The following is a 144,179-nucleotide window of genomic DNA, read 5'->3' as shown; positions in this document are numbered from 1 at the left end:
TTAGTTTATGTTTTGTTTGTTTGTCTTTTGGAAATGTTTAGTTTTATGTCTTGCTTGTTTCTCCTTGGGACATGTTTAGTTTATGTCTTTTTTGTTTGTCTTAAGTTGGGAAATGTTTAGTTTATGTCTTGTTTGTTTGTCCTTGAGACATGTTATGTCTTGTTTCTTTGTCTTTGGGACATGTTGAGTTTATGGATTGTTTGTTTGTCCTTGGGACATGTTATGACTTGTTTCTTTGTCTTTGGGACATGTTGAGTTTATGGATTGTTTTTTGTCTTTGGGACATGTTTAGTTTATGTTTTTTTGTGTCCTTTGGACATGTTTAGTTTATGTCTGTTTGTTTGTCATTGGGACATGTTTATATATAAACATGTTCCAAGGACAAACAAACAGACACAAACATGTCCTAAGGACATACAAATAAAGATAAACATGTCCCAGAGACAAACAAACAGACATAAACATGTCCTAAGAACATACAAATAAACATTAACATGTCCCGGAGACAAACAGACATAACCATTAGGTGTGATTGCCAATGAGACAACTCTTCTCAAGAGACCTAATGACAGAAATTAACAACTATAGGTCACTGGCCTTCAGCAATGAGCAAATCCCATAACTATTGTCAGCTTTAAAGGGCCAGAAATGACAAATATATGTTTGTCTGTCCTAGGGACATGATAAGGTTTGGTTGTATGTTGTTAGGACATGTGTGTCTGTTTGTTTGTATGTGGTTATGACATGTTTATGTCTGTTTGTTTGTCCTTGGAACATGTTTATGTGTGTTAGCTTGTCCTTAGCTGTATCATGTTATATTGGTGGAGGAAACTGGAATATCTGGTGAGAACTGACGAAAGAATATCTGGTGAGAACTGACTTTGGTAGGGAAAAAACTGACAATGCTGGCCAATTAATATGAAAACTCCAAAACAGTATGCAATAAGCAGGGGTTGAAACTTGACAACTTTAGAGTTGACACTCTGCTAGTGATAACTGAAGATAAACATTGTTCAAAGGGCCCCCTCCCCTTGACATGTTTAAAATATTGCATAGCTGTTCAAAACAAGCAGCCAACATCGCGTGTAAATAGAAGAGATAATAACAGGTTATGATTATGATTCTGATGCACAAGGAAATTGGATTTTTTTCTTGATTAGCTGGCCTCTTTATGATCCATCTTTAAACTGGTTAAGAGTTAAAAAGAGAAAAGGATCAATGAATAGCATGTTGAAAACTATTATAGAGAAGATTTAAATGTTAAGTCTTTTATAGCTTATCCTTATAAGTTATGCTCCTTTTTGAAGGCCATATAGTAATAATTTAGCTTACATTATTTTGTAAATGTACATGTAGATAAAGCAAAAAGCTGTTTTTTGTATACTGTAGATTTATTATTATTTTTTGGCATCACCAGTCATTGGTCTTGTGATAAGGCCAAAATAAATAAATAGTGTGTTTCCTATTTCACCCTGAAAAAAATTAGGTAGGGTAGGTAAGTAAAACATTTTATTTTATGATTTTTTTTTTTCTATCAATGTAAGGGTGTTCAATGTGGAAGAGAAAGTTGCTTAAATTGATACATTTGTACATAGGTCAGTCTTAGAATTGGTATTAACATCTACTTCTCTAAGCACACAACATTTAGGCATAGCAAAAAAATGTGACTTTTTACTTGGAAACAACCCTAATAATTAAAAGCATGGCTCAGTCTGGCAGTCTGGTACAAGGCTTTAATCTTAATATAATGATATCACTTGTCTAAATGTCCTCACCCTTATGCACTGGTAATATTTGACACTGGACATAAAGCAATCAATCTCCCTCTCTATATCCATCTTGACTATAAATACATCTAATGTAAGTTAAGTTAAGGTTGATAAGGCCATTGAAATAATAATAAAAAAAACATCTCTTCATTATGTAAGGCCAATTAAAATTAATTGATAGATTTTCATCCCTCCGCCCCAATTTTTTTAATTTAAAAAAGATATGATTTCCAGATTTTGTTCATGTCCTTTACCGGGAACCATCGATAAGTTCGTTTCATTCAAAACTTCCTGTTTCAAATTTCGAATTTGTATTTCTTCAAGTAATCTAACGAAAATGATTAAGTCGACATATTCTGCTGCACTATGATGACAGCATCATCTACCGAGAATAGAGATTGATTACAAGAAGGGCATGAAATATTCGAGTTACAAGTAAAACGTCTTGTCCATGTATGCAAATTGCGAATTACACTAGTTCTATGACTATACAAACAAGTTTTTAAAACCCTAAACTGCAGTGTTTTATACTAAACTACAGTACATACATTCACTGAACTAGTATATATATATTTGTATAGGGGCCAGCTGAAGGACGCCTCCTGGTGCGGGAATTTCTCATGGATTGAAGACCTGTTGGTGACCTTCTGCTGTTGTCTTCTCTATGGTCGGGTTGTTGTAACACATTCCCCATTTTCATTCTCAATTTTAGTGTTTAATTCTGCAAGAGATTAAAAAAAATTTTTTTTAGGGCTACTTTGACCCAAAATCTTGCATGTACATGTATATTTTCCTTCCATGTTGATCTTCATTTTTGTCAAAACCCAATCAAGACAACTTGATAAATGTGCTGTCTGTTTTGTTCTCCATTTTATGATATGTTTATCTAATATATTTGAAGTCTGACACCAGATCAATCTAAGAACTATAGTTGTTCAAAATTAGATTTATTGTAGAGTTTTGTCTAGTAGTCTATTTCTGCTAGTACCACAGCATGTCCTTCGAATATTGCCCATTACAGCAGCAAACCTGACAAGACTCCTGAGGTCAAACTTACACCACAAAAATTCATAGAAATCTATAAAAAAATAAAATAAATATTTGGAAAATAGTTCAAGACAGCAGCCCTTCAACTTTAAAACAGTAACAAATTAAATGAGGTATGGTCAGATCATCTGTTTTCGTACGTCATATGAATTTGTACTATGCATGCTTTTTCAATGCATTCTTAATAGGGCCATGGAAAAATAATTCATGGTATCCCCTAACCTGACCGGTCATTTATTTACCGCCGGGTCCAGAATTAATTTTTTTTTTATAATTTTTTTTTGCAGAGACAACAAAAAGTGTTTGAAATATGCAAGATTAAAGTTCTGCTGTAGAAACAAAACATATAGATATAAAATAATGCATGGTTACAAAAAAAAAAAAAAAAAAAAAAAAAAGCCTGCCTGTCGGGTCTTTAAAATTTTCCCATGTTAGGGGAAACGAACAATTAATTTTCCATGGCCTAGTACCAAAACCCATGAGACAAGGATAGATATTAAGTATTGATCTAAGGACAGGTACATACAGTACATTGTTTTCAGTGGTAGACAAACTGTGGGTGGGACATACACACCAATGGCTCTGTTGGGATCCAATAATAGAATCATTTCAACATGGACAAGATTATATTACCATGTATAAATGGTTACAGTGCACATAGGTTTCTCCCTTTAATTGTATGTATATATATATATGCAATAGGATTGTAACTTTTAGAATGGGGTTGATTGATTACATGTAGCTTAGTTTATATTTAGAATTGTCTTTATTTTCAATAAACTCTCTCATTTTGTAGCTTTATATATGAATTTTTCCTCATGTTGAATATTTATTTCTCAGCTGTTGTCACTCTTATTGACATTTTTTAAAAGAAAGATTTCAATAAGGTGTATAACATTGAAACAATCCATCAATGTACTGACTGACTGGGTAACAATGACATCTTATTACTCTTTAGATACATTTGTTCTCCAACATTTTATTTAGGATTCAGTCTATTTTAAAGACAGTTCAAAATACAAGATTGCTTTTTAGAGAAATATGTTCATCCCTGGACTTCTGTCCAGCTATAAAGCACTAGATAAAGTTGTCTCCCTTTTGGCTTTGCCAGCTTCATAGATACTCAGTCATGTCAGAATAGTGGTGGGGGGGGGGGGGGGGAGGGGGCAGGTGCTAAACAACCTGATGTCATGTCAAGGGAGAGTGCCACCCTCTTTATATACAATGTATTTAAGACCCATTACAACATCTCTCCAAGGGTCCTTACATATAGGTGGCTTGTTGCAATGCAAAATTTTAGTTTTCAAATGCAGTTCCTGTTCAAACTTTCAATGCAATCTTTTAGTGATTGGGAACTCATATTTTAAGGATTAATACAAAATCTTCTAACTTTAGTGTGATGCATTTATTAACTATTAGGGAATAATTAAGTAATTGTCAAAGTCATTCAATACAATAATATTCAGTGACAGTGTCAGTCAGTAATAGTACACGTACTTGTAGATCTATATAGTAACAGTTGGACCATGTACAGCTCTTATTGAAGTCATTCACTTGTAGATCTATATAGTAACAGTTGGACCATGTACAGCTCTTATTGAAGTCATTCACTTGACAGTTTAACTGATATATATATATTACTAGCAAATTATTAAAATTAAAGCTTGCACATTGAACCAGTTCTTGTACGTTTGATTCTTACACACTTTTTTGGTTTCTAGTTAAGATATTTTACATCAAGACAATCACTTGAAAGACAAGAAGTAATAACATCTTTTTGAAACAAATGGAAAAAATGAGACTGTATTTAGTGCCTTTAGCAGTTGGAAGACCTGAAATCTCATTAGAACATGTCTATAGAGTAGCAAGCTATAATTGTGACTGTCATTACCAGACATCTGCAGGTGATGCAGTCTTATAGACAAGTACCAATTAAACTTCTTACAATCCATCACTATTCATAGCTTTGTCACATTTTCTGCACTACTGAACTAAGCAGTAATTGGACAGATCTTGCATCAAAGGATTACATTGTTCATTATTTGATGGTTGTGAAAGTTACTTGAGTGTTTATGCAAACATTGGCAAAGATGATCATATGCTTTTTTGATGTCCTATGCCATTAGTCTGATTAAAGATTATCTGTACCTTTTCAACCATACAATAGGATATTCATTGTCCTGTGAATTAATTTCTTTGTATTATGTAAATTTACAGTGTTATAGGGAACAAAGAGTTTTCATATTGAATTTCTAATCAAGAAGTAGAAATTTCGGAAAGTAATGTATAAATAAAGAAACTTAACCCCTGTGAGGAGACCCAAGGGTATAGAAATTGGCTTATGGTGCATGTTAGTGTTATGAATAGTAGGAGAGTTCCAGTCTGAACACAAAAAGACACCTTAAGCCACAGGGCTCATTGGAGTTTATACTTACAGGCTTTTTAGATATCATATCTTAAAAATGCTTGAAAGGTTGGATAGATAGGTGAGTCTTGTGTTTTCCTTGCTGTTAGATGCTGATGCAGTCATTTATAAAGGATGCTATAATTATGGGATGAAGAGATAGATCTTTTGTCTTTGCCAATGTCAAAAAGATGTAAAGATCTTTTGCCAATGTCAAAAAGATGTTACATTGATGGGATGCAGAGATCTTGTGTATACCATTATGTTGAAAAGGATGTTGTAAAGACTAGAGCAGATACAGGTCTTGTGGTTACCCTGACGCCAAAAGGCTGTTACGGATGAATCTTTTGGTCTATCCTGATGTAAAACATAATGTTGCAAAGATTGTGAGGAGAGATTGATCTTGTGACTACCCTGATGTCAACAGAATATTGCAAAGATTGGAAGGAGAAATGGGTTTTGTGGCTACCCTAATGTTAAAAGATATTGAAAAAGTTGGAAGGATAAATGAATCTTGTTGCTACCCTGATGCCAACCAGATTTTGCTAAGATTTGAAGGAGAAAAGGATTTTGTGTACCCTGATGTCGAAAGGATGCTGCAAAGATTTATAATAAAGGATAAAAGGATCTTGTGGCCACCCTGATGTTAAAAGAATTTTGGCAAGATTTGGTTAGAGAGATGGACCTTGTAGCCACCCTGATGTTAAAAGGATGTTGATAAGATTTGGTTAGAGAGATGGACATTGTGGTCACCCTGATGTTAAAAGGATGTTGACAAGATTTGGTTAGAGAGATGGACATTGTGGCTTCCCTGATGTTAAAAGGATGTTGACAAGATTTGGTTAGAGAGATGGACCTTGTGGCCACCCTGATGTTAAAAGGATGTTGACAAGATTTGGTTAGAGAGATGGACCTTGTGGCCACCCTGATGTTAAAAGGATGTTGATAAGATTTGGTTAGAGGGATGGACCTTGTAGCCACCCTGATGTTAAAAGGATGTTGACAAGATTTGGTTAGAGAGATGGACCTTGTAGCCACCCTGATGTTAAAAGGATTTTGACAAGATTTGGTTAGAGAGATGGACCTTGTAGCCACCCTGATGTTAAAAGGATGTTGACAAGATTTGGTTAGAGAGATGGACCTTGTGGCTTCCCTGATGTTAAAAGAATGTTGCAAAGCCGAAGGTTGAAAAGAGGGATGGATATTTTGGACACATGCTGACATTAAAAAGGCTCTTACAAAGATTGGAAGGAGAAAAAGGTTATCATAAAGCTATTCTGATGTTGCAAAGATAAGAAGGAGAGTCAGATAGTTTGTCTACCCTAATGTCGAAAGGATGTTGAAAATATTGTAGGGAGAGATGAATCTTGAGTCTACTCTGTCAGTTGAAAAAAGTAAAGGCAACAGTAGTATACCAGTGTTCAAAAGGATGCCACAATGATAGATCTTGTGGCTTCTCTTATATCAAAAAGATGTTGCAAAGTTTGGAAGGAGCAATTGATATTTGGCTACCCTGATGTCAAAAGGTTGTTGCAAAGATTTGAAATAGAGATAATTTGTCTACTCTGGTGCCAAAAGGATGTTGCCATGCTTGGAAGGAGAGTCAGATGCTTTGTCTACCTTGATGTCAAAAGTATGTTGAATAGATTTGAAAAAAAGATGAATCTTGTGGCTATCCTGATCATAATTTCACAGTAGTTTTTAAAAGAGGGAATTGTTGATGTAGAGTTACATTGATCACATGAGAGAGAGAGGAGTTGATCTAGGTCTTGTATTGATAACTTATCTCTTGTATATTATTATTCAGTAGTGGATAGACATCAATGGCTTATGAGAATGCTTTGATTAGTTAGGGGAATATAATAATCTGTAACAGTTTATGACATGTCTTAGCCTGAAGAGCTATTATGTTGATGATTATTTTTATGTAAAAAAATCTGTTATAAAATCAGTTATGACTGTAGTATTGCATATTCAGAGTGTAAAAGTTCAAGCAATTGTGTAAGATAATATTTTTATCAATTCATGTCATAATTTAAGCAAACACATAAAAATATATTAAAGACACTGACTATATGCAATGATTGACAATTTTGGGTATGCTTTTCAAAGTGAAGGTCATCTGGACCTTGGGGTGAATATTTTTTTTAGCCAGGGCAATCATATGAATTTCTTGTCTTCTTTTTATAAAGTTGCTAAATACACTACAGAAAACTGACATCTGTATAGAGAATAGGTTCACCAGCCTACTTGAATTGTGGTTTTCTTCTTCTAAATGAAAAATGCAAACAAAAGAAAACAAAAATCAGCAATGAAAATAAATGATTTTCACAGGTTTATGTTTTCTCCTCTTTGTTTAGTACCTCACCACATAATTACATAAAGTCTAACAGAGATAACACATATAATTTGATGGAGTTAACCTACTGCGTTATAACTTTGGATCGCAAACCACAGTGATAGACTAAACACATTTATCTCAAGTGCACACTACATAGACACAGGTCTAGCCATACACATTTTCAATTCATTGTTTCGGAAATGCATGTGTTCTGGGTAAAAATTTAATAAATGAACTTGTACTGTACATGTTCATCAGAATTCTGCATGATCAGTGGATATCCAATTAAAAAACTCTTTTGTAGATTTTTTCATTTAAATTTTTTTTCATACTCCTAAATTCATGTCATGATCATCGTTTTGTGTGCTGCCTACTAAGCCTCATTTTTATGTTGGCATACAATGGAATATCCCTCCATACTTCTGATTATGAAATGGTGAATCAATACAACACTAGGACCCCTCCTTCAGATGCAGGATATAGCATTTTGAAAAGGGGGGCTCACAAACAAGGCACTGCTTAGAGGGGGACTGTAACCTTGTATGTATCTCCATAAAGTGAGGCCTGGTTTACCCTGTAGAATCATACCCATGCCTAAGTGAGGCCTGGTTTACCCTGTAGAATCCTGCCCATACCTAAGTGAGGCCTGGTTTACCCTGTAGAATCCTACCCATACCTAAGCATCATACCTTGTATGTATCTCCATAAAGTGAGGCCTGGTTTACCCTGTAGAATCCTGCCCATACCTAAGTGAGGCCTGGTTTACCCTGTAGAATCCTACCCACACCTAAGCATCATACCTTGTATGTATCTCCATAAAGTGAGGCCTGGTTTAACCTGTAGAGTCCTACCCATACCTAAGTGAGGCCTGGTTTACCCTGTAGAGTCCTACCCATACCTAAGTGAGGCCTGGTTTACCCTGTAGAATCATACCCATACCTAAGCATCATACCTTGTATGTATCTCCATAAAGTGAGGCCTGGTTTACCCTGTAGAGTCCTACCCATACCTAAGTGAGGCCTGGTTTACCCTGTAGAATCCTACCCATACCTAAGCATCATACCTTGTATGTATCTCCATAAAGTGAGGCCTGGTTTACCCTGTAGAATCCTGCCCATACCTAAGTGAGGCCTGGTTTACCCTGTAGAATCCTACCCACACCTAAGCATCATACCTTGTATGTATCTCCATAAAGTGAGGCCTGGTTTACCCTGTAGAATCCTACCCATACCTAAGTGAGGCCTGGTTTACCCTGTAGAATCCTACCCATACCTAAGTGAGGCCTGGTTTACCCTGTAGAATCCTACCCATACCTAAGTGAGGCCTGGTTTACCCTGTAGAATCCTACCCATACCTAAGTGAGGCCTGGTTTACCCTGTAGAATCCTACCCATACATAAGTGAGGCCTGGTTTACCCTGTAGAATCCTACCCATACCTAAGCATCATACCTTGTATGTATCTCCATAAAGTGAGGCCTGGTTTACCCTGTAGAATCCTGCCCATACCTAAGTGAGGCCTGGTTTACCCTGTAGAATCCTACCCACACCTAAGCATCATACCTTGTATGTATCTCCATAAAGTGAGGCCTGGTTTACCCTGTAGAATCCTACCCATACCTAAGTGAGGCCTGGTTTACCCTGTAGAATCCTACCCATACCTAAGTGAGGCCTGGTTTACCCTGTAGAATCCTACCCATACCTAAGTGAGGCCTGGTTTACCCTGTAGAATCCTACCCATACATAAGTGAGGCCTGGTTTACCCTGTAGAATCCTACCCATACCTAAGCATCATACCTTGTATGTATCTCCATAAAGTGAGGCCTGGTTTACCCTGTAGAATCCTGCCCATACCTAAGTGAGGCCTGGTTTACCCTGTAGAATCCTACCCACACCTAAGCATCATACCTTGTATGTATCTCCATAAAGTGAGGCCTGGTTTACCCTGTAGAATCCTACCCATACCTAAGTGAGGCCTGGTTTACCCTGTAGAATCCTACCCATACCTAAGTGAGGCCTGGTTTACCCTGTAGAATCCTACCCATACCTAAGTGAGGCCTGGTTTACCCTGTAGAATCCTACCCATACATAAGTGAGGCCTGGTTTACCCTGTAGAATCCTACCCATACCTAAGCATCATACCTTGTATGTATCTCCATAAAGTGAGGCCTGGTTTACCCTGTAGAATCCTGCCCATACCTAAGTGAGGCCTGGTTTACCCTGTAGAATCCTACCCACACCTAAGCATCATACCTTGTATGTATCTCCATAAAGTGAGGCCTGGTTTACCCTGTAGAATCCTACCCATACCTAAGTGAGGCCTGGTTTACCCTGTAGAATCCTACCCATACCTAAGTGAGGCCTGGTTTACCCTGTAGAATCCTACCCATACCTAAGTGAGGCCTGGTTTACCCTGTAGAATCCTACCCATACCTAAGCATCATACCTTGTATGTATCTCCATAAAGTGAGGCCTGGTTTACCCTGTAGAATCCTGCCCATACCTAAGTGAGGCCTGGTTTACCCTGTAGAATCCTACCCACACCTAAGCATCATACCTTGTATGTATCTCCATAAAGTGAGGCCTGGTTTAACCTGTAGAATCCTGCCCATACCTAAGTGAGGCCTGGTTTACCCTGTAGAATCCTACCCATACCTAAGTGAGGCCTGGTTTACCCTGTAGAATCCTACCCATACCTAAGTGAGGCCTGGTTTACCCTGTAGAATCCTACCCATACCTAAGTGAGGCCTGGTTTACCCTGTAGAATCCTACCCATACCTAAGTGAGGCCTGGTTTACCCTGTAGAATCCTACCCACACCTAAGCATCATACCTTGTATGTATCTCCATAAAGTGAGGCCTGGTTTAACCTGTAGAATCCTGCCCATACCTAAGTGAGGCCTGGTTTACCCTGTAGAATCTTACCCATACCTAAGCATCATACCTTGTATGTATCTCCATAAAGTGAGGCCTGGTTTAACCTGTAGAATCCTGCCCATACCTAAGTGAGGCCTGGTTTACCCTGTAGAATCCTACCCATACCTAAGTGAGGCCTGGTTTACCCTGTAGAATCCTACCCATACCTAAGTAGGCCTGGTTTACCCTGTAGAATCCTACCCATACCTAAGTGAGGCCTGGTTTACCCTGTAGAATCCTACCCATACCTAAGTGAGGCCTGGTTTACCCTGTAGAATCCTACCCATACCTAAGTGAGGCCTGGTTTACCCTGTAGAATCCTACCCATACCTAAGTGAGGCCTGGTTTACCCTGTAGAATCCTACCCATACCTAAGCATCATACCTTGTATGTATCTCCATAAAGTGAGGCCTGGTTTACCCTGTAGAATCCTACCCATACCTAAGTGAGGCCTGGTTTACCCTGTAGAATCCTACCCATACCTAAGTGAGGCCTGGTTTACCCTGTAGAATCCTGCCCATACCTAAGTGAGGCCTGGTTTACCCTGTAGAGTCCTACCCATACCTAAGTGAGGCCTGGTTTACCCTGTAGAATCCTACCCATACCTAAGCATCATACCTTGTATGTATCTCCATAAAGTGAGGCCTGGTTTACCCTGTAGAATCCTGCCCATACCTAAACATCATACCTTGTATGTATCTCCATAAAGTGAGGCCTGGTTTACCCTGTAGAATCCTACCCATACCTAAGTGAGGCCTGGTTTACCCTGTAGAATCCTACCCATACCTAAGTGAGGCCTGGTTTACCCTGTAGAATCCTACCCATACCTAAGTAGGCCTGGTTTACCCTGTAGAATCCTACCCATACCTAAGCATCATACCTTGTATGTATCTCCATAAAGTGAGGCCTGGTTTACCCTGTAGAATCCTACCCATACCTAAACATCATACCTTGTATGTATCTCCATAAAGTGAGGCCTGGTTTACCCTGTAGAATCCTGCCCATACCTAAGTGAGGCCTGGTTTACCCTGTAGAATCCTACCCACACCTAAGCATCATACCTTGTATGTATCTCCATAAAGTGAGGCCTGGTTTAACCTGTAGAATCCTGCCCATACCTAAGTGAGGCCTGGTTTACCCTGTAGAATCCTACCCATACCTAAGTGAGGCCTGGTTTACCCTGTAGAATCCTACCCACACCTAAGCATCATACCTTGTATGTATCTCCATAAAGTGAGGCCTGGTTTACCCTGTAGAATCCTACCCATACCTAAGTGAGGCCTGGTTTACCCTGTAGAATCCTACCCATACCTAAGCATCATACCTTGTATGTATCTCCATAAAGTGAGGCCTGGTTTACCCTGTAGAATCCTGCCCATACCTAAGTGAGGCCTGGTTTACCCTGTAGAATCCTACCCACACCTAAGCATCATACCTTGTATGTATCTCCATAAAGTGAGGCCTGGTTTAACCTGTAGAATCCTGCCCATACCTAAGTGAGGCCTGGTTTACCCTGTAGAATCCTACCCATACCTAAGTGAGGCCTGGTTTACCCTGTAGAATCCTACCCACACCTAAGCATCATACCTTGTATGTATCTCCATAAAGTGAGGCCTGGTTTACCCTGTAGAATCCTACCCATACCTAAGTGAGGCCTGGTTTACCCTGTAGAATCCTACCCATACCTAAGTGAGGCCTGGTTTACCCTGTAGAATCCTACCCACACCTAAGCATCATACCTTGTATGTATCTCCATAAAGTGAGGCCTGGTTTACCCTGTAGAATCCTACCCATACCTAAGTGAGGCCTGGTTTACCCTGTAGAATCCTACCCATACCTAAGTGAGGCCTGGTTTACCCTGTAGAATCCTACCCATACCTAAGTGAGGCCTGGTTTACCCTGTAGAATCCTACCCATACCTAAGTGAGGCCTGGTTTACCCTGTAGAGTCCTACCCACACCTAAGCATCATACCTTGTATGTATCTCCATAAAGTGAGGCCTGGTTTAACCTGTAGAATCCTGCCCATACCTAAGTGAGGCCTGGTTTACCCTGTAGAATCTTACCCATACCTAAGCATCATACCTTGTATGTATCTCCATAAAGTGAGGCCTGGTTTAACCTGTAGAATCCTGCCCATACCTAAGTGAGGCCTGGTTTACCCTGTAGAATCTTACCCATACCTAAGCATCATACCTTGTATGTATCTCCATAAAGTGAGGCCTGGTTTACCCTGTAGAATCCTACCCATACCTAAGTGAGGCCTGGTTTACCCTGTAGAATCCTACCCATACCTAAGTGAGGCCTGGTTTACCCTGTAGAATCCTACCCATACCTAAGTGAGGCCTGGTTTACCCTGTAGAATCCTACCCATACCTAAGTGAGGCCTGGTTTACCCTGTAGAATCCTACCCATACCTAAGTGAGGCCTGGTTTACCCTGTAGAATCCTACCCATACCTAAGCATCATACCTTGTATGTATCTCCATAAAGTGAGGCCTGGTTTACCCTGTAGAATCCTGCCCATACCTAAGTGAGGCCTGGTTTACCCTGTAGAATCCTACCCACACCTAAGCATCATACCTTGTATGTATCTCCATAAAGTGAGGCCTGGTTTAACCTGTAGAATCCTGCCCATACCTAAGTGAGGCCTGGTTTACCCTGTAGAATCCTACCCATACCTAAGTGAGGCCTGGTTTACCCTGTAGAATCCTACCCATACCTAAGTGAGGCCTGGTTTACCCTGTAGAATCCTACCCATACCTAAGTGAGGCCTGGTTTACCCTGTAGAATCCTACCCATACCTAAGTAGGCCTGGTTTACCCTGTAGAATCCTACCCATACCTAAGTGAGGCCTGGTTTACCCTGTAGAATCCTACCCATACCTAAGTGAGGCCTGGTTTACCCTGTAGAATCCTATCCATACCTAAGCATCATACCTTGTATGTATCTCCATAAAGTGAGGCCTGGTTTACCCTGTAGAATCCTGCCCATACCTAAGTGAGGCCTGGTTTACCCTGTAGAATCCTACCCATACCTAAGTGAGGCCTGGTTTACCCTGTAGAATCCTACCCATACCTAAGTGAGGCCTGGTTTACCCTGTAGAATCCTACCCATACCTAAGTAGGCCTGGTTTACCCTGTAGAATCCTACCCATACCTAAGTGAGGCCTGGTTTACCCTGTAGAATCCTACCCATACCTAAGTGAGGCCTGGTTTACCCTGTAGAATCCTACCCATACCTAAGTGAGGCCTGGTTTACCCTGTAGAATCCTACCCATACCTTGTATGTATCTCCATAAAGTGAGGCCTGGTTTAACCTGTAGAATCCTACCCATACCTAAGTGAGGCCTGGTTTACTCTGTAGAATCCTACCCATACCTAAGTGAGGCCTGGTTTACCCTGTAGAATCCTACCCATACCTAAGTGAGGCCTGGTTTACCCTGTAGAATCCTACCCATACCTAAGCATCATACCTTGTATGTATCTCCATAAAGTGAGGCCTGGTTTACCCTGTAGAATCCTACCCATACCTAAGTGAGGCCTGGTTTACCCTGTAGAATCCTACCCATACCTAAGTGAGGCCTGGTTTACCCTGTAGAATCCTACCCATACCTAAGTGAGGCCTGGTTTACCCTGTAGAATCCTACCCATACCTAAGTGAGGCCTGGTTTACCCTGTAGAATCCTACCCATACCTAAGTGATGCCTGGTTTACCCTGTAGAATCCTACCCATACCTAAGTGATGCCTGGTTTACCCTGTAGAATCCTACCCATACCTAAGTGAGGCCTGGTTTACCCTGTAGAATCCTACCCATACCTAAGTGATGCCTGGTTTACCCTGTAGAATCCTACCCATACCTAAGTGAGGCCTGGTTTACCCTGTAGAATCCTACCCATACCTAAGTAGGCCTGGTTTACCCTGTAGAATCCTGCCCATACCTAAGTGAGGCCTGGTTTACCCTGTAGAGTCCTACCCATACCTAAGTGAGGCCTGGTTTACCCTGTAGAATCCTACCCATACCTAAGCATCATACCTTGTATGTATCTCCATAAAGTGAGGCCTGGTTTACCCTGTAGAATCCTGCCCATACCTAAACATCATACCTTGTATGTATCTCCATAAAGTGAGGCCTGGTTTACCCTGTAGAATCCTACCCATACCTAAGTGAGGCCTGGTTTACCCTGTAGAATCCTGCCCATACCTAAGTGAGGCCTGGTTTACCCTGTAGAATCCTGCCCATACCTAAACATCATACCTTGTATGTATCTCCATAAAGTGAGGCCTGGTTTACCCTGTAGAATCCTGCCCATACCTAAGTGAGGCCTGGTTTACCCTGTAGAATCCTATCCATACCTAAGCATCATACCTTGTATGTATCTCCATAAAGTGAGGCCTGGTTTACCCTGTAGAATCCTACCCATACCTAAGTGAGGCCTGGTTTACCCTGTAGAATCCTATCCATACCTAAGCATCATACCTTGTATGTATCTCCATAAAGTGAGGCCTGGTTTACCCTGTAGAATCCTACCCATACCTAAGCATCATGCATGTTCAGTTGATTTGTTCACCTTTTAACTTCAGTCTTAGTGTAAAAGTTAGGATGACTCTTAAGTAATGTCATAAAAAAGTCACTAGAGAGAATGAATGTTTATGTTGGAAAAATGACAAACAATTTCTGGACAGAAATTAATGCTTCTACAGGGCATTCAAAGTAACAAGAAATAAATATGAGATATTGTACAGTATTTCAGGGGACAACATTTTATGTCTAGATAATGCTCACTGTTGTGTGGCAAAACATGACATGTCTTTAGGTTTGAATTCAATTATATTGTATCAAACAATTAACAAAAATAATGTAAAAAAAAATCAACTTGGGTCCCCCTTTTTTTCTATGTGGCAAAGGAAGTCCCAAATATCAGCAACAGTTGCAATAGTAGTACATGAAATGAAGCTTTCGTTGAGGAACATTTTAAAAATGTGTTGTGAAGGGAAATCAAGTTTTAAACTAGTAATTATGAATTTTGCAAAGGACTGGGTGTCAATACCAGATTGTTGCTTGCTGTATCTTAGGCCCAAACTTGTAAAACTTAAAAACACCTGGAGTCTTAAAGACAGGTGTTATTAAAAAGATACTTGCATAAAATTATGTATAAAATCAATGGTTTAATCAAATGATAAACCTCCATCAAATGTACTTCAGCCTGGCAAATGTACTTCAGAGGAAAACCACAAATATGCAAAGGTACCACAGGTATACAGTAATGTGTTCAACAGATAATCTTCTGTGGTTAAAAAGATTAAACATGAAAAATATGCTGTTATTTACTACAAAACATTTGCCAAAGAGAGTTTTATTGAAATATCATTATTTTTGTCAAAGTGATTAAGAATTTGGCCATTAAGACATGTGTGTTGGTTTGTATTATATCTGTGTTAAGAGAATCTAAGGTCATTTACCTGTGTGAGGACACTAAGGTCACTGACATGTGTTTAATGGTTTCTAAGGTCAAAGTGACAAACAGATGGACATTGGATATGATTAATGTGGTCAGTCAAGGACATCTTAACCATTATGACCAGCTGTGTTTAGTCTGGTATTTCCAGGTCATCTTAACATAACTGGTCATCTAAGGACACTTCTTCCTTCACAATAAAGGAGATTAAATCTAATGATTTACAGCTTATATTGAATAACTGACTGTCAAGGACTTGTACATGTTACATAGTATAATTCTAAATACTTAATGACAAGAAATAAGATCAAATCTAATGACTTAAAGATTGTAGAATAGTTGACTTGTCAAGGACATTTTAATGGTACATGTTATAATTCTGTATGTACTACAAAAGTCTACATCAAAACCATGACTAATACACATTATGTGTGTTTTGTGACATGTGTTAGTTACAAATTTTTGAGCATGGCTGTGGCTGAATAGAATTTTAAATAATGTATTGATCACTGTATCCTACTAGAGTGCACACCTGGCTTTTTGGTTATATATTATTTAAATTTTCAATTGGATGTTTTTTAAGTTAACTTTATGGTACCCCGTTTTTAAAGGTATTTGAAAGCTATGCACCATTAACTTAGAGTAGTGTGACCCAGACAGTGTGACCTTCAATACAAGGCTGGTGTTTCCCTCTAAAAGATAAGAGAGAAGTTTTACCTATGACATATATTGATAAAGTTTGCACAAGTCTGGCATAATAAGTGTGTGTCTAGGTTTGGTGTATTTTTGGAAACCTTATGGCATGTATATAATTTCTGCAGCTGTTACAATAACCATTAGTTTTATATTGTGAGGTAGAATATTTTAAATCAAATAATGTGTGGGAGAAAAAGAAATAAGAAATGAATTTTTCAATAAGACCAGGTGTACAGATTTATATTATCTTCTTTGAATGAACATCTTAAAGAAATCCTTTGTTTCTTTTTTTTTTAAATTCACAGTTACAAGCATAAATTTTATATTTGATTGAAACTTGAGACAGCAATGATGTCAACAGTAATTTTTTTATGCAGTAAAATTAAATTTGTTGTACTCTTACATTCATATATTAAACTAGGCAGACAATTCCAAAGAGAGAATTAAAACTCATAAGTTGAAGGGAGTGTGATCATGTCAAAAAAGTTCAGGAAAAAACAGAAATAGGTGAAAAGGGGGAGTTTTATCGTTAGATTGAAAGATTTGGAAATTTGACCATTTCCTCTTGAAACCTGATTTCAGATTTGAAAAAAAATCTATTGAAATACACCAGTTGATACATTCAAATTTAATGCATATGAAATTTACTTCAAAATGTAGAAAAAGACAAAAAGAAGAAAAATCTGAAAAATCCTGATATTATGGTAAAAACCCTGCTAATTTTAGCATTTAATGTGATTAAATTCTGATCTATATTTTCACTAACTATCATGCTATTATTTAGGAAATAAGCTCTTTTTTGTAAAGTGGAAGTTAATTTTGTACTTGGGATGATAATTTACAGTACTTGTGTCAATTTGATAAATTACAGCAGCTTAATTTGTAATGCTTTAAATAATGAACTGGATGTCTTTAATATAAATTAGTTCTAGGAATTTGACATAAATCTAGTTATTCAGGATTTTTTTAAAAGAGAAAATAAATTTTTAAATTTGTACCACCAATGATTTAGAACAAATTTGCAGTCTGATATTAAATCAATTGTCTGCAATTTGTAGAGCAGAGGGGAAAAAAAAGGATATGAAATATAGTTCTGCACGACCCATTGGGGAAAGAAATCAGCAATTTTGTGTACAAATCATATCTGAAAATTTGTCAGGTTTTCTTTCACATATATACTCCATAAGAAATTGTTCAGGTTGACAGTCCTCATGTTAAGTAGTTTAATATGCATAATACCAGAGAAAATCTTTTTTGAGTTGACCTTTTTAATATTTTGCAATAAAAGTTGTGTGTCAAGAAACAGATTTGATTTAGAAAAACTTCGATTAAAAAAAAATTGTATCAGCTAACCGAAATCTGTTTCTTTAGCTTTAAAAATAATTCATTGAGGTCAGCAAAAAATAAAAAAGTTTATTTTTTATTTTCAGAAAAGAAGCTTGTTAACCTTGCTAATGCATTCTGTACAGATAAAAGACAAGTGGAGGCAGGTAAGGAAATGAATTTCACACAATTTGGTTTGAATTACATTCGTACACATCTTTCCCTCATTAATCTCTGTGTTGGCATTGATAAAGAATGAAATGTCTTACAAAATAATGTATGTAGTTCCAATTTCATGATTAGCCCTTAACTTAAGGTGACATTATAGATATCATATCCAATTACAAGAAATATATTTCAACTAGTTATACAATAATAAGGTTTGTTTTTGTGGAAATGTTGTTTGAACAACAATTTTTCCCCATTTGGCCTGGAGATATAAAAATGATGTGAAGTATTTGAACTGAAAGTTTATTAATATTTGAATGATAAATTTACACAAAAAATATTTTTGAGTCATAATGATAGGAAAATTTGACCTTGCCATTACATATTGTGACCTTTACATTTGTTTGGTAGTTGATTTAAGAAGGAAAAAATAATTATTAAGTATTCAGTGCCTTGTCATATTAATAAAGCTTTTTATGATTTGTATTTCAACATAGAAATATTTTAAATGTGCATGAATTATTTTAAAAGTAAAAACAACAATCATCCCTTGTTGTATTGACAAGTATAAGATCTTTGAGTGGTGTTCTTATAATAATGCATAAAATTTTAATAATATGTTTGTTTAATGCCATCAACATCAAAAGACTTTCATTCATGTTAGGAACCACCTGTACTACGCCTACTCAATTAAATACATATTAATCTCTAAACCACAATACAATACATATTAATCTCTAAACCACAATACCAAGTGAGGGCTACTGTTCCCAACCACAAATATGAAAATGTGAATTATTTTGTATCTGACTTGCTATCTTTCCTTTACCACAGGAAATACTTGTTGTTAAATCACATACATGTTTTAAAGTATAATTTGTCGAAAAATCACATGTTTATTTGAAAGTACAGTCAGTTACAAGTATAGCAATGTAGCATATTTAAGCAAGCAAGTCAACTACGTCATAAAAAAATTGATTTAACAAATCATCCTCTTTTATTCAAGTTCCTATGTACATATGACACAAGTTCCAGGATGTTTTACTCTTCTATACAGGAGCCTAATCATGTATCATGAGAAAGTTCTAAAAAAAGTTATTGGCATCAATTAAAGAATACATTTGAAAGGATAATCTTCCAATGAAATGGGCCACAAAATTTTAAAGAGAGATAAAAGGCTGCCACATTAAGGGGCCAGTAAAATACTACATGTACAAGATCTTTGATATTTCTAAAGTTACATCCTGGGCCATCCCTGTTACTATTCATGAAGCTGTACAGATCCGGGTTGAACTATTCACACTCCAGCCCCGTCCTTGTGAGGTTTCCATTTTAAATTCTGCACTTAATGACAAGGACAAAGTGTTTGTTGAATTCAGGAAATATAAAAGTTGATGACAAATCAAATTTTATGGTATTTAATTTAAAGTAAGTAGATAATAAACAACTGATAGAAATCAGCAAAAAACTTAAAGTCAGCCATGTTAAAGTGAATCTAGTAGGATTTAGACTGAAATAAAACAACAATGGGTGAAAATTTTTGGAACCTTCATTTAAACTTGGGATTTAATAGGAAATTGTAATACAAGTAAAGTTCCAAAATATTCATTAACATTTATTGAATATGAAACATGTGAATTAGCTGATTATAAACACCAAAGAGACAAACCTTGTCTTATATTTTGTATTTTGTTGTGTTTCAAAGCATAACCTCTGTTTTGGTGTGTTTCAAAACATTTTTTTTTACGTTTCAATACATTTTCCATTTTGATGTGTTTCAAAATTTGTTAAAAAAGCTGTTTCAAAACATGTGCTCTGTTTCATGTGTTTCTTTTTTGCTCTATTTCAAAACATTTTCTATTTTGATGTGTTTCAAAACATATTATCTAATTTGCTCTGTTTCAAAACATTTCTTTATTTACTCAGCTTCTAAACATTTTATTTTGCTCTGTTTAAAAAAAAACCAATTTCTATTTTGATGTGTTGAAAAACATATATTTTGATCTGTTTTGAAACATATTTTCTATTTTACTCTGTTTCAAAATATAGATTTTGATCTGTTTCAAATCCTTTTCTACTTGCATCTGTTTCAAAACATATTTCTTTATTTACTTAACTTCAAAACATTTTATTTTGATCTGTTTCAAATCCTTTTCTATTTTGATGTGTTGAAAAACATATATTTTGTTCTGTTTCGAAACATATTTTCTATTTTGCTCTGTTTCAAAAAATATATTTTGATTTGTTTCAAATCCTTTTCTATTTTGATCAGTTTCAAAACATAATTCCTTATTTACTTAGTTTCAAAGCATTTTATTTTGCTCTGGTTAAAAACATATACTATTTTGCTCTGGTTAAAAACATATACTATTTTGATCTGTTTCAAAAACATTTCTTTATTTACTCACTTTCAAAAAATATTTTGGTTTTGCTCTGTTTTAAGATATTTTCTTTTTTAATGTTTTCCGAAAACATATTTTTATTTTTGCTCTAAATATTTTCCATGTTGATCTGTTTCAGTACACATCTCTTACTTATCCTAATCCATCAATGTTTACTAAGGTCCCTCTGACCTAGACTTATCGAAAGTCTATAGTAGAGTCATATGACCTTAAAGTACAACTAACATTTTTATTCATTGATAGAGGATATTGAACCATATTGGCCATGTAACAGAATTTGTAACAGAATTTGTAAAATTAACATATACATAAATTTTCCAGTTAGTAAAAAAGTTGTTTAAAATGTATAAATCTGTTATTGTAAAGAGTAAAATAATTATCAGTTAAATCATTAATGAGATAGTTAGCTTATAAAAGTCTACATCATCAAAGATAAATGGCACACAGACTGTCCTGCAGGAACTTTTAAACTAGATCTTTACAAAAACATTGGTACTGCTTTAAACCATATCATATGCCTTTTTTTTTTAACTAGATGTACATTATTTCTCTGTATCTAACTTCAAAACTTTGAACACATGAATGATATACATGCCAAGAGCATTGATCAAATATATATATAGAAAATATGGCATATTTGAATTGGTCACAAATATATACTAAGTGTGGATGAATGATTATATGAGGGGAACCTATTTTCTAGTATTAAATTGTTATAAGTAAACTAGAGGGTATGCTGACTGGCAATATCACAAATTTGAATATCCATGTAAATTTGTACCTAGGATTTGTTATACTGATTGTAAAACTTTACCATATAGTAGGAAACAGAAAGTGTTTCACTGAAAAGGCCAATTGCTTAACAATCCTCAATCAAAAATAAAGAAGGGGGGGGGGGGGGGGGTGGTGTTAATGTGGTCTGTTGGGCCAAAACCTCAGGAACAAGGTAAATTACCTAAAAGTAATTAAACCAAATGGGTAAATATGATCATTTAAGTTTTTCTTACAAGAACATGTACAAAAAATGTAGTATAATACAACTATAAACTTTGAAAGCTTCTCATTTTCAGAGGTTAAGAAAAACTTCAGATAAATACACCTGCAAAAAATCCATTCATGAGGTTTCTTTTATCAAAGAAAATCATAGCTGTGTAAATAGACTTATATGAATACAAAGTCAGATTTTATCAATTTTGGCCCAGAATAGACTGATTTGGTTGACTCAGGTTTCTTTTTTTGGGAACAATTTTGTACTTGCGTAGACGAGGACACAGCTGTCTTATCGTAATCAGACATGATATAGATCACAGAGTACAAGCCTCAGGTGTATACAAGTGATTTTGTGCCATGCAGGAGATGTTAAAAACATCAAGTTCCATAACAAGTTAAGGTGTACATATATTACATATTAGAACCCCATGGTAGAATGACAAGAAGGTCATATTTGTCTTATTATAGTATGACAAGTGTTTGTACTTTTGCAGTGTGAAAATTGTTAAGTTGACTTGTTTTACTAGGAATTGTACTTCTTAGTAATTAAAGGAAACATTTTTGGAAAGGAAAACAGATCTTAATTGTTCAAATTTGGTTGGTCTTTTTGAAATTAAGCAACAATTTTGATTAATAATAATTAGGAAACAAATAAGGATAAATGGGGCACAATTAGTTTCATTAGAATGCCAGGATAAGGGAAGGGTTGTGTGCCTGCAAAGGTTGTGTGCCTGCAAACATGTGTAACCCTTTGACTTGGTGTCACTCCACATTATGGAAATGTGGTTGTGTGAGTTGGGCATGGTGTCACATTCATTCCTGTTTATTTTGTATATTAAAAAGTTAATGCAATTTTTTTTATTGATGTGAAAAGGTTGATGGAACAAACATTGAAGTAGAAACTTACATTTGATTTTTGCTTGTAATATTGTAATACTGTACAAAAGTACAGAAATCACATTAATTCATCTCACATTATAGTAATTTGGTGAAGATTCTCAATAATTAATGCATGCATTAAATGCTGAGTTGACAGTAAATTCACTCAGTTTTTGTGAAAAGATAAAAAGAATAATTTATCTTATTAAATTTTCTGCACAGAAACTAATATGTATGGCATGATCCAAGGGAAAAGAATTTTGTAAAATTAAATCATATTGACAATTAATCGGTAATATAGAAATATATGGAGAAAAGACATCGGTAGCCTCCTACATTATATTCTACCACTTCCTTATTAAAACTAAAAATTAGAGGAAAATATTTCATGTTTCTTTAGGGTTCTGACCGTAAACTATGCTACCAGAATTAAATCCATAAATGCTTTAAAAAGAAAACAAATTGATTGCTTTATTTATGTTTAAAGAGTTTAAAGACCTTTTATACAGACACAGTGAACTAATTTGATAATCAAACACAATGTTTAAGACCAGAGTTGATTCTATTGGAAATATAATGTCTGAATGAATTTTATTGTTGTTAAAAACTACATAGTTTATACTGTCTTTGACATATTTATTCATTTTTGATAGAGAGAATTGAAGTAAAAATCTGAAAGTCAAAGTTTTAACAACCATCCCAGGAGACTGATGGTAACCCTAATGAAGGATGTATTACAACCGGTAGATTCACACTTCATCCGAATAAATTTGTCAAAAGAAATTTTTAGGTTATTTTATTGATAAGGGTGATTTTTGATGCACTTGGAAAAAGATGATGAATAAGGAAAAAATAGAGTATAAATAAAAAAAAATCAACACAATATTAAACCTAAGCTGAGGTTTTTGGCAATACAAAGTTAAAGTTTAGGTAAATTAAAATTTATAGATATATTTTCATCCCTACCAGCCTTCTGAAATCATCCTGTCCTTATTTTTCAACATTTTTAAAAAATTTAAGATTTCCAGTTTGTCTTCATTTCCTATTGTGGTAACCATGCTTATAATTTCATTTAAAAACTTCCTGTTTCAAAATTGTCATGGTGTTCTAGAATCCTTCTTCTTTCAAGTAATTAGCGACTTCAAACTATAGAAATCCTGGTATGCAACACATTGGTACTCTATACAAAATTAAGAATGTATATGAGATGGTTTCAGAGGAAATAAAAATAAGAAAAATCCTTAAACGGCTAAATTTGTCACTAAGGGGGATTGAAATCAACTAACTAGTTTAGGGATAAAATATGTCAGATCATTTTGAAGTGCATAACCTACTAATTTAAATTACCATAACCATAAGAAGATAGGACACAATTTTTACAAAGTAACTCAAATTCATCTAGAGCACTAGCTAGCAAGCGGATTATTAAAATTCAATGTTCCGGTATTGGCATCAGTATGTAAGTCAGGTGAAGCATCTTGTTTCTGGGGATTTTACCTGAGATTTTCCATTATCAAAGTTAGGTAAGATCCTATTTGGTTTCAACATTTGATATTTTGTTAACGTCCCTTGATGCAATGAAACGGAATTGCCCACTGGGTACGACAATTTGTACTTGAATTATTTGAAGTTCTTATTTGTAAGATTCAAGAAACAGAAATTCTAACATTGTTGTAAATTGCCCAAGATATACACGTTCAGATATATATCAATTTTGAGTTCAAGAAAGTCTCATGTAGGAAACTCACTCAAAGATATTGTGAAGATTGGCTTGTTTTTTTATGTTACGAAAGGTCTTTAACATACATGTAATGATGTTTTATAATTTATGCTATGAAATGTCTATATAAAGTTTGGTAGAAGTCCTGCCTTTTTCCTGGACATTGTTTTGTGTGAATTGGTTCATGAACCTAGTTAACTATCAGTATGTCAAGGATAAAAACTTACCTAAGGTCTTATAATTACATTGCAGATTACGAATGTAGATCTGTACAACAATTCTGTAGAACAATTCTAAAATTACATTTAAGCTTAGGACTTTGAATTTTAGAACAAATCTGTAATAACATTGTAGCTTAGGATTCAATTCATTCTGTAGCCTGAATGACATGGTGTTGTTCTTGTAACAGATTTTATATCTACAGAGTCAGTTTTAAAGGATGCATTGTTGAATCAGTGGGGTCTGATCGGAACCCCAAGGTTGCTCTGTTTTCAAGCCTGTCTTTTTGCTTGAAGGTTTGGCCAATTGATATACTTCTAACTTGCATGAAACTTTGGCATTTTTGATACAAGTTTATAGTTTTGAAATAATAAATAAGTTAATTGTTTTATAACTTTGAACAAGATATATATATTATATAAAATGTTTGTATTTTGTTTTTCAGTTGACATAGTACATGGGATCTAATTGGATATCACTGGCTACTATTGATAGAATGGCAACTGAAGGAAACATGGACATAGTACATGGGATCTAATTGGATATCACTGGCTACTATTTATAGAATGGCAACTGAAGGAAACATGGACATAGTACATGGGATCTAATTGGATATCACTGGCTACTATTGATAAAATGGCAACTGAAGGAAACATAGACATAGTACATGGGATCTAATTGGATATCACTGGCTACTATTGATAGAATGGCAACTGAAGGAAACATGGACATAGTACATGGGATCTAATTGGATATCGCTGGCCACTATTGATAGAATGGCAACTGCAGGAATCATCTTGAATTCAGGTACAAACATCAATATCAAACCTTGTGTGATACACCATGTTCCATCTGTCCAATCTGACCTTTTTAACCAGAGTTTTTGAAAAGTAGTGGTCCAAAATTTGCAAAGGACTGAAACAATATTTTTATTTCAAAGTAATAGAAATAGTAGTGACAATCAGCAGTTTTTCTTCAGGGACCACCAGATATAAATAGTTGTCTTTGCAATATATCAAGCTCTAGTTCACCAAGAGTCTAAAAAAGCTGTGAATAGATTTTACAGACACTATGAACTCTTGCAAATATCAAATTTGATGACCACTTCATTGCCATTTGAATTTGAATGAAACTTCTTTTTTATCTTACCAAAACCTACAAATATCAAAGAGATCAGAATTTTTCGACCATTTTTCGAAGATGCTTATTTATAATTACTGAGATAACTGCAAACAGTTTCATTTCTTATCATCTTATATCAGTCAAGTTTTAAAGAAACTTTACTTTTATTTAAATCTTGAATTAGTGCAATTATCAGGAATATCTAAAATAACTAGCACCTTGTAATTGTCTCTTTTGTTTTGGTTGCTTTGAAGAGGAGGAAGGGGGATTCCCTCTTTTTATTACAGTGGGAGGGGAATCCTCAAGGTTTTATGGGATTACCTGTCCTCTAGATTTTTCCATTCAGACAATGAAACGTCATCACATTACTTTCAAACCAGCTCTATCATTATCAATATTAATATTTGTGATAGTGAAGAAATTAACATCCCAAATGTCCCTAGATGTTGCTTTTATCTGCTAATTGTCGATTGTCATTTAATTAAGGAGCATCCAATATTCCTATAAAAAGTCAATAGTGCTGTTATTATATCCAATTTTATATGATCATGTGAAAATTAATGGCAATTCCCAGTTTTTTTTGTCTAGCCAACAGTATCAAGATACATGATAGTTTAGTCCTGAGTATTATTCAGTATAATAATTCACCAGGTGTAACCATTTCTGTACAATATCTGAAGCCATTAAGTATTCCATAAAAGGACAAACTGATTTCTTCCTTCCCTGATAGACACCATTAATTATTTGGTTTTGATAGAATTAGCCAGTTGTATAATATGTTTAGTTTGTGTCAATTACTGTCCTCTCTATGTGACCATGTGACCTTCTTCATTCAGGATTTCCATATTTTTGCCATTACAACAAAATGCCAAATCTGTAGCTCCAGGATTTAAAAAAATTGTATGTGTGTATTTTGTCTTTGTAAAAAGAAGATGATGTTAAAATGTTAAGGATGATTTGTGTGGTGATGTATGTTAATTAGTGAAGGATGTATTGACACATCGTTACTACCCAAGGTCTCAGAATCCTGGTTTTCCCAGCATTGATCGGGAAAATCCATTTTTTATTAAATTGGCACATTTTCGTCAATGGATTTCCATGTTTGGAAAATAATTTAACCACTGCTTAGGCAGATCTGAGTAGGAAAAACCAGAAAATCAAGTTTTTAAAGAATCTGCTGACTGTATGAAAATTTGTCAGTCAAATTGATAGCTTGCACTTTTAACACATTCCTTCAGACTCTAAATTCAGTAGACAGAAAATTTATGCAAGACTCTGGGTTTTAACACATTAAATATGAGAGTCTTGTTTGCAGACTCAACCAGTTTTCAAGGAAAAGACAAATTAAACAGTGATGAATCATGCTGAAAACAATATTAAGAATTAAAAAAATGAATTTTGAGTCTTTTGTATTGGCCGAAATCTTGAAGCATACAATTTTGTGCCTATTGATGGTTGTTTTGAGTTTTCAGACATGTTACAGACAAGCCTATTCTAAAGAGGTTCGTAGGGGAAACCAAAAATATTCTGGTATAACTCCTTATTTAGACTCGTGATTAAAATTTTAAATACATTTTGTAGAAAGTTCTTCCGATTTCTGCGATTCTAAGACATTGACCTCACACTTGTACACCAGGGTTCAGTATCTCGTAATTCCGTAAACAAGATAAACAGTAAGGACGCATTAACACTCTGTATAAAACATTGTAACAGTGAAGTGATGGACTAATACTATTAAACCTTCATTTTTATTCAGCGCTCCTGTAGTGGTAATCCTGGCATAGATGTGTGATCATTACATAGTTGTCTGAGACAGACTTACTGTTAGGTAGGGGGTTTTATAAGCTATATATATATATATAAACATCATGCATGCTTAGTAGTTAGTGTCTTATTGTGTCTTAATGTAGTAATAGACAGAACTGATTATAATCTGATTTCAACGGAATTAAAATTTTATTTAAATTAATCGTTTTACCAAAACTGTGTCTTCTTAGGTCACAGAATAAATTCTGGCTTTTCCGTTCATTGATTCCTAGACACCGACCCATTTTCTGCGTAATTTTTTTGTCAATTGCAGAAAGATTAGATACCATATTTAGTCGTATATATGTCTTTTACTTTGCGCCTGCAATTCATTTCTTGCACACTTATACTTAGTGTGTAGTTTGGATTGATCGGAAATTCCATGTCAGTTCTGTATTAGACTTGTGTGATACCTAAGTCTATATATATACTATAGCCAGTGTGAGACATAGATTGAGAAATCAGAATTTGCTGTTGCACCTATCTTAGTACAATTGTTTGGCTAAAATAGCCAAATATTTTTACACTAAAAAGAATGATAAAATTAATGATCTTTTTAAAAAAATACATGGATTTTTATTTACATTTGAGCTAAGAAAATCAAATTGGTGTTGCATTGTATAAAGATTGTATACATACTTTAAGGATATGGCTATTTGTGTCTACTTGCTATTTGAACTACAAAATAATAGTAAAGACCCATTGGTTGCCTCTGGCTGTATTCTGCTTCTTAGTCGGGTTGTTGTCTCTTTGACATATTCCCCATTTCCATTCTCAATTTTATAAATGATAAAAAAAAGTATTTGGATATACTTTATAAAGAGACTGCAACCAGTAGAGACAAACCAGCCTAAAGACCTCTTCAGGTTAACAAATAGACTATACCAAAGGACAGTTTAAGACACTTCAATTTATGATACGATCTAGAGTACTCCCTAGTCTGGTAAACATGTGAATACTGAACATTGATTAACATAGGTCTGCTTTTAACACCAGAAGTCTGAGTTTCTCGACTTTGGTCAGGAACATGAATTCAAAGTCCATAAAATATACACTTTAAAAACCAGTACAGGAAAAGCACTTAACTCTATGACTACAGTATAATTGATTGTAACAAAAAGTCAAGTTTCTGAATTTACTGTTAATAAACTTTTTTAAAGTCTTGACCTGTCTCAAACCTTAAAAGACCACTTTAATTTGGTTGTAGACACATCATTTGCCTTATTTCTATTTAGCCTAAAATAAATTTTGAAAATGGAGGCGAAAGATGCCACGCTCATAAGTCCTAAATTGACTGACAATTTCATTGCTTAATAAAAAGAAAAAAGCAAACGGACAAACAACAATTAGATGGGTCAAATTCAGTGGAAAGGGGACAGGATTGTTGTTAGTTATATTGGATAATAGTTTTCCGATGGTCTGAATCGTTTTTGACAACCAAACTGGCTATTCTTACTCAACCAGAAAAAACATTTCAGTGGACTAAGTTGGCTACAGGTGACTTGGGTTTTATAATAATCTATTCCATCAATGAACAATTTCATTCTAATAATTCACTTAGGTAGACAGATCATTTTTCATTTTTCTTTTAAAAATTATTCTTCAAAGGAACATTTTCAGTAGACCACCTATCTGACGACTTGTCATTTTACCTTTGTTCTACAAATGACAATTTTCAGTGGACCTCCTGGATTACTTTTAAAAAACAACATTTTAGTGTTCACAAAGAACATTTTCAGTAGACATAGGATGATACTGACAGGTCATTTGAATGTAATTTTTCTACCAAGGAACATTTTAAGATTATTGCTGACATTTATTTTGGTTTAATTTTTTATGAATCAGTAATTAGGTCTTGTATTTTTCTTGAAAGGGATATTTTCAGTTAAACTCTTATGTTTTACTATCTATCTGACTTGATTGAAACCAAACAGGTTTTACTATCTATCTGACTTGATTGAAACCAAACAGGTTTTACTATCTATCTGACTTGATTGAAACCAAACAGGTTTTACTATCTATCTGACTTGATTGAAACCTTAGGTTTTACTATATATCTGACTTCATTGAAACCAAACACAAATGTTCTCACATATTCAACTTATGTCTGTATTTTTTATGCATGATGCAAGACCTATAGTTCTACTTTACTTGTGTTTGATTTGGTAAAGATACAAATTATAGTTAATCGTCCTGAATTAATGCAGTGCTTTTTTTTTATGCATGTTGATTGAAGTTATCTTGAAAAATTTGCAACTAAAAATCTATTTAAAAAGAATGCACTGAGCTTTCATTAAATGTTTATGAAATATATATACATTGCATGTATAAAATCATAAAAGACCATCCTAGGGGAAAATATTTCTGAATTTCCTCAGGTTTAAATTTTTTCTTTATGAAATGTTTGGATTGAAAATATAATTTATGGGATTCTGAGAAACTAATTTAAAATGTTTCCTGTTTTTTATGGTTGTTCATCTATAGTAGTTAAACTAGTTCTATTAAACATATATATAATCATATCTAGAACACCTAACAGGATTTACCAGTTAGTGAATGTTTCAATAGGGAGTTTGACTAAGTTCTGTCGATACAGCATTTCTCTAAGCCTCTGTCCTAAGTCTTTCAAATAGTCGAAAGAAACAAATAAAGGGTTTTTATAGATCTAAACTAAAATATCAAATCTGGTCATTCCTTCATTGTACTGTAAAATGAAAATAATCATTCCTTTATAAATTGCTCTGAGTTCCAAGGCACTTTTGTATGGAGTTGCAAAAGGGGTTGACGTTGAATCTATAATCTGCTCATGACACAGGTCTCATAACAGCCCGGGTCATTCCTTCTTAAAAACATACCAAAAGATTATTGTGTGTTGACAGACTTGTTGCTGAGTTTGTAATGATTACCAGTCAGATTATCATTCAAGTGAAATGTTTGTCGGACAATTAAAGGAATTATTTGAATTTTCAATTATACAATTACTGATAGTCCAGTGAAAATGTAAATTGTAATAGTCCATTGAGCTGAGTATCAAGTAAAAAATCCAAACCTCGAGATAAACACTTGGTAGCATGTGCTCAGCAAATGTTTTTTTTTCTGTAAGCATGACCATCTTAGTGCTTCAGTTTCTATTTGTGAGGGAAATACTGTCAATAATTGCCTACATGTATGCTTTACGTTCTGAATGAATAACTTTATAACAACTGCTTACGTGTGTACGCTTCACATTCTGGAAGAATGAATTTGCAATAACCACTGATATATGTACGCTACACTTTCTGTCGGAAGAGGTCTGTATTAATTTCCTACATATATATAACAATAAGATGCTACACTTTCTGTAGGAAGAAATATGTATTAACTGCTAACATATATAAAACAATAAGATGAATGGTTGCCAATGAGACAACTCTCCACTAAAATCCGTATGTATGCTTCACATTCAGAAAGCTGAAAGGAATAATTTAGCAATAACTTTATAACAACTGATTACATATGTATGCTCCCCATTTGTAGAAATAACTTTGCAATAACTTCTTACATAGGTATGCTCCCCATTTGTAGAAATAACTTTGCAATAACTTCTTACATAGGTATGCTCCCCATTGGTAGGAATAACTTTTCAATATAACTGCTTACGCATGTTCACATAACATTCTATAGTAAAAGCAATTTGCTAAAACATTGCATATGAACGCTTCACATTCTGGAGGGATATCTACTGTGGATTCATTATTTTTCGTAGGATATCAAATTTCGTCAAATTCATGGGTACATTTGAACAACGAAACTAAATGTTCGATGAATGACAAATTTTCTATAGATTATATGCAGACTTCGTCAAAACCACAAAATTAAATATCAATGAACATGTAAGTTCTACTTAATCCATAAAAATTGGTACCCATGAAAATAAATGAATCCACAGTATGCAATAACTGCTTATATGAATATATGTATATGTCATTCATTCTGTATGTATAAGTTTGCACTAATTGCTTTGTGTTTGTCATTGCTTCAGCTTTCACTGTCCTACTGTATAGGAGAAGTGCAGAGAATACATCAAAAGATACAGTTAAAAAAGTATATCACTAATTAGTATTATGATAATGTTGTTCTCTTGCATATTTAATTTCATGGGATAATAAGTTTCTAGTTTAAAGATATATATTTTAATCTCTAAATTTTATCCAACACTCTAAATTTTAGAACAGGTTCTTGTTTTGATTATAAGGATACAAAAAGTTATCATTACACATTACTTTCTAAAATTATAAGGAATAAAAAGGATGAGTGGGTATACTTCTATGAGGCAGCAACTAATGCAATGTTTCATTTATCTTCATGCAGTTTTGATACTAAAGGTATGGTAGGAAGGGAAGGAAAGGGGGAGGGGTTAACTCAGTAAGCATAATTGATTGTTACAGTAGTTATTTTGAAATATTCATGAGCACTGTCTATACTTATAGATTTAACTACTTTTGCTAAGCTTGCTTGCTTGCTTAGAGAGGCTGAAGTAAACAGAATTGTAAAAATCTGGTAAATTCATAGAAAAACTATTGCGTATAAGATTTGATAAATATGTATGAATAAAAGACCTTGGAATACTATAACTTCAGGCAAACATGACTGAGAAGGCTATTTTAGATGTTGTGGTCTATTAATGTTTATATCGGAAGTTCAGTTGACAAGGCTATTTAATTGCCTTCAATCTATGTATGTTATTAAAGGAAAACAGATGCTTAAAGAATATATAGCTTATTACTAGTTTTGGGACAAGTTGGATTAAAAAAACCCACACAATTAGACCTCCAACATTTTTACTATTACTCAATCTCGTGGATAGCTGCAAGTAAAGCAGTAAGATGAAAATCATGAACCTGTAAATATCAATCAAATCACAAAAAATAATAAAAAAAAAAGTTGAGAATTTAGATGGGGATATTTGCTTCTGGCTGAAAGTTGTCATTCCACTGTGTAATAAAAACAGTCTACATGAAAGTAGTGATTACAATAAGGTTTGTGTTTTAATACCAGATTTTCTGTTTCTAATTGAAGGAATCAAAATGCACATATATACAAGATCCCCTTCGTGAATTTGTGATAAAATCAGAAACGCCTAATTTTACTCATTAAGAACAAGACAATGCAGGAAGCCTAGTCCCTTGTGCAAAATAAAATCACTTTGATTCTTACAAACTAATCATTATATAAATGCATTAGACAGTAATAATTGATTCACAAAACTTCAAATTTAAAAAAAAATATCTAAGAGGACAATGTGTGGTAAGGGGCCTCATTTTGCAAATTTTGTTTTTTTACTCAATTTGACATTTTTAAATAAATTTCTGTTTAAGGCTAAGTTAATATGGTATTATTTGAAATACATTTTATTATCCATGATGCTAAACAAATGCAGAGAAGTATTTAATATTGCAAACTTTGTCATTTTTGTAGTACAATTTGAATTTTGCTATGGTTAACAATATATTTGTGAATATTCATGATATTTGAAAGATCTTATAGTTTAACCAGTGAGTAATCAGCTACTTTGGTAACATTCATTTTTAAAGCAGAAAAGGGCCCTTTCTCACCTCATAGCTTTGTATGTTTTACAATTATTTTAAACATAGTAAAATTAACCTGCAATTTTCTTTTAATAAACCACAAATATATATATTATGCTTTTTATGTATCTTTGCTTTTTATTCACCATGTATAATAAATATGCTTTTTATGTATCTTTGCTTTTTATTCACCTCTTAGCATTAATCACACAACTGGGCATGCTTTGCTTGATCATTAGGACCTCTCAGCTTCATATATACAGCATCATCAGAACTCTATTTAAAGCAAGCATCTAATAATCAACCATCAACAGACATTGATGTGTTTATCTTAGAAGCTTATCACAGACTTTAACCTTGAAGCTAACCTTGAAGCATAGCAACAACAGAATTCTACTAATATCCAGGTAAAATTCTGATTCTATTGCATTGTGGGTAATTTCATAGTTTGTACATCAAAATTAAAATTACCTAGTTTAAGTAATTAGTTGGATATGTGTGGCCATTTTGACCATTAACTCTTTTGGTGTATACTTTTGAAATTATTACGCAAAATGCATTAGGTTCAGATCTAAAAAAATAGTATAGGAAACAAGTTTGCACATAGAGATACCTATACTTTATGTTCTGCCGTCTGTAGAATGGTCCTCACACACTCAATCTGCAAGTCCTCTTTTATTTGACAAACTAACCAAACTAGCAGACTTTTTTTAATGTCAACTTGTGGTCTTGTGGTTTCAATTATATAGATAGCTTTATAGCCTTCTCAAACTGATTTAACATAGGCTAACACATTGACATTCTTTGCACTTATGTGTACCATTTGAAGAAAAGCAAATGACATTATTTTGTGGAAAATATTTAAATTACCAAATTCTAAAGTAAAATCAGTGTGCCAGTTATTTTTGCAAATTAAGGGACAAATATGTAGACAATCTTAGTTCATTAGCTAAAAGAGGATATCTGTATGTCACTAACATTATAAGTGTATATACTAATTGTAAATGAATTTGGATGTTTAGCTTTGAAAAGGATATTTAAATTGCTAATTGTGGTAGTGTACATTTTGAAGCTTCAAAATTTTTATAGCTTCGCAGCTACAATCAGATAACTTGTGGAATCAGAAAGGGTCTTACTAAATGGAGGTCATACTGACCCATATATTTCAAATTTCTTTGACTAAGATTAAGCTTTACATGTGAGTTGAGATCCTATATAAAAAGTACCCTTCAATTATTTTGATTAAGGTAAAGTTGTTGTTTTTGGAAGTGTAACAAATAGTTACTTTTGACCCTTCATGAACTTGTGTCAAGTTTTTATGTTCAAGTTTGGAAATAGAAACATATAACATGGATTGTGCATTGCAGTCTGTCAGGAAGGTTATTTGACCTATATTCAATGCTTCATCGACTTTGAATACACTCTAAATCTTGAACATTTCTAGGAAATTAAAGAAACCTCAGTCTTTCAACTTGTTGTTCTCATTTTCAAAGTGTGATAACTTCTAAGCAAATGTTTCTCTAATCTTCATTGCTAACGTAATTGACTTCAATTAAAATCTAAATTTGAGCATATAACTCGTATGACTTTTTACCCTATAATCAAATAACCTCATATTTGGATGCAACTCGTGTTAAATAATAACAGTTGTTGCCATTAAAGACCTATATAGCTTGCCCTCATCAAGTGAAAAAAATGTTATCATTAAAGTCTTTATGAATATATTAGATTTTTATTGATATTGGGGAAACTTGTGAAATTTGTTGTCTGTCAATGTCTGATTTATGATGACTTAAGCTATAAAGAGTTGCATGTTTTATACAGCAATGACAATGTTGTAATGAAGATCTATATAATTGGTAAGGACTTAAGACTGAATTTAAAGTTAATCTTTTGGTGTTTTGTTATATGTGTGACTAAGTGTTGAGAAGACCTTGCCTTATGTTTATAGAGATTCTGGGCTAAAGTTGAATAGGGATTTATCCTTTTTGTTCAGGGAATGGTTTAGAATATTTACGACGGAGAGATTTGTGATTTTTTTTGGTCATAAATTTTATTGGTTTTTCTAGAGAAGTAAGATGCCCTGGTAGTGTGGGTCCACTGTGTGTTATGTGTGCGTGAGTTTGTTTTGTTCTGAAATATTTGGTAATAAAAATTTGCTCTGTTTTAAAGGTCTCTCTTATAGTTATTTGTTAAGGACAATATTTATAATTGATTATACATATATGTAACATTTGGTTAGTTTGTTTGCACTAAAGATACATGCATTTGACATGCACACTGCATTTGTGTAATTTTAAACTTTATCAGTCACATGATTATCATGTGATATAGTCAGACCATATTCCAACCTGATAGTAATAGTTATCATGCATAAAGAATTAATATATTTAAACTTCAATATTGGCATTTTTTATTTGCCTGTTGTATAAGCTGTTTTGTTTTGCTTGTTGTTAAAGTGTTTTGTTTGCTTGTTGTGTGGTAAAGGGTGATTTACTTTGTCTGTTATACAATGTGTTTTGTATTGCCTGTTTTAAAAGGTGTTTTGATTTGCTTGTTTTTAAAGTTTCTTTGTTTTTCCCCTGTTTTTATAAGATTGTTTTTTCTTTGCCAGTTTGGATAGGTGTTTTGTTGTTCTTGTTGAAAACGGTGATTTGTTTACTGGTTTTAAAATCGTCTTTTTCTTACCTGTTTTGAAATGTCTTTATGTTTTTTTTAAATGTTTTTTATCTGTTATAAATGTGTGTTTTGTTTTGCTTGTTTAAATGTGTCTTATTTTGCTTGGTTTTAAAGTATGTTTTTTTTGGGGGGTCTTGATAAAGGTGTATTACTGTGTCTGTTATAAAAGTTGTTTTGTTTTGCCTGTTTTCAAGCGTTTTTATTTTGCCTAGTTAAAAAGGTGTTTTTTTATGGTTGTTTTAAAAGGTGTTTGGTTTTGCCTGATTTAAAAGGTTTTTTTCCCCCTGTTTTAAAGGTGTTTTGTTTTACTGGTTGTGAAAGGTGTTTTCTTTAGCCTCTTTAAGGTGTTTTGCTTAGTCTCTTATAAAAGGTGTTTTGTTTTTCTTATTGTGAAAGGTGTTTTGTTTTGCTTGTTGTAAAAGGTGTTTCGTTTTGCTTGTTGTAAAAGTTGTTTTGTTTTGCCTGATTTAAAAGTTGTTTTGTTTAGCCTGTTGTAAAAGGTGTTTTGTTTTGCCTGATTTAAAAGTTGTTTTGTTTAGCCTGTTGTAAAAGGTGTAATTTATACAGCAATTGCATTGGTGTCACCAGCTCTTGTCGGCTAACCTCCCATACCTGCCAACTTTTCAAAATGAACATGGGGGTTTACCTGCAAAATGGCTTTCATAGTCCTGAAAAACCTTAAAATGTATTTTAATATTGTTTTTTTGGCTCCTTCATACTTTTAAAAGCATAAAGCCATTGTAAGATTAACTGTTTTGTTATAATTGTGAACACAATTGTTCTTTAAAATTTCCATTTGGGAGCTTTCATGGGGAAATCCCCCACAAATTGTGACAGTTGGCAGGTATGACCTCCTTATAAGGTCTTTTTTCTGAATATTTTACATACAAGATATCTTGCTGCTTGAGAATCCTTGAATCTCATATTGAAGCAGTGTATGTCTATGAGTCTACATCCCTCAGTCATGGCTGAGTGAAATTCAGTTTTTTACATTGATGAAATGCTTCTTGCCTGATTTATGTGCATATTATGAAGGAGCACTTAAGATAGACCCTTGATTATTCTGATATAATTACAGTTGCATCTCTATACTTTGCTTTGAAGAAAATTTTTATGGGTTTTTAATCATGCTCAATTAATTTTAAAGTAATTGAAACACATATACATTTGCACAATATGACACACACTATACATTTTGTTTGCCTGTCCAAAAAGGCATGGAAGTGTTTAGGTAACTGCCATTGCTTGAAACCTTTTTAAAAAGATATAAGAAAATCTACCCCTTTTAAAACAAAACTTGACTTGGACTACAAACATCATAGGGTACACATTTTGCCGTTCTCCAGCTGACTAATAAACATGGCTACTTTCGATGTTTTAAATTGAATTTTGACTTCAAGACAAATTAATATCAGTTTTTCCTCCATTTTTAGCTGAAGTAAGCTTTTCTCATCACTTGGCGTCCGTCGTCGTCGTCGGCGTAAACTTTTTACATTTTGAACTTTTTCTAGAGAACCACTGAATGGAATGAAACCAAACATGACATGAATGTTCCCCATGAGGTGCTGGCCAAGTGTTGTTACTTTGTAGCCGATCCATCATCCAAGATGGCTGCCAGTGTGGGACTTAGTTTAACATAGGACCCTATGGGAAATACATACAGATGTCTCCTTTTAGAGAACCACTGAATGGAATGAAATCAAACATGGCATGAATGTTTCTCATGAGGTGCTGACCAAGTGTTGTTACTTTGTAGCTGATTCATCATCCAAGATGGCCGTCAGCGGATGACTTAGTTTAACATAGGATCCTATGGGAAATACATACAAATGTCTTCTTTTAGAGAACCACTGAATGGAATGAAACCAAACATGGCATGAATATTCATTATGAGGTGCTGACCAAGTGTTGTTACTTTGTAGCCGATCCATTATCCAAGATGGCCGCCAGCAGGGGACTTAGTTTAACATAGGACCCTATGAGAAATACATACAAATGTCTTCTTTTAGAGAACCACTGAATGGAATGAAACCAAACATGACATGAATGTTCCTAATGAGGTGCTGACCAAGTGTTGTTACTTTGTAGCGGATCCATCATCCAAGATGGCTGCCAGTGTGGGACTTAGTTTAACATGGGACCCTATGAGAAATACATACAGATGTCTCCTTTTAGAGAACCACTGAATGGAATGAAACCAAACATGGCATGAATGTTCAATATGAGGTGCTGACCAAGTAGTGTTACTTTGTAGCCGATCAAAAGCCAGTGGATGACTTAGTTTAACATAGGATCCTATGGGAAATACATACAAATATCTTCTTTTGAAGAACCACTGAATGGAATGAAACCAAACATGACATGAATGTTCCTTATGAGGTGCTGACCAAGTGTTGTTACTTTGTAGCTGATCCATCATCCAAGATGGCTGCCAGCTAGGGACTTAGTTTAACATGGGACCCTATGGGAAATACATACAAATATCTTCTTTAAGAGAACTACTGAATGAAGTGAAACCAAACATAACAATATTCAACCAAATTTGGTCTAAAACATCATTATAAGTATCTGTTACAATTTTTTTCCATTTTTAGCTCACCTGGCCCGAAGGGCCAAGTGAGCTTTTCTCACCACTTGGCGTCCGTCGTCCGTCGTCGTCGTCCGGCGTCGTCCCTCGTCGTCGTCGTTAACAATTTATATTTTGAACTTCTTCTAGAGAACCACTGAATGGAATGGAACCAAACATGGCATGAATGTTCCTTATGAGGTGCTGACCAAGTGTTGTTACTTTGTAGCCGATCCATCATCCAAGATGGCCGCCAGCGGGGGACTTAGTTTAACATAGGACGCTATGGGAAATGCATACAAATGACTTCTTTTAGAGAACCACTGAATGGAATGAAACCAAACATGGCATGAATGTTCCTTATGAGGTGCTGACCAAGTGTTGTTACTTTGTTGCCGATCCATCATCCAAGATGGCCGCCAGCCGGGGACTTAGTTTAACAAATGACCCTATGGGAAATGCATACAAATGACTTCTTTTAAAGAACCACTGAATGGAATAAAACCAAACATAGCATGAATTATCCTTATGGGGTGCTGACCAAGTGTTGTTACTTTGTAGCCGATCCATCATCCAAGATGGCCGCCAGCGGGGGACTTAGTTTAACATAGGACCCTATGGGAAATGCATACAAATGACTTCTTCTAGAGAACCACTAAATGGAATGAAACCAAACATTGCATGAATGTTCCTTATGGAGTGCTGACCAATTGTTGTTACTTTGTAGCCGATCCATTATCCAAGATGGCCGCCAGCGGGGACTTAGTTTAACATAGGACCCTATTGGAAATGCATACAAATGACTTCTTCTAGTGAACCACTGAATGGAATGAAACCAAACATGGCATGAATGTTCCTTATGTGGTGCTGACCAAGTGTTGTTACTTTGTAGCCGATCCATCATCAAAGATGGCCCCCAGCAGGGGACTTAGTTTAACATAGGACCCTATGGGAAATGCATACAAATGACTTCTTTTAGAGAACCACTGAATGGAATAAAACCAAACATAGCATGAATGTTCCTTATGGGGTGCTGACCAAGTGTTGTTACTTTGTTGCTGATCCATCATCCAAGATGGCCACCAGCCGGGGACTTAGTTTAACATAGGACCCTATGGGAAATGCATACAAATGACTTCTTTTAGAGAACCACTGAATGGAATAAAACCAAACATAGCATGAATGTTCCTTATGGGGTGCTGACCAAGTGTTGTTACTTTGTAGCCGATCCATCATCCAAGATGGCCGCCAGCGGGGGACTTAGTTTAACATAGGACCCTATGGGAAATGCATACAAATGACTTCTTCTAGAGAACCACTAAATGGAATTAAACCAAACATGGCATGAATGTTCCTTATGGAGTGCTGACCAAGTGTTGTTACTTTGTAGCTGATCCATTATCCAAGATGGCCGCCAGCAGGGGACTTAGTTTAACATAGGACCCTATTGGAAATGCATACAAATCACTTCTTCTAGTGAACCACTGAATGGAATGAAACCAAACATGGCATGAATGTTCCTTATGTGGTGCTGACCAAGTGTTGTTACTTTGTAGCCGATCCATCATCCAAGATGGCCGCCAGCGTGGGACTTAGTTTAACATAGGACCCTATGGGAAATGCATACAAATTACTTCTTTTAGAGAACCACTGAATGGAATGAAATCAAACATGGCATGAATGTTCCTAATGTGGTGCTGACCAAGTGTTGTTACTTTGTAGCCGATCCATTATCCAAGATTGCCGCCAGCGGGGGACTTAGTTTAACATAGGACCCATGGGAAATGCATACAAATGACTTCTTTTAGAGAACCACTGAATGGAATGAAACCAAACATTGCATGAATGTTCCTTATGAAGTGCTGACCAAGTGTTGTTACTTTGTAGCCGATCCATCATCCAAGATGGCCGCCAGCAGGGGACTTAGTTTAACATAGGACCCTATGGGAAATGCATACAAATGACTTCTTTTAGAGAACCACTGAATGGAATAAAACCAAACATGGCATGAATGTTCCTTATGAGGTGCTGACCAAGTGTTGTTACTTTGTAGCCGATCCGTCATCCAAGATGGCCGCCAGTGGGGGGACTTTTGAATGAAATTAAACATGTTCCTTTCCTTATAAATGAGGTTGTGTTGTCACTTTTAGCCAAATTTTATATTTTTTTATATGATTTCAAAAACCCAAGTAGAATCAGGTGAGCGATACAGGCTCTTGAGAGCCTCTAGTTTAATATTATTTCAAAATCCGAAGTAGAGTCAGGTGAGCGACACAGGCTCTTGAGAGCCTCTAGCTAATGCAAGGCATGAACATTGAATCTCTTGGTTACTGGTATATTATGTTGAATAAGTGCATTTTCTCTTTATGAATTTATGAATAAGTACCTATCAGAATCTTAACCAGAATAAGAACAAAGAATTTGTAAATGTTGCCCTTTTTTAGGTGCTTTAAATTAAAAAAAAAATATAAAGATATTGATTAAGGCATAAGTGATCGACAATTTGACTTAAAATTTTTTTTCTAAATAATGGCATAAGGAGTTATGAAGATTCTCTGTTTCACCAGTCCAACATAGAAAAGATGTTTTGTCCAATACAGAAGACATTAAATTGTTCTTGAATTTTTTTAGTTACTTTTGACACTAGTTAAAATTTCAACAGCTGTATGAAAACAGAATTTGTGTGGTTGAGATATAGAGATGTATAACACTTGTGTATGAGATGTTGTTTTGTGGTTGTTCTGGTATTTTATTAGCCAATTGATTTTCACACCTATCATTTAGTATGTTAATTGATTCTCAAAGCTTCTCCATAGTCTGTGGTTTGTGGTTTTTCACTAAATCATCTTCCATATTGAAGTTTGATCACATGTGTTAAATTTGTTTGCTGATTCAGTATGAATTTGTAAGAGTTTAAAATTCAAAGAAACCTCAAATATTTCAGAGAATGTATGTTTAATCAACTTCCTCTAAAATTTCCAAGGAGGAAATCTGTTATATTTTCCTACTGTTTTTTTATACATATACTGAAGGTGTTACTATCAATATTTTGACTTTCACTGGCAAACAAAAGGATGTTTACATGTGAACTTAGTCAATTTTGTGGTCAGTCCAACTGCTCCTTGTCTGTTCTGATGGCTCATAATTACTGTGAAATGATGGTACATGATATATTACTGGCTTAACTTGGATCTAATATTTTATTTGAGAATGTTTGGCTGTTTTCTGCTCTTTGGTTAGGTTGTTGTCTCTTTGCCTCATTTTCATTCTCAATTTCTTGTATACATAATTTTGTGGGATGTACATATTGTCATGATGACTTGTTGTTAAATCAATTATGAATATATACAAGAATCAACTGTTGACTTCAATGTCGATCACATGACATTCAGGGAATGGTATTTAATTATAGACAAAGATACTAGTCTTGGTGGGCATACAACACAATTATGTTTTCTCATAAGAATTCAGTGCCCAGAGGCTTTGCAGAAGTATACTATATCTAGAGATTTTTAATGGTTGCTCTTGGCTAGATCTAAGTTATAATAATGAATTTATTAATGTATAAAGACCAGTCATGAATACCATCTGTCTTAGGCTGTTGTGTCTGAGTCTACACATACATGGTTACGTAATCATTAAGTGGCCTTTTACTTTTTTTTTAAACTTTGACTTTCAATATAATGCACTTGCAAATTATCACTGTGGTTTATATAGTTCAAATTTAAACTTGACACAACACTTCAAAAATATATATAGCTATTGATAAAACTTTCATACTTGAAGTCTTGTGGCTTCCTTTACTTGGATTGTAATATAACATTGAAAAATAACTGAGAAGCTGGGATAACCAACTGAAAACTTCACTGAAAAGGGAATCATAACTAAAAAGCTGAACACTTAGTCGAGAAAGGTACTTGTTACCAAATACTGTAAAACTGGACTGAAATGGCAATTGTAAGCAAACACTGAAAAAAACTTTGGCAGGAGACTGGAAAAAACTTTGTATGCAAACACTGAAAAAACTTTGTATGCAAACACTGAAAAAACTTTGGCAGCAACTACTGAAAAAACTGTACATAACACAGAAGAAACTTCATCAGCAAAAACTGAAAAAACTTTGTAAGCAAACAATGAAAAAACTTTGACAGCTAACACTAAAAATACTTTAGGAGCAAACATTGAAAAAACTTAAGCGGCAAATACTGAAAAAACGTCAGTTTGCTAAAAAAAAAAAAATGGCAAAACTATGTAAGCAAACATGGCAAAAACTTTGGAAGAAAACACTGAAAAAACTTTGGTAGCAAAAACTGAAAAAACCTAGGCGGCAAACACTGAAAAAAACTTTGGCAGCAAACACTGAAAAAAAACTTTGGCAGCAAACGCTAAAAAACTTTGACAGCAATCACTGAAAAAACTTTGACGCAAACACATTTAAAAAATTGTAAGAAACACTGTAAAAAACTTAACAGACAAACACTGAAAAAGATTTGGCAGCAAGTTAAGCAAACATTGAAAAACTAAGCAAACATACTGAAAAAACTTTGTAAGCAAGCACTGCAAAAACCTTGATGAATAGGCAGTTATAACTAGACACTGAAAACTGGCTATAAGGCAGTTTTAACAAAACACTGTAAAAACTTTCGCTCCATTTGTAACCAAACACTGAAAAAAACTTTGAAAAACGGCAGATGTAAACAAACACTGAAAAAGAGGAATTAGCGACTGAACACAAGAAAAATGATTCATAATCCAATATTGAACATGATGCCAAGACCAGGAGTAGAGGTGGGCATATAACAAGACCTTGGCACTCTTTCATTACTCTGATATATACAACAGTTTGTCAGTTTTTCTTTTCACTAAAGATGGGAGATATTTATTGTTTATATTGTATTGTTGCATAAATCTGATGGAAAGATAAAATTTTCCTATTGTCCTAGTTGATGTACTTTTAATTGGACTTGTCTCAAAACGTGCCAAATATTTGTACGTTAGAAATCATTTTTTGTCATGCCTTTATGTTCTTTTTTAGTTTATTTGTTACCGGTTTAACTTTTTCTTTCCTTCTTCAATGATCTTACTACCTTTGAGCTGAGATATATTAAGGTGGCTCCTGGGTATAAAAATTTCAGCAAAAAAATTAAACCTTTATTTTTTCATTACAATTTTTATTTATTGAACTGTTAGTTATTACTTTATGATATGGTACAAAAATCAACCCTAAAAATTGATTCAGTTTGGTCCCAGATGACTTTTAAAATGTTTATATCATTGAAAAAGCTCCAAATTATCTCCCTTTGGTGCAAAAATGCAATTTTTTGGCATTAAATTTGAAATATCTTTTTTAACTCATCGGTGACCTATATTTTTTATTATTGTTTTCAAATAAGCTGTACATAAACTAAATAATTGTAAAATTTAAGCGATTTCTGTAATTAGGTTATTTTTTTATTTCGATATTACATCTATTTCTCCTATTAGTTCAACAGAAAAAAAAGACATTAACAAAAATGTATGCTTCTTCCAGAGGCAGATTGTGAGCTTAAAAGAACGGTGACCCCATCTTGTTTTAGTGAGAAAGTGAGAAATAATCAAGAAACTGAAGTTCCAACTCTTTCAGGCAGAGTTGACCTTGGATGACTTTGGATTAACTTTATAGGTCCCTTTTGTTTATAAAGCTCTACTTTTATTGATACTTCTATATCTATCAAAGGGTTGGGTTTTAGTGTTCATTATGAAGGAAAATTCAGAAAAAAACATGGTATGCACTATAATTATAAAACGTTAATTCTGTTTATTATCTAGTCGGGTAATCGTGTGTGTTTCTGAAGGTTTGACCTACTTGTGACTGAATTATGGCCCTGGTTCACTGTGTTATTTCATATAAAGCGGTTTATGTCACCACAACTATATTTATCTGTGAAGCTGATTGATATAAACTCATATTTAAGGTCTTCTGTGTAAACTTGCTGCACCTACAGCTTACTTGAGATTACTATAGTTATTGTTCAATATCTTTACAAATGTATAATGTTAAAGCCAGTGATTAAGTATGCAAGGGATCATTGCATGAAAGACTTCAAGGACACTGTGATACTAAATCCTGTTCTTAGAAAGAGGGGAATTGTTTTTTTGTGTTTTTTTATGAAAAGGGGGGGGGGGGGGGGTAGTTTGCTAAAGGGAACTATTGGAACTAGATATTGGCACTGACAGTTTGTCTGTCAGCTTTTCTGGACATCTTTCTGTAATGATTCATTATAGTTTTATCATGAGATGTTAAAAGTTTGAGCTTTGTTCTTGTGGAGATATTTTTGTGCAAGTTCCTAAGAAATTTCTTGAATAACATTAGTTTTCCATATTTTTTTAAATGAATTTATCAATAGATCAGATATTTAGTATAAAGTTATAAGTTACTTTTGAGTTTGTTCTGTATGAGGGATTTTGTGATAATTGTGACCTTAGGAAATTTCACATTGTCTTTAATGTCTGGATCATTTATATATAGCTAAATCATGGGGTTACTCATTCAAGTTAAGTCCATTTCTTCATGAGTGATTTTTGTTTAAAGTTGTCACCTAAGACATATAATTTGCTGGAAAATTTCAGTTTCAAAAAATTGAAAAAAGAATCTTGATTCTTAAGCTTTCAAGAAAAAAATTGAACCTTTGAATGAATATTCTATGTTCTGATAAATGATGGCAGGGTAATTACTGATTAAATAAGCAACAATTCTTTCCTAGTTTGGATTGGAAATACACAAGACTTCCCTGATAATCTGATACTTGTACCATATAAGTTTCCTCCATTTTCCTGCAAGTAGGGAACTTGTAACACCAGAATGCTTGTTCGCTGTAGATAGTGGCCATGGTAATGTTCAGAGTCCAGACTTAATTTGTGGCATTTTGAAGTTTACCAAAACCTAAATATCTCTAAAAGTTATTCACTTATCTTTCTAATAAGACTGTCTGCCTGTTAATTATCTGAATATATTAGGCTTGTGAATCTTCTATATGTTTTTGACAATACAAATTAATGCATGCTATATGAGATTTTTGTGCCAATTTCCTTTTGTCTGAAGTGTCAGTTATGTAAACAATTAATTAGCTTCATGTATGACCTTGTCATAGCCACTTATTATCAGATATCTAGTAGAGTACATCTGTATGGATAAGTAGAACATGTCAAAATCACTCCACTAGTTACCCAAAATAGAACCTAATGGGAAGTCCCCTCACGATTCAAGTTATTGGGAGCTTTCGGAAAATTTTAATATCAGTTAAAATTCAAATTTGAAGGGCCAGCAATTTTTATTGAACTCTATCTTTTTCTTTTAATTCAGAGTTGGACTTTTCTTGAGTATATAATGACTTGCTCGTATAATCATGAGAGCTTTCTAAAAAGTTCAATAATTCAAAATTTGATAGATCAGAAATTTTTATTGAACTCTATGAGAGGATTTGACTTTTTGTGGAAGATTTTTATACATATGACAACTGTGGTCAGGGTATATACCCTACAGCTTGTCCATTTATACATTCAGATTTTTTATATTGATATTCTTAAATCTTTATTTTCTTTGTCCACATTTTAGCAGTATAAATCTGTTAAGTGGTGCAATGATGCCCAGAATTATTTGGTTCCCAGGAATGCCAGTTTGACCTAAATTTCAACCTAAATTTCAAATAGGAATGGCATTGTCTTAACAAGCTTATTGTAATATTTATTTTTTGTACTTATTATATTACACTTAATATCATCTTGTATAATATAAGGCTTTTAAGTAATATTGGAGTCTTTATAACCACTATTTTGTTCATGCTTTTTAATACAGGGGAGCTTTTGTGTCTTGCACAAAATCATTTTTCTTTTAGGAAATTGATATTATCACTAAACAATGAATTTAAATAAGCCAATGTAAAAACAATTTCCAAATTGTGGACTTTTAAAACCAACTAAAAAACCTTTTTTTTTAATTTTCAATTACTGTGGATTCATTATTATTCGTTGGATACCAATTTTCGTGGGTTTCGAGGATACAAGTGAAGCACAAATTCAAATGTTCAATGAATAACATATTTTCAATAGGCTTTGTATACAGAGATTGGTAAAACCACAAAATCAAATATCCACGAATTTGCAAGTTTTCAGCAATCCACGAAAATTGATACCAACGAAAATAAATGAATCCACAGTATTTAAAAAAAGCCTCTAGTTATATTTGTAGCCACTTTACCCCTCTACCTCATTTTTAAAATGATTTCTAGAACTACCCTTATTTGTTATTTCATTTGATACTTTTGTTAGTTTAATTTTCCTGTGTGGGTAGGATAGATTTGTGTCAGATAAATTACTGATTTCAATTTATAGGGCAAATACAGGAGGGGACTCCCTCACTCCCCCTTAATTTCTATTTGGGATATATTCTCCACACAACCATTTGTCAAGATAATAAACAAATGTATAGAAATCTGCACTTTCTTTTTGTAATAGTAACAGTTATCAAAAATATGGAAACTTGGGAAACATGAAAATAGTTATTCTATTTTAGAAATCAGACAAAAAATATGATAACCTTGGCCTAACTTCCGCAATAAAAATTCAAGGTCAGATAAGATTTAAGGACAGTTGAGTGAAATTGAATAATAAGACTGTTAAAATGTTACTTAGTTCAAAAGAATATTGACAGAATAATTTCATGAAAAGTTTTAAAAAGAAATAGAGTTATAAGAAGATGGTGAAATAATTAGTTGGTTCATTATTATTGCTATCCCTTAGTTCAAAAGAAAGTTAACTGTTGAAAAATAATATTTTGTTGATGTAATATGATGATGACTGTTTTATCTGAATCTCTCTGCTCTTCCCCATAAAAAGGGTCCTGATCATCCTAACTCGTTAGAAGTCAAAATCAAGGTTTCTTCAGGATTTTGAATTGAACTGAATGGATTTGAAACTTTTTTATTTTTTAAAGATCAACTTGAATATTTTAACATAATGTGTCTGAACTTACTCCTTACCTCTTAATTTTTCTGAATGAAATAAGTTTAGATTAAAAAGAGTTATAAACTTGAAGTGAAATATTGATACCTGGTAGACATTTTACAAAGTGATAAAATGTAGTCCCTTGGTGACAGCTGTATAAAGTGTATTGACTTTTTGAGATCATCATCATGTTACAAATATTTTTCAGTTACTAGTGTGACATTTGTTTCAATTACATGCTTCATATAGAAGGGAATTCAAATTTTACTTGTCTCCATTTTTTTTTTTATTTGATAATAATTTCATATTTGAACAATTTAAATTTTACTAGCCCCCTTTTTATTAAATTGAGAATAAATTGTAAAAATGTTTAAAACAAATTGTAAAAATTGAATTATTTTATGTAACTTTTCTTCAATTCAAAAGTGGAAAGAATGCTATTATTTCAAAATATTTGAACAAACAAACAAAAAGTATCTGGTTTCAGTGTATAAGAAATATGTTTAAAATTAAGTGTTACTAAGAAACAAATTATTACATATACATACACATATCTGTGTGCACATCTTTTTATTGAAAACATGTAAGGAAATATACACATCCCTTGAAAATGAAACTACCTCTTTTCATTTTGAAGAAAGTATATAAAGACTGTTCTGTGCATTTTAAAATCAGCTTAAGACTTAAAATTTTTAACAAATTATGAAGATATTTGAAATTGAAATAAACACAAACTTATGAAATAAAAAATATTTTTGCAATAGAAATAAACAAAAACTAATAACATCAGAAATAAATTTGACTTTTAATATGTGTGATCAGAAAACATACTGGTATTCCAAGAAATTTCCATTCAGGAATTACTTGTAATCCATTGAAAAATGAAAAATTCCAATCTGTTGAATCTATTCAAATTCATAAAACAAACACACTTTTTAATTATTTTCCAAACATATATGTGATATCACAATAAATCCAACAAATGAATTATTCACTTTTTCATTTTTCGCGCCAAAATAATTCCCGCCAAAAAAGTGTGCGACGCAAAATTTCCCTTGGATATGAACTCTTTTATCAAGGAGGTCAGAAAGCTCAAAAAGAGATTGTTGTTCATGATGTCTTTGGTAGAGTGTGTAGGCATAGAATATTTGTAAGGTTCGATATAATCCACTGCATGGTACATGACAATCAACTTTTTGTTAATCTCACATTTTAATTTGAGTGTTTGCCTATTTTTTATCTACAACATGGTGTCATATTGACGATGCATTTGTTTTTATATAAATGAGCCAATGGAGGAATTTATTGTGAATGGGTGTGCCGCCTCATTTTTAACTTCCAATGGAAACCATGGATTTAAAATCCTTTATTTCTTGTGCAGTCTGACCTAAGACTTGTTCTGGCGGGACATGTGTATGTGCACCAGTGTGTATTACAGTGACGAGACACTTTATGCATCACCTTTATATCTTTTAAATGTGTCAATTTTTGAGGCCAGTTAAAGGGTAGGCATTTTTTTTATCTATTATTTTCTTTATTGTCTAGATGTTGTTTCTGTATGTTTTTATTCTATATAATACTGATCGATGATTCTAACATCCGTTTTAATTTATATATAGCATTTATTTGTACAATGTGTGTTCTGTCAAGTATGAAACAGGTAAAGTTCCTTGCTACTTTACATATGAACCAGACATAGACTAAGCTATGACATCATACACTAACTCGCGTTAGCCCGCCCTATATTATTTCAATGGTGCTGTGTTTTACAAGCTGGTAAGAGTCGTTTCCCCTTTAGGATCATAACCTGCAAAAAGGTGAACAAACATTAAGTGCATGTTAATATATCTGTCTTAGTACGATACATTTATTCATAAGTTATCTTACTTTAATTCTGCATCTGTTGTTAAGACTTATTTAAACAGAGTTACTGAAATTTAATCTTATTTTCCGTCACAGAAGCATTGCATATTCATTGTGATTTAATTTTGAAATAGAAGGAAACATGCTTGTTCAGCTTGATATAAACAACTTTTATATAGAACAGCATTTTACCTTATTTTGCGTATCTTTAAAGAGTTTTGCAAAGTCATTTCATTATGCTAAAAAAGAACCAATGAAAAAAATTTAAAATGGCAGGACAGACATTATGTGAAAAAAGAAAGCAATATGGCGGATAAACTGTGTGAACGTGTGTAGCTTGGTAAAACCTGACTGTAATTTCCTGATGTTAACAGTATACTAACAAACCTAGTTAAATTTGTAATTTTAAAATTGAAGTTAAAACGCAAAATTTAAATTTCTTTAGAATATATGACAAAAGCGCATGCGCATTATGCATCTTGTTCATCTGAATATGCACCGTGTGCATCACAAATTTGGGTATATATTTCAAGGAGAAAATAGCTTCTGTGTCACGACACAGCCCAATAATATTGGCGCAAAAACAGTGGGCGGGAACGTACTGTAGATTTTTTTGAAGGTCTACTTGATGACCAAGGATCTTAGATATCTCATTGTGACGAGATATTTTTCATTTCATTTGTTCAAGGATCCAGTGTCATAATTGAAACTTTTTTTAGGCAAGTGCAATGCCAAGCAATGTAAACTAAATAACTGATTGGAGCATGCACCTTAAACCGTGTGAAAATCAGTAAATGTCTCGTATGGAAATGCACTGTCATCTGCATTTGATTGCACATATTGAATGCACATTGGTGAGCACTGGAGTGTATCATTTGTGTGTATGCACAGCGATAGGTAAATATTCTACATGTTTTATAACTATATTTAAACCAGACAGACAAAACATGCCTTTGAATCGACCAGATAAAGACAGTTCAGACATTATTTTAAAATACGTCACTAAGTATGTCTATAGTAGTCAGCATATTTAAACACATTGTGACTGTTCTAAAACAGTGTAACCAAGCTTAGTATATATTATGCATTATATAGACAAAATTTTAAAAACAATTTGTATGATTGATATCCAATCCGACTTTGCCCCAATTACAATGATCTTGGGTTTTTTTTTGAAATCATCTTCGAAACTTGTCGATTTTGAGAATACTTATGCTATCTTTTTTCTATTTTGTTTTTTTTATCATTTTTTTCTTGTTGTTTTTAGGATATTGTATGGTAAAAAAGATGTTGATAGTTGCAGTATTTTCCCGCCAAAGGTCACATTCATTCTGGCGGTAGTCACCAATGGTCGCCATCTTGGTTGTCTGGGGAAGTGCGAGTTGGCCATGTCATCTGCTGTTGTTATAAGCTGTTGTACTGAAATGGATTAAGGAACTTCTTTATGAATAGAAAGTAAGAAAAATTATTGTTTAAAATATTCAGTTTTAGTATTTTTTTGTATTTAGTGGTAAGAAAAAAAGAAAAAAGAAGATGTGATAGATACAGAATCTGCAATGGCGGACAACTTTGTCTCGATCTCGTATTGTACGCCTTATTGTTTAGACTTGGAATAAATAAGTGAATTTTAAATGAAAAAATTCAAGAGAGCATTGGTAAATCTTGATATAGTAAAGTATTATATAATTTACGTCCTGTATATTTTTTAAATTAAAAAAACAAAAAAATTTGAAAAAAATTCAGGTCATAAAAGGTGATGCGCATGCACCGTTCATAGCGTCATTGAATTAATTTACTTGCACACTGTTTTTTTTTTTTCATTTTCAAATTTGTGCATTCCGCTACACTAAAGGAAGACATTTGTGTTTTAAGTACGCATGCGCCCATTTCAAAGACACGTTTTCCAGACATGGCTAAATATCTAGTGTCTCGATTGTGTGACTGCTTGGACCTTCTTAATGATGTTGACACATACATTCTTAACAGGTGTTATGGATAATTGTTACATGTATTATAATAGATGTAAGTTTGTTTATTAATTATTTTTACTATAAAGATTCACATTTTAGAAATATTTAGTGTTGGGGTGGACATATTCGCTAACAGAGGTGACGCGTCTGCGCATCGCATCTGATTTATCTTTGAACTTAGGAGTAGGTGTCCATAGTTATAGGATATTCTTTTAGATTTAAACTTTTATTTCTTCAGTTTTCTGTTTAAATAATTTTGCAGTTTTGAATCTTTTTTAAGTGAAAAAATTCTTAGTTCTTTCTATGCCGACGTATGCACGCTTGCGCACTGCTTCAAAAGTCTAACAATTTCTTGATAGCGTCATCTTAAAACATCTTTAAGCATGTCTGGGATGTTGTTTGGGGAACACCTATAGTTGACCACGGACACGGTATGTACATGAAGGTATTTTGCGTTGATATTATTTAATTTGTGGAACTATGCGGCCGCATACTTTCAAGGATTTTATTTCGTTTGGAAATTTAAAAAATTAGTCGAAAGTAACGAAAAGATATTTTTCAGGATCATCCGGCCATATTTTTAGTTCTCGGTTAATTTATGTTTTAATTTTTTATTGCAAGACTATGTGATTTTGTTGAGATTGCAATTGTCTCAAACTATTACTGATTTTACTTAATTCAGACAGACTGGTGAACGAACGCTTCTGTCTGTAGGTGAACGAATGCTTCTGTCTGTAGGTTTTCATCACAGGTTTGACTTCTGTTGTTTCTTATTTTAATACAAAATCTTTTCCAAATTTTATTTAAAGAAGTATTAATCTTCAAAACCTAGGTTTCATCAACATCTTCCAAAAAAAATTCAATTCAACTTTAATGTCTGGGAATTTTAATGATGTCGCGATGCATTATGGGTCATCTGCACTTGCGCACTCGTCCGAGCATTTAAGAAAGTCAGGACATGAACTATGATGTTGTAAGATGCATTTTGGGGAACACTACTGGATCAGCATGGATTTCACGCAAGCGCAGAAAAAAATGTTAGTCTTTGCCGCCGACAATTTCTAATTAATAGTTTTGGAAAATAGAAGTTAACTGCATTCTACACTGGACCAGTTGTTTATAAATGTCTTTCTCTCAATTAACCAGTGACGTTTTTTAATTTTAGGATTATGACGAAAGTGTACGTCTGCTTATAGATTGTCAAATGTTCTGCAAAAATCAAGAATCTTTTCTGTTTAGAAGTGGAAACAGGTAATTTACATAAGAAAGTCTTACGAATTTTGGTAATTTAGTTTAAAAAAGATGCATTTTGGGGAACACGACTGGATCAGCAAGGATTTGACGCAAGCGCAGAAAACAAATTTTTAGTCTTGGCCGCCGACAAATTTCTCATTTATATATTTTTTGGAAGAAGAGAAGTTCTTTGCATTCTTCACTGGACTTATTGTTTATAACTGTTTTACTTTCAATTAACCAACTCTACTTTTTTATTTTAAGATTTGACTGCAGAGAAATTTTCAAAAGCCAGTCGAAGTCAAGATTTTTTTCCGTTTGGAAGTGGAAACAGGTAATTTACATAATGGATTAAGAAAGTTTTACAAATTTTGGTAATTTATTTTAAAAAAGATGTGTTTTGGGGAACATGACTGGATCAGCAAGGATTTGACGCAAGCGCAGAAAACAAATTGTTAGTCTTGGCCGCCAACAAATTTCTCATTTGTATATTTTTTGGGAGCAGAGAAGTTCTTTGCATTCTTCACTGGACTTATTGTTTATAACTGTCTTACTTTCAATTAACCAACTCTACTTTTTTATTTTAGGATTTGACTGCAGACAAATTATCGAAAGCCAGTAGAAGTCAAGATTTTTATGTTTGGAAGTGGAAAGAGGTAATTTACTATATGGATTTAGAAAATCTTACCAATCTTGATAACTTACTTTTAAAAATGTGAAATGCAGAAAAAAACTGCATTCTATAAAACAAAGAAGGTAAAGCTAAACTATCTTACAGAATAATAACTCTCATTTGGATTGATTTTTTGACTTTCTTTACAATTATTCTACTGGTTTCAGCATTGTTGCATAAAATCTTTCAGAATCACAATCCTACCTCATACCAGTTGGTATTCTGAAATAAACAAGATAAATGTTGATATTCTTCTACAATTTATTATGTTTCCTGCTTTCAATTTCTTGAAAGTTTTACTTGACAACAAATTTTTGAAATGTTTGCATTTTTGAAAAATACTTCAAGGAGAGACAATCGTTATTGGTTTTTATTAGTTATGTCCCTTGAATTAGAGAACAATGGTGTTGATATGTTTTTGCTGATCTTCAAATCTTTTAAAGGTAAACATTTTAACAATTTTCTCACTCAGAAATAAGTAGCTTGAAGAAATTACTCTCATATGATAAGTACATGATATATTTTAATTGACAATGGTCATCTTTTTTGTCTGAAGGAAAACACCATACAGAAGATATTTTGTCTCACAGGAAGAAATTCCAAATATAAATAAAACTGCTAAAATAATGCTTAAAACTATATGTTCTTTAAACACTTAAAACCTTTTTAATGGTCTAGACTGATGACCGAGTTAAAAAAACAAAACTCTCTTAACATCATATTCAGGTTTCTGTTAAAGGAAAAAGTTCTGTCAAGACAGATTTTACTGTTAAATATTTATATCAATTGTGGGTTTATACCTTACCTCTGTCAGTCTATCGAATACGATTTCTTCACATTTTCTAAGATACTCACAGAAAATTAAAAAAACAAAACTCTCTTAACATCATATTCAGGTTTCTGTTAAAGGAAAAAGTTCTGTCAAGACAGATTTTACTGTTAAATATTTATATCAATTGTGGGTTTATACCTTACCTCTGTCAGTCTATCGAATACGATTTCTTCACATTTTCTAAGATACTCACAGAAAATTTTGTATCAAGCTTCATGTTGACATGCTAAACTGTGTGATACATTTTCACATCCATCTCACCAACTGCCTGTTAAGAAATAAATAATTATCTGGAACCATTAGTAAGCTATAAATGAGAGTACATATATTGTATCGACTGTAACTGTATTATTTGACTTTTGTAGATGTGAAAGATTAAGGAGTACCACCCCAGGTAGTATGAACATAATTACTGTACTATGGATTCACTATTATTGTTTGATGCCAATTTTCATGGATTTCATAGTTAACTGGGAACCACAAATTTTCCTGTACAACAAATTACCTGGGAACCTGGGAACCACAAATTTTCCTGTACAACAAATTACCTGGGAACCACAAATTTTCCTGTACAACAAATTACCTGGGAACCACAAGTTTTCCTGTACAACAAATTACAATTGTTTTGAAACAATGTATGCAAACTTTGGCAAAACCAGGAAAATCAGATATCCACTAAAATGCCAGTTATTCTTTATCCATGAAAAAAGGCACCCACGAAAATAAGTGAATCTACATCACATTGAAATATGGTTGTCGTTAAAAAATTTTGGGAACATAAATTTAAGGGAGTGATTTCATATGGATGAGCAAAAGACAAAGAAAGCCAGCTCGTTTCTGAGATTTGCCATGTTTGCATTTTACAGTTACATCTTAGAAAATTTTGAATCATAAAAAATCAACATTCATACACATAAAAAAATCACACCAATACGTCAGTTCTTGTGTTTTCTGTATTTGGCATGTGTAGTGCATCATGACATAAGACTTTGTTACGTGTACCGTGATGAACTTTTGTGCAGGACTGCTTTGTCTAATAATTGATATTTCAGAATCTAAACGATCAGATTAATATGTTCAAAAGTGTGTATCTATAAATTTTGATTCAATTACAGCTTCAGGAATTGTGAATATTCAAACAACATCATTTAAATATTGTGTAGGATTTAAGAAATTACAACAACTGTTTAGATTCTGAAATAGTGAATTAGATGAGTAAAATGTTGTTCGTGATGTTTTTCAGAGGCTGAGTAAAAAATTTCAGATGAAGACGATCAACAGAAACGAAAGATAAAGTAAAGATAGAAGGAGAGAGATAGTGTAAAGATAAAGGAGAGAGATAATGTAAAGATAGAGAACACTGAAGATAAATGTAAGAATGAAGTACACAATAATGGTTACCATCAGTATGACCTCTCTGTTTAGGTCACTTTAACACAGGGGAAAAGATTATCAGGGGGCCCATTGAGGCCAATGCTACTGAAATTCAGGTTGGGCCCTTAAACTTTTATAAAAATACTCATAGTACTTTATTTCTAAATTTTATATGTTGTGGCAAGTTGGCCAATAGTCAGAAAATGTAAGACTTATTACCTGTAACATGATCTCATGGCAATCATAGCAATCAGTCTTCAGGCTTAACCACAGGTCCAACAGCCCAGGCTTGTAACATTTCTGTCCAGAATGTAAAAATTATCTCTACAGGCCAACATAATCTAAAACGAAAATTTCCAAAAATTAGACTTAGTAAAACCTTGCCTAAGTTTAATACTAATCTTCACTAAACTTCACTTTAACATGGACTTACTTTAATTCAATTCTTGATGTACATCAGAACCCTTAAAGCATGGGACTTCCCAATTTTAGACAAACAAAAGTTAAAATCCTTTAAACTTGTAGTTTTAATTTTTAGGACCAGATGACATCTTCCTGGAAAATGTTTGTACCAGAGAAAGAAAATGGAATGCTTTAATTTCATTAAAATTCTCAGTAAATAAAGCCAAAAATAAGACATGTTGAATTTCATTAGAATTCTCAATAAATAAAGCCAAAAATAAGACATGTTTGACTAAATACATTTACTATAACTAGTAACATTCTTCATTTTGAGATGTGATGGAAGATTTTTTCACTGAAATGACCTTTAATTTTCTATTGAATACTGTAGATTAACGTGGATACCAATTTACATGGATTGTAAAAAATTGCATATTCTTAGATATTAAATGGTTTTGGCAAAGTCAACATAAAGCCTTTAAATAGAAAATTTGTACTCTGTTAAAAAAAAAATACATCAAAATTATGTAAAAAAAACAGAAATTAACAACTATAGGTCCTGTACACCCTACAACAATGAGTAAAGCCCATATCACATAGTTAGCAATAAAAGGCCCTGGAAATGACAAATTTTAAACAATACAAACTAGAAAATTGACAGTCTACCTTATGTACAAAATAATGAATGAAAAACAAATATGTTACACAGCAACAAATGAATGCATATAAACTTGTTAATCACATCCCCATTCCATTTAATTTAATGTAAATAGAGGCTATTTCAGACGGTATTTTTGTACAAGACTAATTATATGAAACTATTACTTTTCTTCTGGAGGGGGAAAGGAAATGCTGAAGTCACTCTCTGGGTACAATTTGGGTTCAGTACATGAAGACTTCTATTTTGAGTTTTCAACAAGGCCAATCAAACAGTGTTTTTATAAAATGTATTTATCTCAAAATTTTGTCAATATCATAATAAATAGTATTTTACAAAATGGACCTAAATTGAATCCTTTCTACTTCAGGAATAGATTACCATATCTGTATTTGGCAAACATTTTAGGAATTTTTGGGCCTCATTGTTTTCAACTTCATACCTTTTTTGGCCTTTTTAACAATTTTTGAATTGAGTGTCACTTATGAGTCTTTTGTAGATGAAACCCTTGTCTAGCCTAATATAAAATTTCAATGTTGATATCTATGATGAGTTTATTTTCCCCTTGTTTCTGCAATACACCTTAAACAACACTGCATCTGTAGTTAAATCATTAAGTGTCAAATTTATGATAAGTATACCAGCTGTGATTATACAAAAGTAGTCATTTTTTGTTTTAAATGTTTAACACACCTGTAACATGGTATTATTCTCTATTTCTGTGTTATAAACATCCTCTTGGCTTTGTTTAAAGAAATACAGAAATAAAGTGAAAAATAAAAGATCTGCATTAACGTCTTTACAATACAACTGCAGCTGTGGTAGTAACCCATTGTTTAACATGTATTAATTACCATTTCTATATGAAGATGTAGAAATAAAGAATGAAAAATAAGATAAATAGATGCTTTAAAATATCCATCAGTTTAATATGAAGATGTAAAATTAAAGATTGAAAAAATAGATAAAAGATGTATTAAAATATTCATCAGTTTGAAACAAGTCCAGACAGTCGTGTTTTTAAATATTAGTTTGAATGGAATAATTTTAAGTAGTGGTGAATTATCTTTTATGTCTTTAAAATTGACACAAAAAACTCTTTATGTCACAGCTTTAATACTCAAAACAAATAAATGGTGGCTAATTTGTTTAATAATTAAGATGTATTAACACTATGTGAAAGATTTCAGGAGTCTTCTTCCTTGACCATGTTGACAAAAAGAGAGATGCAACCAAGTCATACTTAAAATTTAATTTTGACCAATTGACCTGTTTTTTGTTGCATTTTTTCCAGTCCGGAGAATATCTGTGTCTATAACTTAGTCCAATTGAACTTGGAACCAGTACACATGACACAGCTGTCTCCTATATTTTTTTTTAATGCATAAATATTTGTATTAATTTCATAATTGGTTTGACAATGTACATGAAATGTATTCCCAATAGATGTCGTAATATATTAACTATATAGCTAATTTTCTTGAATGATTGAATTGGGAACTATTTTCAAAGAGCAGTCATTAAAAAGATGAAAGAACTAGACAGATTAAAGTCATGATGAAAAAATAACACGATCAAAATTGCTTTGTATAATATTTTCACATCATTGTAGTTCTTAAACTAATTATTATAAACTGGCCATCTATTTGTAAAGGTAGATTTATACTTTAAACCAATTTGAGATTAAAAAGATACAAACAAACTTCCATTTTGTGACCCAGACTAAGACAATTGCAACAGTTTGATCCACTTACTTCTTAGGCCACAATTAAAAATATTTTGGTTTGCCCAAACCCTACCCAAAGGTGGTGACAGTGGGTAGGTAGGTAGGCATTTTCTTTTTCTTTTTTTGGATAAAGAGAAATTGAAGTATTGGGTGTTTATTAGTCTTCATGCCTATCTGATTAAAGAAATAACTTCTTCAAATCAGGACAATAAAAGAATTTGAGTAGGCAGCTTTTTTCTGGGTAGGTAGCGTTTGGGCAAACAAACCTATTCTTTTTTATGGCCTTAAGCAGTCCCATTTTGATGTTTGTCTTTTTACTCTTGTGATATCTCAAAATTTTTAAATTACAGGAACATCTGTGATGTCCAATAATGTTTGAATTTTTAAGTATCAATGATAAAAATTTTGTTGGATTTAATTAACTTTGGTAGAAAATATCAGCAGCTGTAGAGAATATTGGGCATTTTTTTCTTTATAATTTTCACAAGGTTTGATAAAATTTGTTTATTTACATACAGATTTTAGACTAGACATGTTTCAAAATATGAAAATTCGTCTATAAATTTTGCTCAAATAATTTAAGAGCAAAAATAAGGGTAAACAATTTAACTTCATACTCAACATCATTCTGATGATGCTGTCAACAATTATGAAATTAAAAAAACAGTCCATCTAAACAAATATATTTAAATTAAGGGAAAGTTTACTTTCTTTGACAATTTCCTCATATGCAGAACCTTCAGTATCCTTTGGTCTGTCAGTAAACATACAAAATTTGCCTAGTCATATAAAAGACTGGGAATTTTCCATACAATTATTTGTGTTTTTATCAACAGTGAGTACATTTGTACATCTCATACAGAACTTCATTCTTTATTTTTGTTTTGTCGAAACTTTGTGGTTTCCTGTTAAATTGCCATATGTCTTTTATATACTGTTGGGTCGCTGTTTATTCAAATTGAAAGTTTTGATACATTTTTATCTCTTGTTACAATCTTACAAAAGATTAATCTTTCTCTTCCAGACCAAAAAGAGACATTTATTAAAACAAAGTATTTTTCAAGGCCAAGGGGAAACAACTCTTTTTATAATTTATATGAAGTTATTGCTTACATCAATTTATAAATAAGTCACATAATTCATAGCTTAGGCACATTTGAATATAAACAGGTATCACATAAAAAATGAAAAAAAAAAAATTCAAACAGACAGTGACAGAGGTTTTTGTAATGATGTAAAATTTGAAAAAATAACTTCTTGATAAATTTGAATCAATTTCTTTTAGTTAAATTATTTTTTCAAAAATGTGTTATGTAAGAAAAGTAAAACTGTTGACTTTGAGATGTTTGTAGTAACATATCTTAACATACAATGATTGGTCCTCTGAATTAAAACTTACAAAATCAGCTGACACCCATATTATAAAAGTATAAGAAAAGAAATATTTTCTGACAAGTCTGTTTAATTGACAAGACTGTTTAAAAGATACTGTATAAACAAATGTGAGAGGTATATATGGTTGATGGGTAGATTTTAAGAATATATTGTCATATTATAATGAAAGTTATAATATATTCTTACATTTTTATGCACAAATAAACTAAATGGTAAGTCTGTTTTGGTCCATCATGTTAAAATTGAAAAGATTTTCCCAGAAATTATTTTGGAATACTTTTTTTACCTTGATACTCTTGTCAAATTCATAAAAACAAGTGATAGGGTAACATTAGAGCAATAGGTCAGTGTTTCAAGTCCTTATGTAATATATCATACTTAATTACGTTTGAGATGTTGTGGATAATTGTAGGAGTTTGAGATAGATGATAAACAAACTATAAAATATGAGCAGTAAAATTTGTTCTCCCAAAACTAATCATTTCAACTATCACAAATTACAGATGCCAATGCCTCCTCCCCTATTTGTTATGTTTGTCAATAACATTAAAGTTTATGTGGTGCTTTGGGGAACACAAAATATTCAATTAGATCAAATATAAAACAAGAGGTACACAATGTCAAACCTTATTCTCACTTTCATTTATTGTCTTTCCTCATTCATATTCCTTTGGTTGAAGGCTAATAGAGATTTCATCAATCTTAATTTCAATATTAAAGAACATAAGACACATTTGATAGTAAAAGTATGTAACAGGTTTGTGAATATTGCTTTAAAAAAGTTCTCTAATTTATGCACACCACACTGAAAGAGAAATTAAATCTTTATCCTTTATAGAAATAAATGCTTGAATTGTTTTAATTAGAAAAAAATCATAGTCATAGGTTACTTTTTAAGCCTGTTGAATGTACTGGTCTAATTGAAGGGTTAGTCTTAACCTTAAAATATTACACAATCATCCTTTATTTTATCCTGCTTCAGGCTAAAAACTTATTTCTATTTTTTTTTAAATGGAACTTTAAGAGATATCTGATTATAAATTGTAGTAATGTTTCATACATAAAAAGTATTGCTATACATACTATAGTGAGTTTTGTGTTCTAACAAATAACTTTTGACATTCAAAGGGAGACAACTTTTTCTTTCTTGACGGATCAATAGTATTGTCAGCTATAATTTAAATTGATAAACCTTGTACTGGAAACTTTGAACTTTATAAACCAAATTTTGTGTAAATGCTATTGATTTTCTTCTCAGACCTGACTAATAAATAAAAAAATGGCCTTGTCAGTTAGATACAAATATTTCTTGACTTGTAATTATTTGAAAATTGTAATGATTTTTCCCCTCTGTGACAAGTTGTCATTCAATGTTAGAGTTTCATTTTCACCTCAGGGGGATAATATATTGTATTAAAAAAGTAATGTTTGTTTGAAGTGATACAAGTTGAAAAGGCCTATTCAGGACTTTTTTTGTTTCCATATGAAAAGTATCCATTGTAACCTTAGAAGTGATATTAACATTTTTTCATCATTTTTTGTTTAAACTTCCGATAAAATAATTTATAAATAATTCATATTTTTACAAGGCCCATTCTGCCCTTGACATAAATCAGGTTTTGTACACATTATATTTTTCATCATTTTTTATTTGTAAAGGTACATTATTATAAGATTTTGTGTTTAGGTATATCTTTCAAGCAAATATTTGAAATTATGATATACTTGTAATAGAATATGTACAACAACAAAAACAAATTATATACTGTCATTGCAATACTGCAGTAATAACAGTATCATGATGGATTTAGAGAATAACTTTTCTACTATGCTAAAAGAATGGCAGATTTACTGAGCTGAAGATAAAATAAAAAAATTATGTGAAAATTGAAAACACAATTTTGTAGCATCAAAACACCATGCAGCAAAACAAACATAACCATATATTGAATAAATACAATTTTTGTTTAACATGAAAAAAAAGCAATAATGCATGATTTTAATGAATGTCTGTTTAACTTAAGTATGTAATGTTTACCATATTTGATTGATATATAATCTTTTCTTTACAGGTTCTCTGAACACATGGTGTGTCTTCCTCTACATCTATGTCAGCCATGTTGAATGATTATAACAATACTAAGGGAGATAACTCAAGTTTCCTTAGCTGGAGAAGAATGTAAAAAGCCTGAAGGTAAAAATAGTATTAGATATCAATACATGACAAGTGTTGAGAGACAAAGCTTAAGTCAAACATGAGTGTAATTATAGCCCTTAAAACAAACCGATCACACTTATTTAATAAATATAATGTCTTACTTGATGGATGACCCAGGGAAATTATTGAATTTTTTTTTCTGACCCGGCTAGAACAAACACTTTCTGAGGAGAATATTATATGTGTAATGACAATAGATAAAGCCTGCCTGGTCAAAATCAATAATAACGACAGAAAATCTCGGGATTCAGCTTAATTAGTAAAAGTGACTGTAACATAAAAACTTTGAATTAGGTCATCAAATCTATAGTGTCACTGAACCTTCATAATGTTACAAATTATTTTACATGATTTGATTTTTCATATGATTTCCAATTCTTAATAACCTTTTTTCCCAAGAGAAACTTTCTTTTTTAATGACTTTAAAAAAAAAAAGAAAAAAAAAAAAAGAAGATAATAATTTTCTTTTGAAATTCTTTTCTTTAATTACATATTGTCTATGTATTTTATGAAGAAAAAGTATTGACATAGAACTAATGATTTTTAACTAGGTATTTAAATATTTAATCCTTTACCAGTTCAATTCTTTTTGAAATTAGAATGTAAAAAATTTGGTATTTTAAAATGCGATAATTTCCTCTAATTAACACCTGAAAGAATGGATGGTATAAAGTAGTCTTTTATAACATGGGATAAAAATTTTAAAGAAGAAATAGATTTGCAACAGATTTTATAGATATCTGCAAAATCAGTGTCTAATGGGACGGAAGCCTACACAAAATATGTGATGTTTTTTTGGAGAATGATGTCTCAATTGATACTTATTTATAGATGTGTTTACATACTTGTCATTAACACATACAGGTGATCTGGCTACCGTTGACATCTCCCTTCAGGGTCTTAAAAATGGAGAATTATTAGATCTTGAATGAGCATATTTGAAAAAAATAGTATCTTACATGTCTATATAACGAATTAAAAATATAATTTTGAAGAATTAGAAAAAAACAAAAAAACATGCACATTTTTCATTGATGAAAATTAAATGTGAAAAATGCTAATTAAAAAATGTTCCCCAAAATGTTTGGTTTTAAACAAACTTTAGCTTCAGTTTGACCACATTAAAGATCTTCTTGGTTCTGTTGTCAAAATAACTAGAATTGATATTCTTCTTTAATGATGTACGAATTGATTAAAAACATTATTTATTTCTACATTTGATAAATATATATTTTAGTTTTGAATAGGAATATGGCTTTTTTTCTTAAGTTGGCGGGGATTGACTTATTGAGAAAGTTCAAACATAGTTGACCTGTAATAAAAATCACTGATGAACGTGGCTTTCTATGCTATTACTTTGATAAAAAAGTTAACGTGGATAAATTTTGATCCATATTCATACTACATTGATTTTCACATCTAGATCAAGGGCATGTGACTGGATGATTTCTCTAGAGATCTGGCAAATTATGGGTTGGGAAAAAAACATTTTCAGTGGTCATAGCGGGATATAATGTTGGTTGTTTTGAAGCATTAGATATGACGCTGTGATTGAAATAATTCTAGAGAAATAACTCACGAAAGACTAATAAATAAAAATCAGATATGGTGATGATTGGAAAGATATTTCTTTGACCAAAAAAAAAAGATAGATGAATAGTAATGTTCAATTGTTTTCTTCTGTAAATTATTTTGAATTTTTCCAAGGGAGACAAGCCAGATCGTGTAGTGCATTAAGCTTTGTTTTTAAAAACTATAATAAAATAACAAACTTTATCCCTTGAGATGTAATATTCTAGACAAAAGTCTTGAAAATTAAAATGTTGATGGTTGATAGCTAAATCAATATATCCTGATGAATATTCATGAGATTTAAGGTTTATTTATAGTTAATATGCCAGTAAATCCTTGTGCATAAACTTATCAAAAGGAGAAGCTATGAATATATGCTAAATTGAATTGATTTGTTTTAATTTGCTGAATTGAAATATTTGTATCATGATCATTTTCAGTTTTATTACTTTTGATAATTGAAGTTTAGAATTAGTCAGTATAAATACTTAGAGGTAACTTGCCGAATAAACTTCAGGGACATTCATTTATATGAAAAAGAGGAGAATAAGTTGTGTTTTGTGGCTCCACAGTAAACTAAACATAACTGATTTTTTTTAATAAAAAATAATAATTCTACACACTTGAAAGTGTAAGCTGACGATTTATATAACAATTTTTTGTGTTTATTTTAATGGTTCTTTTTCCTCACAATATTTTCCTCACAATATTTTTGTATTCATGATCAATTTCAAATAACCTGGCCTCTATTAAGAGATCTTGACAGGAGAAAAAATCAGAATGTACATTTCTGCATCATTGGATAATTGGTCATTCAACTTCTTCCTCTCTTAAATAATTACATTTACAGATCGTGAAAGCCGGTTATAAAGGGAATATGTTTCATTGATTTTATATCAGACCATCAGAAAAAAATTGACGCTGAACTCTAAATCCGCAAACAACATAAAAATCCATGGCCTTTTTACAACCTCTCCTCTATCTACAACATTAACCTTTTATCCAGATTACTTTTATGTCTAATATTCTCTTTGAATTTAATTAATAAAACAGTTTCCGTGTTTACTATTATGATAGATGGACAGTTATAGATGACACCTTAAACGTTTGCAATTTGAAAATTGTTTTGGAAATTCTTAAAAATTTGGTTTGACCTCTAAAAATAAAAAAAAGTTTGAAAGGGTTTCAATGAATGAATAATCATTGATATGTATAATACATATTTTGCATTCATTATCGTGGTGACGTCTTAAATAAACAGTTGAGAAAATCCTTTATTATAGTGGTATTGGTCACATGGCACAAGTTAAAAAAAAAAAAGGTCCAAATTCTGTTCTACGTTATCCCATCTCTTTAAATTTTTTGACCAGTATAGGTACATTCCATATTAACGTAAAGTTTTTGACCAGTAAAGGTACATATACAACATTTACAACAATATTTCCATATTATACACCAGAGAGTTGGAATAAAACCACCATAAGCAGTGTTTGATAATATTAAATTAAATGGCGATTCTGACTTCAATGAAGTCTTGGTTAATAAGAGATCAGAACAAGTGCACATGTCCTTATTTGTCATCTCTTACTTCTAATGTACATTCATGGAAGAGAGCATGTTGACCCAACTCTATGGTCTTGTCCATTGTCTGATCAAAGGAAAATTTGAGGATAATGAATTCTAACAATTAACTGTAGGGACTGATTAGAATCTAAATTGGACACAATAAGGTTTATACATCAATAAGACAATACAATAATTATTATTAAAGAGGCAGCAACCCAAACAAAAACATGAAATGGTTTTCAGCAATGTACAATTATCAGTACAATATGTCGACATATACATCTGAGAATTCAAAGCAATTTTCTCTATTCAAATAGAAATTCTGTTGACACTTGGACTGTCAGTTGTATATCTACATGGTCTATAGACATGATAACTATATATAAAAGGGAAAGATTATTATGTAGAGTCAGTGAATTCATTAACTTTCCTTCAAGTGATACTGACAGTGCGCGACTTATATTTAAATGTGACAATTAGTAGTTGGGATTGAGTCCAACATGAGTGATGTTCCCATCTTGGCAAGGTCTTCTGCTGTTACTGTTAGAATTGGCAACCTGTTGTAAAGACAAATTATGTCTGTTGTATGTCTTTTTAGTACATGGTTTCAATTCAATTATTAATTGATTCCTTAATCTTTTCATGTTTTAAAACTATTTTTTATGAGACTGAGCTGCAAGGCCTGATTACATGTATAGATGCTTATATAACATTACGGTTGCATGTTCTGAATGCCATAAGAGTTTCAATATATCTCTTTATAATCCACAGGTGTTGATGTTGAAATGTTAAGGAAAAGATCCCAAAATGTCATGTCTACTTTAAAAAAGTCACATGTTATTAATCTGTCAAACGTCAAAAGAATAATTTAAGTGCTAGGTTTCTTCACCTTAATCAACTTGTAAACATACATGTAAGGACTTAATAAATTCAAAGTATGATGAATAAGTTAAAATATTAGTACTTTACTTTTGTTTTGTTTACTTTGTTAATTAAAGAGAGACAACTCTTAGACAATCAAGAAAGTTTAGAATTGGGAAAATTAAAATCTCATATGACATGAAGGGAACTTTATTAGTGTTTTTTTTTGCTCATAAATTGGAAACTGTCATTAATAGAAAAAAAAAAAGATCCAAAAAAAATGTTAACTTCAGCAGTAATTTTCAAGAAAATTTAGCTCATGACAAGTTTAAGAATTTTAAAAAGAATTTCTTATTTTCAATTGAACATCCTGATGGGTTTCTACTGTTATTAGTTTATAAATAAGACATTATGTTTGTTTGTTTGCTATTACATCTGATCTCCTTTATAACAGAAAGATCCCCATTGTTACTGGACACTTTCATGTATCCACTAAATATATTTCTGTCTTCTTTTTAATCCCAGTTTGATCTAACCTTTGTCACCATCTAGTAAGTAATTCTACTTACAGCTAACCTTGTCCTTTTATAACTTTACTATGCAACATCTATGCTGGACCTAGTCCAATAGAACATCCTGACATGTACAGAACAGATCTATATTTACATTCTGTGGTGTTGTGGTTTTATTTTCCTTCCTTTTAACATTTGGTACAGGTCTAAATTAGGCTTATTGTCTGAATATGTTATTACTTCCTGGTTAGCGAAAATTGATAAGTCGTAGGAGGTTGTAGGGTGGCTTATTACTTCTACTCTATATTGGTACAAAATAGCATTAGAAGTCTGATTTCTTTAGTCATTTTTTTCAGTAATTTCTCCATAAGTACTCCACGTGGATTCATTATTTTTCGTTGGATAACAATTTTAGTGGATTTTCTTGGTTTCGATGAATCTCATAGTTAAATGCTCAATGAAAAATAAATTTCCCTATCGGTTGTATGCAGACTTTGGCAAAACCACAAAATTATCCACAAACATGTATTCTTAATCCACGAAAATTAGTACCCAAGAAAAAAAAATGGTACCACAGTATTTGATGTATAATTCTCTTAAGATTTTTGTACGTATTGGATCTTCCTCTATGGTTAGCTTCATTAGCTACTTCTATGCTGAAATTCTACTTGGAATTATGAATGCTTGTACTTGAAAGTATTGTTCTTGTTTCCTCTATCTACCAACAAATAAACAATAGCATGTTTCGCTAGAGATTTACTCATAATTTATCAGCTAGACATCTTAATACTTATCCCTTCCTTGTCATGAAAAACTTGTAAATACTTTTCACTTCCTAGTCTTGAAGAACAGGAAAGGTTACACAGGGAATAAGACTTAACATTTCTAACAACCTGCCACATTGAAAATTAATGTAAGCACTTTGGGTATTTTCATAAAAGTTTAGGGGTCTAACCTAACTTTTTTTCAGTAGTATAGGCATCTTTTTCCTGTAAATAAAGGCAACAGTAGTATACCGCTGTTCAAAACTCATAAATCCATGGACAAAAAACAAAATCAGGGTAACAAACTAAAACCGAGGGAAACACATTAAATATGTATGTTTGTGATAGTCAGTTTGAGTTTTTGTCGCATTGATTGACATATTTTGCTAATATTCTGATTTTAAGCAGTATATGTTGCCTGATTTTAATGATGTTCAGGTTTTAGCTGTAATGGTTAACCAGTTTTGGTAGTGTTCTACTTTGAACCAGTATCTATTGTCCAGTTTGACTGAATGCAATAATTTATGAAGTTAAATGATAAAAAATTAAGGGGGAATGCACTTAAAGTCAAGTTTGTGCTGATGACGCTACAAAACTGCTGATGCAGCATTAATATATAATAATGAATTCTCTATGGAGTCATTATATCCTAAACTTAGACTAAGATCAAGTTTTAAAATAACTATGAAATTCTTGTATCTAGTTAAATATTCCAATATCAATTTTAAGCAGTTAAGTAAGCATTAGTTGATATAATAGGAAGACTTTTAAATGTCATAGGATTCAAATTAATATAATATGTTAATCACCTTCGTGTGTGCTGAACCGTGCACTCCTTTATAGAAGTGCAGGAAAGTTTCTGATGAACAAAGGTATTTTTTTAAAATGTCAGACTAAATCAATTGGCTTTATTGCTTTTGGCTTAGAAAAGTTTGATGTAGACATCTGAAAAGTATGAAAATTCAACAGAGTTGTCATAGTGAAGGTCTCCTATCCAAAAATCAATAGGTAAATATAGTCAGGTAATATTTCAGGTGAGACATACAGGTAACGATCTGTCTGGGACATCAGCTGATTCAGGTAGGACTGTCTGTAACTATTTATATAGGTATTGAAATATGGCTGGTCTACATTTGGGTGTATAAGAAGTTAAGTACTGATAAATTCTTATTGTTTGCTTACCTGTCTGGTATATAGGGGTGTGATTTAAACTTTGAATTCATTTAAATGTCTAGAGGTGAACCCATTAGGCTTCGTTTCGTCTCGAACTTTGTATGTGACTTGGCAAGTTTTAAGTTTTGTTAAATAAGAAAGATTAGTATACATTGAAATATTTATTTTTGACAAGAGTGTTAAACTTTATCAGTAGCCTATCAATTTAACAAAGAAATAGAAGAAAGTTTATTCCAGTGAATTTGACATTTTTAGCCAGGTCATCTTGTTACAGTTTATTGTGTCTGGTTCCAAGTTTCCCAGACTACTGTTTTTCCATATACAAAGAGAGTTTGATGATGTGAGTGGTATGGTTCCAGGGAATGTAAATAGGAAATTATGTTTTTTGCTAACTTTTCAAAGTTAAAAAGTATGAAGAACTTTTTTTCTAGAAAAATCACTCTAAATTTATTAATTCCACATTTGTTCTATTTCCATTCATTTCTTTGTGCCTCTGTGAGAAAATAGATTGTCCTTAAACTTTGTAAATGAGATTATCTTTTAACTTCTAAGATGATTTAAGGTAAAAAAAAAGCTTGTCCCTAAATGTCCAACATGGTTTAAGTTTTGTGAAACTTGCCCTTTGATTTTAGTAAAACAGCTAGTACATTATAACATGTCCATTCTGGATGTCTGTTCTCTTTCATAAGTTGTTGGATTGACGACTCCATTATTTCTATTCTAAATTTCATACAGGTACTAACTTTATAAAGGCAACACTGACTAGTTATGCTAGTTTGATTCCGTGTGTCAAAAATTAATGGTTGCCCACCATTTATGACATGGCTGCCAAAATTTGTACTGCCTACATTTTAACAAAACTTTCTTTTAATCTTAAACACATCCTGAAATAATTCCTGGTGTCTAAATTTACCAAAATCAATGCACAATGAACATGTATTGCCTTGTTTGCCTAATTAGAAGTTTCTGTACCTTGCACAAAAATTAACACATGGCCCTTGGTGTCATGTCAGTTTTCTAGACCAGAGTATAAGTATAAGTGCACCCACACCTAACTGCTTAAGTTCCTTGTTGCTAAATATGACATAATTCTGCTTACTCAAAGCTTTTAGTATATAATTCCAGAATAGATAAAATATAAAAACAGATATATTCTTTGAGTTTAAGCTTTCCACAGAAATTTCTTCCTTGATGTTTAATAATCCTGTTCATTTCAACAAGAAGTTTAATTTTTATAACAATACACAATCCAATACTTTGTTTGAATGGTCGTTAAATGCAGTAAGAATACTATTGGAAAGTTTTATTTAAAAAATTATAGGCCTTGAAATAATGTTCCTAAATGAGAGTAATCAAATATGGGTAAAACTTTTTTGTTTTATATTGATCACATAATTCTAGTGAGAAAAAAAAAATTTGTTATACAAAGGAAAAGTACATGATTGCTTAGGGATATTATTTAAACATGATAGGGAGATGAATGTTCTTTTTACACATATATATATATAGGTATTAACCATTGATCCTAGTTTGTCTGTATGATTTTGTTATCATCACTTTATCGTTGATGGGGATTGTTCCCAAAGAGAGTATTCATTTTCTGCTTTTTTAGACGATGAATAGAGAGAAAAAATATATTACTTGGTAAATTGAGTGGTCGTAGACATCCAATAGGATAAATATGTTGTACTTGTGCAAGACTCCAATAACCAGGGGAGATTATAATACATTTACTTTAATAGCAAAAAAATCAAAAAAAAAAAAAATCCTGGGTCACATGTTTAAAAGCAAGCACTAAAGCTAGATAGTATCTTCAAGAATAAGTCTGTGGTGAAACATTTATCTTAACTTTAGTTAAAAAAAACCCCAGTCTTCCCACTAAGCAACAGGCCCAGGAGCCCAGACTTGTAAAACTGCCTTTAGACCTGTAAAAATCATCCCTATAGACCAACAGAATCTTAACTAAAATTTTCCAAAATTTGAACAAAGTCTATCTTGAGACCAACGGAAATACTTATTAACTTCTTGATTCTTAAATAGCAAATGTTCAGATAATTTCACTTATGCTAATTATTAACACTTTTCCAAATAAAGAGATGGAGGAAAAAATATCATGTAGGCAGACAGGTTGATGTCTATTATGGGAGACCTTCAAATGTCTTTGATTTTGTTTAGTTGTTGGGTCATTGTCAGCTGACGTCTACTTCACATATCTTTATAAATAATAAATAACTTCTCAATAATATATGGTGAAACTAGTATGCAAGGTCCCCAGATATCTCCTCTACCTATTTGAAACTGTATGTCCTCAGACTTTGTCCTTAGACTATATCCTAAAAGTAAAACACACCAATGTTACCATTATCTTTCTCCTATCTATCTCAGACTTATAGAACAGTCATAAAAAGAAAGTTTTTTTTTAATGATTTTGTGTCAAAGAAAGCTTTAAGTCCACATTATTACCCTGAAAGATTTGAGAAAAAAATCTGGTATATAAATGTTTTACAGCTTTGATATTTTTTAGTAGACATTGTTTTAGTGTATTGGGATTAAAATGTCATGCTAATTTCCCAAATGATAGAATAAATGTAAGACATCGTCAGATTTATAAAGACAATTATCTTATAATACTACTGTATTGTTGGGTAATAACAATAATAGTACAGCCTATCAAGTTAACTCTAAATCAAAGTCTCATGAGTCCTTTCTAAAGCTCTGAGTGTGAGGATTTGACTGATATAAGAATAAGTTGTGGGTTCTATAACAAATGTTCTGTTTGGCTGATGTGTTATGGGTATTAACATTTTCCATAACTTCTTGGTTAACTTTTACCTATTAGCACTCAGGAAAACATGTAGCTGATGAGATATTTTTAGAAGGGATGTTGTGAATCTTAACTGTTTTTATAGATCCGCTATGTACCCATGACCTATCAGCACTCCTGACAGATGTATAAATGTATATGCATTTAATTTTAATAGTTAAGAATTGAATGCTTTTTTTGTAAATTCATTGGGGTGTAAAAGTGTTAAGACTGAAGTACATTTTGTATGAAGCACATAAATTTAAATTTATATTTTTTCTGCAGTGCCAACTCAATCTTTCATTTCAATGTGGTATTAGTACAAACCTCAAAATTGCCACATATTTTTTTTTATTAATTTATTATCTGTACAAAACTCAACAGATATCTTAAATTCATTTATTTTGATGATCTGACATGAACAAAGCTAGAAACCTTACCTTGAATAAAAATATCAAGACAAAAATTTTCCATTAGAAATAATAAAAGTGAAACAGGTCAAATGGCCTTAAACCTGTTGAATGACCTTAAACCTGACTTCTTACATTACAGATACCTAATGACCTTACACAATTTTAATGACCTTACACAATTTTAATGACCGTACACAATTCTAATGTCCTTACACAATTCTAATGAAAACTGTCAAATGACCTTAAACCTGACTACTGACCTTGCAGATATCTAATGACCTTACACAATTTTAATGACCTTACACAATTCTAATGACCTTACACATATCTAATGACCTTACACAATTTTAATGACCTTACACATATTTAATTACCTTAAACCTGTCAAATGACCTTAAACCTGACTACTGACCTTATAGATATCTAATGACCTTACACATATCTAATGACCTAAAACCTGTTGAATTACCTTACACATATCTGCTGACCTTAAAACCTGTTGGATGACCCTAAAGCCATCAATGGTCTTAGCATATCTGCTGACCTTAAAACCTATTGAAAGACCTTTAACCTATCTAATGGTCTTAGCATATATGTTTTGACCTTAAACTTATTGATTGAACTTAGATATGTCTTATGGTCTTAGCATATTTGTCGACCTCAAACCTATTGAATGACCTTTAACCTGTCTGAACTGACTCTTGTAAATAGACTTTAGTCACAAAAAGTGAATATTGAATATATTCCACACCTGTGTAATCATAAGAAAATCTTAAACAGGCTCGTTATTAAAAAATGAAGAAAATAAATCAATGATATTTACCTATTTACATATGTTTAATTTCATTTTCTATTCAAATTTGACAGTGGGTGAACTTATTAAAATTATGTATTTTTTAAATATAGTGGATAAAAAGGAAAATTGGAACAGAACTGACAATATATGTTATACAGACACACTTAAAATGCACAATTTATATTTAAACTGTCAAATTTACAGACATTGGCAGTGTTTCAAAAGATTTAAAAAAAAATCTGTCTGTTAATCAGAGTAGATAAAAATTATACAATAGGTCTGTACTTGTTAAATTTACATATATACTACTTAGGGTATTTAGTTTTTAACAGACAAATATTCATGTTCTATACAACAAGAAACCTTTAAGAAAATATTCACATCCCATCTTATTCGGCTTGACATTTGAAAGAAAAAGAATTTAAGATATATTTATTAAATTGAAGATTAACTAGTGAAGTTTAGAAATTAAATTTAAAAATCAGTGTATTATTTTATTTGAATTTGTTTTGTTGGCCATGTATGTCAACTTTCTTTTCTGTATTTCATAAAATATTGGTCTTAAGTAAATTTCTAATATTTATAAATCAATAATAAATATAAAAGCAAAAATGGTTTACAGTAACATTACATATCAATGATTTAATAATAAAATAGTTTATGAACATTTTGAATTATATCCTTAAATGTCTTAGAATAATAAAATTGCATAGTAAGCATATTTAATAAATAATGGTTTAAAAAGATTAATTCAATCACCAGACAAGATAGCGTTATTTAAAATGATAAAAAATAAGATGATCTTGGTTAATTTGAAATAATTTTAAAAGATTAAATTCAATCATCAGACAAGATAGCATTATTTGAAATGATAAAATATTTGATGATCTTGGTTAATTGGCTGTTTAACCAATACATTAGTTTTGATTAATATCGGTAGCGGAGGAGTTATTAAACAATAGCATAACCTAACCACCAGCTGACCATAGAATGCTTTATTGATTGGAGTATGAATCATCCAGTAATTGTAGTATTGACAAATTCACATTTTTTTCTGTAATTGAGAATCTATTATTGTCCCTTCTTTGAACCCCTATATAAACTGCTGAGTGGCGGTTTACACATATCTATATGAATTAAGCCAAGGTGTATTTAAGCTTCTTGGGTCACTAGGCACACCATAGGTCGAATTAGGTCAGGTCGTAACCTTAACTGGCCATCATTGAGTGGTCATTTAAGCATGATATTTTATTGTCCAGTCTCACCAGACTGATGGTGTCCTTAAATGACTTTTGATCAGTGGTCATCTATTTCAACAACTGGCCTTCACACTGGGAATATAAAGGAGGGGGACAGTGTATTATAGAAGGAAATACAGTATTTGTATTAAATGCTAAAAAAAACAATTTTAATATATTGTTTAAGTGTACTTGTGGAGAATATTTTTACCTAAGTAAAACAGTTGACAAAAGTATGAATCATAGAAATACTACACAAGAGTCTAACCACAGACGCTACTATAAATAACTTGTCTATATTTTTTTGGTGTAGTAGTGCTTGTGTCGAGACACACTGAGGCTAAAAGAGGGGAAAATCAACTGTACCGTATAATCTTATGAAAAGAATGTTATCTTTAAATAGATATTTTTACAGTTTGAAACAACAGTGGAATTTGTTAATAAAGGACTTTTGAATTGAGTTCTAAGCATATCTGTGAACCAGCTTAGATACGGAAATAGATTTCCCCGCCTTTTGATGTGACCTGAATGAACCACATATATATCTCAACCTTAGTGAATAGCATGTCGCTGGTATGAATGTGTTTTCTTGATCTATTAATGTGGACTAAATATCCAAAAAGTAGTGTGAATTGATTGATTTTGGATGTATAGTATTGGAATTATCTATTTTCAGTTGATTAAGACATTGGATAAAGAAGGTAAAGCCACATGGTTTTGTTAAAGGTCATAGGCGTTCTTAACGCCGCCTAGCAGCACATTTTTATAGGTAAGACAATCAAGTTTTTCATTAAGCGTGGCCCATAGAGGCTATATTTGTTTACAGAACTGTAATGTGATTAGCACATCATAAAAAAATCAACTTTTAATAAAAGTAAGGCAGAAAATTAGATTATTTAGTAACAGGAAATAAAATATCATGACTATGCAATATTGACTTAATCTACCGCCAATATAAATATGTATGACGTGTATCCGCCTAATAAACTTTCTAACTTGTTGGTTGTTTAATACACACCCTTCAAAGTTCTTATCTTTGAATGTTTGTTTATTTTAAATTTATATAGTAACAAAAAGAGTAAACTTTAAAACCTGTCGGAAGCTTTTTTTCAAATCTTCCGGTTCATAGTGATCCAGAGGCATGTTGTCTGTTATCAAATCAGGACACGCTATGATACTTAATTGAAGAAATTAAATTTTCTATTTGCAACCTTAAGAAATCAGGGTTAATATTCTAGATTCTAAGTAAAATCTCATTTTTAAACTGTTAGCATTTGATTTCACAGAAAAATAATACAAGCATTTGGAATTAATATGTAGTTATAATATTTCAGTTACTTTATGACTATACAATAATTCAGGAATAAAGGTTTTATTGTTAACGTGTAACAATGTTAGAAATAAGATTTGCCTTGTACTATTTTTCACAGTTTTCTTGATGTTTTGAATATAGAGACTAGAGATGGCTAGGTGTTTCCTGTATGCAGACAAATCATGAATGATCTTGTCTTGTATCTCCATTTTTAACAAGTTTTTATGACTTTACACCATATAAAAATAAACACTTTTAATCCAAATATGCACACATTTTACTATTAACATTTCAAACAATCTTCATATGTCATAAAGAAGAGAAAAACCTAGAAATGTTATCTCTCTACTGACATACAGGAAAAGTAATGTGTAAAATTTGATCTATATAGAGTTGAGGGATTTTTAAAATTGTTAAAATGTGCAAGTTTCAGAACCTCAGATATGACAACTAATTTTCAAACATGTTAAATTTCTCTGCCTAGATATTCATGAATCTTCTTAGATAAAAATAAACCTAAACTTTTGACAAATTTCTCATTAAACTTCTAGTTTATAATACTCTCTCAACATAAAAGTCAAATAAACAAGTAAGAAGTGGATTTTTTATTGTGAGTTTTATACTTGTGTTAATACTAAGAGTCAAATTTTATGAAAGTACATTTGTATGTAACAGTTGAAATTATTGATGGCCGTAATAATGAGACAAAATTTACTTTAATAAGTAGTCTGCAATTACTGTAAATTCAGAAATTTTTGGGATGTTTATATCCTTAAAAAAAAAAAACCAGCATATTAGCATTACAATAATAAGAATTTTTTGTACACATTATTTCCTTTATTTCCTTTGATTTGAATAATTGTTCTGGCTTTTAATCACAATCACAATAATAAAATGTCATGTCATGACATTATGTTAGATGCATTTGTGCATATTTCTGCATTTAAGTTACTTCCCTTCTTCTTATTTTACAATTTAACTTTCATTGAAATAGGAATCTGAATATTTACCACGTTTACAATAAATTCTTAAATAAGTAGGGAAAACATGGGAAAAGAAGAAGACAAATGAAAATAGTTAGATTGGAGAAACTCTTGTTATGAATTTTGACTTCTACAAATTTCCTGAACCTTATTTTTTGTATGGTCATCATGATTAGGGTTGAGTTTTTTTTTTTTAATGTTGAACGTTTAAATTCAAGTATGCTTAAACAATTGTACTTCACTTTATCTGACAACCACATGAGTTACCTGATTAACAAGTACCCCAATCTTGATTACAATTACACTGTAGCAATTCAAAAAATGTAATCTTTTATTTTCAAAATTAAGCCTCATTTGGTTATTTTATCATTAACTTCAGTGGTATAATGCTGGATGAATAACATGATCTTCTAAGATGAAAATTCAAAAGTCTATATTTATAAATTTTAATTTAAATATTCTTTAAAAATTTAAATTTAAAGTTAAGCAGCAGAAACTTTAACCAAAGAAAAGGTTCTGGAGCCTCTTCTTTACTTTGTTACAGTACAAAGGAGATTACTCTAAATTATATCAAGGTTGTGTGATTTAAAGAGGATATTTTCCTCTACACAAATAGCTGAATTTAAATTTTTGATTTGAATATATTATAGTTGATTTGGAATACAGCTGATAAATAAAGAAAACTCAACACCAATAATAAAAAAAATTAATATTGTAAGAATACATAATAGTTCAAATAGTTGACGGCAATAAAACTTGGCCAAATAGAAGTTATATAGCCAGTCTATTGTCCACAGTACTTTTGGTCATTGGTCATCTCCGCCCACTGTCTTAAAGGTTATAATTTATTTACCACAATAACATTTCAGTAGGAATCAAAACACTATTAGCAAAAATTGGATGAAATTAGATAGTTTCTAAACACAGGGGATATTTTTCAGTGAAGTGGTTATAGTTGTGGACATTGGGTTACAAAAAAACAACTTTAAACAGTTTAAACTTAGAGAAGGAGATCATCATTTATCATAAAAGATAGAATAACCCCCTCTGACAGCTATAAAAATGTGGTTTTCAACATGTAGAAAATATGATAGATGGATTTGATAAAATTGAATTTAATTCTATATGATTGTATGGTATATTATTGTTGGCTAACAATAAAACAACTATTATAAAGCCAGACCAATCTAATATTACACTTAAAGATTACATCGCACTTTTTTATGTGGGGCTTACATTTGTAGATGAATATAGAGTTTTTTAACTGTGAATAAAGTAAGGGTTTATAATATCCCAGTAGGCTGTCTGCAACATACTTACCAAAATCAAACTCATATCAACATAGTTACCCAAATAAAACTCATATAGAGGACATACATATATGCTAAAGTGTAGGAAACTCAAATATGCTGCAGTATACAATATCCAATGTATGCTACATTAAAGAAAACCTAATGCTTAGGCCAAATAAAAAAGTATGTGTGGTTCCAGTTACATCTGAAAATAAGTTAGGGTAGGTAGGTAGGGATTGTTTTTTATTTTATGGTTTTTTTTTACATTGAGTCTATGGGAGCAACATTCTGACTTTAACAGTGCTTAATGAAAAATGACAATAAAATCTTTAGGGTAGGCTATTTTCATGCCGAAAAAGTGGAGACGGTAGGGTTACTGGAACCACACATATATTTTTATTTGGCCTTAAGAATAGGATATCAAAATATGCTAAAGACTAGGAAATCTAAATATGCCAAAGAATAGGAAATCTAAATATGCTAAAGAATAGGAAATCTAAATATGCTAAAGACTAGGAAATCTAAATATGCCAAAGAATAGGAAATCTAAATATGCTAAAGAATAGGAAATCTAAATATGCTAAAGACTAGGAAAACTTAATATGCTAAAGACTAGGAAATCTAAATATGCCAAAGAATAGGAAATCTAAATATGCTAAAGACTAGGAAATCTAAATATGCTAAAGACTAGGAAATCTAAATATGCCAAAGAATAGGAAATCTAAATATGCCAAAGAATAGGAAATCTAAATATGCTAAAGACTAGGAAATCTAAATATGCTAAAGACTAGGAAATCTAAATATGCCAAAGAATAGGAAATCTAAATATTCTAAAGACTAGGAAATCTAAATATGCCAAAGAATAGGAAATCTAAATATGCCAAAGAATAGGAAATCTAAATATGCCAAAGAATAGGAAATCTAAATATTCTAAAGACTAGGAAATCTAAATATGCCAAAGAATAGGAAATCTAAATATGCCAAAGAATAGGAAATCTAAATATGCTAAAGACTAGGAAATCTAAATATGCTAAAGACTAGGAAATCTAAATATGCTTAAGACTAGGAAATCTAAATATGCCAAAGACTAGGAAATCTAAATATGCTAAAGACTAGGAAATCTAAATATGCTAAAGACTAGGAAATCTAAATATGCCAAAGAATAGGAAATCTAAATATGCCAAAGAATAGGAAATCTAAATATGCTAAAGACTAGGAAATCTAAATATGCTAAAGACTAGGAAATCTAAATATGCCAAAGAATAGGAAATCTAAATATGCTAAAGACTAGGAAATCTAAATATGCCAAAGAATAGGAAATCTAAATATGCCAAAGAATAGGAAATCTAAATATGCCAAAGAATAGGAAATCTAAATATGCTAAAGAATAGGAAATCTAAATATGCTAAAGAATAGGAAATCTAAATATGCCAAAGAATAGGAAATCTAAATATGCCAAAGACTAGGAAATCTAAATATGCCAAAGACTAGGAAATCTAAATATGCTAAAGAATAGGAAATCTAAATATGCTAAAGAATAGGAAATCTAAATATGCCAAAGAATAGGAAATCTAAATATGCCAAAGAATAGGAAATCTAAATATGCTAAAGACTAGGAAATCTAAATATGCCAAAGACTAGGAAATCTAAATATGCCAAAGAATAGGAAATCTAAATATGCCAAAGAATAGGAAATCTAAATATGCTAAAGAATTGGAAATCTAAATATGCCAAAGAATAGGAAATCTAAATATGCCAAAGAATAGGAAATCTAAATATGCTAAAGAATAGGAAATCTAAATATGCCAAAGAATAGGAAATCTAAATATGCTAAAGACAAATGAAAGACTAGGAAATCTAAATATGCTAAAGAATAGGAAATCTAAATATGCTAAAGACTAGGAAATCTAAATATGCTAAAGAATAGGAAATCTAAATATGCTATGTTACAGGAAACTGAAATAATGCCAGGGTACAGACAATCCAAACATGCTTGCTTTGGCATATAAAGAGGTCACTTAATTGTCACATGTAATACTAATACCTAGATTTTATCACATAGAGCTATATGGATGGAATCCCCAAAAAGTATTGTTGTTCTGAAAGCCATTTAATGAGATTTTTAAACACATAAAAGCTAAAAGGAAGGGTTGAAATATGTTATAAAATGACAGAAAATAGTGCCAAGAAAGGTTGATGCTTGACCCTATCAATCACCATATAAACTAGTGCAAAGAACTACAACACAAGAGTCTTGTGACAGAGGACGTCTGTCTAATACAGTAGTACCATTGTGTAAGAAGTATTGTCTGATTTGATTGGAGAAAATAGAGGTCACACAATTGTTAAGGGTCAGTTTGTTGGACACGTTTCTGATTAATTACACAATGTCATTAATGTTGTAATGAAGTTCCTGATGAAGGGCCTGTTAGTGTAAATGAAGACATGCTTGGTAATTTGTCGCTACATTTAACAGAATGTTATTTGACTGGTTAATTCTTACAAGTGCCACAGTTTCTGCTTGATGAGAATAGTTAATCCGCTATTGAATAATCATCCATACATTCTATTTTCTTCAAGCGTTGTTGACGGGTCTGTGTTAACAATGAAGAAAATATGACTACAATTAAACCAATCTTGTATGTATTGTCGAATCATTTGCAGTATTGCTGGAACCTTGATTTACGTATGGAATCGGTCAATGGAATCAATACATACCATAAAAGGAGAGAGAGCAAAAAAAACCTCCCGTCTTAAAAAGCCTGATAGACCTGATAGAGTTAACATCAATCACGGAAGTCGTAACGTTTTACTGCTGTCATGGTATCAAATCTGACAGCTTGGATAATACCGTGTTCATATCATTCCTCTAATTATAAACCTTGATGAGATTTTTTTCCTTCAATGCCCTGTAGAGTTGACTGCATTCATTTACAATAATTTGTCTTGTCTTATCGAAAATTACAAATTCCTATAAACTTACTCTTTAATAGCTCAAAAGGATATAGTGGAAACAATTGAATCTAAAGTCAACACATCATGTCAGAAGTTTGATTCCAAACAAGCATTTCTCTATCGTTTTTTTCTTATTCATTGTCTGATGTTGTTGATGCTCTGATAAGCAAACTAAAATACTCCATCAACTAGACATTGCTAATGATATATTAGTCAGATATTTTCCGATGCTTTCATGAAAAAGGAAGCTTTTATGCAATTTTTTTTTTAATGTTTATTGAATGAATAATTCTTGATTTACCATAAATTGAATTATGGACTATCAAATTTATCTATGATTGCCGTTCAGCTAAGAGACAATTATAGAAAGATTTCATTATCCATGAACATAATATACACAAAAATTGTATTATGTCTGTCTAACTTGGTCAGGGAACATAAAACTTCTCTTATCAGATTACATAGCTATAGTCCTCAGTCTTCTCTACCAGATTTCTCATTTGATGTCTGACCGTCTGTTGTTAATGGGTCCAATCTTTTCTAAAGCTACATAGCCATTTCTTTTGATGTCTGTCTGTCTGTTGTTATATAACATGGGTGCACTCTACTCCAATCTTAATTGACTAGGATTGTCAGTTTTCCTATTGAAGGTCAGTGGGTTTCTCAGGCCACTCCAGCTTCCTCCACCTAAAAACTTACCTCCACCAAATAACCCCAAAAAGGCACTTAAAAGTGGTGTTAAACACCAGAAATCAATCAGTCGATCAATCTTTCGAATGAAAAGTCAAATTCATATAGATCAACAATGTTCATAAACAAAAAAATGGGTAAAGTTGATTAATTTAAAAAAAATAAAAAAATTTAAAAAGGCTTTGGTTTTTCAAAATTAGTGTTAAGCTTCATTGTCACTTAAACTTTGTAAACCAAAAGAAATTCAATTAGCGTGTTTAGAATTAATTCTGAAAGTTAAAAATAGAACTTAATTTAGTTAGATAACTCTATTGTTTCAAATATATGTGAAAAAGAGATTTCTCACCACAGTAATGCAGATATTGTGCTGACAAAGTTTTAATTGATAACATATTAAAAACAGAAGTGAGTTTGTTTAAGAGATAAGTGTTGACCTTGGCATTCTATCAGACATTGAAACAGATGGTTCTAGCTGTTTTGACCAGATATATTCTGTCTGTCTACACCTCATTATAACACTTACTGATAACATCTACCTATGTAGAGGGTCAACAAGGGGGATATGTTTCATCTGCAGCAGAGAAATACATTCTTTGATTTGTTCATTTTATAGAAAATAAATAAATATAAAGATTTACATAACATATATATCACACATTTTATGTTTGTAATATTAGAATGCACTTGATTGCATGTAACAGTTGCTTGTAAAAAGAACGTAGCATCTGGTTTGTCTGGTAAAGAAAATCTCAAATAAATTTGCCTGATGATTGTTAATGCAACAGTAAGGATTCCAATTACAAAATCTAATTAGCAAAGAAATTTATTTTGAAAACGTCTCCATATTTTATGTTTCCCTTGTAATTATGTTATTAAATTATTGTCCTACTTTTTCTGGAAGATAGGGTGAACAATCATGAAGAAGAATTTATTGAGATCAAGTTCCAACAACTAATGTATAATATTTATTAAAGTTGAAAGCTATTTCCTGATATCAAGTTAAGTTACTTATCTATTTTAATAGCTATTGGAACCCAAAACCATTAGCGGGAAAAAACTCGGGATGTGGGAGAGATATTAGTTAATATTAAAGTCCAGAGATATTTTCTTACAAGTCTCAATTGCAAAAAAACAGATATAACTTTAGTAAATGGATAAATATTTGATATTCTTGTAAAAGAGCCTGTGAAAAAATCTATTTTCTGATATTCCATTCAAGGAACAGAACTTTGTTGTTTTAAGACAATTAATTATTTGCATTTTATTTTTACTTGTACAATTGTTTTAACTTTTTAAGTTGGGAGTAAGTTGCCTTAGTAGAGAATATTCATCTCCACTTCTCAGCCAAGTCTAGTCATTCATTTTTCACTCAGCCTATTGAGTATTAAATGATCCTACTCTCAATACATTTTGGAAATTGATGTTCATTTCACTAAAGCCAGTCATTTGTAGAATAATAAATCATAGTCAAAGTCAGAATTTGGAATTTCAGATTGATTAAGTTATGAAAAAAGGCAAGTGTAAATAAATCTTATATTTGAAGTTCAAGAAATCTTTGTTTTCATTTTGATAAGGCATATAAAACATGTGTTAAGGATGTATTCTTCTGACATATCAGTCTTGTTGGAATTATTTCCAAAACATGTGATACAAGTGGAAAATATCAATGAATAACTTTCTTATATTAACACGTACCTATAGTTTTTTTTAATTAAATTTATTCAGATTGGTCCACTTCAACTTTACTTTTTCATGATAATCATGATAATAGCCCAAAAATAGGTAAAAATTGATGAAAAATGGGAAAATCATCAAAATTTGGTATTTTCAAAGACCCGTAGCATGAAAAGAAGTGCACCACCATATGATTCTTTCTTCATTAATATTTTTTTTAGTCTTATAAACCAAAAAATCAGGTTAAGAAAAAAAGTTTAATTTTAGAAATATTTGGCTCCTCAGAGTTGTACATTCCTAAGGACACATCCATCTATGTTGAGTAGTGAGCTGGTATGTTTGTGAGCCCTAACCTTTTGCATATGTTCCAATGTAAGCCAGATAAACTTGTTTGTTTGACCAAATTGGAAAGGTAAAAAAAAAAATTAGTTCAGTCATAAAAGAAATGATCAAAGTAGTAAAGTAAAGGACCATTCAAAACTTGTATGCAAGTGTATTGAGGGTTTTTACTCAATGTTGAAAACATGCATCAAGATGAAAAACTGCAATTCAAGTGCTTTGTTTTTTATTTTCTCTTCTCAGGTGAATATAGTGATCTTGTGACTGGACTTGATTCTTTAAAGTTATGATTTTTAAGACTTTTATCTATATACAATAGAAATATATAATTGTATATTGTTATTTCTTTTTCAGAAACAGTTGAAAAGAACCTTTAAAAGGTAAGACTTGAGTCAAATATAACAAAATTGCAAATCACTCCTATAGCTAATATGAAAAAGTTGAGCAAAATGAAATAAAAGTCCTACATACCTGCTTACTAATAACGGAGAGTTCTGGTAGGCACTCATACTTCACCTAAACTAGTAACGGAGAGTTCTGGTAGGCACTCATACTTCACCTAAACTAGTAACGGAGAGTTCTGGTAGGCACTCATACTTCACCTAAACTAATAACGGAGAGTTCTGGTAGGCACTCATACTTCACCTAAACTAATAACGGAGAGTTCTGGTAGGCACTCATACTTCACCTAAACTAATAACGGAGAGTTCTGGTAGGCACTCATACTTCACCTAAACTAATAACGGAGAGTTCTGGTAGGCACTCATACTTCACCTAAACTAATAACGGAGAGTTCTGGTAGGCACTCATACTTCACCTAAACTAATAACGGAGAGTTCTGGTAGGCACTCATACTTCACCTAAACTAATAACGGAGAGTTCTGGTAGGCACTCATACTTCACCTAAACTAATAACGGAGAGTTCTGGTAGGCACTCATACTTCACCTAAACTAATAACGGAGAGTTCTGGTAGGCACTCATACTTCACCTAAACTAATAACGGAGAGTTCTGGTAGGCGCTCATACTTCCCCTAAACTAATAACGGAGAGTTCTGGTAGACGCTCATACTTCGCCTAAACTAATAACGGAGAGTTCTGGTAGGCACTCATACTTCGCCTAAACTAATAACGGAGAGTTCTGGTAGGCACTCATACTTCACCTAAACTAATAACGGAGAGTTCTGGTAGGCACTCATACTTCACCTAAACTAATAACGGAGAGTTCTGGTAGGCACTCATACTTCACCTAAACTAATAACGGAGAGTTCTGGTAGGCACTCATACTTCACCTTCTTATATCTATATAAAGGGTTTGTTCATCTTTTAGTTGTCTGAAGAACTTCTGAGAACTATCTTTAGCTTGCTCGCTGTTAGTTGTTCAAGAACTTCTTGGTACTATCTTTAGCTTGCTCATTGTTAGTGTTCAAGAACTTCTTGGTACTATCTTAAGCTTGCTCGCTGTTAGTTGTTCAAGAACTTCTTGGTACTATCTTTAGCTTGCTCATTGTTAGTGTTCAAGAACTTCTTGGTACTATCTTTAGCTTGCTCACTGTTAGTTGTTCAAGAACTTCTTGGTACTATCTTTAGCTTGCTCACTGTTAGTTGTTCAAGAACTTCTGAGAACTATCTTAAGCGTGCTCGCTGTTAGTTGGTCAAGAACTAAGTACTATCTTTAGCTTGCTCACTGTTAGTTGTACAAGAACTTAAGCTTGCTCACTGTTAGTTGTTCAAGAACTTCTTGGTACTATCTTTAGCTTGCTCACTGTTAGTTGTCCAAGAACTTCTTGGTACTATCTTTAGCTTGCTCACTGTTAGTTGTCCAAGAACTTATTGGTACTATCTTTAGCTTGCTCACTGTTAGTTGTTCAAGAACTTCTTGGTACTATCTTTAGCTTGCTCACTGTTAGTTGTCCAAGAACTTCTTGGTACTATCTTTAGCTTGCTCACTGTTAGTTGTTCAAGAACTTCTTGGTACTATCTTTAGCTTGCTCATTGTTAGTGTTCAAGAACTTCTTGGTACTATCTTTAGCTTGCTCACTGTTAGTTGTTCAAGAACTTCTTGGTACTATCTTTAGCTTGCTCATTGTTAGTGTTCAAGAACTTCTTGGTACTATCTTTAGCTTGCTCACTGTTAGTTGTTCAAGAACTTCTTGGTACTATCTTAAGCTTGCTCACTGTTAGTTGTTCAAGAACTTCTTGGTACTATCTTAAGCTTGCTCATTGTTAGTTGTACAAGAACTTCTTGGTACTATCTTAAGCTTGCTCACTGTTAGTTGTTCAAGAACTTCTTGGTACTATCTTAAGCTTGCTCACTGTTAGTTGTTCAAGAACATCTTGGTACTATCTTAAGCTTGCTCACTGTTAGTTGTTCAAGAACTTCTTGGTACTATCTTAAGCTTGCTCATTGTTAGTTGTACAAGAACTTCTTTGTACTATCTTAAGCTTGCTCACTGTTAGTTGTTCAAGAACTTCTTGGTACTATCTTAAGCTTGCTCACTGTCAGTTGTTCAAGAACTTCTTGGTACTAGATCTAGCTTGCTCACTGTTAGTTGTTCAAGAACTTCTTGGTACTATCTTAAGCTTGCTCACTGTTAGTTGTTCAAGAACTTCTTAGAATTAAATTTAGCTTTCTGAAATGTTAGTTATCTGAAGAACTTCTGAGAACTAAATTTAGCTTACTTACTGTAAGTTGTACAAGAACGTCTTAGAATTAATTAGATTTAGCATGCTGACTGTTAGTTGATCAAGTCTTCTTAGAACAAGCTTCTGATCAAGTCTTCTTAGAACAAGCTTCTTTCACACATGTTTTTTGTGAAGAAGTGTGTGTGTGGGGGAGGGGGAGGGGTCTTAATTGTAATAAAGTATTGTTTCTTGCTTTAAAGGTCAGTCCAACTTTTTGGAGACTTTTTGAAAGGGTGCCTAACAAATGACATATAGTTGATTTTATATATTCTCACCTATCTTGTAGAATAGAGAGGACAGATCTTTGTATTTAAATCTATTTTTTTGTTGATTTTGATTAAAATTTCCCATAACTGCAAAGAATTATGCAGTAATCTGTCAAGTAGGAAACTTTATCTGGTGATGGATATTAGAATCTTTTTTAAATGGAATAATACATTTCAAATGGGCCCTTTAATTTGGAAAATATTATTTCAAAGGAATGAATGACCTCAAATGATGTATTTTTTGTGTAACCTTAGGATACCTTTTCTTTATTAAAGAGTGGCTTACAATATCAGACTGAGGTTATTGACCTACTGGAGTAGTAGGTGTATTGTTAGTGGTACCAGAGGTCATGCTAGGGTCAAACACTTAGTAACAAATCATGTGGAAAATGTTTATTTTATGATGGATGGGATGAAGGACGTCTTTATAGGTCAGGGTCATAATTTTGGCGGGTTTTTGTGATAAGCTGGCATTTATTGCAATGTGAAAATAAACTTATGGTGTTTATAAATAGAAATCATGGCACTTAAACAAGCAATATTTTTTCACTATGTATTTTATATTAACAAGAAAAGGAATAATTTGTATTAATGTCTTGTCCAACACATGTTAGTTAACATGTAGTTTGTCACTAATACTTGATTATATCTATAACATCTTAATGATTGTGAATGGAAAAATGTCTACCACGTAGTTAGGAAGAAAAATGAAGAAACTGAAGAAATAAAATTGGTTTATTACTGCAATATTGTAATATAAGTTCCCTATTGGAATTTTTAAAACAAGAATAATATTTGAGTGTTAATCAGTGACATTATGAAAAAAGTTATAATTGCTGGTCATTTTGCTTTTTTTTTTAACTGTGACATTTTAAGTAGAGCTTTTCACATATACCACTGAAGTTATAAAACAAATCTTTTTTACATTGTCACAAATGAAACATTGTATTAAAATAGAAACTATTAGCTTGAGCCTTAGGATGAAAAACATCCAATTGAATTAGTTTGTTTCCTTCTGCTGTCAGAACAGCCTTTTCATCTTTAATACAAATCACACCTCTTATAAAACTTGTGTTTATTTTATATGAAATAAAAGTTAAAGAGAACATTAAATATTCAGTCTGATATTTTATATTTTATACTTTTGCAAAGAATTGAGACAATCCGAGTCACTGAACTTTCATAAGTCTTTGCAAGCTCTTAATAGCCAGACTCATGAAAAAGTTGTATAAAAAGAACAATGTGTGTTTTCTTTTACGCTGCATAGCAAACTTGGAAGTAAAATTCAAAAGATATATCTATAACAGAAAAAAAGGCATGAATGTATTGATGAACAGCTAATCTTTAGAGAATTTCTGTTTAAAAACGTTCATCAATGGTCAGTATTTAAAACAAACCAGTTTATTCAGTCTGAATTGTCTTGTGTAATATTTATGAAAAAGGGGGGATGTTGAGGTGGTAAGGGGAGCCTAGGAGTTTGGGAATGAAACAGCTATAATGAATTGTTGTCAACAGTGACTTCAGATAGTCTGTACAAATTTTCTTTTATTTGTCATTTGAATGCAGATAAAAGAAAAGTTAATGCATGTTTATAAGACTGAAATATGCTTATGGAAATCTTTACTGTCCAAATATCTACAATGACTTTTACTTTCTGGTCTTTGATGGGTAGCTGTCTCAGTAAGACTATTGAGAAACACCTTGTTTTGCTTTGTGGTATCCTATATATGCTGTAGCTCCATTACTTGCTATGACTAACATAACTTACCATGACATAATATTTATCAAACTTTAACCTGGAATTGAGGACTTTCCCTCAAAAACAAGGCCATTCAGTTGTGCACTAACAACAACAATGAATTAAATTATAGTTTACAAAGTTTACTTGTTTCCAACGTGTATCAGTGTCCTACCATCCAACTTCAAGGTTATGCCCTACTTTCAGCAATCCAACAAACTCGGCTCAGCTCAGATCCATAAATTATTATTGAATAAAAAAAGTAATCTTCAACTAACAGCTAGTGAAATTTTCATTAAGATATGATTTATTCTGTGCACTTTTATGCAGTTGGATTAAATCATGTTTAAATACTTATTATAAGTTAAGCAATAAGTACATGAGTACTTAAATGTTATGCTGTTGTTTGGATATTTTGGATTTTGTATACATGTTTCTGGAAAGGGAAATTATAATGTTTGATTCAATGAGAGATGTCCATATAAAGCACAAAATTGATTTATTTCTGTTTCAAAATGAAGTTTGTGTAAACAAAAAAATGTAAAAGTTTTCAAAGATAATTTTGAAAATGTCAGCCATGTTGATTTGTGATTTCTGCCAATACTTTTTTTTCAAATCATGATAAAAAAAACTTGTTTTATATAAATGTTTTTCTCACGTAAGATAGAACAATCTTGTGTCTAAGAGATTTAATCCTATGAATATTAAGCAGACTTAATCTAAAGATACAGCCAAGAAGACATGATGAACTTGAGACATACCTGAGAGCTCAGGTGTAAATTTCATCACATCATGTTAATTGCTTTTTCAACATTAAAGCATCTTAAGGAGGAAATTGATTTTTTATGAAAAAAGTTTTTCTAAGCCAACATTCAGACATATTGATTGAATAAATGAAATATTGTCTGGATTGAAATGTTTGGTCTCATTTCCTTGTAATGCTAATGTGGCATAACATTTCAGACATCTGATACAGGTAAAATCTAACGATTCATGTTAGATTTAGGTTATTTAACAATAAAATCCTTTCAGACAGATATATTATTGTTTATTGCTGTCGGTTGGTTTTATGAGGTGTTATCATTGCTATTAATGTTGTGTTATCTGAAGCTCTAAAAGGTTTTGTAGAACAAATATTCTACCATGGCTTGTGAATGGTCTTTAGAGAGATTACCACATGCAACACAGCTATATACTTGGTCAGAGAATGCACCATAAAGATGTACCTATTGGCACTGATGTTTTCCATAGGGATACAATGCAGGATAAATTCTCTGCAAAAACAATAAACCGACACATGATCTAAGTGTTCCTGTTTTAGACAGATAATCTTGTTCTGAAGTCCCAGGTATTCAGCATACTGATAGTAACTTCTTCCTGGGGAGACAGTTTGACAACAGGCTTACAACACATATTTTCACAGACAATTTACCATATGGCATAGCTTGTAAGTCCTAGGATTTCATCAGAAAGATAAATTACTCTAGTTAATTAGTCCCAGGATTCAAACTGACAAATTGCCCTAGTTTTAAAGCCCCAGGATTTCAAGAGAAAAGTCAACACTAACAAGTTACCCTAGTTGTTATGTTCAAAAGATTTCAACAAACATACTACCCTATTGCCGTATAGCTTATTTGTTTTTAGGGGGAAATAAATTATACCTTAATCTGTCTGGTAGTTTTCTCATTTGAATTGTTTATATAAGCTTGTCATTTCCAGCCTTGTATAACTGACTATGCTTATGGGTTTTGCTCATTGTAGATGGCCTGCAGTGACCTATAGTTGTTAATTTCTGTGTCATTTTGTCTATTTACCGGATTTGTTATCAAATAAGCAACACAAGGGGTGCCACATGTGAAGCAGGATCTGCTTACCCTTCCCGAGCACCTGAGATCACTCCTAGTTTTTGGTGGGGATCGTGTTGTTTATTCTTTAGTTTTCTATATTGTGTTCTATTGTTTGTCTTTTTCATTTTTAGTCATGGCGTTGTCAGTTTATTTTTCGATTTATGAGTTTGACTGTCCCTCTGGTATCTTTTGTCCCTCTTTTGTCTCTTGTGGAGCACTGTCTCGTTGGCTATCGCACTACATCTTTTAATTTTCTATTATAACATATTTAAGACTCTTGTATATATAGTAAGGAAAGTCGAACAATGACCTATAGTTGTGAATTTCTGTTTCATTTAGTCTTTTGTGGAGAGTTGTCTCATTTGCAATCATACCTTATCTTTATTTTTTTGTAACACTTGTTGTGAAGTCCCAGGATATCATTTCAACAGATATTATTCTATATTTTTGTAACACTTGTTGTGAAGTCCAAGGATATCATTTCAACAGATATTATCTTATATTTTTATTCTCTGGATAAGAATATGTACTGGTTCCAGACAGAATTCCATAGGTGTTATATCAAGGTTTACAATAGGCAGACAGATTCACCTAGAAAGATAAGGGAAATCTGAACGTTTGTTGACTAGGCATATTATGAAGTCTTGTGGTATTGGGGAAAAATAGAATAAAAAATCAGCAAAATTTAAGACTTAAAGAGATGAAATTCTACATAGATTTGTCCTGGTCAATAAAAAATATCTCCATAAATCCTATCAGTGTTTTGAAGTTAGGTCGCTAATTGTATTAAAAAATGCATGGGTTATTGATGACACCCCTGGGATGCCTTATAGTTTTGTTAGAACCATATTCCTAGGAAGCTAGACTCAAATAATTAAATTAAAAGCAATACATTGATATGTCAGACTTTGTGAGAGCATACTGGTAGAAAGATGAATTTCTTGTTATTATCAAAGACAAAGGGTGACATTATGTTTAATAATGGATGGAGGAGGAGAAATATGTACTTTAGAATTGGATTTTGTTTAGAAATCATTTATGTTTGTTTTCCAAAACTTTCAGAAATTGGATATTCATGATGGATGTTTTTCATTCTGGTTCATTAAAATATATGAAAAATTTGAAAGATCATTTGTTCCATGCAAATTGGATATTAATAAATTGTTTCATTAAATATACTCTCTTTTCGTTCACAAATAAGAAATTACTCAAAATCAAAAAATCTAGCACTAGAGCTTGGTTGATTGTTATAGACTTTATGTTTTAAATAACACTAGTGGTTTGATGCTATCTAGAATAAGGTCTAGAGTCAGATTATAGTCCCAGGAAAGTTATAAAAAAGAAGATGTGGTATGATTGACAATAAGACAGCTATCCCTCAATGTAAAGGTCACCTAAAATATAAGAAGCCACTATTTCTGATAGAAAGATGGCTTAAAGTGTAAAAACTTTGTACAACATATATAACACATCCTATCAATAAGAATCATTATTTGCACCTATTAACATTTCTTGAAGATGGTGCCATATACACTGTGGTACATGATATTTCCTTGGGACATATGCCAGTCTATTGCCTGACACCTGACATCATCAAAATACTGCACTATATAACATCAAACGTCAGGTGTCCAATCATCAAATATCTTAGATTCTTCAGTCAAAAACCTGCAGTAATAAATACTAAATAGATCATCATACCTGTTAATTAATTGTTTGTTAGTTTTTAATGCTATAGTGTTGATCAGCAAAGGTTTGATTTTAGATTTGAAGACGTAAGCTTTATTACAAGATGTACTCTCTTCACCCGACATATGATCATAGTTATGGAAATGTAAAGTTAAGCCACTGATTTGATTACCAATCTAATCACAACTTATTGAAACGAGATTTAAGAATGACTGCTTATGGTAGACAGTGTCTTTTCGTGTTTTTTTGTGATTACAATAATCGGTTTTACAGTGTCTGGAAACCTTACCATGTATTCAGTGATGGCTTAAGTAGTCTGCAGGGATTATAATGATGTTAAACTTGACAAAAGTCAACGCATAGTGTTGCTACTAGATTTGTAAAGTAGTTACTCAATAGACCTCTCTTTTTAAGAAAAAAAAGCTTACAGAATGATCAATAATTAACGATAATGGGGGATCAAAATCTAAAGGAATTTGGTTAAAAATTAAATGACGTGAAAAACCTCTCAATTTCATTTTAAAAAGTCTTAATTGATGTCTGATCAAATAAAAGCATTGAAACGTTAATATTTGCTTTGTTCTAGACAATATGTCACTTACTGGTAGCTATTACATTAATGCCATCTATCTGATATGCAATATTGGAGAAACAACTATTCTCAATTTTCTGACAAGGGTTCAACTAATCTGTTTTTAAAAGCTACTTTCATCAACTGTAGTCTATATCTTTTGATACCACGGAATAATATGACAACCAATTACAGACATATAGAAATATGATGCGGACACGTTCATCCATTAACCTCACAGAGGCAAACAAATGTCCGATCAAGTTTACGTATAAATTGAATGGCTTTCATTATTGTTTTTGTTTCACTTGTTATTGCTTTCAGACAAGGATAATTTGGTAGATTATTGAGAAAAAACATAAAAAACCTAGATTGAGTAATGGCGGGAAGTAAAGAAGGAAATGGTCATTCAAATTGACCAAGTGTCTGTCTTGATACTAATTGTGTGTGAGTAGGTATGGTATAGTCTAGGAAGCCGATAACTATTTAATGATTCCTAATTCTCATTTTCATGTGTTTTGTTTTGCTGTGAGCTTTTTAAGTATTTGTTACAATTAAAACTAAATGCCTTTAGAATTAAATAATGATAACTAGTTTGCTGAAAGTGAATTCTATGATGTTTAAAAATGGTTTTATACATAAGATTAAGTCTTGTTAACAAACTATAATATTAACAAAAGGTATCTTTGAGGTCGATTCATTGAAGTTCGGAATCAGCTAAAATTGTTTAAAAAAATCGTTAAAGCATTAGAATATGATATTTCAGGGTTACAGAGTATAGAAAAAAACCCATAACTCCTTGTTGAATTAAAAACTGAAATTGTTGATTGGATATTGACAGTACTCTCTAGAGAAATATGATAATGGAGGTATATATAATTGTCTGAGTAATTCCTGTCCTAATCCCCTTACCTGTAGAGATTAAAGTTTACATTGTAGTCTGTGTTTGGCTAACCTTTAAACAACTATGTCAATGGTGTGTCATGGTGGTCTAGATTTGTTTTATTTGTTACAAAACTCACCTGTATACATATTTCATCCCCAGAAACACCGATTTGTTTGACAAATGCTTTCAACATATAACCTGCAACTTAACAAACTGGTTATTTTTACCTATATACGTAACTTATACACCTGTTTGTACCTGCTTGCACCTCACAATGACCCAGACACCATTTTATTTTTAAAGAGACAAGTTTTTTATGCTCTGATGATCAATGCTGATCGAACAGTCTGATTGATTTTTTCAAGTCTACCTTTTTCATTTAAATTACAACATGACAACTAATATGTTCACCCGGTAAATATCGGAAGTCTGGTCGTTAGCTCTCAGAAAGGGAGGCAATCTACTTTCTGTTTTTTTCGGGCCGTTTGTAAGGTCAGATTTGGGGTAAGAACTTTTATTCAATTTGAAACAAACTTTTGGAGATCTTAAGAAATGAATAATACTTTAGTTATTTGTACTTTTTGTTATATGTACTTGCATACATGTACTAGGACAGACATACTGTCTAGAACTATTATAGAAACAATGACACACAAAGTAACTTATATATAAGTATAACATTGAGGAATAGTTGTGGAATGTCACAGAGCCTTATTGATTTTTGTTGGCAAACTTTTATTGTCTACTTTCTTTGTTGAATTGTTGGATTGAACATGAAAAAAGTTCTTTTAGAATCAGGTGGTAACTATTTTTGTATAAAATAAAGTACAAAACTAAAGTTCTTACATGTGCGAAGAGATTGATACCAATCCATGTTATTTTACCACTGTGCAGATACCTTTGGTGGTGGACTATTAGTTCCTAAGGTATAACAAACACAGTACCCAGGTGTTGGCATGTTAAAATGGATATATTGTTATTAGGAAATTTAGTGGAAAAAAAAACCAACCTCGAAATCATTTGAAATTTATTTGATCTGAACTGATTGTATTCCAATCTGCATTTCCAGACTTGCCAATGCAGCTATATCTACATTTCTTATCAATTTAATCACTTTGTTAAAACATATTTTTCTTCTGTCTAGAAACAGTTATGTAAAGTACTAAAAGACACCCATAACTGATAGACACATTTATTGGAGTATTTCTACTTTCAATATTCCATTTGTCATATTGTTTAAATAAGATATGATATAGGAATACGATAAAAGATATGATATAGGAATACGATAAAAGATATGATATAGGAATACGATAAAAGATTTCAGCTAGTGCAACAGCTTTCGTCTATTTGTTTTACCTGTTTTACAATCAACTCGTTGGGTTTAAGTTTGATTATTTAAAAAAAAAAAAAAAAGTTTGATATGTAATGTTTGTAAAATAATAAGATCTGTGCTTCATTAAATTTGTCTCCAAATTTCCAAGCTTTATAAGAAAGATTAAATCTCTGTAAAACAATACAATTAAGTTATTATGCATATCCAGCACATAGCTTTGATTAAAGGGAAGTAACTCAAATGTAGCAATTTGTATTGGCAAAATTTAACAATTATAACAAGAGATACATTCAAAAGTTCTATTACTGATGTGAATTTTTAAAACAATTTTAGATAAATTTAAAATGTCATATTTATGTTAATTAGTTATCAATGACTTAAATATTTTGAAATGTAGATTTGTCAGATTCATGACATTTATTTTAAAACTTCACTGTAAATTCTGACAACAGTAATGCAGCAGTTTGATGCATAATTTATTACCTTGCAGACAACACACTGAGCTAATGTCACTTTTTTTCCTGGCAAGTAACAGATTTTGTCTCATTTTATAACAAAACTACAACAGATTTGTCTGTAATTATAGGAAAACTATGCATTTATTTAATTACATCGATCAGTTATAACTTATCATGGGGACAACATATATATAACTACCACAGCCACCATTGTCCTGTTATGGAAGTAGTTAAGCAAATTTTTTTGTTGGTATTATTCTGCCTCGACACCTTTAAATAATCATATCTAAATTTGCCATCATGACTCGTTGAACTGGAACATTCGACAAGACGTATTTTGTTTCATTTAAATTTGATGTATTTAAATGTGTTCATTGTGGCATTGGATGTTATATTGAACACTTGACGTTTTTATGAAAGTCGATGTTACAATATTCATTACATTAACTAGCGAGGATAAGAATGATTTCATAGTCTGATGGCAACGCTGCTACTGATTAGCTAATATTGATATTTTTCGATCGTCTGGTTATGAATGGCGGGGCTCTTCCTGCCAGGTTAGAAAACCTTATTTTACTTTAATTATACTGATATCAGCAGATATAATATAGACTTATTAATACAGGCTTGTCAGACGGTCTGAATAAATGTGGATTGAGAATATCATCAAGGTCCTGGAAGTCGTGAATGTGACAGTATACATGATAGATTTCTAATACAAAATCTCTTTTGACTGACGTAAACTTTGGCTAACAAACTTTTTTCTAATGTTAAAAGTCTGTTACCGTATCTTGACTTCTTAACATCCAGTACAAAGCTGAGTCAGTTCTTTAATTGTCTGTATGTTTACCCATATAGATTTTCAACATTTTTTCATGATATTTGATATTAAATAAATTAAAGCAAAAAAAGTCATGTTATATAGAAAAGTGTCGTTATCCCTCTTGAATTCTCAATGACTCCTTAAAAATTGCTTTCAAGATGCTCCATGGCCTTTGATATAAGTATAATATGCATTATTTTATATTTTATTTTCCTCCTCTTTTCCTATTAATCATTTAAACATTTATATGGAAGTTTTATTTTGGTATAGACAATCTTGATTCAAAGAGAGAAAACTCTTATAAAATAAATAACATGTGTTACAACAACAAAAAATTGTTCAGCTAAGTGAAAAGATTTGAAACGTTTTAACTGCTATGAAACATGTGTTGTAATCAGAGGAATTTGACAAAAATTTCAACACTAGAATATAAAAATAAAATAATGTGCATGGGTGCATGTAAACACCATCAGAAATATTGCTGCTATCTTTAGTTATTAGAATAGAATGGTGAGTAGTTGTCTCATTGGCAATCATACCATTTCATCTTATTTATGTAAAAATAAAGTGAGAAAACTCAACATGATGCAGCTGGGAAATTATATTTATAAATCAGTTTGTTAGCTAATTTACGAGTGTATAAAATGTCTATATCAGCATATTTGCTGATTTAAACATGCTTGATGCCTGAAACTATGTAGAAGGAAATTGATATCTTAACTATCCAAATTTCATCTTGTTGAGTCAATAGTTAGATTAATTCTGGTCACAAATAACATAACGAACAATGATTTAAACTTAATTTACCCGACTAAACAATTTATAATGGATATTATTACATTGTGTATAAATCATCAGATATTTAATCACAAATTGAAAATAAACAAATTAACTTATTCATTTTTTTCCGTTTCCAATTGTAATGTTGTTAATGTCATTTTTCTCGGAGCCTGCAACAATTCTCGTTCATTTAGATGACAGATATATTGTCTGTAATTGCTTGTCTTTTCTGATACCAGATATTGAAATTGTTTCTTTTATCTAACTTCATATTCAGCCACTTATTTTATTTGTCTAGTCAACGTGACAAAAATAAATGAATTAAAAAAGTCAATCATGGCAGAGAAATGTCCAACCAATATAATACTTCATAACATACCCAATATATCACATTTATGGCAATCAATGAGAAAAGTCTAGACACGACTGTCCATAGGGCTAAACAAGATGACCACATTAGGGAAGATATTTCCCAGTTGATTGTGACATCGAATTATAATTGGAAAATAACCAGTGCAAAATGTCTGATACTCGTCAGTATATAAACCTACAAATTAACTAAGGCATTTCACTTTTATCATCTTATGAAAAGTAGAACTTAAAATAAACTTCTAAAAGCAATATAGATAACATGGTAAGTTAATGTGGGAATAAGATGTCCATATTAAAGTTAAATGATTGTAGACGACTATTCTGTACAAAATGTAAAAAAGCAAAATACCGAACTCCAATGTAAATTCAAAATGGAAAGTTTTCAAAGAGTTGCCTGCCAATACATAAGCAAAACTCAAAATGGAAAGTTTTCAAAGAGTTGCCTGCCAATATATAAGCAAAACTCAAAATGGAAAGTTTTCAAAGAATTGCCTGCCAATACATAAGCAAAACTCAAAATGGAAAGTTTTCAAAGAGTTGCCTGCCAATACATAAGCAAAACTTAAAATGGAAAGTTTTCAAAGAATTGCCTGCCAATATATAAGCAAAACTCAAAATGGAATGTTTCAAAGAGTTGCCTGCCAATACATAAGCAAAACTCAAAATGGAAAGTTTTCAAAGAGTTGCCTGCCAATATATAAGCAAAACTCAAAATGGAATGTTTCAAAGAGTTGCCTGCCAATACATAAGCAAAACTCAAAATGGAAAGTTTTCAAAGAGTTGCCTGCCAATATATAAGCAAAACTCAAAATGGAAAGTTTTCATAGAGCTGCCTGCCAATACATAAGCAAAACTCAAAATGGAATGTTTTCAAAGAGTTGCCTGCCAATATATAAGCATTTAATAATGATATTTTTGGATACAAACATTTACCTGCCTGCCTGTTTAAAAAGGTTTATATGTATTTTTGACAACAATAAATGTGATCATGAAATATCAAACTGACCTTTATCAACCCTGCAAGGAGTTATTGCCCCTTTGCTACTGTAGTCATTGTGAGAGTTGAAATTAAAATTCTGAGCGATTCTGTGAGTTTTTATTTGTTTGGACTTTCATTACCTATAAACCACAAAACTGTTTTCGATGGTACAAACAGATTTTTTATTAAAAGACGCCACATCAAAGAATGGTTGAAATCGTTAACGATACAAATCAGTCTGACATTTTACGGAGTTGTAGAAAGCTATAAGTATGAACTGCTATATTCTTCTTAACTTTACATCTTTTATCGCGACATTTAGTATACCGCTATTTCTCTACATTATTGATATGTCAAGTAACTAGGAAACTCAGACAGAAAACTACAATTAATGGACATAGGCACAACTCTGATTAACTTGAAGGTGTCTAGACGTATCTGATAGGACTATAGCAATAATATGTTGAGAAACTAATGGTCAATTTAGTCGTGTAATTGACCACTGACACTGGCCGAGTACTTGATATATGGTGCATTGTCATTCAAAACAGTGGTGTTTTCTCCACCTGTTGGTGTGTGTCTATACTTATTTCTGTTGGTGACAGTCCATGCTTCATTATTGAAGGGTTTTTTTGAGAAGTGATTTTGTAGGCAAGTTATTTATAATAGCTTTGTACAAGACTTGATGTGATGTTATGTATTTTTTTGGTATCAAAGCAACGGCTATTTAAAAAAAAAAATGTCCATTGGTCATGAACATAATGATTATAAGCCATATATGTATGTTCGTGACTAATGGGAAAAAAAATTTATTAAGATTTTAATATAATCCATTTTAAATCATGCCATGTTTTGTGGAAAGAGACAATGTTTTGGCTGTTTTGAGAGGTGAAAAAGGATCTTTTTGGTAAAATTGTTTTCCTCACAATATTGTCATGTGGTATTGCAATGTCTTCTTAATTTCTTTATCAGTTTTATACCTACAATAGGCACAATGAAAATCTGGCATGATCAGTATGTGTATCTCTTTTGGTGCCTTCATCATATACAGTTTTTTTTTCTCATTGTTAATGGCTGTATGGTTGTTTATTATTGCTTGCATTCACATAGTTGTCTCATTGGCAATCCAACCACATCTTATTTTTATATTAATTTATTTCTCACTAAGTATGTCCCAGCTATAACGACATATGCTTCACACTCATGTAATGTGCAGATTTATGAACATATCAATTAGTGTTAATAATCAAAGCTAATAAAGACATGTTTCATAGTCAAATAATGTGATGATTTATAAAATATCAATAGGTATTGATCATCAATTATTTTTCGCTGCATGTTGCCTTTATTTTAATTTTTTTTTATAAAAATTCATCAGACTAAATCTCCTGATTGAATTGTTTTATGTCTGCAAATTTCAATGTGCAATTGCAATTGCAGTCATAAGAATGATTTATTTGTCTGTATTTATACTCATGGTTATAAGGTGTTTCATTGTACATCTGAATTTTAATTCTGTTATCTGAGAACAACTGAAAGTGTTTCTCAACTCGCAATACGATCCAAGCTGTCTAGAGTGTCTGAAAATTTGTATCATCCTTCTTAAAGATTGCGTGAAATTTAAGATTATGTTAAGTTGTCTTCTTGCGATGGATACAGAATTAAGACTTAATTTTTAATCCTGTCATAAACCTAGTTGAATTTCCAAAGTCACATTGAAAAAAACTGAATTTTGAAGCATAATAAAAGTACATCAGAACTTATTTTATTCATGAGCAATGAACTCCGTAATAAATCAGTGGACATAGCACTGAAAGCAAGGTTGTTTCAATTTTTTTGAAATTTAGATGTAAATGTTGTAACTCAGTCTTACATTGTTTGAATACAGCTGACTTTTTCTAATAATTTAGAAAAATAAAACATTTATTATACATATATATGCAAATGAAGAGAAAGAAAAAAAGAGGGAGTCATGAGTTTAATATATAAATATGTTTTATGTTTCAGACGTCTGACAGAGAGAGATTATAGTAAGTAACCCTGTATTTATTAATAACAGTAATTGATATTAGCGTCAGATTCCTTTTTGTCAAAGCTTGCCGACCAAATGTCACAATACTTATACTCGAGATGTTAAGCCATTCTAGAAAGAAAGTAATTATAGTCTTTCCTATTATTTGAAATTCAGAAAAGGTCTTCTTGCAGGTTATAAAGATTCTGATTGTCTGGGTTTGATTGTTTTTAATTTGATGATAATCAGCGAGTGTACTGCTTCGTCTGTCCCTAGCTGCTCTGACCGAAAAATTAGCAAAACTCAGTCATTAAAAGCTGGACAAATAAATTTTTGTTTATAACAGATAATTATGTTTAGTGGTTTTTTTTGGTGATTATTTGTACTTTTGCCATTGATGTGGGTGTTTGTCAGAGTGTTCCGTTACAGGTATAGGCTAGACATAAATCTGTATCATATAATTGACATTTTATTAAATAATTGGGTGTTGCTCAAATGTGAAGTTGTCCAGTGTATTTAAATGCCACCTTACATAAACCCGTAGATCCGAACTTGTGGTATTTGCTTTTCACAAGCTCAGTTCTAAGGGTCTGTGTAGTTTTGGTATCTACAAGACATAAACATTTGTAGTTTTTTTAATGTTTTTCCATTAGGTTTAATTTTTGATTCTTCCAGCATATTAGAGTTTATATTGTGGTTTATATTTCAACTTCTTGTTGCTTTGATAAATTTCATGGTTAACAGTACTTGAGCTGATCTGTATTGAAGTTGAAGATTTGTTTGAAAGTTGGTGTATGTCTGTACCAGTTTGTTAGAGGGTAAGATTGCTTACTCTGTTAGCAGGGATGGATATTGGTCAGGTTGAATACATGGGATTGTATTAATGGGAGGTCGTCTGGGAAGAATATGTAAAAAGGAAAAGATGTGGTGTGATTGCCAATGTGACAACAGTCCACCTGTGACTAAAAGATGGTGGTTGTAAGCAACTATAGGTCACTATAAACAACCCTTAACCTAGAGAAAACCACATACCAAATCAACAGCCTGATTTATGTACAAAACAATGAATTTAACATTGATATGATAAAACCAGCAACCAATGACAACCACTGAATTATAGTCCCCTTGCTTGAGATAAGTACATACAGTATGTGTTGAAATTAGGTTATCTGGGCAATCTTTTGTGCAGAGGATTATATTTAGGTCATCCAGGCAAACTTTGGTGCAAGGTATTGTATTATGGCCATCTGGGCAAATTGGATATCTGGAAGTTTTGAGACTATTTTTACCAGCTGAAAGGAAACCTCAAAGGTAAGTACTCCTGAGTTACTGTAATAGAGGTGGCAAAGACCCATCAATCTCATTGAATATGATGAAGAGGTTATCATACTGTTGGAGAAAAATCTCATTTCTTAGTAGGTTGGGATTGCTGGAGGAGATATTTATGTTCCCAGGGTGAGGGAGTATGGATATAACATATATTGCTGGAGAAGATATATTCATGTTCCCAGGGCGAGGGAGAATGGATATAACATATATTGCTGGAGAAGATATATTCATGTTCCCAGGGTGAGGGAGTATGGATATAGCATATATTCAGAGGAGATATTCATGTTCCCAGGGTGAGGTAGTAGGTTGTATAGTTGAGAACTACATCATAATATTGGAGAACTTTACAACCTACTAGCTTTCCTTGTGTCATGATCACAACAGAGAGACTACAGACTGGAATGGTGGATACATTTATAGAAAGATGTAAGGTTGGCAGTACCGATTTTGGTGGTTGGATTGTCTTTGAGAACTGTAGCATCACTGATTCTGTTGGAAGTATTGTCAGTAAGGCCTGAAGTACTCAATTTGTAGTAAGGATTGTTGTTAAGGCCTGAAGTAATTGATTTGTTTGTATTGTCTTTAAGGTCTAGGGTACTGGATGTAGTGATAGGATTTTATCATTGAATAACAGCCTAATGATTATGAAAATATTTTAAAGGAGTCTGTTTTGAAAGATTCATTTTTGCAGTGAACTACATGTAGAACAATTTCTGTCTGGAGTGTACACTTTAAATATTTTGCTCAAATACAAACATTCTGTAGCAGTTGTCTACTCGGTAACTGAAAATTTTTAAGTGTTTGTAATATCAATCAGCTCAGCCAACCTTAAAGGAAACCAAGGTCTCGTTTTAATCCAAATCAAGCTCAGAATCTCTAGAGTCTGATTATCAGAAAAATGACAGTACAGAGAAATTATCAGTCACAGTCAGTGTGTCAAATAGCTCAGCATTATTATATATAGTAGTAACAGTAATGTTGCCAATCGTCTTTTATTTGAATTGTATTTGATGTAGTCGGTAGAAACACCAAAAATATTTTTTCTTTTTGTATATAATGTAAAACATTGAACTTTATATGTCAGACCACATGACAGTTTGATATAATAAAAAAAACAAGAATGTTAATTCTATGCTAGCATTATTCACCTACTCATTGTGAATGAATAGATAAGTTAAAAAAGTTTTTATTGTTTTCCATACTTGGTGCATTACATTTATACAAAATAACATTAATAATATATGGTTTTAACTTTTGTTAAAACATTATAAATATATAATAACCATGGTTTGGATAATGGCTTAGAATACCTGTAGAAACCTGAGAGAAATATTTGTGTGGATGTAAAACCATCGTGTACATGTGACAGCTGTTTAGTATTGATTCACATTTTTCTGCTTCCTTGTTCGGGCCTGATTTAGTTGAGTATTTCTTAGAAATATAGACCGTTGGGATTTTGAAGGGATAGCACCAGGATGAGCAAAATTAGTTTAGTTCCTTGTGCAGAACTACTTTTCCTGACCATACGTATACATTAAGTATGCATATGTTGAAAAATATTTCCGGGAGGTAAAGTTTTAAAAGTACTTTTGACCGTTGATACTTCTGGAATGTAATCTGTTAAGGAAATTGTAAATTAATATTATTTCTAGTGAATAGGGTTTATTTTTCTTTTTATTTTTTTTTTATTTTGGTGGAAAGAAAGAAAGTCATTTGAGTAAAAAAGGTTTTGACAGACTTTTTGAACAGGTTTTGTTTCAAAGTCCTTTGGAACATGAACACCACAAAGTAAAGGGCTCTAAGTATTCAGACTTCTTTATACTATTTCTATGACTTCTACTAATTATTGGCAATGGAAAAAAAATGAAATATTAAAGAAGGCAAATGATAAATAGTTTCTCTGTACCATATTTTCTCTATGTATACATTGATGGATAAATTTCTTGGTTTTTTATTCAGTTATTTTGAATACAATTAATTCTAACCTAGGAACTTGCAAATTCTTCATGTCTTTTTGTATTTCATTGTATTTGTGTTCGACTAAAGACATACAGAACTAGAAATAGTTAGACATTTTGTAATTCTTACAATAAATGACAGTGGTTTGAATAATGAAGTGTAATTTTACTGATTTTCCTGTAGCTCTAGACACCTAATTTTTAAGAGAAAAAGCCATTTGCCGTGGTTGGAACATGGTATGAAAGTGGATGTTCTGTCCTCGTCGCTCAATCATTTTTTGTCAATTAGATCCTCATGGTATTGACTCATGATATCTTTGATTGTATTCCTAATAGCAGTAATTCTTCATGTTTGCTAGAATTGATTTGTTTTAGTGTAGGGATATGTTTTGGCTAACAGCTTTGACTGTTCTGTTTTATACCTCCAGTCATTCGTCATCTATTTGTAGAATATTTCATCAATAATTACAGCGGAGATTTACATGGGTAGTTTTTCTGAAAGGGAATCCATTTGATGTCCGAGAGACAGTGTAATGTCTGTCTGATCTTCATCAGCAAGTCTGGCTAATATCACCAAACTACAAACACTATATAAAACTACTGTCATAATGTTGGCACCTCCGTCTAGTCAGATTTAATGTCTCGTGATGAATAAATTCCATCATTTTTGGCAATCCCAATACGGTTTAATACAGAGATAAATTGTGTATAATGACATATTTTCTTGTCCAATAAGCTTAGTATAACTGAGACAGGCTTAAAAAGATCTCCAACAATATATATTTCTCTCTTTCATTGGACTGGAATGAATTCATCAATATGTTCATTATCCAGTATTTGGGGGGTTTAAATAAGATTTTATAATACATGTGTGTATATCAATAATGTTTCTTTATAAATCTCATTCGAGGAATAAAACTTACACAAACTGATGGAAGTTTGTTTTTAATAGATGAGAATAAAAAATTATTTTCTTGAAAAAATTGTCAACGAGACAGGAATCCAACAATGCAAATTCTTCTAAAAAAGTAGGGAAGAGATCACCTCTCACTAGGGTATATCCATTGCCATGCATTCATATACAAGTCACCCATGTTTTCATAAACTGTTAATAAATTCATCAAGAAAATCAAATATCTATTAGTATGAATTTCTCAATTAAAAGTTTCGTCTTCTACAGTGTGCTTATAACATTTAAAAATTGTGAATAAAACTGAAATGTCATTTGAATTCGTACTATGCATGCTTAATTTTCAACAGAAATTGTGACGTCACAATGCATTCTCAATAGCACGAAAACCCACGAGACAAGGATACACATTGTTATTTTCATCAAAATCTCAATATCAATTTAGAATTTCTTAAATCATACTTTTGTTCTGTATTGTAAGCTTAAGAACAAAGCACTTTGTAAATGCTGAACAATGTGTGAAAGTTAAGTTGTTTGTGACTGTGGTTTTCCCATACAGTATAGACAGGTTGTAGACAGGTTTGTGGTTTACAAGTCAGGAAATGGAAAAGTTCACTTGTACTTCCTGTATACTTGTGTAAATAATAAAATGCTGATTTAGTATACAATATTCTGATTTAGTTAGATATCATTTCACATAGAGTTCTCATGATGAATGGGCATGTTGGGTTGTCATTCAGACACTTATTTTTAGAAACTACAATATTCTTTAAAGCTGGTCTTAATTTCATACAAAATGTGTTGCAGTCTTCTTTGACATATTATAATGGGAAAAAAGCAAATCTTGATTGGAATTCTTGGCCCTTTTCTGTAACCTCGGTTCTAATTGAAACTTCACCTATTTCATCATACTAAAGTCACTTTTGTTTTGTGGCCTTGTATAATTTCTTTTGTTTAAGTCCCAATTTTAGCTGGAATGCCTGCTATATCCTAACTGACAAGTAGTATTGTGTATTTAAAACATCAGCGCTGTACATTGTAGCATCCTAATCTTGAAGGTGCCTCCCCTAAGTGTGTAAATCTAAAATGGCCCCGTGCTCTTCTAATCCCCTTGACAAATCAAAAGGTTTTTGATAAAATTGTATCTCCTATTGTCTATTCTACTTTATCTTGCATAAAAATATTGCATTAGGCAAGACATGAAATTTTGTTCATCTTGTTCTTGGTATTGCTACTGATCATCTCATATCTCTTCTTGTAATTTTTTATGATATTTGAAATAGTTGTGGGGATGTTTCTTTTGATAAAATGACAATCTAAGTGCCCATCTCTGAGTTCAAACTCAGGAGTCATTACACTACATTTATGGAATAGGCTCTAAATATTTACTTTTATTCTAACTACATGCATAGGTATTTAGGAAACACAAGAAGGTTGATATATGTGGTAGTACATTGCAGCATGGTCTTTTCTTAAAAAAGTATGAAGGGTTAAAATGGGCTTTTGAACAGCTGACTATAAGTAGCAATCACTACTACAGGCAGGATAAGGGGTAAATGGTTAAATCACTCACAACTATTCGAATGCTTTCTCGTTAGCTTATACCTGACATTTCCAAATTATTTAATAAATGGTCCTCTTTTGTTGTTTTATAAATTACTGATGATGCAACTTTATTTATCAAACATTTATATAAGTAATATCAAGAATTGTTATAAAAGTTTTAACAGAAATATCATGCTACAACATTCCTGCTGTCTAGCGTAGTGTATAAAGTGCAGAATGTATTATTGGGACTTTTTAGTGCAGACATCACATGACACATCAGGTGACCAAATCAATAGTGAAGTAAATTATTGCATCTTTCTTTGCTAATACTTAAAGTACCAATTCTTTACCGAACAAATTTAAACTTGATTAAAAATGCATATGATCTGCATGAGATGGGTATTTTTTGGAATTGACAGTTGAAATATCTGGCAAGTTTACACTTTTTGGCAGATTTGTTTTTAAACAAAGGTATGTAGATTGGAGATTACATAACCAAGGTAATTGATTGACAGGAAGAATAATGAACTCTCCCTTAGACATAATTATGGAATGCAGACAGTACTTATGTGAAATAAATTCTCCCCAGGATCTTATAGACTTCGGATGATAAGGCAGGTAGGAAATTATTCTTATTTGGACATCTTATTACTTATATTTAATATGATTTTTTTAAAGCGGCTTTTATCTTTTCTTATTACTTTATAGGAGACCGATTTGTCTTGCATTACATCCAATTTAAAAGTGTCTTTTTAAATAATATTGTATTCGATTAGATGTGATTTTACAGGGTGAATTTCCTTTTATCTTTTATAATAAGTATGGTAGCAATATTAATGATATCTTTTTTATCAAATAGAATGTGGTAACATGTTGAAATCAGAATTAAGGTTTACCGTAAATGTATAGGTAAAATCTGACTTTAAAACATCTTGAAGTACATGCAATTATCCATATTTTTTTTTTTTTCAAATGTCAGCCACTTAAGTGCACTGGTGTCGCATATTTGTAGTTAAAAACCTAAGCTGATTTTGCATGGTTTTTTTTTCTAGATGAATATTGTCTTGTTAATAATTGACTTGTAGATGAGACATTAAACTTATTTTATTCTTCTCCTTAAGGAATCTTAAAAAGGGAAAAAAGTATTTTGTTCCAAGTTGAGACTTAAAAGAGAACTTTCAAAAATGGAAGAGCTGTAAATTATAAAGATATAAAAAATTAAGCTGCTTAGAATGAGAGGTGCTAGGTTAAAGAGATTTTTCCTTCTTTTATCTCCCATTGATATATAAATAAATATTTTTAAAATTGCATTTCAGACTTATTTCTATTAAGTAACAGAGATCAAAATTTGAATCTCAATATATTATATGAGTCTGTATGCCGATAGAAATTAAAGTGGACTTGGTTCTTTTCTTAAGCTCTTGTACGATGATCAATTTAAGTATAATTTTGTACTGATTCTTTAATTACAAATATAGGTCTATATGTCTGGCTTTTATTTCTGCTGAATTTGCGTGACCTCAGAATGGGAGAAAAAAAACAATTTCCATAATCAAATTGTAATATCCTTGTCAAGATTCTCATCAAGAAATATCTATCTCTAAACAGGAGACTGTCCGTAATCGATTGAATGTCTTAACATGGCTGGGGAACAGGAACAAATTTCCTCTTTTCTGATTGGCTATCTCCTTGTTTACTTAAAAAGGCAATGAAATTAGAACCCTTTAAAAAATTTAATTGATATTTTTACTACAAAAAATAGTTTTTGATTATATTCTTTAACTCTTTTTTATGTATTTTATATAGTTTGACATTTACCCTTTAACAAATTTTTATAATGTTGTATTATATAAGGAGAGAAGATATGAGAAACTGAATAGGAATAGCACCTTTAGCATGTCAACATTGAGGTTGTGATTTCATAGGTGCGTTTGACTAATCTTAATTTTCAAGGATTATCATTGGTTCTCCCTAGGCTTTTTTAACCAATAAAAACTGACTGCCATGATATAGACTAGTCTGCTGAAAATGGTGTTTACCACTACAAATCAATCAATCAATATCGACACTCAAGCCCAAAATATCAATTGTGTTAAACAGGATTTTTTGTGATTTTTCTGTAAAGACTGCACATTTTTTAACATTTAAGCATGTGTCAAATCTCATTGTTTTTTTGGGAAGGAAAAAAAGGGGGGTTACTCTCTCGTTGACACCATATTAATCTTTTCTCATAATATTTTAATTTTAACGGTAATATTTTTTTAAAACTAGAATTTAAAAAATCAACAATTCAACTGGTTCCTTTTTATACCACTACTAGTTATCCAATTTATAAGTGTTAAGGAGAACAATTTACTAACTAACCAGATATACATCACCTTGTTAGTACATATATCAATAAAATTTCAATCAATCAAATCTAACGGTGTCTAGACAAAGATCTGTAAGAAACTGAAGGTTCAATGACCTTAGTTAAGTGCTAACATCTGCACAATCCTAAAATGAGGAACAGTCAATAAGATTTATGTACAAGGAAAAACTTGTTTGGATTATCAGACTAGTTTATAACTTCACTTTTCCATTGACAGTCAAACAAAGTGTTAAGATAGGTTCATTAGGTACCTTGTAAAAGTTACATCATCATTATAAAATAAACTTCAAGGCCTCATGTGCACCTTACATAGAAATTTTAGAGGTGCTAAAATATCTTTCAATATAAAATATCCCCCCTTTTGTGGTTTTCCTTTTCTGTCTGTTAGGTTAAGTTAGAAATTAAGATAGCACAGTTAATGGATCTTTCAAGTGCCTTATTTATTATTTATTGTTAATAATGTAATGTGTAATTTCACTTAGATACTTGCATGAATTACCAGAACTGGGTTAAACTATTCTGTTGTAACTTATAAGTCTAGACTTTAATATCTGATGATGTTTAAGGGTACCGTACTGTATTTAAACCATCCCAAGAACAGTGTAACCTGTCTTATCCGACACCTGAGTATTCTAACATCCTGCTTTAACCAACACATTTTTCTGATCCCAAAATAGGTCTATCATTGCAGTATTCTGACACCCTGCTTTATCCAACATTTTTTTTCTGGTCCACCAGTGTGTCAGATAACACTGGTTACACTGTATTTTCCTATACTTAATATTCATGTACATATCTAGTACAGTTACACCATCTAAATTAGAATATGTCACCAATTTGATGGATAGAATAGTTCTATACCTGAACATTTGATTTATTTTATGGTTAAGTGTCTGTGATAACACATAGATTAAAATAAAAATCTTTGATCAAACATAGCTGGGGATAATCAACTGATTCAGTTTTTTAACAACCACAAAAAATGATTGTGTCTTGTATGTACTCTGAAAACATGTTGCTACAACATTCATATTTACGGGTATAGAACTGCAGCACCTCAATTTTTAGCTCACCTGGCCTAAAAGGCCATGTGAGCTTTTCTCATCACTTGGCCTCCGTCGACGTCGTCGTCGTCTGTCGTCGTTAACAATTTTTCAAACATCTTCTCCTCTGAAACTACTGAATGGATTTGAATGAAACTTAACATGATTGTTCCTTAGTATATCCTGCACAAAATGTGCGCTTCGATTTTTGATCCGTCAAAAAACATGGCGGCCGTTACTTAAAATAGAACATAGGGGTCAAATGCAGTTTTTGGCTTATATCTCAAAAACGAAAGCATTTAGAGCAAATCTGACATGGGGTAAAAATGTTCATTAGGTCAAGATCTATCAGCCCTGAAATTTTCAGATGAATCAAACAAACCATTGTTGGGTTGCTGCCACTTAATTGGTAGTTTTAAGGAAATTTTGCAGTTTTTGGTCATTATCTTGAATATTATTATGATAAAGATAAACTGTAAACAGCAAAAAAGATCAGCAAAGTAAGATCTACAAATAAGTTAATATGACCAAAATTGTCAATTGACCCCTTAAGGGGTTATTGTCCTTTAATGACAATTTTTCACAATTTGTTCATCATATTTGCTAACTTTAAAAAATCTTCTCCTCTGAAACTACTGAATGGATTTGGTTAAAACTTAGCAGGATTGTTCCTTAGATTATCCTGCACAAAGTGTGTGCTTTGATTTTTGATCCGTCAAAAAACATGGCCGCCGTTACTTAAAATAGAACATAGGGGTCAAATGCAGTTTTTGGCTTATATCTCAAAAACGAAAGCATTTAGAGCAAATCTGACATGGAGTAAAAATGTTCATTAGGTCAAGATCTATCAGCCCTGAAATTTTCAGATGAATCAAACAAACCATTGTAGGGTTGCTGCCACTTAATTGGTAATTTTAAGGAAATTTTGCAGTTTTTGGTCATTATCTTGAATATTATTATAGATATTATTATCTTGAATATTATTATGATAAAGATAAACTGTAAACAGCAAAAAAGATCAGCAAAGTAAGATCTACAAATAAGTTAATATGACCAAAATTGTCAATTGACCCCTTAAGGGGTTATTGTCCTTTAATGACAATTTTTCACAATTTGTTCATCATATTTGCTAACTTTAAAAAATCTTCTCCTCTGAAACTACTGAATGGATTTGGTTAAAACTTAGCAGGATTGTTCCTTAGATTATCCTGCACAAAGTGTGTGCTTTGATTTTTGATCCGTCAAAAAACATGGCCGCCGTTACTTAAAATAGAACATAGGGGTCAAATGCAGTTTTTGGCTTATATCTCAAAAACGAAAGCATTTAGAGCAAATCTGACATGGAGTAAAAATGTTCATTAGGTCAAGATCTATCAGCCCTGAAATTTTCAGATGAATCAAACAAACCATTGTAGGGTTGCTGCCACTTAATTGGTAATTTTAAGGAAATTTTGCAGTTTTTGGTCATTATCTTGAATATTATTATAGATATTATTATCTTGAATATTATTATAGATAAAGATAAACTGTAAACAGCAAAAAAGATCAGCAAAGTAAGATCTACAAATAAGTTAATATGACCAAAATTGTCAATTGACCCCTTAAGGGGTTATTGTCCTTTAATGACAATTTTTCACAATTTGTTCATCAATTATTTGCTAACTTTAAAAAATCTTCTCCTCTGAAACTACTGAATGGATTTGGTTAAAACTTAGCATGGTTGTTCCTTAGATTATCCTGCACAAAGTGTGTGCATTGATTTTTGATCCTTCAAAAACATGGCCGCCGTTACTTAAAATAGAACATAGGGGTCAAATGCAGTTTTTGGCTTATATCTCAAAAACGAAAGCATTAAGAGCAAATCTGACATGGAGTAAAAATGTTCATTAGGTCAATATCTATCAGCCCTGAAATTTTCAGATGAATCAAACATCCAATTGTTGGGTTGCTGCCACTTAATTGGTAATTTTAAGGAAATTTTGCAGTTTTTGGTCATTATCTTGAATATTATTATAGATAAAGAGAAACTGTAAACAGCAAATATGATCAGCAAAGTTTTTAAAGATCTACAAATAAGTCAATTTGACCAAAATTGTCAATTGACCTCTTTAGGAGTTATTGCCCTTTAAAGACTTTTTTCACAATTTGTTCATCATGTTGACTTACTTTAAAAAATCTTCTCTTATGAAACTGCTTTATCAATTTCAGCCAAACTAAGGCTAAATGAGTTTCAGAGTTTCAGAGTATCTAGTATAAATTTTATATTTCATTTCCTTGTATGTCAAGAAACATAGCTCCTATGGCTAAAATAGAACATAGGAGAAAATGATTTTTTTTTGCTTTTGAAGAAAATAGGACGATTCAAAGAACATTTAAATAAATTGAAAAGCCAAAATAATCATTGATGAGAGATTAAACCAAAAAAATTCAGGTTAGCGATTCAGGCTCTTGAGAGCCTCTTGTTTAAATTTTACAAGCATAACTGTAAAAAATTAGACCCCCCCCCCCCCCCCCCCCCCTTAAATTTTAAGATTTTAAAAATGTTTAACAGAATCATAATATGAAAATGATGCCAATTTTAAGATTTTATAGTTGTAAGGATCAAATTAGGATGTTACACAGGCCGCATTTTTGCGCCTGTCCCAAGTCAGGAGCCTCTGGCCTTTGTTAGTCTTGTATTTTATTTTAATTTTAGTTTCTTGTGTACAATTTGGAAATTAGTATGGCTTTCATTATCACTGGACTAGTATATATTTGTTTAGGGGCCAGCTGAAGGACGCCTCCGGGTGCGGGAATTTCTCGCTACATTGAAGACCTGTTGGTGACCCTCTGCTGTTGTTTTTTATTTGGTCGGGTTGTTGTCTCTTTGACACATTCCCCATTTCCATTCTCAATTTTATGTTCAAAACATTTAAACCCTCCAAATTGAGGATTTTAAAAAGATAATTGTAACTCCAGACAACACCACAAGTTAAGTGACTTTGGACAGATAAATACAACACAATTTTCAGATTATATTAATACTAGTGTTCAAAACATGAAAATTTCAAATGTTACAAGTTGTTATTGAAATTATAAGATGAGAACATGGAGACAACTAAAATTTTTAGATTATACACAGATGATAAGGATTCTACATGTCATTGTGCCAACACTCCTTATTTTAACATTTTACCGTCAAAGGGATTAAAAGGTGCCAACACCACTAATTTTAATTTACACATATGTGATATGAGAACTTCCCCAATTACTTTTTAAGGCAGATATAAGTAAATTAGAGCCAACAGTTTGCTAGTTCTACATCTTTAATTATAAGGATGACTGGTGATCAAAACATAGCAACGCCCTCAATTTAAAGATGTTACACATACCGGTATAAATAGCTGCACCCTAAATTTGATCATTTTACACAGATTGATTGTCTTTTCAATAAATGAGCTGAAGGACGCCTCCGGGTGCGGGAATTTCTCGCTACATTGAAGACCTGTTGGTGACCCTCTGCTGTTGTTTTTTATTTGGTCGGGTTGTTGTCTCTTTGACACATTCCCCATTTCCATTCTCAATTTTATGTTCAAAACATTTAAACCCTCCAAATTGAGGATTTTAAAAAGATAATTGTAACTCCAGACAACACCACAAGTTAAGTGACTTTGGACAGATAAATACAACACAATTTTCAGATTATATTAATACTAGTGTTCAAAACATGAAAATTTCAAATGTTACAAGTTGTTATTGAAATTATAAGATGAGAACATGGAGACAACTAAAATTTTTAGATTATACACAGATGATAAGGATTCTACATGTCATTGTGCCAACACTCCTTATTTTAACATTTTACCGTCAAAGGGATTAAAAGGTGCCAACACCACTAATTTTAATTTACACATATGTGATATGAGAACTTCCCCAATTACTTTTTAAGGCAGATATAAGTAAATTAGAGCCAACAGTTTGCTAGTTCTACATCTTTAATTATAAGGATGACTGGTGATCAAAACATAGCAACGCCCTCAATTTAAAGATGTTACACATACCGGTATAAATAGCTGCACCCTAAATTTGATCATTTTACACAGATTGATTGTCTTTTCAATAAATGAAACAACTTATATAAACATGAGAAACAAGAATCACAATTTTAGAATTTTAAAAATATACATGTTAGTGATCAATACACCCAAATTTTAACATTTAATTCATATAAGAGGATAAAAAATATTTGTTTTGGAAGTGATTTAAAAAATTAAAATGATGAATTTTTATGGAACTTGATGTGAGTTATGAAGTCAAGAGTATATGTGATTGGGTTCAGAGCTTGACACACTGTTAAGTATCCTGAACATTTGTTCATGCAATTAGGGTCACTAATGTTGAGGAATATTTTCTGGATTCTTTTACTGATAAGAATATGTAAACAATTTCTTAAAAAGCAGTTTTTAACGGTATTGAAAATCCTAGAATGTCCAATTTCGGAAATTTTCAAAACGAGTTTTTTGGACTGATTCAAAAATACGTTTTGGTCACTTGCCTTTAAGATATAGTCATGACTAGAGTCTATTACTGTTTCTGACCTGACCATTTCTTTAGAACCTATGATTGTTAAAAATTGTGTAGGTCACTAGATTTTTGTCATTTGTGTGATACAAAACATTGTCAGTTGTCTCATTGGCACTTGTACCACATCTTATATCTATATGACAAGAATTATGCCATTTTATCAAGTGACATATAGACACCTTTGAGGAATAAGAGCATTCACTGTACTGCTGTTAGTATTTAGTGCTAGACATGCTCGAAGCGCCAGATAAATTAATTTCTCCTTTGTGACTACTTGATCATGATGAAGACGTTCTTTCAAAGTAATAATGAACTAGACGAGACAAAATAAAATGTGTTTTCATACAAACTAGGGTATAATAACATCATGGCTATACTCTCTACCCTTTATTCCTTGAAGGGATTATCACAATTGTTGCAAGTTTTTTAAGTTTATTTGTCATTAGAAGAGTAATTATATGTTTTTATACCCACAAGGAATTACAGGTTTTTATTTCAGTTTTTATTTCTTAAAGGAATTAGCACAATTGTCGCGTAATTGTTTGTTTTTATACCCTTAAAGAATTACATACCAGTAAAAGAGCCATTTTTCCACAGTCTTTCAGCTTTTTAATGTCATTGGAACTTAAATCGATTGTTTCCAAGACTCATTTTTCAAAGTGATCCAGATTTTACTGTAAAACATATTTATCACTTTTCTTCTAGCTTTCCCTCTCATAGCACTATAGCTTAAGAAAATGATTTAAGAATATTCCCATTTATTTCTGTTAGATCAGCAGTTTTCTCTGTTACAATGTATAATTTCAAAATCGTGTGGAATTGATCTTGTGGTAAAGTATTATGGAGAGCATCTTTATTAGTAATTTAATAGTTATGATATAGTTGAGACAAGTGAACGATCTATTATGTCTTGATTGGGATGCTAATTAGACAAAATGATTAGGTTTCAACATGTCTGCTCTACTTTTTAGTCATATATTAAAGGTGTGAACATCTTACCTGGAAGACAGACATTTGGAACATGGCCCATTTTTGCGTTAGACGATTCCTGTTTATGAGATAAGAAAAACTTGGACAACTTTCACATAATTTACATTGCTAACATTTCATCTCATTATTGTATACTGATTTCTCAAGTGATATAGATGTAATAAGATTTTTGGAACAAAACTTTTGTGCCTGTGACAACAATTTAGCTGCATTAAATTGATAGTTATTTAGGGAGGAATGCATGTTATTTTTATTTTTTTACACTTTATAACACTTGCTAAAGAATGTGGATGAGTTCATGTTTTATTGGATAACTTAAGGATTATAAAACTTAAATGGGTCAATATCTTTTATTGTTTTTACATAGGCGGTAATGGTAACGTTTTTTCCTGTAGCTCAGTCCATATCATGAACTTGGATATGTATGATAGCTCGTTTCAAAGCTGTGACATTTTCACATATGTGGTTAAATTTTCGGGTACGAAGTGAGATTACTTTTTCCGTAAATTAGCATACCCCGAACATCCTTTCGTGATGCAGCTCCATCATCATGTGGTAAAATATTCCCTATTTAACACAATAAGTTCTTTGAAAATTTAATACTTTGAACACATTTAATAGCTCCATAGTTTTTACACATTTATTCTATATGTTCCTCTACTTTCCTTATCACCACAAATGGTTAAGCTCAGTCATTTGTAAAAAATAGAAACAATATGTCCAATATCACTACACAGAGATTTTTTCTTTACACATGACTTTTGAGTTCCTCATTTCAAGGCGCATTAGGGATGTTGTCCCAAATGTTTTAAAATTGTCTGAAGCATATAAAGTTGAAAGTTCCGACAATTTCTAAAGTTAAAAGGATTTTTTTACTATTATTTATCCTATTGGTTTTATATCTATTTTGTTGAATTTTAAAGTTGGAACTAATGGCCTTTTGTCTGTATGTGTTATATTTAGCCCTCAGACTTTGTTGTTGATTGTAAATCCCATGTAATGGTTAGACCCTAGACTGTAAATTCTATGGAATAGGTCAAATGTTGAACTGTAAATTCCATGTAATGGTTAGACCCTAGACTGTAAATTCTATGGAATAGGTCAAATGTTGAACTGTAAATTCCATGTAATGGTTAGACCCTAGACTGTAAATTCTATGGAATAGGTCAAATGTTGAACTGTAAATTCCATGTAATGGTTAGACCCTAGACTGTAAATTCTATGGAATAGGTCAAATGTTGAACTGTAAATTCCATGTAATGGTCAGATGTTGGACAAGTAATTTTTTTCATACAGACTTTTTCAAATAATGAAGATGGATTGTTAGGTCTTATCCTGATCTGCAGATGATAAATGAAGCAGCGTCTGTGTTTATAATCATGACCTATCTCTGAAAAATGGACAACTGTACAATGGTGACCAAAGCATAACTTAGAAACTAATGTCTTACAAACTGGACATCTAAATAGAATTTGGGTATGCAAAAACATTGCATAGTTCATAATAAGCTTGTCTTTCCTATAACAGGAGTTTGCAGTCTATAGATCAGTATACATTTATAGGTCACAGAACTATAAGACTTCTAAAATCAGCTGAAAACTGTTTAAAAAAAGTTATTACATTTTGTACATATTACATTTACCTGTCTAAGTTTGTTTTTAAGCTATCAGTCTTTGATTGTGCTCAGTATAAATGATCTTATTAAGAATCGTGATGCTCTACATTTTTATCCTTTTCAGACAAATTACGGTACAATACACTGAAATAATGGAGATATTTGATATCAAAGTTGAAGACTTATTACTTTGAAATAATGACGATATTTGATATCAAAAGTTGAAGCTTTGTAGGTTTGGGTACAGATGTACAGACATGTTTAAAGTATGGTCTTGGAGTGTATGCTATAAAAATCCAGTGAAATGGAAACTTTCTATTTGACTGCTGCTGCTTGTAAGGGGATTCACACCTCTGATCACACCAATCTTATCAATGTGTAAACTTAGCATCTATATTTATTTTATTTTGCTAATTCTGTCAGTTGGTATTGAAGCCTTAAAGTATAATGACAGGCAATAAAAGATATATCTATAAATTTGTCTCAGCTAAATATATAGATATGTTGTTAGCTGTAATTTGTCTGAAGGAAGATCCTGTATTTATTAATGCTTTATATGTCTAGAAGGTTCAATTTATAATAAGAAAAATAGGCACTAAACATTTTCTTCTAACTCACCATCTAAGCTCATATTTATGAATAATACTAATTTTGATAGCTGTATTTATCCCCAATAGATTATTTTTTTCATTTACTCCAAGTGATTTCTGACAGAATAAAATGATGTGTTTTAAGATTTATTCACTTAATTTACCCAGCTTGAGTTTTATAGTGTCTGAGAGTTTGATGATTGTATTGATGGCCATTCTTACAAAACAAAATGTCCCAAGAGAGGTATTTCATATACCGATGTATCTTTTTATATATTTCGAAGTTTTAATAGTAAAATGTCCATTATTACTGAACTAGTACACATTTTTTTTTTAGCTCAGATGTAGCACGGGTCTGGCAGCCTGGCTGCAAGAGTTTCTCACTGTATTGAAGAGCCATTGGTGGTTGTCCGCTGTTTTGTACTCTTTGGTTGGGTTGTTGTCTCTTGGACACATTCCCCATTTCCTTTCTCAGTTTTATTGACTTGGTCTAGCAGCAGACAGGTTTTAATATCACTTCCCCCCCCCCCCCCCCCAAAAAAAAAAAAAAATACAAGTCTAATGTAGTGGAACTTGTATTGTGTGGTTGCTGTCTCATTGTTATAGCCCCAACTTCTTATTCATATTTACTTAGAATTTAAATTTGGTGAACCAACACCTGGAGTGGTAATGGTGCAGTTGGGTAGTAGTGGGTGGATTACGAAAGATTGTCTTAACTTGATTGTGATTTATAAAGAAATATTGTAATGACATATTCAAATAATTTCAATGTCCACAGAAAAAAAATTTTAACATCTAGATCTTCCCAAACATTATTTAATCTTTTACGGAGCATTCCAGAAATTTAAGTTGTAACCACTGAAATTGTCAGCCTATGTTTATATTACATTTTTGGAAGCCTTGAATCTTGAAACCTCTGATTTATATATTGTTGAAATGAATATTTCTAATGTACTATTATTCTTTGTATAATCAAAATTCTAATATTCTACAAAACATTTTTAATGTCTATACCACAGCTGTATTCTTATTTCAAGTTAAACAAATTTTTCCAAAGATGTAGACAGAGGTCTATAGAATTAAATTGAATGTTGTTAAAATTAGAAGCAGTAAATCTAATATCTATATAGCACCTGATCTTTCTTTGTTAAGAGGATGTGCCGTCTCATTCATTTTTAGTTCATGTGTATCTGCAATTCCTTTTGTTTTTTACTGTAAATTTGGCAGCAACCCTTTGGATAAAGGAGTGTGGTAATGGAGGTACATTCATGACAAATAACCGTCAAAATTCTTGCCAAATGTTTTACGAATCACGTTTGATTTAAAAAAAAAAAAAAAAAAAAAAAAACCAGTTACAATAATTATTTGAGACCTCTGATGAATCACGTTACGAATAATTTGACGAATCACGGTAAAAATTAAACCAATTTGATGCTAACAGTAGCCTAAAATGACAGTCTGACGGTAAAGGGCATTCATACCCTCATTAACATTTGATGGAATATATATTATAAAAGACAGAATAAAAATCCCCCATAGAAAGTTACATTTATACAATGAAGAAAGAAAACATCCTAAAAAAATGCCTGTCAATGATCAAACCGAAGAGTTGATCAGTTTTAATAATGCTGAGTTGTATTACTGTTTAGTATTCATATCCGGTAAGGATTTAGTATTAACAGGTTTTCTTCTATGTCCAGACATTGGTATGACATTCGGTTGGCCGGAGATTGGTTGTAATTGTTCGTCACAAAAACACCTGGTAATTCTCTACTTTAAATCAATAATTATCCATAGTCTAGCCAAAGTTATTACCGGACATTTTTTTCTCTAATAAGATTAACTTTCTGTCTAGGACCGTCATCATTATGAGTAGGTAGGTGTCTATAGATGTCGATCGTCAGAAAGTTTTCACAATCTTAGCTTCAGTTGTTCCAACTCAAGTCATTAGCCAATCAAATATATTGTCTAGTCCAAGGAGGTACATTAATATTTTATAACGTTGACTGTCATTTTTTCTATTCGAGCTGTTAACATCGAGGATTTGTTTTACATAATTTAAAAGACTTTTTTGCTGTACTCGCAGTGTTTTATGGGAATAGTCCAATTGCTATCATTGTGAGGTAAGTCTTCTTCTAGCAGACATTCTGACCTATTAATTAAATCTTACTTATTTCATTATTGTTTCTGACCGATTAATTAAATCTTACTTATTTCATTATTGTTTCTGACCAATTAATTAAAACTTAGTTATTTCTTAATCGTTGGGACTTTTTGTTGCATAAAAGGCACTTGTTTTTCAATCTTGCTTTTAATCATCTTTAAATTTTGTGATTCACTTTGATAAATCTACAGTTGACGAACAACTTAACTGCTCTTTTGTCGGGTTGTTGTCTCTTTGACACATTCCATATTTCCATTCTCAATTGGATTCAATAACGGGACAGATGTCTAAGAATGTTGCAAAGTCCACATTTTTCAAATTTAAAAAAGGTGGGCAGGGTTGTCCCTCTCCATAAATTTGCCACCATCAATACTGCAACAATATACATTATATATTCATATGTTGTGTACAAACAAAAATTATTAATATTGAAAGACACAGTTGCAACTGCAAAATTTTCAATTCAAACTAGTTTGATAGCAGAATCTTAACTTTGTAACTGAAACTTTGTTCTCTTAATTTTAATAACCATTATAAATCATTTTAGTTTTTTTTATTTACTCTTTTCGATTACCTCTAGTACCAATAATTACTATATTCCTGCTTCTAAAATGAAATGATTCACCTGGACGGGTAGCCTTTACAAGGTATGTTTAAGTTTGTAGGAATTCTTGAAAATAGAACCAATTTTATTTTACTAAATTGATGTTACTTTATGTTAGTTAACCCAATCATAAAACACAATAATTTTGTTAGAGAAAAATATTATTCCCTAAAATGCATTCCAAAAAAGTGGGAAAATGTTATAGTGTATCGTTGTGAATGAGTGATTTTTGTATTGGAAAAAAATGGAAGATAGAAATCGATTCTTTTGCTGACATGAGAAAGTTAGAAATTCAGTCACACAGATTTTTTGAAAAGTATGCATCAAGAAAGATGCCATAAAATGCACTTTTAATATTCATGTATTTATACAATTTAAAACTTTTAATTGCAACGAATGCAGGGTGCTAATGACTTTAAGATAAACACTTTTATTAATTGAAATCATCAATTAAGAATCATCATTTATTTATCCATTTTATGTGTCAAGTCTTTCTGAATAGCAATGCTAGACCACAGCAGTGTTATGTTTTAGCTACCTAGGTGACAGACAGATTCACTGATGATGACAATAGAACAAACAATTCTGGTGCAGGGTAGATTCACTGATATCATTGGATAAAATTGTTTCTGTCTGGTATTCTAGATCAATGTGTCTGGTGTGTTTTAACTGATGCAGATATGCAGCACTTATTACATGTTCTGATGCACATTGAGCAGATAATGTTTCTGTATCAGTCATTTTATTACATTTTAAATAGTTGTAAATGGCTATTTCTACTTCAACTGAATTATTAGGTAACAGTTTGGCTAATGCTTAGTGTAGTGTTTTATTGTTTCTCTACACTTATGTTTTTGCTATCTATTAAGCTATAATCAAAGAGCAAAGTACTTTTCCTGTTTTGTATGACACTTTTATTATCAATTTTTAAAGAGAGAGGGTTTGGGCATATATGAATGAGTTCAATTCTGCCACATGTTTTAGTGCCAAGTCTGGAACTATAACCACAAATGTTTGATATCATATTTTAATGTTTTATTTGTTATCTAGGGAATTTGAGAGTCAATTGCATCACCAGAGATCCCCCCAGATTTTAGTGGGATGCATGTTGATCAGTCTTTAGTTTTCTATGTTGTGTTTTGTATACTGTTGTGTGTCCTTTTTCACCATTGTGTAGTCGGTTAATTTTTGACTTACAAGTTTGAATGTCACTTTGGAACTTTTTGTCTCTTGTAGATTTTTCAATAGTTCCTGTTAATTTTTTCAATTTTGAACTATTTAAGGTGGTACCTAACACTACAGGGAGATAACTCTGTAAAGTCAGCTAAACGTTTTAATTACGTTGTGTTGTAAAAGGAATATTAAGCGTCTCAATGATCAAAATTGCTATATAACCAGTGTAATTTTTCTGACAAAACGGTTGGTTATATTTTAATATTTTTGTTAAAGGGTCAAAGTAAATACTTTTACAAAATTTTATGAAAATTAAACAAGCCAAATTAATTTTAGTGAAAGTGTTGGGTACCACCTTAATGGACATTTGAAGATTGTGTATTGACCTTTTAAATGTTTGTATGTTTCTGTCTCTTGCTTTAACATTGATATATCCGTACATCTTGTATCCATATGAAAATGTTGGAATTCTCAGATAGTTGAATGACTTTAAAATTCCAGTTACAAGAGATCAGACAAGCTTCAAATAAAAAAATTAAAAGTACCGTATTTAGCTGTGTATAGTATGCAGTGTTTTAAGAATCATTGCGCCTCTGACAAGTGTTTTTTGGAATTGAAACTGACTTGTTACTTATTGAATCATTGATTTTTATATGTCATTTTATAAAAAATCCCTTGCAACAGATGGACACCTGTACAGTTTTAACTAGTTTCTGTGGGCTTGAAGGAATGTTATTAATTTTTTTACATACAACATAACATTTTTGTATGGATTTTTTGTTATGGAAATTAAATTAATGTGTTACACAATATCTTTTTTATGATTTAGCGATTTAGCATTTAGAGTAGAACTGAAACATGTGTGATTGGTAACAACTCCCTAGAATATGCAATTCAACCTTGTTTTACAGATTGCAAGGATATACTCAGTTTTGGTTGGAAATAAATGTCTATCCATTTTGTATCGTGGAACAAATTTGTTATATACATACTGACGATCTAAGTAAATAATCTGTAATAATGTGTGTTATTCTAATGGTCTTGACTAGGTAATGGTGTACAACTTTTTCTTGTCAATCTTGGTACATAATCCTAAGTTGTATCGTCCTATAGATGTAGATGGATTTCATACAGCCTCTGCCAAAAATCTTGAGTTGGTTTCTCATTATAGTATGCTGACTACTGAGCTATGAAGAATTTGGGCATTTATTCCTATAGTCAAAAATTGAATTCTGATGGTTTAAAGAATCTTCATGTGTCTAAGTTCTCTGTTATGATTCCTCTTAACAATATTTCTATAGGATACCTAAGAATAAAGGACTTATTTGTGGCTATTGTTTTTATGTACCCATCTGTAGGTGAGGGGTCATTTAAGCTTAACCTTGTCTGTTCATGTTTATGTACATCCTGAAATTGGTTTCCATTCTCTAACCTAGTTTGCCTCAACCAAATGTTAGAAAACTTATATACAATGCTTGTTACCTTTAAACTCAGATCAAGTTCTAATTGGAAGGCTCCACTTTACCTTTCTGGAGTTGTGCCCCTTTAAAACATTATACACAAGCTTGGGTATCATCTTTGTCCAACGCACACATTCTCCATTTATTATGTGTTGTATAAATGGCCTTGTCCAGTATGTAGATGGCCAATTTTTTAGGTTTTGTTATGGCCTTGGTTTTTTAAGTGGTGTTGCATTTCATTCTGATATAACAGGAAAAAAAACCTTGAATCTGATGGATTGTTGAATATTTTAAAAGATATTGACTGTAAAAAATGTTTGGTTTTTCTTGTGTCTATAATAGGAAGCTTGTGTAGAAATAAATCACAATTATCTATAGTGTAATCATCTTTATTTGGCAGAATTTTATAGTAACTGTGAAAACATTTCAGAATCGATTAATGTTTTTTACTTTTAAAATTGTCTGGGTGATGATTTGATGAATTGAACATTTATTGCTGAATCAGCTTTATTTCCTCCCAATTCTGTGTTAACTGTTTCCATTTGAATATATCTCTTTAACCTTAAATGTCTGGAAGCTTTGATATTTTTACTGCACCATAATTGCCAATTTCACTTCATGTTGTAGTATATTTCTATCAATGAGTTGTAAAATTGTAGAAGCAAGCAGAATAAACTTAGTTAGACAATACAATACTATAGAGAATTGAATCTTCATCTGTTAGAAACAACTGGTAAATGTCACCCTTCATTCAATATGTTAATAGTCTTGTCAAAGGTTTGCCAGATTCTAGGTGATAATAGCCTGAAATACATGTATTATTCAACATAGATCAGAAAGTAAAAATAGCTAAATGTCGTTAACATTTGATTTGCACTAATCTGGAGTTTATTCAACATCATTTGATTTCATTTAAAGTGCATTTACAAGTGAAGTTATATAAACTTAAGTACAGTAAGTTCACTGATACAGTCATTTTTATTTTACAAAGAATATTTTCTGAAAAAGATTTATTTAAAGAAACATAGCTTAAGTATTTTGAAATCAAAATTATTGGTAAAATGAGGGAAATTGGGTTTGAATACAGGACTAATCTGTTTTATACAGTATTTGTATATACATGTACATGTATCATTGATTCAATGAAATATATGTTTTCATAATTATGCTCTTAATTAGCAAAGTATTAAATTGACTTGCTTGTGTTGAGAAAAGTATAAAATAACTAAAAACTGAAGGATGGACATTATTACTTTTAAAAATGTTTTTCTGTCTTCTATTTAAAATTAAAAGTTTGAATGAACATTTTTTTTTATGGATCTATTGTTCTTCATTAAAAATCTGATGAAAATTGTTCTGACAGTTACAGATTTTAGAATTACAGTTTGATAATCAGGCCTTCTGGTGTTGGTGACCAGTGTTCAATATTGAGCTGACCAGTATTGCATCGTGTCTTGACTTAAATTGTTGTATAAAAAAAATAAGGAGATGTGGTTATAATGATTGCCACCAGAGTACTAATGGTGTGTAAGGACTTTTAGGACATGTAGGCCTGTGAGTTTATATTTTTATAAAGAACTTGATATTTAAGCTTATTTTTTTTTTTTTTTTTTTTTACAGAATATGAAGATCAAGATTAAACAGATAACTTGAAGTTGGAGGATCTTTTAACAGGTACTATATATATATATATAATGCGTAAAAGGCTGATTTTTTCCAATAGAATTTTATGTGACAGTTAATTGTGTTTGCCACTTTCCAAGGAGGGCAAGGACTGGAATCTGAGACTGGAATACAGTTAATGCTTATGATTAGGTACAGGTAGAGACTTTTATTTAATAAGAAAATTAGGTGAAGGGGGAGGGAATAAAGTTTAAGTAACTATCCCTAAATATAATTTACTTTTTTCCCTTATAAAAACTAGCCGAAAGGTTTTTTTAGTATATAATTAATGAAGTTTTCTTGGCACATCATGTAAAAATGAGGTTATTTCAACTGTGGGATATCTAACTTTATTGTGATAAAGCATAATGTACTATTGATCTGTTAATTGTTTGTGGTGTGCTAGTTATAGAACTAATACAGGTTTGATAATGTATGTGGGGAAAAGGGGTGGAACTTATCCTTTGCAATAGGTAATAATGTTATTTGAAAAATACACCCATATAGGTCACGCAAACACAGATAATAAATAAATTTTGTCTGTTTATTCCTTGACTACACAGTTTGAGAACAAAAGAGTGGGTCATATTTCATATTTGTAAAATTATAGGTTTATAAAAAGATTGATAATTTAAATCTCCTGTTTGATATATCCTGGTATAGACAATACCTGAGACCCGCCACAAGGTAATTCAATACCTTGGAGAACAATTATTGTGCATGCATTGCATAAGTACTGTGCAAACATGTCTTTTTTTAAACAAAAATATTTTTTTATCAGATAAGTTGACCTTGGCCTTTGATCTTTTACTTGTTAATGTTTAAAGTAGCATGCACATTATCTGATAAAAGTGTGCACAGACTGGGAGGGGTCAGCGGGTGCAGACAGGAGCTTTATTGGCATTCTATTTCAATTACAGTGATAAACTACAGCTGGGGACTTATCAAAGTGGGGCAGTAGGCAAATCTCAGGTGAAATATAATGAGGCTACAAATGGGGGCATTGTCTTTTATTAAAGTCGGCCCATTAAAGTATCTTCTAGCTATATCTAGTAAAGAATAATATACAGAGAGGCACACACAGGGTTGTATCATTTTGTATTTCAGTAATTATTTAAAAAAGAAAAAAAAGGTAAAAATCGAATTTAAAATGGATTTGGTTCAAAATTATTAATGTCTGGAAAATAGTCAATTAATAATAATCTTATTTTGATTTATATCCTGATAAGAAATATTGAATTTCCCTAGGTATTTAAAAGAAGAGTTAACACATTTTTATATCAAAATTTTATGATATAATATTATATTAATGCATCAAATTTATTAAGAAGATAAGACATAAAAACTAAAATTGTTCCCAGTTGTTATTAGAATGGTAATACTTTCAAGTCCACTAATTTATCAATGGGTAATTAGAATGGAAATAGTGCATTATAGTACAGTGCTGTCGGCTAATGTGACGCAAGTAAGACTTTGAGTGATTGTCCGTGATAATAAAATCACTACACTACTAATGTTTTCAGGGTTAAATCAGAAGGAACAATTTATCTTTTAAATCTTATTTTACAATTTTAGAAAGGGTGATCTATCCCCTTTTTTATGTAAAGTCAGATAGTTTGCTAATTTGAGGCATCAATGTTTATCAACATTCTTGATCAGTTACATTTATAAAATTGTGTACAATTATTTTCATTGATAAATGATAAAATCATTCACTTGTTAAAAACAAATGTTGGGGTGAAATGAAATGTCTACAAAATCTACACCTTATTCAAAAATGATATTTCTTGCTAACAAATTTCTTTTGGCAAAAACATCTAACTCATTTCATCACCAAATAAATGTTTCATGGAAATATTACATTTGTAATAGAATAAAAAAAATACCCAAAATGTCATAGTGGGAGATGCAACATATAAACCTTCTTGGCTGTATAGGCCATTAGGGGTGATTTTTACAATTCTATACCAGAGTTTGTTTTTGGTTGAATATTCTTAACTTTCATCCATAGACATTAGAGTTTCTCTAAATGAGGAATTGTCCAAGCATAACCTCAAAAAAGATACTTTGACACATTCCCCATTTCCATTCTCAATTTTATCATTTATATTGAAATTATACCTGAGATTTTAGATATTGGATTTGAATCCAGTAAAACGAATTCTTTTTTATCTGGTAAAATCAAATTAAAAGAAAGACATGGCATTGATTTTATAGCAAATCAAAAAGATATGAAAGATATTACATTGTTCTAGTAAACTGACAAAATACCTAGAATCAATCCTTTTATCAAGACATAGTTGGTTAGGGCTCTTTTATCTATTTTTTGTAGAATAACACGAAGAAATTTGATTTTAAAATGGTTATTTTAGGTCAGTGTCTCCATTGTCTGTCTGTCTGCCCTGCTTCAAGTTCAATATTTTGGTCAAGGTAGTTTTTGATGAAGTTGAAGTCCAATTAACTTGAAACATACTACACATTTTCACTATGATATGATCTGTATGAATTTTAATAAGAGTTTTAACCCAATTTCAAGGTCCACTAAACATAGAAAATGATAGTGGTAGTGGGGTTGACGTGCACTATGGACACATTCTTGTTGAAAAGTAATTTTAGTTATGTGGACTACCAAAGTGTAAAATTTGAAATTGATTGAGTTGTGTGCGCACTACAAAAATATACCATATTCTTATTTGCTTATTTCTGCTGACACTTGTGCTAACTAATCAATTCAGATAATATGAAAGTAGTCCCTGAAATAATTTATAGGATTTATCTGATAAACTAAAAAATAATAATCACTTACTATATAAGGTTAAAATACAAGTTTAAAAAAGTACATAGTTTTTCAAGCCTGTTATTATTGTCTGAGAACTACCAAATTATTCATTCCGAGTTGTCTTCTACTTATATAGACCCAGGAATTAGTTATAAATTTATTTATTGTCTAGCCATCTATTATTTGAGAATTAGAATAGCCATTATATAGGATTGTTAGATGAACAATTTTCGCCCATTACTTTGCCAATGTTTGTTAATTGTCTGGTATATGAATATGGTTCTCCTGTAGGTGTGTGATCACAAAGTCTAGACACAGAACACCTGATTAAAAATAGACGATATTTTTACCACCAGATTCATTTCTTTCTGTTAATACTGTCCTTTTCACCAGAAAATGATGTTGACAATTGATATTAAGCAATTGATAAACCTGTCTACGGCCCAATAATCAAATCAAGTAAGTATCTTCGGCCAAAGACTCAGTGCAACACTATAAGATGACCTAACATCGGTTTTTTTTGCTTTGGGTTTTGTGATGCTCATTTTGATTACATTTTATATTACATGTCACACTTTTTCAAGATGCATATATTTTTTATTTTTTTTTAAAGAAATTTTTTGCTCTATATTTGTGTGTTAATTAATTTTACATACCGGTAAAACAAATCGAGAAATTAGTACTTTTCTCATACTTTCTAAACCTGTTTAAAGCTATTACTTGAGAAAGAGATAGCCAAAAAATCCTATTGTTGATTTATACATAAAATGTTATTTAAATCAAAGTTACACAATTTCAAAAATCATCATGAACATTTGTTTAGAATACACAATACAGATAATATCAATTGCCAACAAAACAAAATATTGCCTGCCAACCAAAAATAATTTATAAATCCTATAATGATTGCTTTCTTTGTGGATAATATTTGTAAGAACAAATTTTATTTTTCTAAAAAAAGTTTTTATACTTTATATATTTTGGCTGCCTTTATTATTACATAATTACAAAGGCATCTTTGTTCAGTTATCTTGGAATAGTCCAAATTATATTCCTTGTTGTAATGAATTCCCCATAAATAATCAAACTTTATGATAACACCTCAAAGCTTTAGGAGGCTGTTGTATTTGTCATTTCCAGACACTGTCTTACTTATTCTGGCACATCTTTAGAACAATGTCTTCATAGTGAAGAAGTAGGGATGGTGATTACATAACATTTGTTTATTTATGTTGTCTACAATTTTTTGGGGTAAAAAATTGATGGCAAAAAATAGTGTTATTTTTCGCCAAAATTGAAAACATTATCATATATGAAAACTTTTTAAAAAAAATTAAAAAATAGAATGCATAGTCCATTTTAGAAATATGACAGATATTGATAGGTATATTGTTCACAGAGATGTACTCAACTTTAAAAAAAAAACTAGAATTGTTGGCAGGAAAAGGATGTCTGTTATTTATGTATGAGGTTTACAGGAAGAAATTAATTTAAATTGAAAAAGATTTTTCACACATGTCAGAAAAGTTTTCAAGAAATGTTTTTTTAAAATACAAATGTATATTGAGAAAAGATTTTTTTTAAACGATGTCAGGACAGAGTCAGATTTAAGGGGTGCCCCCCCCCCCCCCCCCCCCCCCCCACCAACCCACCAACCCATCATATGGATCTGCATTTGTGGTTAATCAATACTTTTTACCTATACCACCCCTAAATAATTATGTGATTATAAATTCCCTTTTCTACGGTGTTTTAAACATTCTGCTGACAAGTAATTATTCCCATTTTACATTCTCAATTTTATGTATTTAGTATTGACCTAATGTTTCTGGGCTACAATTATGGTTAATCAAGATTTTTTACCTATACCAGCCCACATATTGTCTAGTTTTGAGGACCATGGGCCCATCCCCCTTTTCATAGTCCTGGATCTGCACATAGGTATAAAACATTATTAGTGCAAACAGGGTGAATATCTCAATTACCATAACTCTGGTTTACATTTACATAATTATATGATAATGAATTCTTTCCAACAGTTTTATTAGAAATTCTTATTTTAGTTTTGACCTTGTTTCTGGATATATTTCAAGTTATTTTTCCCAAAGCTTATAAATAAGGTGAAGTAATATTTATGTTGGCTTTTCCAAGATAACTCTTCATTTTATTCTTATTTGATTGGCCATGTGTTTTTCTTCTTGTTTGGGGTTGTAAAGTGAACTTATCAAACATGTCATGCTTATTGTTACCTATACAAGTTGATTGTTTAGACTATTTGGACATACTTGAATCTTCATTGAAGTTAAGAGGGACTGTTGATTTGAAAATAGGTTCACTGGTGTGTTGCAAATAAAATATATTCTAACTCATTTCAGGCTTCATTGAATTATATTAAATTTACATCTGATTTCAGATTTCATTTTTCTAGTGACCTACAATTATAAAATTGATTGTATGAATGCTGGATAGTATAGTAATATCTCATACAAAGTAGGAAGTAGGTAATGGCTAGTTGACCTAGTTGTATTTATTATTTTATCTTTCGTCAATTATTTTTTTAATTGCATGTTTTTCAATGCATCTATGGTGATAAAAAAGTTGTCTTTAAAAATAAAGTCACCTTGACCTACTTTCCATGCTTCATTGACTTATGTATTGACATTTTATAAGATAGGAATGGACATACAATCCGTTACTTGGTTAAGGAAGGACTTAAGTCTAAATTGACTGTAAGAAATTTAAACGAAGACTTTCAAAGTCGGCAGTCAAATTCTTTATACAATTTTAAAAAGCCAACCAATGAAAAAGTTTGTTATTTATTGACAGATCAAATACACATGATACTGTGAGAGCATGTTCCAGTAGAACATGGACGTCATCATTACATTTGTTTGATCCAAAGTTTAATCATCTGTACATGTATACCACATATCATACAGAAAAAAAAAGATGATGTAATGACTCGCAGACATTTAGATGATTCATAAAAGTTTTTGTTTACTGTCCAAAGGTTTTTCTGTTAGAGGCAGCTCGAAAGGTTTAAATTTGTTTAGAATTCTGGCCATTCAATTTTAAGCAATGACAGCAATCAAAGCCAATCCATTTTTTTTATCTTTGAATAACTTGCTGAAAAATTTCTACAAATGAAAGGGAAATTTTTCTATGCTTAATTTCTTCTTGAGTTAATGTTAATGTTTTCCATATCAGATTATATTCCAAAACCCTGACAGGTAGTTCAATTGGTGACACCCTGACCCCCTTATAGTACAAATGTAGTCCTAAAAATTCTGATTTGAATGAGGGGAAAAAACATCATTTAAAGGTTATGAATATGCATAGTACAACATATAATCTTTTATACAAGTGGCCCCAAATGAGACCATGCAGGGGCTGATTGTTTTCCACTCTCTCTGAAAATCATAATTCATTTATTGTTTTATAAAAATTATCTTAAATACATGATGGGGAATATTTGTATTTTGTTATTCCAGATGTGGTCAGATTTTTATCAATGACAAATTATTCCTTTGGGGTAAAGACTTGTGAAGATTCAGACGGAAGGATGCAGTTGTTGACCAATAGAAAATCCTTTTACATAAAATAGGTAAAAAACAGATCTTTCATATATATTTTACACTAGATAGAATATGTGTAATTATATATATAGATGGGATATGTTCTCCTTGGATGAATAAAAACAATTATCACCTGCTGCAGGTAGGTATATTTTTATACATCATTTTAAGATCTAAATATAGTCTCGCCTTGTCACCTTTTAATGGTGAATAACTATTATTGTCTCTGGACATCTCATGTTGTAGGAAGAATTTCAAGGTTGTCTAAATATGGTTGATTTGACCCTCCACCTTAGGTGTCTACACTGTTGTAGATTATGTTCAATGTTTATACACTAATGTCCATGCTTAAAATAACATTTTATTTGTTATTTCATTTTACAATGTCTGTTCCTTCTTTCTATCTGTAACAGTCTTGTCTATCTTATGTACAGAAACAAAAATAATTGTATTCTAAATTTTAATAGAGGTTAAAGAATAGACAGTGGCAGAGGGGTTTCGGGGATTGGAACACTTGGGTACATATGGCTGGAAATACCCCTTTTTATCCTGATTGCCATTTTTTTTTTTGGTATCTTCTCACTTTTCAATGTCCAAAATGAACAAAACAATTGACCATGAAACAGTTAAAAAAGACTTTAAATTATCCTCAAATATTAAAATATATATAATTCATGTGTTTGAAGTAACAAAATAAATGGTCCTATTTGAAAACTTAAATGATTCTTGATAAGACTTATGCACATTTTTATGAAATTTAATTGTGTCTTGTAATTACCTTGTTATTGGCTCAACAAAATTAACTTTCAAATGCACATGAATTTAAACATTACATTGTAGACAAAATTTGCATAATTAAATTAAATAAAGACCAAGTGTTTACCTGTTTATTGAATATTATTATAGTCAACAAAGGGTAACCACCTGTATAAGTTTAGCCTTTTGCTAATGATTGACAGATAGTGTTAGGGTCAGTAAAGGAGATTTGAGAAAAGTTTGAAATAAAATTCAAATCATCATGTGAATATAAAAAAGAAGATTTGGTATGATAGCCAATGAGACAACTCTCCACAAGAGACCAAATGACACAGAAATTAACAACTATAGGTCACTGTACGGCCTTCAACAATGAGCAAAGCACATACTGCATAGTCAGCTATAAATGGACAGAAATACATGTTACACTGTTCAATATCTAGACATGATTTCAAATAATTTTCTTTTCCTATATAATTACACAATTTGTTTGCTGATCTCCACTAAATAATTTTGATCATTACATCGACATATTTATATGTATATGTGCTTATTATAAGAGCAATTTTATTGATTGTATATGCTATAGGTGTTAATTGTATGACAGTGGACAGTTAGAGTTGTCTCCCATAAAACATGTAGAAATAAGTGATGGTTGGTTGGACCTGTAATATAACCAAAAAAAAATAAAAATTCAGATTTCCTGGTCTATTTTTTCACTTTAGAATAATCTGAAATAAACAAAATGTCATCTTGATAGAGACTTTTAAGACTCGAGCAAGAAATTTGTAACTAGCTTTAAAAAAGATGTTGAACTCCTTTTAGGGGAGAAATATATCAAATTTAAAACCTTTCTTTCTTTGCCAGATGCGGATGTTTGATTTTGTGAAAGGGAGAGCACCAAACTAGACAACGTTAGTAGAATATGTATATAGATTAGGAATTAACCATATATAGGGGCCCCATGAAGGGGAAATCTGTCACTTAATTGATTGATAGATTGATTGGTGTTTAACACCACTTTCAACACTACTATGCTTTTTGTGGTGGTCAGTTGTTAATAAGATAATGGTTTACTACAACAATGATAAGAGAATGGTCAGTATTGATTAAGGTAATTAAAAGTAAGTACATGTGACCCCCTCCCCCTAAAAAGGATAGTCCTTCAATTTGTACTTTTAAATGATTTTTGAAACAAGATCCATGATTTATTATTCATTTTATTTCTTATTTTTGTGTCAATGTTTTTTGTAGGTGTACTGCACCTTTTTATTCTACAAACATTCAATAGATATTATAAATTTGTCAATAATTTGATATTTGATAAAAAGAAAAAAAAAATGTGATGTTTGTTGTCAGACCTAATTAATAGATAAGATGTTAATGAATTTTTAATGAAATTATATAATGCACAAGCGATGCAATACGTGTCATTTAATGATGGCAGGATCTCAGTAGGTGTACTTGTGACGTTATTACATCCGTGTTGGTGGTTAAGACTACTACACCATTCATCCTACATTTAATGGAATATAAAAATGTGTCATATTGCAATTTTCTGTGACTATTTAGATTTTCAAAGTATACAGGTAAATTATTTTGAATGTGTATGATGTAGATAAATTGGTGTATATTTCTTAGTAGAATGTATACATAGGTATGGAACTCCACATGAGCAGATCTAAACTTGGCAATACCAGTTGTTTTAACCTTGTGGGAAATCACATTTTCATCTTTTTCTAAGATACCTCATTGCTGGTCTAGACTAAATTAACCAGATACAATTCATGGATGGCCTTTATAAAAAAACTCATTTCATTCAAAAGAGGAAGTAGTAGTGGTTATCAGATACAATTTTTGAAACCTTCTCTCCTCTGAAATGTGAAATATAATCTTTCTTTTCTTTACAAAATTTATAATTTACAGACCTTATAAAAGCATATAGAATTCCTTTTTGCATTCCTTCAACCTAATCATGGATTACGATAGCCTGGAGTGTTTTTGGGGCATTTCAATTGATCTAAAATCCTTTAAAAAAAAACCTGTCAGACTTAGGGCTGTTATTTTAGATGTAATAGGGTTGGATAATGACAATTGATGACATTGGGCATAGATCCAGGAAGCATAATAAAGGCTACATGGGGGTATTTAGTGTTATTTCTCATATTCTCTCTGGTTTTTATTAAAGTTCAGTAGAGGTGCATGGTCACACATTTGTCTAATCTACAGCCCCTCCATCTCTGAACAACACAATGCAATTAACATAGTGGTCCCATTTAATATTATGTGGAAATCTGGGGTGTCCTAAAGCTAAACGCAGTAAGACCCCTTCATCTCTGAACAACACAATGCAATCAACATTATAAGTGGTCCTATTTGATATTAAGGGGGTTTCTGGGGTGTCCCATAGATAAGCAGTAAGACCCCTTCATCTCTGAACAATATAATGCAATCAACATTATAAGTGGTCCTATTTGATATAAGGGGGTTTCTGGGGTGTCCCATAGATAAGAACAGTAAGACACATCAATCGGTATTGAAATTATATTTTGTTGAACTTGCATTGCTTGATTGCTGACTTATTGACTTGCATATAAGTGGAGTCAGATAAAAATGGACCATATGCAAATGAATATCAATAAATCTATTTATGCATTTGAAAAATTCTCTTCTGGAAGTCTGTAACTGTTAGAAAATTGGAGTTTTTATAAGACCCATACAAAACAGACCAAAATCCATCTTTTATTTCAAATTTGTATGTTCCAAAATCGATCATGTACATGTATACATGCACTAGCATATGTTTCAAACTCTAATACATGTACATGTATACATGCACTAGCATATGTTTCAAACTCCAATACATGTACATGTATACATGCACTGGCATATGTTTCAAACTCTAATACATGTACATGTATACATGCACTAGCATATGTTTCAAACTCTAATACATGTACATGTATACATGCACTAGCATACGTTTCAAACTCTAATACATGTACATGTATACATGCAGTAGCATATGTTTCAAACTCTAATACATGTACATGTATACATGCACTAGAAAACCTTTTATTTCTGTCTGACAGCATATATATTGATTTACACTTGATTTAATTTTATACATGTTATTGTTCAAAAAGGTCATTCTATAAATAGCACTGCTTACTTCTTTTATTTTCTTTTTTTTTTTCCACTTGGGAATTGCTTTCTAAGATTTAAATCACTAAATAGAAAGGTTAACAAACGACAGAAGTATAGCAGATACTATTGATGGAAAATATTAGCACACCTTATGGATAATAAGTAGATCTGTGTAATGAAGATAATCAATGATTTATAAACCAAGAACACCTTGTCAGGGCTTACATGTGTTACAGACTATCAGACGATCGCTTTTCTGATCAGTGACCTCTTGGAAACAGCCTGTCCAGACAGTATTGATTGTCAGGTAACTGACCGGGAATCATGGCTGACCATTATCTGGATTTAAATACTGCTGATGTGGAAGGATATATAAATAATCGCTGCAGGTTTGTTGTATCTATTATTGGGTTTTAATAATTGAACAGATATATTTCAGTAATAGATTTGGTAGTTTGTAAATAGAAATAAAAGCTGTCATTTCTTTAATTATGTCTCTATTTCCTCCCTGAATTTGTGTCAGTTTTTTTTTTATTAAATGTCAACAAATTCTGATTCAAAATAAGCTTAAGGTTAATAGTGGCAGATTTTTTTTCTACAGATTTAGTCTTTAATTTAAAATTCTCCTGAAAAGACGCAGTGAATTTTTAATCCCAACGTTGGCCTTAATATATCAGTCTAGACTGAACCTTTTAATACTTCAGCTTAATGTTGCCATGAAAGGGGATATTTTAGCTGACTTTTTCTTTCAAACTGAGGTAAGTTTTCTTAATAAATATTATATCCTAGAATAGAACTATTAGATTCCTGCAAGTTTTATATAGGGGATGCCATATTTATTTAGTTGGTTAGGTTATGTATACTATGTGCTATATATATACAAGTTAACAATGTATACTTATGGACTGGGTACGAGTGGAATAGTAAGTTTATTGTCCGGTCCAATAGTTCAACACTTGAAATTTGAAAAATAGTGAAAATTATTGTGTTCTTTAATATTTCATATTATAGAAAATGGAACCTGAGGTATAATAAGTAGTGCTATTATTTTATCTTTAAATTAAGTTCAATATACTGTCTTTCCAAAGCTTTCTCTCCCGTTGCAATGGGAGGCAAAAATTGTTGGCAGTTTTTGTCCACTCCCTCTCTTTTTTCTTACAAGTTTTATATATTACTTGTTTTCATTTAAATTTACATAGAATATTTGCTACTGGACTACAGCTTCTTCTTCTTTTCTGTATCTTCCTCCTGCTAATGAGGAACACATCATGAAATTACAATTATACATTTTACATTGAATTTTTACTTTTAACATACAGTAAATGAATTATTGGGTTTGTTGAAATTGAAGCAATAATTTGGTTGAGTTGGGAAAATTAATTTTAATATATACCAAATGTATATTGGAGAATAAAGGAGATGGAGACAGTTTTTGTTGGATATAGGGAAATGACCAACAGATCTATTATTTCTGCTGTTCATCTTGACTGTTGCTTGGAGGTTTGAGTTTTTATATTGGACTAAAGTGTTCACCACTTCCCTCCCCATTTTATGACTATTTAGTACACTTTATTCATTGATTAATTCCAAGAACCAGGTCAATTGTCTTTAGTCATTCATATTCAAGTCTTTCTGTACTTTAGTTTGGGATTTATGACAGGTATATCATAGTAGCATGCATGCATTGCTGTTTAAGGCTAAGAGTGAGTTTAGATACTTGTCAGTTGTTGAAAACCAAAAGTTGACATTTGAACATCTTGATTTTTAGATTGCTGTCTCATGCTCATTATTTCCCTTTATTATAATAGATTACAGAAATTGGACATTATAAAAAGAATATATGTTAGATCTTTAACGTCTTTCTATATTTTTCCAGGTTTTATTTTAGAATAGTAATGCATCATACAAACATGTAATGATGATTCTGTGTGCAAAATATTATTTTATCATTTTTTCTTCTGTCTAGCATGTTTTATGTTAACTGTTTTTGAGGTATTCGACCTAGAGAACACTATACCTAATATAGCATGTGTTCATTCTTATGAAATGTTTAAAACAAAATTGTACAAAGAGTCTGTTATCAATTAACCAAGGAAATCTGTTGATGTTTTTATTCTCTTGCAGAGTATATAATGCCTTATGACGTTATGTGGAGTTAAATATAATTTTATATATTTTCAGTATCTCAACATAAAAGTGGTAGGAAGACTAGTTGGTTGTTTAAAAAAACCGACCACATGACGTGAGCACTTGACTTGTAAAGGATGAGGGGAGAAAGATTAATTTTGTATGCTTCTGGTGATTAATGGATAAAGTCGTAAAGCTCTTGTTGATATATTAAAGTCACTTTCATGCGGTTTTTTTTAAAGGTTCAGTTTTTAAAATGATTTAGAGCTAGACACAATGTGACACAGTGTCTTCATTTCGTACTCCAAGCTCTTATAACTTGGTATGTAGGCTAACCACTAGTAGATTCAGGGCAATGGAATATTAAGGAGTTGTACTTTGATAAGTTTTCTCTTAACTGAATTGTGTGTATGTTCCAGACCATATGAGTATTTGGACCGTACGCGTACGGTCCGGACCGTATACGTATACTCGTACGGTCCGACCATACTCGTACGGTCGGACCGTATGAGTATACGCATATGGTCCAGTACGAGCTGACCATACATGTTATTTAATCATATGGGTTAAATTGAAACAAGCATTTATCACAATCTTTATTTTTAGTTTTACAAATTGTTATTGATAATTTATTACAATTAGATAGATAAAATGAACAAACGAACAATTGAAATTAAGTATTTGTTTAATTTTATATCTGAATCCCATTTTGCTACTCTCGCCCAAGGTGACACAATTCAAGTAACGTAATATTTTTTTACATTTTCATGAATGCAGTTCATGCATGTTCCTTTGCATTTGCATTTTTTGGTAAAGTTGCTAAATATTCTAAAACAATTGACCTCCCACATTATGTTTACTTACGATATCTTCAATTTCAGTGATCATAATTCAATTAATGTATTACTGATCGACATGCTTAATACAAGAGACTAACAGATTTAATTAGCGTGAATCTAAAAAAAAGTTAAAATATAAAGTTTTTGTTTCAATTACAATTGAACTTTTTTAGATTAATTTGATATTTAAATTATGTTGATCTGCTATATGCATTTGTAACCAATAAACTTGACCAACTTTTAAATATTAGTCAGACCGTACGCGTACGGTCCGACCGTATGAGTATTTTGAAAAAGTACGCATACGGTCCAGACCGTACGCGTACGGTCCAAATACTCATACGGTCTGGAACATGTATACAGTCATTAGACTTGTGTTTTGTGGTGAATATCTCATTATTGCAACAGAAGTTATATTCATTTTAAATTTGATTGGATGTTGCATTTTCTGAGATAGTGAAGGCCATGAAATGTACACATAATTTGATGAATGTAACCATCATCTTGTTGTTTGGGTTTAAATATGCATGTTTCATGGTAATACAGATAAATATTGATTCTGCTTCTTGTTCAAGTATACATCCATTAAAAAATTATAATAAAAAAAAGCACATGTATGCAAGTGCCACAAAAATATTTACATAAAAGATCTTGGATATACCAACAAACATTAATTTGTCAATAGTATTCGATGCTTTCATGCTAAAATTACAGGTAAAGGGGAGTAACTCTAAAATATCAGAACAAACCAAGTATGTGATAATGGTTGTAAAATTGTCTGTTTTTAATAACTATCAAAACAGAATGAAATTTTCAAGTATTTAAACATACATTTTATGCACTATTTAAATATTTTCCAAAATAAATGATTCAAATATTTAGCAATAATTCATTGTGATAACTATCATGTGTCTCTGCTTATACAGTTCAATGGTAAAATGTCAAATTTCATTCCCGAAAGATCGATGCTAAAACTTTGTATATGTGTTTGTTTTACTTCCTCCTAAGATTTTGTAACATGCAAATTGAGTGTGCAGTTATTTCCATGAAAACTTGTATACATAAAAATAATTTGATTTTGGATAAGATAAATGTCCAAAGAATCTGGTGAGTTTAAGCTTTGGCTAACTTGAGGCTATATATTGAAATGAAAAGACACACTATTTTACAAAGCATGTTTGTTGTCTATCTTGTTCTAAGATTGTACTTTCATATACATTTACTTAATATGCATTCTTTATAGCTTATAAATTATTTCAATGGATGATAAATTGCTTCCGATTTTGACTGGGAAACATTAAAGTAAGTAAAAGATTGATATTGTGCATATTGTATATTTCAGAAAAATCTTGAATACGATTTCATCTAGATTGTAAGTCTACTGCCCTCTCCCTGAGACCATAACTTGTGACGCCTAATAAGGTCCCAGGTTTTGGCCTTAGGATTAAGGCAGGTTTGACATATTCTTCATTGACCATTGGAGAAAATCAAAAGATCATACAGAAACATAGGAAGTTTTTAGCTGAAGTAGTCGTATTTAATGGTACAGGTAAGGTATTATAAAACATAGGAAGTTTTTAGCTGAAGCAGTCGTATTTAATGGTACAGGTAAGGTATTATATCAGTTTGGGTTTTAATCTGTATATCATAAGGTTTGTACAATAGATAAAGAAGATGTGGTATGAGTGCCAATGAGAAAACTCTCCATCCAAGTCACAATTTATAATGCCTTGAAAAGTCCTGCAAGAGCTGGAAAATATTATTATTACTATGCCTTGAAACAACTTTAATAGTCCAAAAAGTCTTTAAAATCTTGAAAATTGAGATAAAAGTGCTGACTGTTATTTTTTTTATCAACTATACCAACATTAACTGAAATGACAACTTTGGAGTTTGATTTCTAGGAAATGTTAAATATACATGTATAAGCATTGTCAAGAAATATACATCATTTATTAAGATCAATGTCAAATTAATTTTTACTTTTTTGTGTGAGACTTATAAACTGGGGAAGGGCAAGATATACTTCGACAGTTTCCTGCAAAATACAAAAAAGTCTGACATTGATCTAATATTGTTTTTATACGACCGCAATTCTATTTTTTGGTCGTATATTGGCATGATGTTGGCGTCGTCGTCTGAAGACATTTGGTTTTCGCACTATAACTTTAGTATAAGTAAATAGAAATCTATTAAAGGTTTATGACCATAAAAGGAAGGTTGGGATTGAGTTTAGATCCCAACAGTTTAGGAATAAGGGGCCAAAAAGGGCCTAAATAAGTATTTTTCTTGGTTTTCGCACAATAACTTTATTATAAGTAAACAGAAATCTATGAAATTTTAACATAAGGTTTATGACCACAAAAGGAAGGTTGGGATTGATTTTGGGAGTTTTAGTCACAACAGTTTAGGAATTAGGGTCCAAAAGGGTCCAAAATTAAACTTTGTTTGATTTCATCAAAAAATGAATTATTGGGGTTCTTTGATATGCCAAATCTAACTGTGTAATTAGATTCTTAATTTTTGGTCCTGTTTTCAAATCGGTCAACGTTAAGGTCCAAAGGGTCCAAAATTAGACTTGGTTTGATTTTAACAAAAATTGAATTCTTGGGGTTCTTTGATATGCTGAATCTAAACATGTACTTACAGTTTTGATTATGGGCTCAGTTTTCAAGTTGGTCCAAATCAGGGTCCAAAATTAAACTTTGTTTGATTTCAACAAAAATTTAAAAAATATATGGGTTTTTTCATTATGCTGAATCTAAACATGTATTTAGATTTTTAATATTTGGGACTGTTTGTGAAATTGGTCCACATTGAGGTCTAAAATTGAACATTATTTGATTTCATCAAAAATTGAATTCTTGGGGTTCTATGATATGCTGAATCTAACCATGTATTTAGATTTTGGATATTGGACCATAATAGGTAAATGTCAAGTTTAAAATTTTTAAGTTCAAGTTTTTAAACCACATTCATTCTGTGTCATAAACCTATGTAGTGTCAACTATTTAATCACAATCCAAATTCAGAGCTGTATCAAGCTTAAATGTTGTGTCCATACTTGCCCCAACTGTTCAGGGTTCGACCTCTGCGGTCGTATAAACCTGATGTGTGCGGGTTGCAGCATAAAGAAGATTTCTAGTATAAACAGGGGTCTTTTTCAGTACCATATTTTCATTTTTAATGTGGAAGTGAGACATTAACTTAGTACCTACAGTCTGGTTAGATATTTTATTTTAGACATCAATAACTTTGTGAAACCTTTATGGAATTTTATGAAACTTGGACAAACACTACTCTATTGTAAATGGAATGTATCCAGAGAAAAAATTAAGAAATAATTTGTTTTCTTTTTGTATTTATTGAAAAATGTATTCCGTAATTGAATGTATGATAGGTACATGGTGGGATTTATTTCAGCACTGAAAAAAGTAGTGTTGGAGAAAAAAAAGATATGTAATAATGAAATAAAATGTATTTTAAATCCTTCTTGAATTTTCTGATTGATCTGAAAAAGGAAACCTGATCTATAAAAAGCAGAAAGATATTGATAAAAGATGTATATATCATTGTGTTTGCAAACTATAATTGAATGAGATATATATGGAAATGGGGAATATGTCAAAGAGACAACAACCCATCAAAAGAGCAAAAAACATGCATACTGTAAAATATTCAGAAATCTTTTGAAAAATTACCAGTTCCTGAGTCTTCATTTCTCAACTAATAATATATTCAAGAGCTTGCAGCTGCTTAACTCAGACTTTGTAAAATGTCACCAATGTCTGGGAAAAACCTAATGAGCTAGGGTTTTATCGAAAAATATCTCACCTATTTTCACATAAAACAATTTATATCTGAAAGTTCCAAGACATAAAAGACAAATGAATTAAGTGTCTACTACACAAATAACACAAGATAGTCTTAAGATATATATTCTAGGGGCTAAAGTTGTAACTTTTTTTATCTGGTTAACAGTTTTCCCCTATTTATTTTCTCACTGTTATGTTTCAATTGGTCTTATGACTGTGGGTGTTCTTTGTGCAGGTTGGTACTGAAGATTGATTTGGACTCTAGAGGGGTTTTTTAATGGTGTTGTCTCCATTTTGTTCTACAAAACATTTTTATTTGTGTGTTTGTCAATTAACTATCGATTCCAAAACTTTTTCGTTGTTTCTTTGTCACATTTACTGTAAAATACAACACCCTACAACACCTTTCTAGCTCACCTGTTCTGAAGGGCCAAATGAGCTTTTCTCATCACTTGGCGTCCAGCAACTCTGTCTTTAACTTTTAAAAAAAATGTTCTTCTGAAAATACTGAGTCAAATTTTACAAAATTTGGCCACAACCATCATTGGTATATCTATTTTAATAATTTTTTAAAACAATAATAGATAAAGAGAAACTTTGAAATGCAATAAAGTCTAATGGTCAAAATTGTCAGTTGACTCTATATAAACCAGATTTTTGACGGAAAACTTGTTGTTTTGAGGATGAATGGTGGGCGGGTGGTTGCCAAACAGTGTCCATTCATTAACAAGGAAAAGTCATGATTTTTTTTTATGAAATTTAGATATGTCAGGAATATGACAGTTGTTGTTCATTTGTTTGATGTGTTTTGTCATTTGATTTTGCCATTTGATTATGGACTTTACGATTGGATTTTTGTGATTTTACTTTGTCCTGGGACTAAATGAAGGTCAAGTTCAATTTTCAAGATACAATAAGCTTGAAGACTAGGATGGTTAAATATAGTTGGAAATTTACTGTTCATTTTAAGACCTTTTGAGATAATTGCATATAAGTTTTAAATTCTTCTATTTAGTAAATTGTTTAAAAAATTTTGAGGTTTTTTTTTTTATTCTGTATGAACTAGCTTTTATTAGTTGGCCAGGTGAGCTCTTCTCATCACTTGGCGTCCATTGTCTCTTTCATCATTAACTTTTGCAAAAATCTTCTAAAACTACTGGGCCAAATTTAATCTAACTTGGCCTAAATCATCCTTAGGGCATCTAGTGAAAAACAATATTATGTGTCTGATGACCTTCCCAACCAACCAAGATGGCCACCATGGCTAGAAATAGAACACAGGGGTAAAATGTAGATTTTGGCTCATAACTCTAAAACCAAAGTATTTAGAGCGATCTGACATTGGGTAAAATTGTTTATCAGGTTAACATCTATCTGCTCTGAAATTTATAAACACATTAAACAACATGTTGTTGGGTTGCTGCCCCTGAATTGGTAATTTTAAGGACATTTTGCAGGTTATTATCGAGAATATTATTATAGAGATAAACTGTAAACTGAAATAATGTTCAGCAAAGTAAGATTTACAAATAAGTCAACATGACCAAAGTGGTCAATTGACCCTTAAGAAGTTATTGTCACTCATAGAAAATAAAAAAAAAAAATTGTAAATTTTTGTAATCTTACAAAAATCTTTTCGTCTGAAACTACAGAGGCAAATTTAACCAAACTTGGTCAAAATCATTATTAGGATATCTAGTTTAAAAAATGATCCCACCTGCCAACCAACATGGCAGACATGGCTAAAATAGAACGTAGGTGTAAACAGTAAAACTGATCAGCAAAGTAAGATCTACAAAGTGAACATAAACAAAATGGTCAATTGACCCCATTAGCAGTTATGGCCCTTTAAGTAAAATTTGAACAAATTTTCATAAATTTTTGTAATCATTTACATAACTCTTCTACTGAATCAACTTGGACAAATTTGACCAATATTTGGCAAAATAAGCATTAGGATATCAAGTTTAAAAAATGTGTCTGATGACCCTGCCTGCCAAACAACATGGCAGACATGGCTAAAAATAGAACGTAAGGGGAAAATGCAGTTTTTGACTTATATCTCTGAAACTAAAGTTAAGATATAAAGGTTGCATTATTTCATCCATCAATTGTAAATAAAAATATCGGGTGAGCGACACAGGGTCCTTGGGGCCTCTAGTTTAAATGCTATATATATTTACTGATTCATTACAATACGTTTGAGCTATTTCTCTTTGAACAAAAATGGTATATGGATTGTAGTCTACCAATGAGTGTCTCTGTTTAATTTATTTTCGTCATAAGATGTGATTCCATGTGTTGGGAAATCCGCGTTGCTGTCACTCTGACAGCCTCTTGTTAGAGTTATTGCCTATGATTAGGATTTTTAGCAATTTTCTGCCTCTTTGACTTATATCTAAAACATTATGATTGATAGGTATAAAACTTAATGAAGCCATGATCTTAAAATAAGACAAATGGACGACAGCATATATTGGAGTAATTGGCCTTTAATGTCAATTTGTACCAATGTTTTGTGTTTTGCTTTTTCACGGCCGACACTCGGCTAACCGAGAGATTGGTCGGTTAATCTATATTGAGTATGCGGCTATATCGGCAGTGGGTCTGTTAATCGGGTTGGCTAAAGTCTGTTAATCAGGTGTTATCGAGAAAATCAATGAAAACTCAGAATGTTTCATTGTATAACCTTTTAAATATATGTTTATCATAAAAAATATTTGTGTCTGACAAAACTATTCAATGTACTGAATCCAGTGGTGTAATTATTATTTTTCTAGCTCTAATTTACGACCTATAAAATGAAAAGGCAAATTACTCATCAGTAAATTTATACACATTTTACACACACAAAATGTACACAAAATGACACTTGGGTTGAATTTACTTGCATGTACTATTTTGAACATCGAAAAAGGACAGGCATTATGAGTGTTAACCAAATTGATATCATTTTGTGAAAAATCTACACGAAAATCTGTATTTTGGTGACATAAATCAATCTTTATTAAAAACCTGGTCTGTTAATGGGTCGGATGTATAAAACCCGGTCTGTTAATTAGTCTGTTAAGAGTTATGAATGACAATAAAAGTATAATTTTATTACTTTATGGTGTGTTCATTTGGTAGGCTCAAGACGAGCGGCTAAAATATACGGAAACAACACTTGAGCAATGGAACATAAAATATATACGGAAACAAAACATGAGCAATGGAATATAAAATATACGGAACAAAACACATGAACAATAACAATGTAGGCAATGGATATTGAAAATTGATAAAAATGGTTTCAAAAAGTGTTAAATTAAAGTAAAATTGATTTTATCCGAGAATGGTCGCATATATCATGTGGATTCTGTTTAATTGTCATGAATGACACCAATTTGTCATCTACATTGGTAACCAGTATATAAATCAGAGATTAACGTCGTAATATAACTAAACATCAGTATATTGGGATGCCTAAATATAAAGAATAGAGAAAGAATAATGGGTAAGATAAATAAAATGTAGAGACAAGTAACATAACCATTTAAAGAATACAGAAATAAACAACAACCCAACCCCCCCCCCCCCCCCCCCCCCAATCCGTACCCTCATGGTATACACGAGAATCTGGATGGAGATACAGAATACAAAATAAAAGATAAGGACAGTAGAGAGTGATGCATTGCTAAAAAAGAGAAGAAAACAAATTGTTTAAGAATAAAGACATGAAACCCCCCTGGGTGTTGAAACAGTAACGGATTGCGATGTACTCATATTGGTGACAAATGCTTGACGTTTACATGTGGACACATGCAGTTCTTCTCTGCACATATGTAGAAAAGGAACTAAACGGAATAAAATGAATTAAATTTAAATACAACCAAATGAATCTGCATTCGCTCCTTTCCATTTACTTCTTTAGAATGATTTGTAAACAACAGATGATTAAGTAATACAAGAAAAAAACCAATTGGATGATGCTGAGGAATTAGGATTAAGGTGGTACCGAACACTTTCACTAAAATCAATGTGATTCGTTTAATTTGGATAAAATTTTGACAAAGTATTTATTTTGAACCTTTAACAGAAATATAAAAATTTCAAAAAATTTGAACCAACCGTTTTGTCAGAAAAATTAACTGGTTATATAGCAGTTTGACGAACACCAATTTTGATCTTCGAGAAGCTTATTATTCCCTTTACTTGTAACACAACGTAATTAAAACGTATCACTGACTTTACAGAGTTATCTCCCTGTAGTGTTGGGTACCACCTAAACGTCCAGTGACAAATGTCATGTGCATATGAAAACGACAACACGTTATATATGTACCCTGCGTAGTATTAGAAAGACACGTTCAATCGGATTTGAGAACATGCTACAGACACAAAAAT

General features: G+C 31.9%; 2 long non-coding RNA genes across 5 annotated transcripts; one reads left to right on the top strand and one right to left on the bottom strand.

Annotated features, from left to right (window-relative positions):
* Nucleotides 1-24,774: 24,774 nt before the first annotated feature.
* On the top strand, nt 24,775-131,206 carry LOC139525518 (uncharacterized). 4 transcript variants are annotated; one of them, XR_011664914.1, is made up of 14 exons: nt 24,775-25,134; nt 27,206-27,277; nt 50,180-50,367; nt 52,048-52,133; nt 52,380-52,449; nt 52,703-52,771; nt 53,986-54,014; nt 54,864-54,992; nt 61,248-61,369; nt 73,768-73,860; nt 82,691-82,716; nt 98,772-98,794; nt 122,714-122,767; nt 129,026-131,206. It is a non-coding gene; the product is annotated as an uncharacterized lncRNA (long non-coding RNA). The 4 variants fall into 4 exon arrangements; XR_011664913.1 differs by lacking the exons at nt 24,775-25,134; nt 27,206-27,277; nt 129,026-131,206 and adding an exon at nt 48,151-48,554 and having other exon boundaries at nt 122,714-126,836; XR_011664912.1 differs by lacking the exons at nt 24,775-25,134; nt 27,206-27,277; nt 129,026-131,206 and adding an exon at nt 49,389-49,809 and having other exon boundaries at nt 122,714-126,836.
* LOC139525520 (uncharacterized) lies at nt 49,591-61,363 on the bottom strand. Its single transcript, XR_011664917.1, has 5 exons — nt 61,214-61,363; nt 55,214-55,335; nt 53,814-53,888; nt 52,892-53,010; nt 49,591-50,331 (listed from the first exon to the last, which is right to left on the bottom strand). It is a non-coding gene; the product is annotated as an uncharacterized lncRNA (long non-coding RNA).
* Nucleotides 131,207-144,179: the final 12,973 nt, after the last annotated feature.

Source organism: Mytilus edulis, chromosome 5, assembly GCF_963676685.1.
Source record: "Mytilus edulis chromosome 5, xbMytEdul2.2, whole genome shotgun sequence".
Classification (NCBI taxonomy): Eukaryota; Metazoa; Mollusca; class Bivalvia; order Mytilida; family Mytilidae; genus Mytilus; species Mytilus edulis.
The sequence above is the reverse complement of the archived record's forward strand: the minus strand, read 5'-3'. Positions and strand labels throughout refer to the sequence as shown.